The 144,179-nt window shown below is 41.7% G+C and overlaps 4 protein-coding genes and 1 long non-coding RNA gene across 15 annotated transcripts; 3 read left to right on the top strand and 2 right to left on the bottom strand.

The window, feature by feature from the left end:
* Positions 1-9,139: 9,139 nt before the first annotated feature.
* LOC149323892 (coiled-coil domain-containing protein 125-like) lies at positions 9,140-29,859 on the bottom strand. The gene is made up of 12 exons (XM_089493865.1): positions 29,831-29,859; positions 24,342-24,753; positions 21,449-21,507; positions 19,576-19,662; positions 16,794-16,871; positions 15,796-15,881; positions 15,608-15,690; positions 15,120-15,235; positions 14,054-14,161; positions 12,424-12,598; positions 10,358-10,491; positions 9,140-10,217 (listed from the first exon to the last, which is right to left on the bottom strand). Exons 2-12 carry the CDS (start codon positions 24,667-24,669, stop codon positions 9,882-9,884), a joined length of 1,590 nt encoding a protein of 529 aa, XP_089349991.1. The 5' UTR covers positions 24,670-24,753; positions 29,831-29,859; the 3' UTR covers positions 9,140-9,881.
* Positions 29,860-52,201: 22,342 nt separating this feature from the next.
* LOC149323890 (uncharacterized) lies at positions 52,202-78,468 on the bottom strand. Its single transcript, XM_089512682.1, has 5 exons — positions 77,663-78,468; positions 72,962-73,056; positions 70,206-70,284; positions 60,806-60,835; positions 52,202-52,822 (listed from the first exon to the last, which is right to left on the bottom strand). Exons 3-5 carry the CDS (start codon positions 70,251-70,253, stop codon positions 52,556-52,558), a joined length of 345 nt encoding a protein of 114 aa, XP_089368808.1. The 5' UTR covers positions 70,254-70,284; positions 72,962-73,056; positions 77,663-78,468; the 3' UTR covers positions 52,202-52,555.
* On the top strand, positions 57,774-74,512 carry LOC149323891 (uncharacterized). Its single transcript, XR_016280265.1, has 3 exons — positions 57,774-57,989; positions 73,730-73,847; positions 74,395-74,512. It is a non-coding gene; the product is annotated as an uncharacterized LOC149323891 (long non-coding RNA).
* A 687-nt stretch (positions 78,469-79,155) lies between the features above and the next one.
* Positions 79,156-121,366, top strand: ZFYVE16 (zinc finger FYVE-type containing 16). 3 transcript variants are annotated; one of them, XM_089493862.1, is made up of 18 exons: positions 79,156-79,234; positions 85,858-85,966; positions 86,254-88,484; positions 92,287-92,383; positions 93,932-94,033; positions 95,650-95,771; positions 97,291-97,672; positions 98,986-99,102; positions 103,292-103,447; positions 104,756-104,980; positions 109,069-109,151; positions 113,115-113,219; positions 113,653-113,803; positions 114,589-114,669; positions 114,950-115,112; positions 116,283-116,388; positions 117,738-117,899; positions 120,878-121,366. In XM_089493862.1, the coding sequence occupies exons 2-18, from the start codon at positions 85,897-85,899 to the stop codon at positions 121,040-121,042; spliced, it is 4,518 nt and encodes a 1,505-aa protein (XP_089349988.1). In that variant the 5' UTR covers positions 79,156-79,234; positions 85,858-85,896; the 3' UTR covers positions 121,043-121,366. The 3 variants fall into 3 exon arrangements, with proteins under 3 accessions (XP_089349988.1, XP_089349989.1, XP_089349990.1); XM_089493863.1 differs by lacking the exon at positions 93,932-94,033; XM_089493864.1 differs by lacking the exon at positions 113,115-113,219.
* Positions 121,367-125,018: 3,652 nt separating this feature from the next.
* Positions 125,019-142,601, top strand: FAM151B (family with sequence similarity 151 member B). Of its 9 annotated transcripts, none has more exons than XR_016277562.1 (7): positions 127,086-127,232; positions 130,216-130,341; positions 132,677-132,833; positions 138,229-138,440; positions 139,472-139,607; positions 140,714-142,339; positions 142,510-142,581. XR_016277562.1 is itself a non-coding variant. In XM_089493856.1 (6 exons), the coding sequence occupies exons 1-6, from the start codon at positions 125,363-125,365 to the stop codon at positions 140,859-140,861; spliced, it is 801 nt and encodes a 266-aa protein (XP_089349982.1). In that variant the 5' UTR covers positions 125,019-125,362; the 3' UTR covers positions 140,862-142,403. The 9 variants fall into 9 exon arrangements, 7 of the variants coding, with proteins under 7 accessions (XP_089349982.1, XP_089349987.1, XP_089349983.1 ...); XR_016277568.1 differs by having other exon boundaries at positions 142,524-142,559; XM_089493856.1 differs by lacking the exons at positions 127,086-127,232; positions 142,510-142,581 and adding an exon at positions 125,019-125,384 and having other exon boundaries at positions 140,714-142,403.
* The last annotated feature ends 1,578 nt before the right edge of the window (positions 142,602-144,179 follow it).

Here is a 144,179-nt window from a genome sequence, read left to right as displayed (position 1 = left end):
TCCGGATAATCTCTCCCAGCGGTTTCATGTAAATGTTAAATAGCATAGGAGACAGAATGGCTCCTTGAGGGACCCCAGTTTTAAGGGCCCTCTCATCGGAGCACACGTCTCCCAGCTGCACCATCTGGGACCTTCCAGAGAGATAGGAGCGGAACCACTGGAGCGCAGTGCCACCGACTCCTACCTCTGCTAGACGCCCCAGAAGGATACCATGGTCTATGGTATCGAAAGCCGCTGAGATGTCCAAGAGCACCAACAGGGACACGCTTCCCCTGTCGATGCCCAGACGGAGATCATCGACCAAGGCGACCATGGCCGTCTCAACCCCGTAACCCGCCCAAAAGCCAGTTTGAAATGGGTCCAGATAATCCGTTTCATCCAAGACCACCTGAAGCTGGAGTGCAACCGCCCTCTCGATCACCTTCCCCAAAAATGGCAGCAGTGAAACTGGCCGATAATTATTATATACCAGGGGGTCGAGGGAGGGCTTTTTTAATAAAGGTTTTACAATGGCCAATTTAAGATCCGATGGAAAATGCCCTTCCCTCAAAGATGTATTAATAATCCGGCGTAACAAAGAAGTCACAGCCGGTCCCCCCTGGGCTGCTAGCCATGGGGAACAGGGATCGAGAGAACAGGTTGTCTTCCGAACACTTCCGAGGATCTTGTCCACATCATCGGTACTTACCAACTCAAACCGATCCAGTCTAACTAAGTCCACGGAGGCTCTGGATGCCTCTACCCTAGGTTCTGCTTGAATGTCGGCGTTAAGACCTTCGCTTATCCGAGAAGTTTTATCCGCGAAGAAGTTATTAAATTGGTCGCAGCAGGCCTTAGAAGGTTCAAGGATCTGGTTCAGGGCAGGAGGGAGCTGAGTTAGCTCCCTGACTACCCTGAACAACTCTGCTGGACGCGACTCCGCGGACGCGATGCGAGCACCATAGAATGAATTCTTTGCTGCTCGTATCGCCTCTCCGTAGTCCTCTAACAGTTGGGCTAGGAGAGTCTTGTCGTGTAAGCGACGGTGTTTCCGCCAACGGTACTCTAGCCGTCGCAGCTCCCGCTTCCTTGCCCGGAGATCTTCCGTATACCAGGGCTTACGTTTGGAAGCAGGTCTGAGAGGGCGCTTGGGAGCGATACTGTGTATAGCCCTCGAGAGACCGGTATTCCAGATACCAATCAGGGCATCAACAGAATCGCCGTCACTTCCAACCATGTGTCCCTCTAGGGCTTCCTGGAACCTTTTGGGTTCCATTAGCCTTCAAGGGTGGACCATCCTAATAGGTCCACCACCCCCGGGGGGGGGATCTGGGTAGAGACCTTGATTTTTGCCTCAGCGTAGCCCTGCAACCCAATTCCCCGTGGAAATCCTCCTCCTCCTCCTTCCTTCAGACCCTCTCCTTCCTCATGGATGCCCATTGGCCCTTTCCCCCAGCTCCTACATCCTCCTCCTCCTCCATTTTAGGATCCCCTCCATGGCTCCCTTCCTCCCATGGCCCCTTTCTCCTCCTCCTCCTCCTTCATCACTTCCACCCCCACCTCTCTCTAACAGCTCTCTGCAGCCCAAAAGTCACCCTTGATTTCCCCCTTTCCTCCTGTTACCCTTTGCATCCAGATTCCCCTTTTTTCGGCTCTTTCCTCCTCCTCCTCCTCCCCCCTCCCTTCTGATGATGGGAGGGAATGCTCCGACCTTTGCCAGCCCCCTGACCCTAATCCCTCCCTAAATTTTCCCCGATTATGATCGAGGGCAAGTTCAAATTTCGCGTAACCCGGGTCTTTTGAGAAAAGATGGATTTTAGCCCAAATCTGGATACCCCAGGTAAGGGGCATTTCCTTGTGCAAGCCCCGACATGGATTGTGACGGAATCGGGCCCAATATGAACTTCACGTGGAAGAATTGCTTTCAAACCCGGTTTTTAATGTAGTCTGAATGGCCCCTGAGTTGAAGGACCTACCTTTGGCCATCAGTCATGGACGAGCGACAGCAGGAGTAGGCCGTTGTCCCCATCTCCTTGTTGATTCCATTGGCTACTGAGGGGGAAAGACAAGATGAGCTTCTGTTTTAATCCAGCAGAGCTCTTCTCCTATTTATTTACATCCTGCCTTTCAGTATGGAACCCAGGGCAGCTGACATTTATTGTCGTTGGATTTAAGGCTTAATATGTTCCCTATAATGCACCACATCAGTCACTAAACCCTTCCTTGTTGACTCAGCTACCTGCTTATTACAGGCTACTAACAAAATAGCCTAACTTAAGAAAACTACATTCGAGAATAATGCAACCTTTCAGATGCTGCTGAAGGGCAATTTCCAGCAGATCTAGCCAGTGCAGTTAAGGGTAATGACTGCTGGGAGTTGCAATCCAGCAGCATCTGGAGGGCTACATGAGTCCTACCTATGTTCTATGCATACAAGAGATGAATGTAGTCTCATTGAACTCTTGAAGCTTTAGTATAGAGAAATGCCTCATTTAAATGATAGTGTGAGTGAAATGTAATGCACCTATCCAGAAAACTGGATTATTGGTAAGGATATATGCAGGGTTTCTGTTTATTTTTTCATGATCTAAAAATATTTTGGGGGAAATGTCATTTTCCCAGCACTTACATAGCTGTAAATGCTCTTTTTTTTAAAATGATCTTTGGTGCAAATCATTGCTTGAGAAAACTTTGATGCTTACAGTTTTGTGCAACGGGAAAATGAACTGCAATTTTTGTCAACATGTTATAGTACTTCAAGGTTGTTTTTTTATTGCCTGCAAATATTTATTAACATTTTGATCCAGAGCTTAATACCTGCCTAGCTGGACTGGGGCTTCATTTGGGAAGGTACTCAGTCTTGGAAGTTTTCAGTGCCAAAAGCAGCAAGGAAGATAATGAACAAGTATAGAGAGTCACATCCATATAACTGCACATTTACCCCTTCCAATAGAAAAATCTGGAGTCAGGAAAAGCTGTGATGACTCACAACATCCAAGCAGACCAACCTTGTTTTCTTACACACTGACAGGTCTATAGCTTTGCAGAGATGGTTTTCAGAAGATGTTATTTCTCCAAAAGCATAAAACAAAGGCAGTAAATACAGTTTGTTATGCCTAGAGTTGTAGTCTTTGTTCCCTTACAGTTTTAATCAACAGTTAGAATGACAAAAAGGCTTAAATTGAATTCCTAATTTCAGCTAAAGTAAACCCACTGAATCAGTGTGATTTGTGTAAAATCTTACCAGTCAGTAGATTTAATGTGTCTATTCGAATTAGGACTAGTAACTAGACTGAGGTCAGGGAGGGAACTGTGTGGCCCTCCAGAAGTTGCTGAACTATTAGACTACATGCCAAACAGCTGTAGAAAGAAGAAAAAAAATCAAAACACTGAACCATTGAAAAGTCCATAATGCCAATTTACAGCTCTATAAGTGTGTTTGCTTCCAATAAAGGTCCATTGAGTTCATTGGGAAGTGGGCACTGGACTTCTGCCTTAGAGATAAAATGTTGGCATAAAGCTGCCTTTTCCTTCCAGTACCATTCTGCTAATACTTCATCTGTTCTATCAGTGACTGCACACACTAAGAAGTATAAATAAGGTTGTTGTTGTTGTTGTTGTTATGCTTTATTTATAAAGCACTGTAAATTTACACAGCGCTGTACATACAACCAATTAAAATAGATAAAATAAACCTGCCTATGGTGTACATTTTACAAAAATAATTAAACATAATACATATTAATATATCTTAACATTCAAATAGTAAAATATAGCAGACAACAAATTAAAATAACACTGGATAATGTGTACAAAATAAACGTCAAAATTACTTGTCCAAAATAAGGGACACTGCTGATATCTGTTCTATAAAGCTGTAATGTTCTGCGACCAGGAATGTTGCTTCTTTGAACTATGGAATAAACTTCATTAACTGGAATAAAATAAATTAACTTAAAATTAAAAGTTCAGCTTACACATTTTCTTGTCTCAAGCAGTTTCTGATTGAAAATGTATAGAGAATTAAAAAAAAACATTAGCAAAATTGTTTAAGTGAAGAAAATCTTGGCAAGAAAATCCTATGATAGGTTCACCTTAGCGTCACCATAGTCAGAAACGACTTGAAGACACACAATACAAAGCTCATGAGAAAACTAGTGCTTGTTAGGGTCAGTATCAGTCATTACAAAGTTGTCAGCTTTGTAATGACTGATCATCATTACACTTTGGAATGACTGATCAAGTCCATCAGCTTCCAACCGAAATACTAGCCTGGCAGTAACTGCTCCTTTATGCCAAATCACAGACAAATTGGTCTAATTCATATAGACTAAACAAAAATCCTACTGTTTCAGATTTCATGCTTCTCCACAGAAAAATGCTCCATATGCAGAAAATGTAAGAAGGGGGTGCTATGAGCTCACACAACTGAGAAGACATATTGCTACTGTTCGTAAGAACTTTGCCTTCCCTTGTTGTTAGATCACAATATTCAACAGATGGGCAATGAATGGGAAATCATTGCAGTTCTTTTTTTCATTATGCTGCATAGAATTTCTGGGACCACCTGCTTCATCTGTGACGTTCTCTGCAAGTGTTCACACTCATCGGCCTTAGGAAAAGTGTTGTTCTGGTCTTTCTTTTGTATGCTGTCCCTTTTCCTGCATGCAGATGTGGAAGAATGGCATGTTTGTTTAAATTTAAAGCATTTGATGGCTGCTGAAAAGCATTTCTGTCTGTCTCCCCTCCCCCATCATTGATCATTGGTTGTAAAAATGGTCATAATAATGTTTCTAAAAAGTCAGTATACTTCCTTACATTGGTAACAATGCAACTGGTCCTTTGTATCATATTTTGTTCACACACAGACTTACTGTATATCCATACCTGTAAGCTGTATATACACCATTGAATCAAATATTTATTATATTAACCTAGGTTAAAATGCCCATAAGACACTAGTTTTTTCACACTTCAAGGCCGCAATTGAATTGAGATTTCTATATGTATTTAAAAAAACATATACAGCAACTCTCTGAATTTTATAATACATAAAAATAAACCTGATTGGTATAGCTGTAGATTTATTTTTCTGTTAAATATGATTTATAAAACATATTAGTATCAGAGTATCAGTGTTTCTAATATCTGCCACTTCTAAATCTAATATTTAACCAGTACCAGTATTGATTTCTAAAGATGGTCATAATAAAATATCTAAAAAGTCAGTAGTCTTCCTTCCATTGGTAACAATGCAACGGGTCCTATGTATCACGTTTTTTCACAGTACACTTGTCCCTCCACATTTGCGGCTTCGACTTTTGCGAGCCATGGATTTTATTAATATGTTCTCTCTAGGAATATCTAGATCCTCCAGCGTAACTCTATGGTCAACTTTAACCAAAAGCCGCACTGAAAGACCTAGAGATTCCTGGAGAGGACACTCCGCTAGGCATTTGTAGCTCCTCTAACACAGTTCTATGGTCAATGTCTGGCAGATGTTGACCATAGGATTGCACTGGAGGACCTAGAGATTCTTAGAGGTGTTTTTGTTATTTGTGGTTTTTCCACATTCACGGGGGTCCTGTGTCCCTAACTCCAGTGAATGTGGAGGGACAAGCATAGTCTCTTGTTCACACAAAACGTATATCCATACCTCGAATCATTGTTTTCCTCCCTCTTCACCTTTCAGAGTCATTGGAAGATGTTGTTGGTATTTAACCCATCCCACACAAGTTCGGACTTCTTGTCATGCTGTGTGTGTGTTGTGTGTCCAAGTAATCTCTGACTTATGGCAACCTGAAGGTAAACCTATCATGGGGTTTTCTTGGCAGTACTTGTTCAAAGGTGGTTTGCCATTGCTTTCCCCTGAGGCTGAGAGCATGGGACTTGCCCAAGGTCACCCAGTGGGTTTCATGGCTGAGTTGGGAACTGAACCCTGGCCTCAACTCATACTCAGCAGTATATTATGCTGGCTCCTTATTCCCACATAGCAACCCACTGATTTGACTGATTGAATTCCTTTCACTTGTTGCTATTCCTGAGCATCACATGTGTATGTTGTCTCCACCATCTTAGCATGTGAGCGGTCATTTGCATCAGGAGTGGACAGCTGTTGTTATTCAAATATTTCTGGATTACAATGTTTTTGGATTAGAAATATTTTTGTAGGCCACAAAATCCTTTACTGCTGTCTATGATGGCTTGGGCTAGTTTCTTCTCCCTGATTTATAAGAACATAGTTAGGGAAATGACTCCAAGGAAGAAAATGTTACTTGGAACCTAATTAAAATAGTATTTTTGGGGGGGTACATATACATAAGTAGTCTTGGCCTATCATCAAATTACAAGCATACCTCAGTTAACAAAGCCTATGACCTTTTTACAAAGTCATATCTCCAGCCAATTTTTTCTCCTTGTTCTCCATGTAACTGGAAATCTTTCAGCAACAGCAGCATTGAGGTTGGCAGAGGATTCAAAAATCAAAGATGTTAGGTTGTAGCAGTGTAACAACACACTAAACAATGCAATAAAATTTGAACTGGGAAAGAATGGGGCTCTGCTGTAGCTGGCCCTGCTGTAACTGTCTATGGCTGCTCACAAGAGGCAAGGTGAACAGCAGCACTCTCCAGACTACCTCTAGATTACAGATTTTGTTGTGTGAACAGCAAAACAGAGAAAAGGGGAAAGCAAATAAGTCTGCCTCACTAGCCCCCAAGCATGTTAAAAAAGCATAGATCTACACATTTAACCACCAAAATATAAATCATAAGCAAAGTGGAGGCTGCTAAAAGAAAGAAACATCCTCTCAACTCAAACTGGAAGTGGTAACAAGAAGGGTAACAATATTTTTATTTATTGGGTATGGCTTGCCTGACCTGCTTGTTTCATTTCAGACATGCATCTTATTAGTTCTGGATGAAAAAGTTTGAGGAAACGTGTTGGAATTGCTTTCTTTTGGTGGTTGAGGAACGTATTGCTATTCTTTCCATGTTATTTCTGCCTTTGGTATCAAACTTTCTGTTAAAGTAGCAATGTCCAGGAACTGAAGTACAGCAGTATAAAAAAAAATTCAAACTTGATACAGTGGAATAGTCTTTCTGTACTTGAAAATGGATTATATCAGAAGATTTATTGAGAATAACACAATTTAAATGCGTTAAAAATAAATGAGAGAATAAGATCAACCAATAGTTACATGACTGGCATCCAAACAATCATAACTACTCCAAAAGCAGTTTTAGGCATATATAGCAGCACCATAGATGTATAAAGCAGCACCACAGCCCCCATGGTGAACTTCACTTGAAATTTAGGGTGTTTCAAATGACCATTATATGGCATGCAGTAAAACAGGGAAAAGATATTTAAAATCATAATAGACATCACCAAGATGGCTCTCTAATGAACAATGATAACAAGGTAAATCCTTAACCATGAATAAGTCTAGTGGGAAGATTTTAGGAAATATCTAATTTCAGTCCTACTGCCAAAGTAAGTGCATGCATATAGCCTATTTCTAATCAAAAACGGGCTGGAGATGCAAAACATGTAAAACAAAAGATGCAAAAAATGGAGGATGTCAAGACAACAATCACAGATCATAACCTTCAGACTCATTAACTTGACCTGAAATATCCACCAGTTGAAACAAACAATCTATCAAAAATAATTACAGGTCTCATTTAGATGCAATGACTTTGATAATGACTGCAAATATCAGAATTTCATTTTGTTGGGTGGTTGGGGGAAAGTAATGCACTTGAAAAACTGTAAGAGCTGGGAACTGTGTGGGTCGATTTTTAAAAATCTCTTTAGTAGGAGGATGAATGTTAATAACCATCTGTCAAAAAAAAAATCAAACCCAACCCTGACCGTACTAGAGGACATGTTGATTGTAACATGGTTTTGATACACACAGAGTTAAGTTATAAATGCTGTTACCAGCTCTTATAACTTATAAGATAAGTCTAATAATTTATGGTCAACACTGAAAAGACAAATATAATCTGGATCCTACCTAGAGAATGATAAAGTTAACCAAGTCAATGTCCAACTATCTTTACTTTTCAAGTACCAGTCTAACAAAGTGAAAGGGAATTATAGTTAATCAAAATTTTATGTTGGTTTGAGCCTTCAAACATTTGTGCAGTCTTCTTCTACAAGTAGCAACTATACATAGACATCAAGTTATATATGAAAACCATTAATGCAACCACTGATGAACAGGTCAGATCAGAAAGTATAAGAGTGGGTTACATATATTTTGGTATTTGTGCTCATAAAGACTGAAACAGCCATGTTTAAAATTGACCAGGTATGGGAATTGTGCAGCCTTCCACATGTTTTTGGACTGTAGCTCTCAGCATCTCTATCCAGCATAATCAAAAGTGTAGAAAGCTGGGAGCTATTACACAACATATGGAGGGCCGTACAATCTACTGTTCTAGATACATTTTAAATTTCTGCCAACAAAAAGTGAAAAGAGCCAAAATATCTCTCATACGCTTCTCACAGCATAAAAAAATACAGGGATTACAGGTAAAAGTATGTACTGTATATTAAATTGTGCTCTTCTATTCAACTGTGATCCAAAGTCTACCTTTGTTTATAAAAGAGGATGAGAAGTAATTTCCCCCTCCTACTTGAATCCCCTCCACAAAAAAATCTGCTCTGCAAAAAGCATACATCTCTTTGCAAGATTCTGTCCTGGTGCAAATTGTCAGCTGCTTGAAAAGCTTGCAAGCTTTTTTTTTTTTACTGTTGTGAAGAAATAAGTGGATGAAGAAATCTGAAATTGTGTCACTTATAGGTTCTCCACATCACTGTCTTGCGTAAGTTCTCATTCTTTTGAGACTCATGAATGATTCAGGATGTACCTTCATTCTCACAAGGACAAAGTGACTAATAGATATCAAATGTATGGGCTCACAAAAAGCAGACCCCACCACACTTTCTGGGTTGCAAATCCCATCATCCCTGAGCATGAAATATATGCACTGGGGCTAAAGCCCAATGTCACTTTAATGGACACAGGTTTCGACTCCTGCTATAGAAGAACAGTAAGGCAGAAACAGCAAGAAAAAAGCAATTGTACTAACACTGTTGCCACAAAAAAAGAAAGACATAAGCAACAATTCATATAGAATGAAAAAAGATGGAAAGCACACAGATTTCTTGAGCAAAACAAAGGTTCCAGGCACAAAGATGCAGAAGAGTAGAAAAGAAAAGGTAAGGATGATAGCAATTGGTGCCAGGCAAATCTGGCAAGAAAAAATGTAGGCAATTGCATCTTTGCTTGTAGAGACCTTTTTGCAGCAGCTAAAGAGAAGCAACTCAAGACAATAAAGAAGGAGGAGGGGGGGAGGAAACATCTTCCTTGTTTCCACTGATCAGTAGATATAAGAGGAACAGCAGCAGAAAACCATTTTTAAAGACTTTTTTAGGTGGCATGGGAGTTGATCTGCTGTTTTTTGAACTGATAAGAGTCCTCGCACTATTGAAAGGGAACCATTGGACACAACCCGTATGCAATGAGTGTACAGGACAGACAATTCAATTATTTTCTGTACATTTAATCTGAGTGGTGAAATATGCTAAATAATAATTTAATTTAAAAAGAACTCCTGTATTATGATGACGGAATTATAGTCCAAGCTAGAGGTTCTACATGTTTTCATACTGACTTCTGGGTAATGGGCAGTTTTTCGCTTCTAGCATTGTGCTTGTGGTTCTGTTCCTGACTTGGAACTTAACACAGAAAGCTACTCACAAGAGCTCCATATGCACATTGAAGGACACATGCTTAAAAACAGTCTTAAAACTTTAAGGAGCTAAGATACTGTATTCTTTACAAATTTATTCTCTAAGAGCTACACTTTCATACAGAGTAGTCCATAGCTTTAATTTGCATTGACTGTTTCTTCTAAATTAACATTTTCTTCAGATGTTGTGGGTTCTGAATTCTGAGATGCACAATCTAGAGTTCTGCTGGGACATGTGTTAGAAACAGAGCAACAGCCATCTTGAACAGTATGTGTTTGGCAACAGGAACATACAGGAATAACCAACTCTTGGGGTTCTGAATCTTTTCCACATTGGCTGCTATGAAGAGCAAGCTCTTCTTCTGAAAATTTCTTTTCTCTATTCTGTGAACCATCTTCTTTCTCTTCCAAGGAACGAGCCAGCATATAGCTAACCTTCCTTTGATGGGCCAAAGCTTCTTCTTTATCATTCAACTGTATAATCAAACAAGAACATAAAATTGTAGAATGAACTATTCCAAAGCATTACAAAAAATCCAGCAGTGTATACTTATTGTTTCAGAGATGAAATACTGTTAGTACATTCTATCTGAACCTACATAAGCGGTACCCACCAAGTCTATTAACATTCTGATGATTTCTTGGGGATTATCCAGTTCTTCCAATTTCTTACTGTCAGTGCCAGAAGCAAGCATGCCCTTCAGTTTTTGTCCTAAGCTCTTCCTAGTCCCTTGATATCTGAAAGCACCTAAAGGGGGAAAATATTAATATATAAGCCCTGGTCTTTGGGGCTTTATTAGCAGTCACCAGCACAGCACCACATTTATTTAACATTTTATTCTGAGACTGCATTAAAATATAACCATATGTATAACATTAATATGAAAGTATATATCATTACGTGCAAACAAAACAATAACAGTTTTTTGTGGGTTTTTTCAGGCTATGTGGCCATGTTCTAGAAGAGTTTATTCTTGATGTTTTACCGGCATCTGTGGCTGGCAATCAGAGATGCCAGCCACAGATTCCGGTGAAACGTCATGAATAAACTTTCCTAGAACATGGCCACATAGCCCAAAAAGCCCACAAAAAACTATGGATGCCAGCTGTGAAAGCCTTCAGCCTCAGAAAACAATAACAATTTAAAAGGAGTTTTGACAATACATTTACATTAGGCTCCATCTAAACTACCAAATTAATACAGTTTGTTATTGCTTTAACTACAATGGCTCAATGTTATAGAATTTTGGAATGCATAGTATCGTGAGATATTCAGCCTTCTGTCAGAACAAACTACAAACTACAAATCCCAGGATATTATAGAATTAAGCCATTACCGTTAAAGCATGCCAAACTGCATTAGTATTGCATTGTGTCAACAACCTGAAACCCATTACAGACTAGGAGGAAGGATTTACAGGAAAAATCGAAACACAGTACTTTAACACTGATTGAATTTCATGTATTCAACGAACATTTAATACTCACAGTATCAGAATTCCAAATGTTCCCATTTTGGGGTGAAAGGTGGAATATATTCAATTTAAAATAAATAAATAAATAAATAAATAAATAAATAAATAAATAAATAAATAAATACTGAATTTTTAAAGCTGATTGAAATCATAGCCTTAAACCATTTTCACAAGGTATATCACTGATTTGTCATACATGTGTGAGAAAAGTGGTCCCTACTGTTTTTGACAAGATGCTACTGTACATTTATTTCAGAGCCATAAAGTACAGTTGGCCCTCTGTATCCATGGATTCTGCGTCAGCCAATTCAACCTTCCATGACTTAAAAATATTTTTTAAAAATTCCAAAAAGCAAACCTTGATTTTGCCATTTTATATAGGGGACACCATTTTATTATGCCATTGTATATAATGGGACCTGCGCATCTATGGATTTTGTTATCCACAGGGGGTTCTGAGAACCAAATCCCAGTAGATACCAAGGGCCCACCTTTGCCACTTTGGAAATATTATTCCATAACTTTTCACAGTAGTCATCATTTCCTGAGACCATAAGTAACTTATGTTAAAAAGGAACTGGGTTCATTTAAAATATCTTCAATTATGACAATACCTTCACATTGTATTTTCCATTTGTAATGTAATTTTAGAAAACTGCCATCTAATTTGTCAATGCCAACATCTGGCATTCTTGGAGAGGTGACAGGGCTCCACTGCTTTGATGCTTTCAACTGGGCCCAGAAATAAATGGGAAAGCAGCATTTGTGAGGCATCAGAACATGTTCATATACTGTATATACTGTGTTAGAAAATGACTGTATCATGAAGTGTTGGGACGTACATCATTCAAGCTTAATCCTGATTTGGTTGTGATGTCTGAATCTGATCATTATATTTGGAAGTGACGTATTTAAGATTTTTTGTGTTGTTCTGTCGTTCAGTTATATCACTATAGATGCTGCAATAATGGAACAGTTAACATGCAAGTATCAACCAGCTCTAGGTCCTTATAGTAGGGACTGCATCATTATTTTGTCTGAATCCTGCACAGTTCACAGAGAATCACTTTTAAACGTTAATACTTCTGTTAATTCTTCAAGTCATTCAATGGATCTACCAACAACTATATTTTATTAAAAACAATTCTGCAAATTCTAGTTTATTTCCATTATCACTGAGAATCATGTAGAACAGAGAATATTACCATCCTCTTTGATGTGTTTCCAGTTTAATGATTTCGTTTCTTTTCTGCAGATCTTACTCATCTGTGCAAGCCTCAAAGCCTGATCCTTCCTCCGCATCAGCTGCTGCTCAAACGCAATTCTGAAAGCATCTGCCATTATAAAAGCTTCTTCTTTACTCTTCTTCAGAAGTTCAAACTGTTATTATTAATTAAAATAAGGTTTAGGTATCTGCGTTTTTAAGGATGAAATTCACATGTCATTTCTCTAAATTATAATAAATTGGCATGATGACTGTGTGTCTCTCATCTCAAGAAAATTCATGAACAGAGTCACTGAGTCACAAGAAAATTCTGATAGCAAGAAAGAAAGGACTCTAAAGGTGGAAATTACATGACCCTCAGCTGGTATGCAGCTACTTGAGGCCATATTTATGAGCCCTGGGAGCCTCATTACCCCAATCCATTTTTATTTATTTTTTTGCACAAAAAGTAGAACTGTGCTTCTTATCCTCTGAAACAAATTAGCTTGCCCTCAATATTCTAGCAAAAGAAACATTTTTAAAAAGCAGAAATGAGCTTCTGGTCACCTCTAGTTTTCTCAGACAGGGGTGGCACACCCCGCAATAGTTCTACAGTATGAAAAATGTCCCCTGGATCCTCAGAAGGTGCCCACTCCTGATCCCGTATCCACTGCAAGATTGAAAACTTATTTTTATATAAAACTGCTTGCAACATAAGGAGGGCTCAGGCCCAAACCTGTGTAGCCTTCTGACAGTGACACCCAACCACTATGAAGTAAATCAAATCTCTATGTCCAGTTCCCTGTGTAATAATAATAATAATAATAATAATAATAATAATAATAATAATAATTTATTTATATACCACCCAATCACTGGGAATGCTCACGGTTTACAACAGAGGGGATAATAGACGTTTCCCTGCCAGCAGGCTTACAACTAAAAGACACAACACAAAAGGAGAAGGGAATGGTGAGGGGGGGGGAATCAGGTCCAGCAGTTATTCTCTCCCTTTGAGGCCTGGACCAAGGCAGATGGACTGGAGGGAGGGCTTGTCTCCCTGTGTAGGTCATTCACCAAGGTAGCAAAAGCAGTACCCATCCCCTAGCCAGGCCTGAAGCCAGATTGGAATGGATTTAGATAATCTGTTTCGTCTCTGGATCTGGGAAACCATCACATGTTCTAGAATCTTGCTCAAGAAAGAGATCAGTGGGATTTATCTAAATGTTGACTCACCATTCAACAACTATGCAGTGCTATAAGTGCATGGTATGAAATGGCCCCTGGTGTGTTCACAAAATAAATTAACACAAATTACATTGAGTTTAGTTCAGAGGAATGTCCTCCATCAAAACCAGAGCCTCTGCATTCAACATGTTTTCATACCGATAGCCTTTTCCAAGCTATTCTACCTCCACACATAGACAGGCTCATCAGTACTTATGTACTTACCCTAATAATAGAAATTTTAGATCTCTCAATATAAGAAGGAAAAATATGTTGACATGTCAGCTGCCTAGCCATTACATTTTAAAACTTGTGACATTTAAAATAATTTCCCACATGGCACCTGGTTTCCATGTCTTCATAACACAACAGAACAATATTGCTTTAAATCCAAGCCTAAATACCTCTTTGTTAAGTTGAAGAAGTTTTTTTCTCGTTGCTGCTGACATTTTAGCGCAGGAGCATGGCTCACCCTCTGGACCACAACAAGTGCAGGCTCCAAGTACCGCCATCTTCAAATTCAAATGCATTTCATTTTAAAAATCAAACTTTGGGACGGGGGGGGGGGTTACACTGAATCTTATCTATGAGGACTCAGATCTTAACTATATAATTTGCCTCTATCTGGAACTGCACCTCAATGAATTAGATTAAGCTACAAACAATTTACAGGTTTGTTTTTCGATCTAAATAATCCTTGAGGAGAATTACAGTTGGTAGTCATCAGTATATTGGCAGCATCAGTCCCAGAATGTTTCAAGTATATACAGTATTAAATATTGTGCAGCAGAAAACAGAACTTAAAGAGGCTCTATTGATGAATAGTCAAGGTGGCATACTACATGCTCTTGCATCATCTGAATTTTTTCTCCAACAAGATGTGGAATCACTGTAAAACATACGCACCTCCACATTCTAATCCAAAGAACCAGCCCAGAAGGATATCATAGTTAAAGATATCAAATGCTGCTCAGTAATACAACAGAACTAACGGGGACATCATACTTATGTCATGTTACCAAAGGTGGCTGTCCCTCAAAGCAACTCAAAGGGCCTCTGTTCTAGGACTGAAGCCAAACTGAAATACATCAGAGTAAACTGTCTCACCTAGCAGCCTTTGAAGCTGGCATGCCACAAATTAATTGTTACTGTGTCACAGCCATCCACTGGGTAAACGTAAATTATTCCTGTGAAATGGACATTGATTCCCAAAGAGGCAATGGTTGCTATAACTCCATCTTACTGAATCCTGGGATTTGTAGTTTTATAAGGTCTTCAGCCTCCTCTGCCTCACAAAACTACAACTCCCAGGATTTTGTAGGATGGAGCCATGGCAGTTAAAGTGATGACAAACTGCATTATTTCTATTGAGCAGATGCATCCAATGAAGTCCACCTTTTAACTTTTATTATGGCTGTTCTTCCAAAATTAAGTACCCACAAAAAATCAACTGAAGTAATAAATACATACTTCAAGTTCTGTAATCTCTGTAACACCACTCTTGCTAAGAGACATATTCTCCTGAACAATCTTCTGCTGTTTGACATCAAGCATTGCAAGAATCTCCAAATGCTGTTGATCCATAACTGTAAAAAGCAACATTGGGGGGAAATGAGGCATTGCATGGTATTCAGTAATACTTAACTCCCAGGTAAGCATATATACAGGATTGTGACCGTAACAACTTCTTCTGGTGTTACAAGTCCTCTTAATGCCTCAGCATCATACCAAGAAGTATGCCTTTCAGTCCACTCAAAAACAGCAGGACATATTATCTTCTGAGTATGGGTACATACCAGAACCTTTCTTTCAATATATACAATCAATATTTAGCACCCTAGACAATTTAAGTAGGCATAATGATTCCCAACCACTTTCTAGTTCTGTATCTAAGATCAGGCCCAGTAAAACATCTTTTTTGAGAAAGAGAAAGAACTGATAAAACAGAGCTTACTTACTTTCCCTTTCAGATGTCAGTGTTTTAATTTCTTCAGTTTTCAATTTAAGCGTTTCTTTAAGTGCTGCATTTTCACAATATATGCTGTTGACAATGGCAAATAACATGTTTCAATCACACCTGAAATATATGCCTCAAGCCTCATGTTAAATCAAGGGATTATTTCAGTAAATTTATAGAGAAATGTACCTGTCATATTTTTCTGCCCAAGCCTCCTCTATATTTTTAAATTTCTCCTGGTTAATTTTGATTTCCCACTGCAGAATGTTTATTTCCTATAAATAATGAGATATTAATTAGAATAAAATAGGATATATCATGTTCTAAATAATACACTGTTAGTGTAGAAATACTGGATCTAATTCCCTCGCACACTCCCTCAACACACTTGGTTGAACAGGCAAGCTGCAAACCAGCTTACGTATTTAACGAGTGGTTAAGCTTTCCAACCACTTCTAAATGTGTGTTCATTTCTCTGATGTCTTAGGCCTTCTATAGCTGCAGCTTAAGATTCCTGTATTAATGACCTATCTTATTAAAAATATTATCCACTTTGTAGTACTCAGTTTCTTTAAAAGCCTCATCCAGTAATGAATGGGCAATATGGAGCTCACAGGCCATTGTATCTACTTTTGAAACCTTTCCTACCCCAGCATCTAATTTACTGCTCAACTGCTGAAGTTTGGCAAAAAAGAATCTGATGGAAAGAAACTGGGAATATTCTCATATACATATATATATGCGTGTGTACACACGTGTGCATGTGCATGCATATGTGCATGTATGCAAGCAGGCCGGCAGGCAGGCAGGTAGGGAGCATGCACCTTTCATTAAAGCAGAATTGTGTTGCTGGAAGTGCAATTCTTCTTTCAAATAGAGTGTACTGTCCCCACAAACCTTGCTTTGATGGCAGCATGTCAACAAATCCGGTTCTGCTGTAGCCAGGTGCAGCTTCTAGTGGGAGAACACGCCCAAAACAGCCTGCCACATCCAGAATTTGCTACAGTGCTCAATTGAGTTTACAGTCTAGAAAGTGTATTAAGGTCTGCAAATGTGATCAAGTTTTAGCAAGTGAAATCCATAGGTCTAAGCATAGTTGTTGGCATTTTGTTTAGGCCTGCAACCTGATGGTACCCTTCACACTTCAATTGTTTCTGTCCCTCTTGAGAAAGAATAAGATATCTTACCTTTTCTAAAGCTCTCTTTTGCTCCTCTGTTTTTTTAAACATTGCTTTAGTATGACTAGTGGCTTTATCCAACATAGCCTGAAAAATATATAGAAAAGAGAACTGTAATATTTTGTCCCACAAATCATATTAAAAATTAGACCAGTGCAGTATCAATTATGAAAAATGGCAAAAACTGCTGTTTTATGCTTTGATAGTATAGGTATTATATCATAAATATACAATAAGGAATCAACACATGTTGTTGCAGGTGTACTACATTTAACCATAACAATACTCTTAATGTTTGTATTTCAAAACTTACCAAGGCAGGAATTCGGTATGTATTGAAATTAACTATTTATAAACTATTTATGAGTGTAACAGGAGAGAGAGTCAATGTGTAAAAAATAGAAAGTTGTCAATTTCTAAGGATGAAGGGGAGATGTTTCTTGAATTATGACTGCTAGATACAGAAGGAAGACATTACCTCTTCCTTGCAGACATCATGCATACAAAGATAGTTATTATTTTGCTTCAAATAAATGGAAACATGTCTAAAAGAATAAAGATAGCATGCAATTGAAATATACAGTCTTAGTTGTCCTATCCTACTACAATAGAGGCAGACAAAGATTAGCCCTGGCTGGACTGCCCTTTTACTGGCAAAAAGGATGAACTAATTCTTACAGAAGCATCCAGGCATGGTGATCTACCTTTAAAATAGAATATAGGCATTCACTGTATGTTTTAAACACTGAAAAGTACCCTTTTTGGTAAAAGGCAGCTCCTTTCTCCACCGCTGCTGAGGTGCCATAAGTGCCCTGGAGTGGCGCACAAGGCACATCATTTTCGTCTGCACCGTGTAAACAGCCAACATAGTGTCCATGGCGCATGGTAGGGCTCGGGAGCATGTGGACGCTCCCAAGCCCTACTTTTGGCCCTAAGGACAGCGCATAGCACCAGTCTGTACCGGGCCTATGTTTCAACTCCCCCGAAAGAAGCAACTGTTAGATTTTTATTGAAGAAACCTTCATAGGGCCCCAGCTTCCTAGATAATTTAGCAGCCACTCTCTAATCTCCCCTTCTTAAGTAAGGTCTTAGAGCAAGTGTTGGCAACACAATTCCAGCCTTTCTTGGATGAAATGGATCACCTGGATCCATTCCAATATGGGTTTAAGACCTGATTATTAGACAAAAACATCCTTGGTCCTCCTGGATCTCCCAGCGGCATTTGTGTTCTAGACCCTCACCCCTCTTAGCTCATTAAAAAAGCCAGAGTGGCATTGGTCAAGTGAGTAATAGGAGTGGTCAGTGCCTCTTTACAGCTAGGCACGGTTCCAATATGCCTGAAGGAGACTGTTCCACTGAAAAAATCTTGCCTGGATCCTATGATATTGAATCACTATTAGTCAGTTTCCAATAGCCCATTTTCAAGAAGAGTACTGGAGCACATGGTGGCCCTTCAGGTCCAGGCGTCCCTGGATGAGATGGATTATCTAGAATCATTTCAGCCTGGCCTGAAGCCTGGTTATGGAAGAAAGATGGCTTAGACTGCCTTTGTTTAAGAGACCTATGCCAGGAACTGGACAAGGGAAGTGTGTCTTTGTTGGTTCAACTGGATTTCTTGGTTCACCATGCTATTCAACATCAACATGAAACTGCTGAGAGAGGTCCAGAGTTTGGGGCTCTGGTGTCATCGTTATGCTGCTGTCACTCAACTCTGTTTCTTCTTTCCCTTTAATTCCAAGCAAGCTCTTTACATGCCAGACTAGCATCTGGCATCTGTAATGGTCTTGACGAGTGTGAACAAATTCAAGTTTGATCCAGAAAAGACAGAGATGATCAAAAGAAACAGGGGTTCAGTCCATGCTGAATTAAGTTACACTCCCCACCTCCAAAGAGGCAGATTCAAAGACTGGATATAATCCTGGATTCAGCCCTAAGTTTGCAGGCCCAAGTTTCTGTAGTGGTCAAGAGTTCATTTAAAGAGTTGCACCTAATGTGCAAGACTCACCCATCCTGGAAATGTCTGACCTGGCTTCTGTAACACATGCCTTGGTTCGGTTTCATTTGGGTTACTATAATGTGCTGCCCTTGCAAAATGTCAGTTTGCCCAAACAGCTGCACCCAGATTGTTAACTGGGACTGGATGCAATGAATGTACACCTCCCCTGCTGCAACAACTCCACTGGCTGCTGCGCCACTTCTGAACAAAATTCAAAGTGCTGGTTATGATCTATAAAGTCCTATATAGTTCATGTTCAGTCTATCTGGAGAGCCACATAGAGAAGGCTCTTCTCTCTTCTCTCAGTCAAACCACCTTCCCAGGTATGTTTGGTGGAAAGAGGGGTTTATCTTTAAATCATTCTAATGGTAATCATCATGATCAATATTCAATACACATTTTACTGGAAATAAGTCACACTGAATTCAGTTGGGCTTATTTTTTAATAGATACCTACTGTTAAGTGGCCTCATGGAAAGTTTATGGAAACTTATGCAATAATAAATGTGTGCCACAAGAGTCTGTTTTTGATTTTATTACTACAGACCAACACAATTACATGTTTGGAAATAATAAGAAAATGTTTTCTAATATATCAGCTATGCACCATATACTGCTTTATGATCAAGCTTGAAAATGTAGCATTTAGTAATAAAAATGTCCAGCATTGTTGATACTGCAGAAGTCAAGAACATTTGTTGAACTTATCTAATAACATACGTACAATTTGAAAAGTGTATCATTATATATGTTCAGTTATCATATTAAAAACAAGCTGATCTTTTTTAAAGTTACCATGCTTTGCAGAATTTTTAATGCTTGCTCTTTGCCTTCAAGTTGTCTTTGAGATGCCTCCAACTCAACTCTTAAAATTTCTACTTCCTAGAAACAAAGAATTCAACTTAGGTGAGTGAAAACATTGTTCTAGGTCAAAGAAACCCCTTAAATTTATGAAACAGTTTACAGCTTGTAATAGAGGGGGATCCCTACCGCAGTGGCTGGTGGCCTCCAGGTCAGGGCAGAGAATCCAGTGTGGATTTTAGTCTGAAGTTTAAGATATCCAAGGTTCAGTACCCTATCACCCAAACAGGTTCAGCAACTTGAATAAGCTATTTAACATTCAGAGTAAGACCAAGAGTGGATTCACCACCTCACCCATATGGAAGTTGCCACTGGCCTTCCAGCTGCCTCAGCTCCCCCCGAAGCTGCAACTCCCTCCCACATCATTCGAGAGGGTTCACTAAACCATAGTACAAGTTTGGTGCGGTGTGTAGTGCAACATACAGGAAGACCCCCCCCCCCAAAAAAAAAAAACCTGCACTGCCTGAACAGAACTACACAGAGAATCCTGCTGCTCTTGCACAGCAAAGGTTCAAATCATTGTACAAGAAAGATCCAGAAGTGTGCAGTATCCAGGAGCAATTCCACTTTCTGTCATGAAAGAAAAGAAAGAAACAAATGTGTTTGATGGGTTCAGCCTAGAGTGATACTAGAACATTATTAATTAAGGACTGGGTTTGTTGTGGAGGAGGTAAATAATGGCAATTTGGGCATGAGATAATGAGCCAGCCAAAGCAATTAAGACATCATATGGCAAGGCTGTTGAAGTTATGGACAATAAGATGCAGAGTACTATGACCATAGAGCAAGGGCTGTCAATTTGGGGCCTCTCAGCTGTTACTGGACTGCAACTCTCCTCAGCCCTAACCAGTGTAGCCTATAGTGACACTTGATGGCAGCTTCACTCCAGTAATATGTTGAAGACCAAAGAGTAACCATGAGGCTGGAGTAAAAAAGGGGTTCAAATATGCAGAGAGATGATGGAGGAGATAGTAGTAACTCCAAGGAAGCTCTGTCTAAGCAACAGAACAGTTTGGGAGAAAATCTTTATCCCCTGGCGCAATCCAGCTTGTGAAATGATGCTCCTGTCTCTTTGATGCACCTGTCTGTTTGCAAAACTCCATCCTTTGGTCATTTACAGAAAGAGGAATCCCTCCTGTTATGTCCTTTCAGAGCTAACAGTGGGATTTTCCTGTTAATTGCATCCCACTGAGCTGGAAGAGTGGGTTTATTTATTTAATTTATATCCTGCCCTTCTTCCAAACAGGGCTGGTATTAAGAGACTTCCCCCGCTATTATTAATCACTAATCAGATATAACACAGGAATTCCCCTTGCACACCTCTTCACCATCCCAGTTAGGACAATGAACAAGGGAAAGGTCTCAAACGGCATCTGAAGCAGCAACTGCTCCAAGCAGCTGCCAAAAGCATTTGGCCACCATGTATGAGTGTTGCATTAATGGACTCAGACTCACTTAAAATGGGTTTCAGAGAGAGCACTGAAAATGTCAGGGAAAGATATAGGCCATTAGCTGACAACATAGCAAGGTTACATCAAAAAAACAATATGCTGGTTCCCCCCCCCCCCTTTTTTTTTTTACAGGATTTTTCTTGTTGTGGTTGTGTGCTTTCAAGTTGTTTCTGACTTCTGGTGACCCTAAGGCAAACCTATCATGAGGTTTTCATGGCAATACTTGTTCAGAGGAAGTTTGCCATTGCCTTTCCCTGAAGCTGAGAGCATGTGACTTGCCCAAGGGTTTCATGGCTTAGATTCATTCACACACACAGAGAGAATCTACAAGAAAATTTGAAAAGACTGGCACTTACCTCTAGAACTTCTTGAAGTTGTTGCCTTAATTCTTCATTTGATGCTTCAGAGTTAGACTCTGTGTAAATTTATAGTTGGGAAAAAGATCTTAGTACATCTGTCATCATGTTTTGATACAACATGGATAGAATAACTCTTCTTTACACAGTTTGAGTGTCCCTTTTCCAAAATGCTTAGGACTAGAAGTGTTTTAGATTTTAATTTTATTTTGGAATGTTTGCATATACATAATAAGATATTTTGGATATGTGACTCAAGTCTAAGTGCAAAGTTCATTTATATTTCATAGACACCTTATACACAGTCTGAAGGTAATTTTATACACACTATTTTTAATAGTTTTGTGCATGAAACAAGTTCGTGTATAACATAACTTCAACAGTCTTGCCATTTGAAGTCTTAATGGCTTTGGCTGGCTCATTATCTCATGCCCAAATTGCTATCAGAAAACAAAGGTGTCACTATCTCAGCCACCCATGTGGACAATTTTGGAGGATTTCGACTGTCCAGATAAGGAATTTTTAACCAGCACTAAGTTAAAAATTAAGGCAACACTTATTTAAATCGTATTTAATTTTTTAAACAAACAAACAAACAAAAAACAATGGCAATGGTTGTTTCCCAACAATATATTTGCACAATTTCCCCTCAGGACTTCTATGAATGTGAAAAAAGGTTTCTATATAATCAGCATTTAATATTATTTCTAATTTCATTTTAAAGATGCAGCAACTATTGCGACTAGGCTCCACTAGCTGGTTGATGAAAAGAAAAGATACAAAGGCTACATCTCTATTGTTTCTGTGTCAGCAATGATTGCTAGTAACTGCACTGCAAGAAATCCCTTTTCTCACATTAAACAAACAAAGTAAAAAACAAGATGTGAGTACTCTTAGGAGATGGAGATTACAATATTTTTTGGAAAAACTAAAGTAAAATGAGGACTCATCAGTTAACGAAGAAAAAATGCAGCATAGCAAGAAGTATCAGCCTTTTATGAAAAAAAGGAACTACCTCAAATGAAGAAATTTCCAAATAACTTCCTGTGAAACTTGCATTACTAAAGTCCATGCAGAACTTCAGTTGGGAGCGGAAGTAGTAGTCTGTAGAGAAAATAAAGCTGCATTTTCCTAGAAATATCAAATTATCATTTAAGTGCTGGGGAAATGACATTCCCCCAAAAAATTTTTAGATCATGAAAAATTAAACAGAAACCCTGCATATATCCTTACCAATAATCCAGTTTTCTGGATAGGTGCATTACATTTCACTCACACTATCATTTAAATGAGGCATTTCTCTATACTAAAGCTTCAAGAGTTCAATGAGACTACATTCATCTCTTGTATGCATAGAACATAGGTAGGAATCATGTAGCCCTCCAGATGCTGCTGGATTGCAACTCCCAGCAGTCATTACCCTTAACTGCACTGGCTAGATCTGCTGGAAATTGCCCTTCAGCAGCATCTGAAAGGTTGCATTATTCTCGAATATAGTTTTTTTAAGTTAGGCTATGTTGTTAGTAGCCTGTAATAAGCAGGTAGCTGAGTCAACAAGGAAGGGTTTAGTGACTGATGTGGTGCATTATAGGGAACATATTAAGCCTTAAATACTGCCTCTTCTCTTATAATTGGTTGGAATATTTCATTTTTTACAAAAATATGAAAAAATACTTACACTAAGATTATTTTGTTAAATGAATTTGTACTTTTGGCAGAAATGATTTCGTAAATCTAAAAAAATCCTATTCTGATTATGTAGGGTGTGTGTGTATGTATGTATAAACTTATGCAAGAACAAATACTCACAAACCAATAATCATAGCCTTAGTTTTAAGCCAACATGCTAATTTATTTTACACCTAAACTACAATCATTTGAGACTACACCATCCCTAATACATACTTTATATTCTTTCTTTCGTTTTTTGCTTTGAACACCTGAATTTGAACTACACCTTTGCTTTGAATATCTGCATTTGGACTTCATCTGGTCTTCCATATCCTGTTTTGGACTGCAACTCCCAACTGTTGTTGTGTGCCTTCAAGTCATTTCTGACTTATGGTGACTCTAAGGCAAAAAACCTTTCATGGGGTTTTCTGGAGCTGAGACAGTGTGACTCAACCAAGCTCACCTAGGGTTTCCATGGCCAAGTGGGGAATTGAACACTGATCTCCAAAGTTTTATGCACACAAACCACTACACCACACTAGCTTGCAGATCCCATTAACCCTAGCTAATTGTCAAGGCTGATGAAAGTTACAGGTCCTTCTCTGCCACCGCTCCAAAAACTTGGAATGACCTGCCAGAAGAGATTCGCCAATTGTCCTCACTTGAGGCTTTCAAAAAGGCAACAAAAACCTTTCTCTTCTGGCAGGCCTTCCCCAATTTATAATGTCCAGAAACAATTGAATCCCCCTCCTCTTATTTTTTTCTCATTCGTGGATTGTTTATAAATTTCGATGTATTGTTATGTATATTTTAACCATGTTTTATTGTTTAATTTTATACTTGGGAGGGAGGGTTGGGCCGGGGTCTTGTGGGGTTTGTTGTTTATTGTACAAACTTTGTTGTTACCCGCCTCGATCCCCAAATCGGAAGAGGAGGGATATAAATAAATATATTATTATTATTATTATTATTATTATTATTATTAAACATCGGGAAAGCCACAGATTCTCATCCCTGGTATATCTGACAAACTTGCAGTCAGCATTTTTAACAATACTTAGCCCAATAAAAATGACTCCTGATCTTCCTTGGTATCTATTGCTCTATAAAACAAAATTTCTACTAACTCTGATTCTGGGGATGGATGATCGTAAACAGCAACATAGACAGTATTAGGAAGAACACTAAAGTGTCCAAGTCTTAGGTTGGACTAAAGCCTTACCAGAGCTGTTTTGTCGACTGCAGGTACTAAATTCATTCATTCCAATTTTTTTGACTGGCATGTCACTCAAACTGTTACACCTTGAACAACGAAGAACTGCAGCATCATAGTCTTCTCCTTTCATTGGCACCATTAATGGGCTGAAACTTTTCCTCACTGAACATCTTCTAGGCCTACCTGCATGCGCACTGATGCCTTCAAGTTCACATATACCACTATGCCTTTTAACAAGTCCATTTCCTAAGTCTCCGCATGCCATGTCATCTTCATCTTCCAAGGCTTCTCCAACTTTGTTCTGCAATAAGACTACTTCACTCACTGGCAACATATCTGCTTCTTATTGCAACCTTGATGTGTCTCCTTCCACGCAACCTCCCCTAAATCTTCAGGCAAAACTGTGCTAGAAAGTAAACTGATGAAAAATAAAAGAATATTAGTAAAACTTCAAAATTCCTCCCATTTCTTTAACTTTAATTTCCAGAATTTTTAAACAGCAACGAACAGCTTTTTACACAACACACATTAGAGATGTGCAAAATTTTCTGCTACATTAAATGCACATTCTGATACTACTGAATTCCAAGCAAAAGCTAATTCAAAATAAGCTTCTAAGAACGTAAGAGTGTCTCATAGTAATCTTGTGCTGCGCTGGCAGAAACATTAACACACCCAGGCACTTTGTTTACTTTAGAATGCAGTAAAAAGAACACATTGTTTAATATACAATTCGCTAGTTACAGAAGTCACAGCGAAATCGATGTAGAATCTCGTTCCATTATAAACCATCCAAATTTCATCTATTACTGCTTTCCCAGTTTTGTTTCAGAGAATTCAATCTATAATAAGGTCCCCACAATGGAAGTCTGAATATTTATGAACGCTGAGTTGGCAAAACAAACATTGCAGAAGCTTTTATTTATGTCTCATTCTTTTTTTACAAATGTTCTTTCTCTGCTACTTCTGCATACAAAACTTTTAAGAGCAGAACGTTTGTCAGTAATATTATGTGAAAAAAACGTCATGCTGTGCAGAAGTTTATATAAACATTCCTAATATGAATTCTAAATTACTTAGACTGTATTATTACTGAGTGTTAAGAGAAATCAAAAGTGGAATCCTTCCATTTACAGATAAAACCACAATATGTTTACCTACTTTGGCCTAAATTCAGTTGCTATTGCCAACAGACTTGCATCAATGGAAGTTACATGACTGTTGATTTACCATGTTTCCTTTTATTCAATGGATCTACTCTGACTGAGACTAACAATTCTATTCAGGCCTTTGATTTATTTCTCTCATCTGCTCTAGAAAGTTACAGGAACAATTAAGCCAAAATGAAACACTTTAACATTACATTGATTTCAATGGGAAAGAGCAATGCATTGATTCTTCCACTGAAGTAAATCAGACTAGAAGGGCAATTCTATACACACTTAACCTGCACCCTATCCTTGACAACACATGCATTTTGTTAAAAACACTTTTAACTGTGAAATATGTTTTATGCCAGGGGGATGTGGCAACCATGGCCCTCCAGATCTGGTTGGACTCTAATTCCCATCATCCCTGACAAATGGCTACAGTGGGAGCTGAAGTACAATCTTGAAATTATCTTTCCTGCCTCATGTACAAATAAGTATATGGAGCAATGGCATGGATAACATTGTGTATGCATTCACATTATACAGTACAATAGTTATCCTCCCTTAGCTCTATTCCAAAGTTTATACTGAAAGTCTATTCCCACACAGATTTATGTGCAACTCCACGGTTTGAGCATGGGCCTAGGACACTGGAGACCAAGGTTCAAATCCCAGGTTGGTCATGGAAAACTACTGGGTAACTTGAGCAAGTCACACTCTCTCAGCCTCAGAGGATGGCAATGGCAACCCCGCTCTGAAGAAACTTGCCAAGAAAACTCCATCATAGGTTCACCTTAGGGTCGCCATAAATCAGAAATGACTTGAAGGCACACAACAACAACAACAACAACAACAATTCTGTATAGGATTAGCAAGCATTACATATTCATCATTCACTGTTCATTAGAATACCATACAAAATAATCATACAAATACCCTTCAAAACAACCAAATCTCTCCTATACCCAGGTAGCAGAAACTTCTCAAAACATTCAATGTACTGAGGATCTAAGATTACCAAGTATCTTTCATCATTCACTTAAAAGGCAATAGCTGCATCCACATTGGCACCCCTTTAACTGCCAAGGCTCAATGCTAGGGCATTCTGGGAACTGTAGTTGGTTGTGGCACCAGAGCTCTTTGACAGAGAAGACTAAACTACAGTTTCCAGAATTCCATAGCATTGAGGCAGGGGCAGTTAAAGTGATGCCAACTTGGATTACTTCTGCAGTGCAGATGCAGCCAGAGTCTAATACAGTACAGGAACTTTCCAGAAGCTCCTATATTTAGACATTGAAAGCAAACAACTACCAGCCACTGATTTCCCAGAACACTGGGCCTCCCTCATTTCCTCCAACTGTTTCTCCTGTATGTTTTTGTTAACCCTTTTCTCTGAAGAAGAAGCCAGTGACACTTCGAAAGCTTGCACCATGCATTTGGTGCATCATTAGCCAGCCTGGCAAAGTGCTTGGAGAGTTGGTCTTCGACTCTGGAGAGACCTTGGGCAAGTCACACTCTCTCAGCCTCATGGGGAAGGCAAGGGCAAAAAAAACCTCTGAACAAACTTTGCCAAGGATAGGGTCGCCATAAGATGGAAATGACTTGAAGGGACACACAACACACATACAAAAGGTATCCCTGTTGCAGGGATGTTGGATGTTATGGAGGGCATACTAAAACAAATGACAATACTTGCCCATAAGGAAACCATACTTGCCCATGGAGAATCCTTGCCCACAGGGAATCATAGGGGAAACCTTGCCTATCAGGAAACTTTGGAGAATCCTTGCCCATAGGGAATCCTTGGAGAATGCATGTCCACAAGGAGTTCTAGGGGAATCCTTGGAGAAAGCATGTCCACAAGGAGTTCTAGGGGAATCCTTGGAGAAAGCATGTCCACAAGGAGTTCTAGGGGAATCCTTGGAGAATGCACGTCCACAAGGAGTTCTAGGGGAATCCTTGGAGAAAGCATGTCCACAAGGAGTTCTAGGGGAATCCTTGGAGAAAGCATGTCCACAAGGAGTTCTAGGGGAATCCTTGGAGAAAGCATGTCCACAAGGAGTTCTAGGGGAATCCTTGGAGAATGCACGTCCACAAGGAGTTCTAGGGGAATCCTTGGAGAATGCACGTCCACAAGGAGTTCTAGGGGAATCCTTGGAGAATGCATGTCCACAAGGAGTTCTAGGGGAATCCTTGGAGAAAGCATGTCCACAAGGAGTTCTAGGGGAATCCTTGGAGAAAGCATGTCCACAAGGAGTTCTAGGGGAATCCTTGGAGAATGCACGTCCACAAGGAGTTCTAGGGGAATCCTTGGAGAATGCACGTCCACAAGGAGTTCTAGGGGAATCCTTGGAGAATGCATGTCCACAAGGAGTTCTAGGGGAATCCTTGGAGAAAGCATGTCCACAAGGAGTTCTAGGGGAATCCTTGGAGAAAGCATGTCCACAAGGAGTTCTAGGGGAATCCTTAGAGAAAGCATGTCCACAAGGAGTTCTAGGGGAATCCTTGGAGAATGCATGTCCACAAGGAGTTCTAGGGGAATCCTTGGAGAAAGCATGTCCACAAGGAGTTCTAGGGGAATCCTTGGAGAATGCATGTCCACAAGGAGTTCTAGGGGAATCCTTGGAGAATGCACGTCCACAAGGAGTTCTAGGGGAATCCTTGGAGAATGCACGTCCACAAGGAGTTCTAGGGGAATCCTTGGAGAATGCACGTCCACAAGGAGTTCTAGGGGAATCCTTGGAGAATGCACGTCCACAAGGAGTTCTAGGGGAATCCTTGGAGAAAGCATGTCCACAAGGAGTTCTAGGGGAATCCTTGGAGAATGCATGTCCACAAGGAGTTCTAGGGGAATCCTTGGAGAATGCACGTCCACAAGGAGTTCTAGGGGAATCCTTGGAGAATGCATGTCCACAAGGAGTTCTAGGGGAATCCTTGGAGAAAGCATGTCCACAAGGAGTTCTAGGGGAATCCTTGGAGAAAGCATGTCCACAAGGAGTTCTAGGGGAATCCTTGGAGAATGCATGTCCACAAGGAGTTCTAGGGGAATCCTTGGAGAATGCATGTCCACAAGGAGTTCTAGGGGAATCCTTGGAGAATGCACGTCCACAAGGAGTTCTAGGGGAATCCTTGGAGAATGCACGTCCACAAGGAGTTCTAGGGGAATCCTTGGAGAATGCACGTCCACAAGGAGTTCTAGGGGAATCCTTGGAGAAAGCATGTCCACAAGGAGTTCTAGGGGAATCCTTGGAGAATGCATGTCCACAAGGAGTTCTAGGGGAATCCTTGGAGAATGCATGTCCACAAGGAGTTCTAGGGGAATCCTTGGAGAATGCATGTCCACAAGGAGTTCTAGGGGAATCCTTGGAGAATGCACGTCCACAAGGAGTTCTAGGGGAATCCTTGGAGAATGCACGTCCACAAGGAGTTCTAGGGGAATCCTTGGAGAATGCACGTCCACAAGGAGTTCTAGGGGAATCCTTGGAGAATGCATGTCCACAAGGAGTTCTAGGGGAATCCTTGGAGAAAGCATGTCCACAAGGAGTTCTAGGGGAATCCTTGGAGAAAGCATGTCCACAAGGAGTTCTAGGGGAATCCTTGGAGAATGCATGTCCACAAGGAGTTCTAGGGGAATCCTTGGAGAATGCACGTCCACAAGGAGTTCTAGGGGAATCCTTGGAGAATGCATGTCCACAAGGAGTTCTAGGGGAATCCTTGGAGAAAGCATGTCCACAAGGAGTTCTAGGGGAATCCTTGGAGAATGCATGTCCACAAGGAGTTCTAGGGGAATCCTTGGAGAATGCATGTCCACAAGGAGTTCTAGGGGAATCCTTGGAGAATGCACGTCCACAAGGAGTTCTAGGGGAATCCTTGGAGAATGCACGTCCACAAGGAGTTCTAGGGGAATCCTTGGAGAAAGCATGTCCACAAGGAGTTCTAGGGGAATCCTTGGAGAAAGCATGTCCACAAGGAGTTCTAGGGGAATCCTTGGAGACTCCTTGCCCATGGGGAACAAGAATGGAACCCTTGGCTCTAGGCAAACCTTGCCTAGAGAGCAATGCATGGCAGAATGGGCTTGGGCTGGATGGCCCGCCTTGGGGTCTCTTCCAGCTCTATGATTCTATGACTGGGCAAGGATGCCATGTTTCCCGATGGGCAAGCAGTCTCCAACGCTTCCCTGGGGCAAGAATGGCTCTTCTTCCATGGGCCAGTGCTGCCATTTGTCTGAGCCCCTGCCAAAGTGTCCTGGGCCTTGGCAAGGGCCCAGTGGGGCTGCCCCCTGCCCCCCCTTCCTCCTCCAAGCTCCCTATGGGCCAGAACGAGCTGGGCCCCTCTCTGGCTTACCTGGCCCTCTGGCTGGCCCTCGCCCTGCCCCTCCTCCTCTTCCTGCTTCCCCAGCCTTGTTCCCTCCCTTCCTCCCTCCCTGCCTGCCTTCCTTGGGGCAGGGCTTCCCTTGTGGCCCCCGCCCAGCCCTACCTTTTCCGCCTCTGGAGGAGAAAGCCAACAAGCCCCCCCCCTCACCTGAAGGGACACCAGACTAGGGCCTCCTCCTCCTCCTCCTCTGGCAGCCCCTGCCTTCTGCCCAGGAGCAAGCCCCAGGCCTCCTCCATTGGGAGCATGCTTAAGAAGCATGAGTTGATAGTGAGGCGTGTCTTTCCAAACTTTATCAAATGTTCAGCAAGCCCTTCTTTGGAAAGATACTTTTGATCCCAACTTCATCAACCAGCGAATCGGAGTGATGTCTTTAGGCCTTTCAATAACATCCAAACCATGATGCATTTATGGGGCCAAGCCAAAGGCACAATGGCATGCTGCAAGCTTTGGGAGTCCCACTGGCTTCTTCATCAGCCAAGAGGGGAAAGGAATGGAAGATGTTGGTCCTAGGCCTGCATTTGGTTGTGCCTGGTCTTAGCAGTGTTGCCAACCAGCCTCAAAGATATTCCCTGGCATGTTTTACCCAAATCCCTGGAATTCTCCAATATTACCGGAATATTCAGTCAAAATCCCCGGAAAGTCCCCGTAATGTTAATGTGGCGGATCTTTTGCAAAGAAACGTAGCCCTCATTGAATAAAAATAATTGTAACTTATTTCAACTCCCAAAATCACCATTGAACCAAACAAAGACTCTTTCAGTCCTTCTAATACTTTTAAGATATTTCATTTGGCATGAAGGGGGTCCAGGAAGCTTTGTGCCAAATAGAAACGCGTTCGGCTGCAACTGCACTGCAGAAATAATCCAGTTTGACACCCCTTTAACTGCCCTGGCTCAGTGCTATGAAATCCTGGGAATTCTAGCTTTGTGAGACATTTAACCTTCTCTGTCAGCAAACTCTGGTGCAAGAAGAAACTATAATTCCCAGGATTTCATAGCTCTGGGCCATGGCAGTTAAAGCAGTGTCAAACTGGTTCATTTTGGCATTGTAGATACTGCCAAAGTGACACCTAACTGCATGATTTCTACAATGCAGATGCACTCTTAGGCTGCATCCACACTGCAGAAATAATCCAGTGTGACACCGCTTTAGCAGCCATGGCTCCATGCTATCGAATCCTGGGATTTCTAGTTTCTTGGGTACCAGAGCTCCCTGACAGAGAAGGCTAAATGCCTCACAAAACTACAATTCCCAGGACACCTTAATCTGTGGCAGCAAAACTAGCAAAATAATATTTGGCCCCTTCAAACATTTACAACTATTTCTTTTGGCACAAAACTTTGCGGGCGCTGCTTCGAAGTGGCTTCAAGCTACATATCCCAGGATCCCACTGCATGGAGCCATGACAGTTAAAACGGTATGAAACTGGGTTGTCTCTGGAGTGAAGATGCAGCCTGAGTTGGGTCCAAGACACATTGCAGAAATAATCTAGTTCAAGACCGCTTTAGCTGCCCTGGCTCAGTGCTAGGGAACCCTGGAAATTGTAGTTTTGTGAGACGTTGAGCCTTCTCAGTCAGAAAGAGCTCTGGTGCCACAGCAAACTACAATTCCCAGGATTCCCTAGCACTGAGCCAGGGCAGTTAAAGTGGTCTCAAACTGGATTATTTCTGCAGTTTGGACCTTAGTTATTAAAAATGCTCAAGGTCCAGTCCATACTGCAGAAATAATCCAGTTTGAGATTCCTTTAACTGCCCTGGCTCAGTGCTAGGGAATCCTGGGAATTGTAGTTTTGTGAGAAAGAGCTCTGGTACCACAATAAACTACAATTCCCATGCATCTGAGGAAGTACGCTTAAGTCTAGGGAAGCTCATGCTGCCAACTCCTTTCTTGCAGGGAGTCTCAAAGGGGCTACAAGATTACTCTACAAAAATATTATTATTGTTGTTGTTGTTGTTGTTATTAATACATCCAAATGCATCTGAGGGAGCAGACTGAAGTAGGGCAGGATTAGATGGAAGAGCAATTTTGGCTAATCAGGAGGAGGTGAGCAGCAATTGGCTAAGGCTGCTGAATGTGAGATTGCATTGGGGATGGTCTGGGCCTGGCCTCACGCATGGCCTGGCTGGCTGGAGAAGGTAGTTTAAGTTCTTCTACTTCAGATGGACAAACGGATGGATGGGACTACAATTCCCATCAGCTGAACGGGAAGGTATAATTTCCCATCAACGAAAAGGATTACCCAACAGGAAAGTTTAATTCTCTGGAAATTCCTCACAAATTTTTAATACACAGAAATTACCCAGAATGGTTTTTTATTACCTGGAAACCGGGGGATTCCCCGGAAATTGGCAACATTGGCTCTGTTTTTTCCTATCTTGCACAAATAATATCTTCACAAACCTGTCTTGCGAAGAAAGTGTAAAGATTACATATTCCATTAGCTAAGTAGTGTGTGTAAAATGGGGGCAACGCTCACTAAAAAAAATGTTTCCTATTGTAGGTTATTACCAACATCAAGCCTGAAATCTCCTTGGAAGCCAAGAAGATCAAACTGAGGCTATTGTACTTTGGACACATCATGAGAAGGCATGACTCATTAGAAAAGACAATAATGCTATGAAAGGTGGAGGGAAGTAGGAACAGCGGATGACCACCACATGCTACATGGATAGACTCAATCAGGGAAGTCATGGGTCTGAAATGATAGAATCTAAGCAGAGCAGTGGAAGACAGGGAGTCCTTCATCTTCAAGGGATCTCAGGGTATTATACATAGCAGTTTAAAGGAACAAGTATAATGCAAAAACCATGCAATTATAGGTAAAGAGGCATAAAAATTCATCAGTAAGATAAATATAGTATATGTATATGTTGCTGACACTGGTGTATCAATAGCAGGGGCATTTTTGCAGTCTTTATTACCTCCTAGCATTTATATTTCTATACGGCTTCGTAGTGAACTCAGCACTCTCTAAGAGGTTTACAATCTGTAAGCCAATTGCCCCCAACAAGCTGGGTACTCCTTTTACTGGCCTATGAAAGGATGGAAGGCTGAGTCAACCTGGAGCCCTCTGGAATTGAACTCACCACACTGTGGCTGTAGTGCTGGCATTTAACCACTGCGCCACCAGGGCTCCTAAATGGTTCTAGGGGCAGAAAATTTGTCCCAGACCCATTGAAATTGCCCAACCCCACCCCACTGGAATCATTTTCCTATTTATATATCAGTAGTAATTTATTTGTCCAAATAAAAAAGCACATCCCAAAACACAATCATACTACCTGAGTCAGCAGCACAGTCCGTAGCTGATGCCTTACATTAACATGAAGTTTGTACTTGCATACATATTTACAGTTTTGGGATAGAAAGAATCTTTACAATGGCAGGATACAGACCGGCCCTTTGGGGCGGCCTGCACCCGCCCCTTTCCCCGATGGATCAGGGCCTGAACTGCCACAGCGGCAGCCCAGAGGCCCCGATCCACTGCTTTTCCTGGCCTTGGGGAAGTGGCAAAAAGCTGCTTCCTTGCAGCCTGGAAAGGGGTGTCCTTGGGGCTTCATGCCCCAAGGACACCCTGACAGTGGCGGGGAAAGGGGGAAAGGGGCCCTCTATATCTCTATATATGGCTGGCGTGGCCGTTTAAAGGCCGAGCCAGCAATACGCGTGGCAGAAGGAGCTCCAAAATGGAGCTTCTTCTGGCGCCGCTGAAAGGGCACTACAAGCATCCTGCAGCAGCGCCAGGACATCACATCTGTGCTGTGCTGTATGGCTGGGGCGTGGCTGTGACGTCGTAATGGCGGCGCCCATGTAGAAAGGGCACCGCTATTACAACGCCATGGCTACGTATTAGGGTTGCGGGACGTCTGGAAAGGATGCCCTGAGGCAACCCTAGTACATATCTTGCGCCGGTCTGGATACCGCCAATAATTCATTTACAGGTCAAAAATAGGATTCCCAACAGTCGGGAAGTCCCATTGAAAAGAACAATGGAGCAGTGAGATTTTTGTGCAGTCATCTCCCACCTCTCAGTATTCAAAGATGAGAGACAATGTGGTGTGTAGTGGTTTGAATGTTGGACTACAACTCTGGAAACTAGCATTTGATTCCCCGCTCAGCCATGCAAATCCATTGGGTGACCCTGGGAGAGGCACAGACTCACAGCTCCAGAGAATCCCGTGATAGGTTTGCCTTAGGGTCGCCATAAGCTGAAAATAAGTTGAAGGCACACAACAACAACAACAGTAACATTCAAACATCCCAAAATGTTGCCGAGGACATATTGTAGAGAAAACAAAACCACAATGTTGTTGGGGTTTTTTGTACCAAAAAATGTTTATACTTATATGCAAGTCACTTATTTAATGTCCCATGTTGGGAAAAAAGCAAGATATATTCTGTCTTCTCCTGCTATATGGAAAATTCTATAGGAATTACAACTTTATACACAAAAATGGGATAATCAAGGATTTACATTCCTGATGGAGAGAAATGGAGGGACAAAGACATTTTTGATTGACTGGAAACCAGAATGAATACATGAATCTACTGTGCCGTGCTTAGAAAAGCTCTTTACAGTTGTCTTATAAAACAATAAACAAAACAAATGCACATTACAATGAAAATCTAGTTCCAAGACTTAAAGCTGACACACATCTCACACCCAACATTTTTAACCTGGTCTCTCACATGGTACTATTTACCTGCCATGCTCTGCATGAGAAGAGAGCAAAAAGGTACATTTGCAGTACGAAAAGGCTGGCAACTTCATATTGCCAGTCTGGAAACAGGATACCTCATCAGGTCTAAGTCGGCAGAGTTTACTTCAGGGCTAAAGTAGCCTGTTCTCCTTTTAAACATTTGACAGTATTCAGAACTTCCTGAAGTGCCAATAGGCTCTTATTCTCAAGCTCACATTACTTCAAAGCAGTTTCCAGGCTATGCAATAATCTAATAAAAATCACTCTACCTACAGAAAAAAAAATTCTGCTAGATAATCTGATTGTGGGACATCCAAGATACCATTGGCGGGGGGGGGGGGTTTAGAATAATAATAATAATAATAATAATAATAATAATAATAATAAGAAGAAGAACAGCTTCAGTCTTGAGAGAAAGAAGGAGCTACACTTATGTAACTTCCTAGTAAAGGAACTTTGCACAATGTTGACAAGTAGGCAGGTCTTTTTTTCAGAACGAGAAATTGTGCTTTGCTCCTGCTCAGTTTCTGGGCCCCTCCCATTGAGGAAACAGGTATGTACACTTTGTGGAGACACCGAGCCTCAGGTTCCTTTCGAATATATTACTATACACAATCCCTACCACAAAGAACACCTGATCCACACAGGTAAGCAGAAGTGCTTGAACTGCTTTTTGTGAGAAATTTCTCTTCTGCTTCTTACACACGATTCATTTCAGAATGCCTAATGTCTCCCAGGCTGTTTCAGGGGAGTGATTTCAAATCTGCTTAAGCCATTGGTTGCACTTAAAGCCGGTCAAACCACAGCATTTGCAGTGGAAGAGCATAAATGCATTCCGGGGCAGAGATTCCACATTAGATTTCCCTTCAACTCTCTCACTGACATGCACACACATACTTTGCTATTGCATGCGATAAGAGAGGAAGAAAGAAGAAATTCAACACACGACTGCCGTCAGCACGCACAAGGCATCTTTTCTCATATCTGTCTCTCACCTTTTCTTATCTAGATTGATAAACGAATTGTTTCAGCTTGTGATTTGTAGTGTGTTGCTACAGTAGAGGAGATAGTAGAAGAACACCTTGTTAATCTAAATGAATTTAAGTCTCCGGGACCAGATGAACTCCATCCAAGGGTATTAAAAGAACTGGCAAATGTAATATCGGAGCCATTGGCAATAATCTTTGAAAACTCCTGGAGAACAGGAGAAGTCCCAGCAGACTGGCGGAGGGCAAACGTTGTCCCCATCTTCAAAAAGGGGAAAAAAGAGGATCCCAACAATTATCGTCCAGTTAGTCTGACATCAATACCAGGAAAAATTCTGGAGCAGATAATTAAACAAAGGGTCTGTGAACATCTAAAAAGCAATTCCATAATCACAAAAACTCAACATGGGTTTCAGAGAAACAAGTCATGCCAGACAAATCTAATCTCTTTCTTTGATAAAATTACCAGCTTGGTAGATGAAGGGAATGCTGTGGATATAGTATATCTTGATTTCAGTAAGGCCTTTGACAAGGTTTCCCATGATATTCTTGCAAAGAAGCTTGTAAAATGTGGGATAGACAAGGTAACAGTTACATGGATTGTAACTGGTTGACCGGCCGAACCCAAAGGGTGCTCAACAATGGCTCCTTTTCATCCTGGAGAGAAGTGACCAGTGGGGTCCCACAGGGCTCTGTCCTGGGCCCAGTGCTATTCAACATCTTTATCAATGACCTGGATGACAGAATTGGGAGCATACTTATCAAATTTGCAGATGACACCAAATTAGGAGGAATAGCTAATACCCCAGAGGACAGGATAAAGATCCAAAATGACCTGAATAGACTAGAAAGATGGACCAAAGCTAACAAAATGAAATTCAACACGGAGAAATGTAAGGTACTGCACTTAGGGCGGAAAAATAAAATGCACAAATATAGGATGGGGGACACCTGGCTGAATGAAACTACGTGTGAAAGGGATCTAGGAGTCCAAGTAGACCACAAGTTGAACATGAGTGAACAGTGTGATGCGGCAGCTAAAAAGGCCAATGCAATTTTGGGCTGCATCAATAAAAGTATAGTGTCTAGATCAAGAGATGTAATAGTGCCACTGTATTCTGCTTTGGTCAGGCCCCACCTGGAATATTGTGTCCAGTTCTGGGCGCCACAATTCAGAAAGGACATTGAGAAACTGGAGCGTGTCCAAAGGAGGGCGACAAAAATGGTGAAGGGTCTGGAAACCATGCCCTATGGGGAGCGACTTAGGGAGCTGGGGATGTTTAGCCTGGAGAAAAGAAGGTTAAGAGGTGATATGATAGCCCCGTTTAAATATTTGAAAGGATGTCATATTGAGGAGGGAGCAAGCTTGTTTTCTGCTGCTCCAGAGAACATGACCCGGAACAATGGATGCAAGCTACAGGAAAAGAGATTCCACCTGAACATTAGGAGGAACTTCCTGACAGTAAGGGTTGTTCGACAGTGGAATGCACTCCCTCGGAGGGTGATAGTGTCTCCTTCCTTGGAGGTCTTTAAACAGAGGCTGGATGGCCATCTGTCAGGGATGCTTTGATTTGGATTTCCTGCATGGCAGGGGGTTGGACTGGATGGCCTTACTAGTCTCTTCCAACTCTACGATTCTATGATTCTATGACTATACAGTTTTATTACATTACAGTATTTGCTATTAAAGTGTTTTTCGCCTGGAATATTGCTGACACTGAAATGGGAAGCTTCTCATACTCCATTGCATGAAGAAAATCCTTATGCTTTCCAGTCTCCGTGTACGTGGGAGCGTATGACATGAATGTATGAAAAACATAAAGAATATGTATGGGGGGGAGGCATGTAGTCTTGCATCCACTGAAAGAAATTGTCCTTCTTCACAATGTCTTGCATCATTTTTGCAGAATGCAATCCCTTATGATTTTAGAGACACCTGCAAAAATGATGATTGACTATTTACAATACTTATGCAATTGCGTACGCATTGCGTACGCATTCCAACTGAATAGTTCTTTTGTAAGTATTATCTTTTCCTAGCTGTATGTTGTGGTAGAACCCACATGGGACAGTGGTATGAACTAAACCACGGAAACCCATTGAGTGCCCTTGGGCAAGTCGCACACTCTCAGCCTCAGAGGAAATGCCTTAAAGGCACACAATGACAATAAATGTCAGCTGCCCTGGGTTCCATATTGAAAGAAAGGCAGGATGTAAATAAATAGGAGAAGAGCTCTGTTGGATTAAAACAGAAGCTCGTCTAGTCTTTTCCCCTCAGTAGCCAATGGAATCAACAAGGAGACGAGGACAACGTCTCTGGACCCATTTCAAACTGGCTTTAGGGCAGGATACGGAGTTGAGACTGCTATGGTCGCCTTAGTCGATGATCGCCATCTGAGTATCGACAGGGGTAGTGTGACCCTGTTGGTGCTCTTGGATATCTCAGCGGCCTTCGATACCATCGACCATGGTATCCTTCTGGTACGCCTGAGAGAGTTGGGTATTGGGGGCACTGTGCTTCAGTGGCTCCATTCCTACCTCTCGGGAAGATTCCAGATGGTGGGGCTGGGGAACAGCTGCCCTTGGAAAAGAGAGCTGACATCTGGTGTCCCCCATGCCGTTTAATATTTACATGAAGCCACTGGGACAGATCATCCAGAAAGATGGAGCACGGTGTTATCAGTATGCTGATGACACCCAGATCTATCTCTCCATGTCTCCGACTGATACAGTGACTAAGGATGGCGTCTCTCCTTTGGATGCCTGTCTGGAGTCAGTAATGGGCTGGATGAGGGAAAACAAACTCAAATTGAATCCAGAGAAAACAGAGGTACTCATGATAGGTACCCCAAGTAAAGACAGGGAAATTTGCCATCCAGTCCTGGATGGGGTCACACTTCCCCTAAAGGACAAAGTTTGCAGTTTGGGAGTACTCCTGGACTCATCTCTACAGTTGTCATCTCAAGTGGATGCGATGGCCAGGAGTGCTTGGTACCAGCTTCGGCTGATACACCAACTGCGTCCCTGTCTGGACTGAAAGGACCTTGAACCTGTAGTACACGCATTGGTAACCTCTCGTTTAGATTTCTGTAATGCGCTCTACATGGGGGTACCTTTGTACCAGGTTCGGAAGCTTCAGCTAGTTAAAAACGCTGCAGCCAGATTGGTCGCTGGAATTTCAAGGTTGGACCATATAACACCAGTATTAAGATCTCTTCACTGGCTGCCTATTAGCTTCCGAGCACAATACAAAGTGTTGGTTATTACCTATAAAGCCCTACATGGCTTGTGCCCGATTTACTTGAGGGAGCGCCTCTCCCCACACAATCCACCCCTCACTCTCAGAACAACAAGGAAATACTTACTTGAGTACCCTAAGGTGAGACTGGTAGCAACTCACCAAAGAGCATTTACATCAACAGCTCTGTCGTTTTGGAATAAACTTCTGGAGGAGATTCGGCTTACTTCCACCTTTTACGCCTTTAAGAAGGCCTTGAAGACTCATCTTTTCCAGTTAGCATACCCTCCTGACTCTTTGTAGAAAGTTATTCCCTGATGGAAGCTCATTTCAGGATGTTTAACTATGACTGATAGATTCTATGACCGTTTTTATTTGTTGATTTTAAGAAATTTTATTGAATTGTATATGTAATTGTAATTACATTGTGGTACATTGTGGTATGTTGTAATATGTATTTTTCTGACTGACTCTGTAAACTGCTTTGATCTTGCTGGAAAAGCAGTATATAAATAAAGCTTTATTATTATTATTATTTATTATTATCACTCCTGCTGTCGCTCATCCACGACTGGTGGCCAAAAGAAGGTCCTTCAACCCAGTTGTACCAGTGCACTTTGGTTTCTCTTGCCAGAATGCTAAAATCTGCCCAGGAACCAGGGAGGGGAAAGATGTTCAACCACCAGCTACATCACAAGCAAATGTGTACAGAAAGCAACACAAGGGATACAAACCTGTGCAAGAAAAATATCTGGAAAAGCTAAACAGTAAGATTTTTGTAGCCAAAAATAATCTAATTTAAACTCCCTCCTCTCCAAGGAGGAATAATGGAACGTTGGTACTTACCTGAGAGACGTCCCTTTCCAGCAGAGAAGGTCCGAGCATCCTTTAAATTGGGTGGCTCCGCCCACATGACTCCTGTTAGGCAGGGAGAAAGAAAAACAAAGGCCAGGGGCCTGACCCCGCCTATCAGGGCGGAGCAACCCCTTGTGGCCTCAGTCAATTACTAGCTGAAATTACCAAACTATGGTCTCCCTGTAAGCTAGAGAAAGATAAAGTTAGGCCCCCGTAGTCTAGACAGGTCCAGCTTAGCTGATCAGACCGCCACCCAGTGGACCCCGTGCCAGCAGAGGAAAGGGATGCAATCCCCAAGTGGTGGGAAGGATGCTCGGACCTTCTCTGCTGGAAAGGGACATCTCACAGGTAAGTACCAACCGAGCCTCCTTTAAATTGGGATTTACAAAAGCCACTTAACCTCTTAAGGGTGGGCCTGCTGGCACGTATATCTAATCTTTGACTATCTGTTGTAACACCCTGCGACCGAAAGCTGCCTCAGCTGACTGGAAGCGGTCCAGCTTGTAGTGTTTAACAAAGGTTGAGGGAGATTTCCATGTGGCAGCTCTACAGATCTCGGATAGGGAAGCACTAGTGACCAGCACCACTGAGGTCGCCGCACTTCTAGTCGAGTGGGCCAGGATGTCCTCAGGTGGCTCGAGCTCTAGCGATCTATAGCATAGTGTGATGCAGTTCTTAATCCATCGGGAGAGTGTGGAAGTGGAAACCTTCTTGCCTGCAGACTTTGGGTGGAAAGAGACGAAGAGAGAGTCTGACTTTCTTATGGCTGACGTGGCCCTGATGTATGACTTGATAGCCCTACGTACGTCTAAAGCAGGGGTAGGCAACCTTTTTGAGCCGGGGGCCGGGTTGGTGTCCCTCAGGCGACTGGGGGGCCGAAGCCAGGGGTGGAGCTTCAACCCTACGGGGCGGGGCCACGTGCGGGGGGTGGAGCTTCCACCCTCCGGGGCGGGGCCGTGTGCCGGGGGTGGAGCTTCCACCCTCCGGGGCAGAGATGCGTGCCGGGGGCGGAGCCTCCACCCTCCGGGGGCCAGGCCTCCCCAACTTTGCTGGCCCCTGACGGGGCCCCAGGCCCCGTCAGAGACCGGCAAAAAAGCTGGTGGGGGCCACCAGCGCTGGAGGGCCCCCTGGAGGGCCCCAGCGACAGCACCGGGCCTCCCAGAGGCCCCCTGCCGTCCCTCGGAGCCCTCCTGGAGGGCCCCAGGGATGGCAAAGGGCCCCCCAGAGGCCCCCTGCCGCCCTCGGAGCCCTACTGGAGGGCCCAAGGGATGGCAAAGGGCCCCCCAGAGGCCCCCTGCCACCCTCGGAGCCCTCCTGGAGGGCCCCAGGGACAGCAGCAGGCCCCCCAGAGGCCCCCTGCCGCCCTCGGAGCCCTCCTGGAGGGCCCCAGGGATGGCAAAGGGTCCCCCAGAGGCCCCCTGCTGCCCTCGGAGCCCTCCTGGAGGGCCCCAGGGACGGCAGCAGCCCCCCTGCCGCCCTCGGAGCCCTCCTGGAGGGCCCCAGGGACGGCAGCGGGCCCCCCAGAGGCCCCCTGCCGCCCTCGGAGCCCTCCTGGAGGGCCCCAAGGACAGCAAAGGGTCCCCCAGAGGCCGCTGCCGCCCTCGGAGCCCTCCTGGAGGGCCCCAGGGACGGCAAAGGGTCCCCCAGAGGCCCCCTGCCCCCTCGGAGCCCTCCTGGAGGGCCCCAGGGACTGCAAAGGGTCCTCCAGAGACCCCCTGCCGCCCTCGGAGCCCTCCTGGAGGGCCCCAAGCACGGCAGCGGGCCTCTCAAAGGCCTGCCGCCGCTGCCGCCGCGGCAGCCCATCGCGGCTTTTCGCCGCTCTGGGCGCCGCCATTTTGGGTGAAAAAATGGCGGCGCCCATAGCCCCAGAGGCCGCTCTGGGCGCCGCCATTTTTTCACCTAAAATGGACGCGACTTCGCCGCCATTTTGCCGCCCAAAATGGCAGCGCCCAGAGCGGCGAAATGCCACGATGGGCGGCTGCTGCGGCGGCGGCAGCGGCGGCAACGGGAGGCAGGGGCCGGCCGCCAGGCCTCCGTGGGCCGCATCCGGCCCGCGGGCCGGAGGTTGCCGACCCCTGGTCTAAAGTGTGATAGATCTTTTCTAGCTCTCTGGTGGGGTGCGGACAGAAGGAGGGGAGGACGATGTCCTGTGCCGCATGGAAGGCAGAGTTGACCTTTGGGATAAAGGATGGGTCGGTCCTTAACACAACCGAGTCCGGCCCAATGATGCAGAGTTCTTTTCTCACCAACAAGGCACCCAGCTCCGACACTCTGCGAGCCGAGGTCAAGGCAGTGAGCATCAGAGTCTTAAAGGTGATTATTTTGAGCGGGGCTCTCTTAATGGGTTCAAAGGGGTGAGTCGACAGAGCCTTAAGGATGACATGGAGGTCCCAGGAGGGGAACCAGTGTCTCGTAGGCGACGCCCTGTTAGAGACCCCTTTTAGTAGCCTGCGGATGTGGGGATGATTGGATATCCGGGCTGATTCTTCATGTGGTAGGATGGATGTAATAGCTGCCACTTGTCTCTTGACCGTATTGGGTCTGAGACCACGGTCGAAGCCATCCTGGAGGAATTGGAGAAGGGTAGGAACCGTCACGTGGATGAAGTCCTTCTTCTTTAACTTACACCATCTCCTGAATGCTCTGAAGGTGTAATCATAGATCTTCATTATCAACGCTCGCCGGGAAGCCAAGATTGATTCGATTAGTTCAGGCGAATAACCGTAGGTAGTCAGCATGAGCCGCTCAACCTCCACGCATGAAGCTGAAGCCAGGCTGGGTCCGGGTGGTTGACTTGGCCTTGGGACAACAAATCCGATCTCAGGGGCAGTGGCAAACTCTGTGTCGACAGGCTGAGGATCTTCAAGTACCACGAGCGCCTGGGCCAGGCTGGAGCTATCAGGATGACCTCTGCTCTGAGCCTTCGAATCTTCGATAGGAGTTTTGAGATCAGAGGAACCGGCGAGAAGGTCTTTAGACCACTGGAGGGAAGCCCTGCTGACCATAGAGACCGTCGTGGTGGCCCTGATGGCTATGGAGGAGGCCTCATGGACTTTTTTGAGAGCTCCTTCGGCCCTCCTGTCCTCCGGACTTCTAAGGGTGTCCTCGCCGTCCCAGCTAAAAACTGATGAAGAAACTAAGGTGGACACAGGGGCATCAACCAAAGGAACCTTAAGCTTGTCCATGACTGACCGCTGCAGGATGTAATGCTTGCGAGTGAAGCTACTGTTGGGCCTAGCTGCAGCTGGTTTTCCCCATTCCTCCCTTATAATCTGCATGATGTTATAAGGGCAAGGCACCTCTAAAATAGAAGAGGCCGAAACTGGGAATAGATCCTCGCCCACTCTGGGCAGATCCAAGTCGGGCGTGAGGGCCTTGTCGGAGGGCACAATGATCCCCAGGGTCTTAGTAGTTTTCCTGATGAGGGGGGCATAGTCTTTGGCACTAAAGAGCCAGGAAGAAGAGGGCCCATATCTTTCGTCAATACCCTCATCCTGGGAAAGCTCTCCCTCCTCGGTTCCAGATTGATTGGAACCTGAGGAAGCTTCTAAGGCGTCCTCGTCAGAGGACAGCTGGATGGGCGCCCTCTTACGTTTGCCCGACCCCCTCCCGAACCTCGGGCGCTTGGAGGGCGGTTGGTAGGAATGCTCCGACTCTGAATCCTCCTTGGAGTGCTCGGAGACAGCGGAGTGGGAGGCTGTTGGGGAATGGGCTTGGGCAGCGCGGCGGGTGAGAGGGTTGCTTGAGCCCTCACTGGTGGACCTGGCCCCGGAGCCGGAGGAAGCAGCCTCTGCCCCCTCCCGGGGGCGTGCTGTGCCTCTAGAGCCCTGAACTGTGGTGGCTGGCCCTATCGCAGGGGGATTGGGGGAGGAGGAAGCGCCGCGTAATGGCCTCTGGGGGCGTTCCGACCAGCCCGCCGGGTAGTTAGGCCCCACTTCCGGTCCAAGATGGCGGCCCCCATAGGGCTCCGCATGGCCAAGATGGCCACCCCCATAGGAGCCCATGTGGCCGAGAGGGCCGCTCCCGAGGAAAGGGGCGACCAAACCCCCCCATGACAGAAAAGCGGTGCGGCTGGGGTCCGCTTGCCAAGGGACCGGCCAAGCACTGGGCCAAGCGCTCTCCTGTACAGAGGAGGCTGGGAGGGAGGCGCCGCTAATGCTGGTCTGGCTGGGGAAGGGCCCAGGCCACATGACGAGGGGAGGGAAACCCACAGAGTTAAAGGGGCCCGGTCCCCAGGACGGCGCTGCTGCACGATCGGTGCCCTTTTCCCCCTGGGATGTCTGTGCTGGGGCAAGGGTCTCCTGGGCCCCGGGGGTCCCGGGCGTGCAGACTGGCTCTGGCGGGGGAGGGGTACTCACGTCCTCCCCTATGTCGGCGGCGTCTGTAGCGGGCTCTCCCTCAGCCGACCCAGCCTGGGTCGCTTGGCAGCCCCCGGTGGCGGCAGCAAGCTGGAGGCGGCTGGCCTCGGCTGGCTGCGACCGCGTCTCCTCACCCTGTCCCGGTTGGGACGCAGAAGCCGCGAGGCAGGCTTCCGGCAGAGCCGGGGCTGGCCTGGGCAGGGAGGAGACCGCCTCGGTGGTCACTCTGGCTTTCTTGCCTCCCGGCATGGTCGGGAAGGAGGCCGGGAGGGGGAGAGACAAGCAGAAGAAACAGAGCAGGGGGTAAAAGAAGAAGTGATTTTTCTTTTTCTTTTTTTGAAAGCAGGAAATAAGGGAAGGAAGAAAGGAAAAAAGGTCAAGCCAGGTGAGTCCCAGAGGCAAATAAGGTTGAAGGAAGTCTTGCAGAACGCGTCCTAGCAGGAGCAAGGCAGGAAGAAGACTGAGGCCACAAGGGGTTGCTCCTCCCTGATAGGTGGGGTCAGGCCCTGGCCTTTGTTTTTCTTTCTCCCTGCCTAACAGGAGTCATGTGGGCGGAGCCACCCAATTTAAAGGATGCTCGGACCTTCTCTGCTGGGAAACAATTTTTTTTTAAATGGCAAGGGAATTGAATAGGTCTTCACCCTCCAATATCATTTAGATGCCTTTCTTTCTTCCATGGTGCAATCCAAGGATATTCCCAGCCCAGGTTAAAACAAAACAGAGCTGAAAACCAAAATTAATAAGAGCAATTCTCTTAAAATAACAAGCCCAGACCCCAGCCTGTCCTGGGGGGACTTGCACTCCCTCGGACAGACCAGGTTCGTAGCAGGGGGCTGCTCTGAGGCCCAGCCCTGCTCCCAGAAAGCCAGGTGGGCCAGGAGTGGCCAGGAGCACCTTTGCCCACCTTCGGCTGTTGTGCCAACTGTGCCCTTTCCTGGGGAAGAAAGATCTGGCAACCGTGGTTTATTCCTTAGTTACCTCCTGGTTAGACTACTATAATGCATCCTATCCTACATGAGGCTGCCCTTAAAAATTGATCAGAAGCTGCATCTAGGGCAAAATACAACAGCCAGACTAGAGTTTGGCATGCAGATTGGAGGTCTCAATGGATGCAAGCTCCAGGAAAAGGAGATTCCAGCTCAACATTTGGAAGACTTTCCTTTGGAGGTCTTTCAACAGAATCTGGGTGGCCATCTGTCCCAGGGAGGAGGGCTTGGATGGTGTCTTCCTGCATGAAATCATGGGGCTGGGCTGGATGTCCCTTTGGGGTCCCTGTTCCAAATCTGGGCTTCTAAAAGGAGGAGGAGGGGAGGCAGAGATGGAGCCTGGAAGAAGCACCACCTGGGCTACTCCTTCTGGCTCAGAGCTGCTTGCGCTGCAGAGGAGAAAGAAGACGAGTGTTTTGTCCCAAGAGCGATGCTATGGACTTTGGGTGTAGTAAGGCCTCTGGCTCTCGGGAACACAGCCAGAACAAAAGACTTGTCCACAAATTTCTTAAGTTTCAAAAGCTTTACTGGTTATAAACACAAACATGAAACTGATCTCCTTTTTCTCAATAGTCCTTCCTAAATACCTTGCTCTCTCTTCTTGGTGGATTCTATCTTTCTTCTTCTGAGGACTATCTTTCTTCTTTGTGGACTTATCTCTTTGTCAAAGGGAAATACTCTCTCCAGGTCTGACTTGGCTGAAATCTTACTACACACTGAAACTTAGCTAGAGGGAGACAGCATAAGACCCTGGGATTTCCCACAATCCTTGCCTTTCTTAAAGCTGTAGATCTCTATTTCCCCTTCTAAACTAATACATAGAAAAGCTAATATAATCTCAACTAAATATATGTCTCCAGAGCATCAAAGATGCTCTGGAGGCATGACAACGAGGAAGAGTACATCTCTGCTGCTGGCTCCCTGCTGGGCATCCTGCTTTCTCCCCTCTGGTCCTCAGGGGGCATGGAAGAAGGTGGAGGTGAGCTGGCCCTCAGGGGGGTCCCTGGCCCAGTGGAGATCCAGGGGGCTCAAGCGCCTGAGGCTGAGAAAAGAGAGGAAGAGGAGGAAGATGAAGAAGAAGATGCGGAGCGCCTCAGCCTGACTCCGTTGGGGTGCGGCAGCTGCAGCGAAGACGATGCCTCCCAAGGAGACCAAAGAAGAGGAAGAGGAGGAGGGAAATCCAGGTAGCTTTTCCATTTGGGGAGGAAGAAAGGAAAGGTTTAATGGGAGACATACCTCCCCCCCCCAGATGTGCCTAAATGGGGGGGGGGGTAAGATTTAATGATGTCCAAAGATGGGAGATAGACCCCCCCACCTGTCCCAGATATGCCTACATTGGGGAGAGCAATGGAGGCATCTCTCCCCATTGTCTTTGTGGACAATGAAATCCCTATGGATTGCATTGGGTTTTTTTATTAGACAAGGCTTTGGCCATAGAGCCCATCATGGCAACAGGTATTCTTAGGTGGTGTCCCATACAAGGATTAGCCAGGGCTGTCCCTGCTTAGCTTCCAAGACCAGACAGAGTATGGTGCCTTCAAGGTGTGTGTGTGTGTGTGCCTTCAAGTCATGGCTCAACATGTGGCTTGACTTATGGTGGCCCTATGGATTTCACTGGGTTTTTGTAGGCAAGGGTTTGACCAGTTCCTTCCTCTCAAATAGATCCTACAGCTGCCGGGATTCCTTGATGGTCTCCCATCTGAGGACTAACCCAGGCTGATCCTGCTTAGCTTTCAAGATCCGTCATGATCTGGTGCCTTCAAGGTGTGTGCATGTGCCTTCAAGTCATGGTTTGACTTATGGCGACTCTATGTGAGGGAGAGAATATGCTGGCCCAGCTCCACCAGGGCTAGCCTGAAGATAGGGGCTCCTCCCTCCATAACTGTCATCCATCAGCCTGTGAGGGAGAGAATAGGCTGGCCCAGCTCCACCAGGGCTAGCCTGAAGATAGAGGCTCCTCCCTCCATAACTGTCATCCTTCGGCCTGGGAGGGAGTGAATAGGCTGGTCCAGCTCCACCAGGGCTAGCCTGAAGATAGAGGCTCCTCCCTCCATAACTGTCATCCATCAGCCTGTGAGGGAGAGAATAGGCTGGCCCAGCTCCACCAGGGCTAACCTGAAGAAGAAGAGCCCTCCCTCTAGTCCATCTGCCTTAGTCCAGGCATCAGAGGGAGAGAAGTACCACTGGACTTCATCCCCTTCCCCACCACCATTCCCTTCCCCTTTTGTGTCATGTCTTTTAGATTGTAAGTCTGAGGGCAGGGAACCGTCTTATTAAAAATAATAATTGTAAGCCGCTTTGAGAGCCATTAGGGCTGAAGGGCGGGATATAAATAATGTAAATAAATAAATAAATAAATTCAAGTCATAGCTCAACATATGGCTTGACCTATGGCAGCCCTAATGATTTCACTGGGTTTTATTAGGCAAGGGTTTGGCCAGTTCCTTCCTCTCAAATAGAGCCTCCAACTGCTGGAATTGCATTGGGTTTTCTTAGACAACAGTTTGGCCAGTTACTTCCTCTCAAATACAGCTGGTGGCCTCCCATGCAAGGACTAACCAGGGCTGGCCCTGCTTAGCATCAAAGACACACACTGTGAAGGCACCAGACCAGAGGCCTTCAAGTCGTGGCTTGACTTATGGCAACTCTATGGATTTCACTTAGGCAAGGGTTTGGCCAGTTCCTTCCTCTGAAATAGAGCCTCCAGCACCTGGGATTCCTTGATGGTCTCCCATCTGAGGACTAACCCAGGCTGATCCTGCTTAGCTTCCAAGATCAGATGCAATCTCTGGTGCCTATAGGTTGTGGGAGTGTGCCTTCCAGTCATAGCATATGGTGGTGCCATGGATTTTAATAGGGTTTTCTCAGGCAAGGAAGACTCAGAGGTGGGTTTTGCCAGCTCCTTCCTCTGGAATATCGTCTACAGTTACCTGGGATTCCTTGAGAGTCTCCCATCTGAGACTAAGCAGGGCTGATCCTGCTTAGTTTCTAAGATCTGGTGCCTTCAGGTCATGGTCAGCTTATGGCAGCCCCATGAATTTCATAGGATTTTCTTAGGCAAGGAAGACTGAAGAGGTGGTTTTTGTCAGGTCCTTCCTCTGAAATAGAGCTACCAGCACCTGGGATTCATTGGCCATCTTCCATCCACTTATGAACAAGAGCTGACCCTGCTTAGCATCCAAGATCGGACAGGATTTGATGCCTTCAGGGTGCCTTCAAGTCATGGGTTGTGGCAAGTCCCATGAATTAGATAGGGTTTTCTTTAGGCAAGTGTTTTTCCCAAGTCCTTCCTCCGTAATATAGCATTCCTTGATGGTCTCTTATTTAAGGACTAACCAGGGCTGACTTCGCTTTAGATTCTAAAGTGGACCTTTCATGGGGTTTTCTTGGCAAAATTTGTTCAGAGGGGATTTGCCATTGCATTCCCCCTAAGACTGAGAGAGTGTGACTTGCCCAATGGCACCCAGTGGGTTTCCATTGCCAAGCAGGGATTCAAGCCCCAGTCACCCAATGGGTTTCATGGCCAAACTGGGAGTCAAACCCTGGTAAACGTACAGAGAGAGAACAAGAAACTGAAAATTGTTCACACCCTTACATTCCCCCCTTTTCAGGGTTTTGTGTAAGAGTAGCCATAAATTGCAGTCAATTTGAAGGCACTTCACAACAACAAATGAAAGCTGGATTTATTCCACAGTAGCCTAAGGACCCTAAAGGCACCAGATCCAATGTGATCTTGGAAGCTATGCAGTCTAAGTACTGAAAATTTATTCCTTCCCTACATATTGTTTCACTTGTGCACATATATTTCTGTTAATAATTTCACTGCGTTAAAAAAAATAGTTACCTATTTAGATAGCCAGCCTGTGCTTTCATGGAGGCATGCATTACAATCACCAATTCCTCTCCCAACACACACACACACACACACACACACACACACACACACACACTCTGCATATTAGAAAATCTGAACTCCAGGATACAGTAAACCATTAAATCTCAAACTAAAATATGTAAAAAGAGCAATTTGGAATTCCCATAGTCTTCAAGCTTGTCTATTTCTGCCTAGATGTCTATCTTGCAAAAGAGGCAGCTACTACAGTTAAGTAGTTATCTGCACTATACCTGATCCCCATGTCCCCATCAAAAAACATACTGCAAATGGGATGAATAAACTTTTTCACATGCTCACTTTGAATGTGCAGGGTGATTTTTTAAACAAGGTGCAACTTTTTAACATATTCAGAAAACCACTACCTACCTCTCTTTGCACTAATACAGTGTTGTACTATGTTCTATTCCTGGGTGTTTAAACTGGATTTGATTTAGTCTTAGATGCTTCCATCAGAGCAGACGTTTGACTTGCATGATGAACCCCGGTCATCTTGCCAAAGTTCCATCAAAATCATCTAGTTCAGCCTTCTTCACGCTGCTGCTGCTTCCTGAATGTTTTGGCTTTCGATCTACTTGACTATTTGGTGTTGGCTGGGTTAACTAGGGCTGATAAGGGGTTGTTCTTCAAAACATCTGGGGGAAATCAGGACAGGGAAGGCTGACCTAACCCAGCTTTGTGGTCTTAAGAGCTCGTTCTGATAGTGAAATGCATTCTTATTTATTTATTATAGGATTAACAAACCATTCCAGTCTGGGCCTAGACCAGTTGTTCTCCAAACTTTGGTCCTCCAGCTGTTCAGCTCCTAGAATTCCTGACTGTTGGCCAAGCTGGCTAGGGCTTCTGCGAGCCAAAATCCAAAACACCTGGAGGACCAAAGTTTGGGAATCACTGGTCTAATACTATCTGGAGGACCTTATTTTCACGTACAGGCCTGCCTGGGTTTTCCAATCTTCTGGGAGGTCCTTCTCTCAATTTCACCATGCTCACAGGCATGTCTGGCAGGAACATGGGAGGAGGGCTTCTCGGTGGCTGCTCTCAGGCTCTGGAACTCCTTTAGTAGGAAGGCTAGATTCTTCCTTCCTGTTGTCTTTCCATAAACAAGTTAAGTTTGGTTTTCTTAAATTCTGAGAAGCTTTTGAACACAGATTGTTTTATAAGAAAAGGATTCCTAACAGTGTGCCATACTATTTCTATAGGTCTTATCACACGAGGGGTTTTGCAGCTCAGATCCGGAGTCACTGCAGGTATTCACATAATGTGATGTATTATCAGACATGATTGCTTTCTATGGGGGGTGTTCCGAGGCAGAAACACAGTCAATTCGGAGTGACTTCTCATTTTTGTGAATTTAGTAACAAGCGAATTCACAAAAATTGTTTCCATGCTCACTTCGATTTCACTTGGAATTTGTCTGGTGTGGAAGATCACCCAGATCTCACCTCCAGTGACCCCCTGCCACCTGTCCCATCATCCCCTGTCTGCTCCTTCACCCCGATCTCACCCCCAGTGACCCCCTGCCACCTGTTCCATCATCCCCTGCTTCCTCCTTCACCCTAATCCCATCCTCTCTGCCACCCTACCATCTGTCCCATCATCGCCTGCCTCCTCTTTCATCCCAATCTCACCCCCAGTGACCCCCTGCCACCTATCTCATCATCCCCTGCCTCCTTCTTCACCCCGATCCCACCCCGTGCCACCCTACCACCTGTCCCATCATCCCCTGCCTCCTCTTTCATCCCGATCTCACCCCCAGTGACCCCCTGCCACATGACCCATCATCCCCTGCCTGCTCCTTCACCCGATCTTGCCCCCAGTGACCCCCCTGTGACCTGTCCCATTATTCCCTGCCTCTTCCTTCACCCCAATCTCGCCTCCTCTGGCACTCTTTGGCAGAGGAGGCTCGAGACTATGAAGTTTATCACACTAGTGAGATTCTGTGGGCAAATAGGAGTTAAATTAGATTCGAATTTAAAGAAGACTTACAAATTCGGTTAGTTTATCACACTGAATTGGTGCTTAAAGTGAAATAACACAAAGTTAACCAGCAGTTTATAGTGGAGGAAACCACTCAATATCAGTTTCAACATGCTTTATTTCTATATGCTGTACAGTCATCCCTTTGAATTTATGGTTTTGGAATTCACAGTTTTGATTATTCACGAGTTTGCCACCCCCACCCCCCACATTCCCCCATGCTCCTTTCCATGCTCCCCCCCTCACCTTCCTTACCTCCTTCTTTTGCACTCCCTCCTCGAGCTTTGCCCTCGGAACTAGGAGGAGGCTTCCCTTAGTCCCGGAGCACTGAGCCGGGGGCAGGGGCTGCCAGGCTCTGCAATCCGCCCCCTGCTGGCAAGCCGCCATGGCGATCTCCTTTCCCCGCACCCCTCTGCCACAGCCAATGGATGCCTGCTTGCTTCCTCTCTCCCCACTTTGCAATGGGGCTGGATCAGCTGAGCCATCATCCCCTGCCTGACCCTTCACCCCAATCTCCCCCCTCTGGCACCCTGCCACCTGGCCCATCATCCCCTGCCTGCTCCTTCTTGCCCCCAGTGACCCGCTGCGACCTGTCTCCTGCCTCCTCCTTCACCCTGGTCTCGCCCCCAGTGACCCCCTGTGACCTGTTCCATCATCCCCTGCCTCCTCCTTCACCTGATCCCGCCCCCAGTGACCCCCTGCCATCTGTCCTATCATCCCCTGCCTCCTCCTTCACCCTGATCTCACCCACTCTGGCACCCTGCCACCTGTCCCATGATCCCCATGTGATGGGGCTGAGAGAGAGTGCAAGGGGGGCTGCTTATTCTCTCGGCCCCATTGCCTTGAGGAGGCTCAGCTGATCCATCCCCATTGCGATGGGGCTGAGAGAGAGAGCAAAGGGGGGGCTGCTCCCTCTCTCGGCCCCATTACCTTTGAGGAGGCTCAGCTGACCCATCCCCATTGCGATGGGGCTGAGAGAGAAAGCAAAGGGGCACCTGCTCCCTCTCTCGGCCCCATTGTCTTTGAAGAGGCTCAGCTGACTCATCCCCATTGCAATGGGGCTGAGAGAGAGAACGGGGGGGGGGTGATCCCCCTCTCAGCCCCATGGCCTTTGAGGAGGCTCAGGTGGTTCAGCCCCATTGCAAAGTGGGGAGAGAGGAAGCAAGCAGGCACCCACTGGCTGTGGCAGAGGGGTGCGGGGAAAGGAGATCGCCATGGCGGCTTGCCAGCAGGGAGCGGATTGTGGAGCCTGGCAGCCCCTGCCGCCTGGCTCAGTGCTCCCGGACTGAGGGAAGCCCCCTGCTAGTTCCGAGGGCAAAGCTCGAGGGGGGAGTGCAAAAGAAGGAGGTGAGGAAAGTGAAGAGCGGGCATGGAAAGGAGCACAGGGCAATGGAGGGAGAAGGGGACTTGAATCAGAACCAATCCCACATAAATTCAAAGGGATGACTGTATTTATATATACTATATGACAATTCCGTAACTAAACTACCTCAAAAAACACACAAACTATCTTAACTCTCATAAGACTACCACAAAAACTTCAGAGGAATGAACCTTGATTCCCCTAACTATATACAACAGTCAATTATGAGCCAGTCTATTGTTCCACTCATCAACTGGGGCAGCTGTCTCGACTGCACAGATGCATGCACATGCAAAACCATGCAGATGCAAAGCCTTGGCCATCTGGATTCTCTCGCCATAAGTCAGTTTCTGTTCTGGCGATACATTTCATTCACTTCCTTCCATGCCCCTTGCCATGGTTCCTCAACTTTGGCCATCCTTTCTTCAAGGGTCAGCTGAGAAGCCCTCTCATACTCTAGAAACGCTGTGATTCTCTTACGATCCTGCTCAGCAGCCATCAACAGCTCTTCACGGCTCTTGTATCCAGGGCCGCACAGGCCACAATGGGGCAGACCACAGGGGAAATACAGGTAGTCGTCCCCGTCTTCTCCGCTAGACCCCTCGCTTGTCTACACAAGAGAAAAGAGAAGAAGAAAATGACAGTCATCGACCAGATATCTGAAACTGAGAGACAGAGCAAAACGGGGTGTGTGTGTGTGTGTGTGTGTGTGTGTGTGTGTGTGTGCATTCTCTCTCAGCCCCACTGCCTTTTCCCGGAACATGGAAATGGACTCTGACTTAGAGAAAAAAGTGGCAGACCTCGCAGGGAAGATTCACCCTTGCCAAGCCCCTTTCCCATGTGGATGGTAGCCTGTCTTCCCCAGCCAGCCATCCACCTGGGAAAGAGGCTGGGGGCATTGATCCTCCCTTGCCAAGCCCCTTTCTGGCCAAGGGCCACTGGAAAGACTTTGAGGGGGCTACTAGTGGCCCTGGGTCCATATCTTTGCCTACCCTTCTGATATATGTTGCTTTGGAATAAGGTTCCACTAGGAAGGGTGGTCAGTGAAACATTGGTAGGATTGCATGTGTAGGACCACAGACAAAAAATTGGGTGTAGCAAATCCAGAGAAACTCACATTTTCAACAAAAGAAATGCCTTTCTAATTGCACCATTATTTTAATGTTCTTTTATCTACGGTAACCAGGAAGAGGTACCTAACTAAGCCAGGTACTTTTGGATCTGAGAAGCTACGCCTGAGGTTCTTTCATACTATGCAGTTACAGCAGTGTATTCTACTGCCAGGGACTATCAGGTTCTGTGGGCCAGTGGTACTCAAAGTGGACTGAACTGGTTTTGACCCCCAAGCCATTATCTGTTGGTTCCTGGTAAGTTTGCACACAAGAAGGAATTGCAGCTAATGGGCACAAATATGATGTCAACCGCTGACACATTTGGGGAGGGGGAGCCACTTGCACAGAGTGGGTAGCCCAAGAAATGTTCTAGGTCTTCAAATCAGTTCTGAGGAATGGCAACCCTAAGATGAACCTATTATGGGGTTTTCTTGGCAAGATTTGCTCCTTTGCCATCCTCTGCGGCTGAGAGAGTGTAACTTGCTTAAAGTCACTCAGTGCATTTCCATGGCTCAGTGGGTATTCAAATGTTGGTTTCCAGAGTTCTAGTCCAACACCCAAAACTACTGCTCAAGAAGCCCTGCTGTAGGAAATATTTTGGGGAAAGCCATGACAAACCTTATCTGAAGAAATCATACCAAAAAGATTCTGGGAGAGGGCCAATGTCAACTTGGAGGAACATAACCCACAAGAAAATCAGGCGTAGAAAATAGTAGCTTTTTAAGCAGTGGATAGGCTAAGGGGGGAAATTCAATTGGGACATCTTTCCAAACTTTGGAGATTAGATTTGCAGTCATGGCATATGAGGCCAGTGATGCTTGGTACTTTGAAAATGTGAAGGCTGGTGATGGAAATGGACTCCACCTCCCTACCTCTCTTGGAAAGTTAGACTCTTCTGTAGCTTTTGCTAAATATTGCCTTGGCAAAGTGGATTGCCTTCCCTTTCTAAAATGCTCCCTTTCTGTAGTCATAATCTAAAGATGGCAGGAAGGAAGGCAGATCTTCCTTCCATTCTTTTTTTTTTTCATAATGGCTTCCATTATTTGCTGCCTTGGAGGTGTCCATGGACATGGGGTTTAGGATGAACTGCATAAAGCCTGGAAGTGGAAATCAAACCACCTCCCTGATGTGGTCATCTCAGCAGCCCCAGCCAGCATAGGCAATGGTCAAAAATACTGGGAGTTGCATTCCAGTCCCAGCCAGAGGGCTGCAGGATTTTCATCTCTACAGTTGGTGTGTTTGTGTCTGTATGTGCCTTCAAGTTGTCTGTCTACTTATGGGGACCTCTTGAATTACATAGGGTTTTCTAAGAAGGAGGGCTCAGCAATGGTTTTCCAGTTTCGTCTTCTGAAATATAGCCTCATGACCTGGTATTTGTTAGCGGCCGTCCATCCAAGTACTAACCAGGGCTAACCCTGCTTATCTGTGCATGGCAGCTAGCTTCCTCCAGCTCTCCACTCCAGCACTTTAAAGCTGCAGGTATATCTTGAGATAAGAGGATTTTACACACACACACACACACACACACACACACACAGAGAGATTGAGAGAGAGAGAGAGAGAGAGAGAGAGAGAGAGAGAGAGAGAGAGAGACTCCCCAAATTCCATTCTCATGATGCACCTTTCAAAGCGAAGTGAAGACAAGGCATTGTGACTAGTATCCTTGAGGCTGATGGCACTGGTGGAGATGAGGATCTTCTCATGTTTTATTACATTCTTAGCCGTATCACTATCTGTTACAATTGCTGTATTTTGGCAATCTTACAGAAGACAAAGAACTGAATGCGAATTCCACAGAGGACAAACCAAAGGAAGGACAGTCCACCGAAGACAAGCAAGCTGGCAGCGATGCGGTAAGATGAACTCCTTTCAAATGAGTATATACTCATTCATTTATTATTTCTTTAACTGAGTATATATTCATTCTTCATGATTATGAATAATAAATCCATCCATTTATTTATTATTTCTTTTATTTCATTTTTATGCCACCTTTCTCCCAGAAAGAGACCCAAGGCAGCTCACGAATAAAAACATTTTTTAAAAAACACCTTGCAATAAAAACCATTCAAACATCATATAAAAAACAATATAAAATTACATGCGTCAATAAAATGTTTTTATTCGTGAGTTGCTATGGGTCCCTTTCTGGGAGAAAGGCGACATAAAAAATGAAATAAAAGAAATAATAAATAAATGAATTTATTATTCATAATTATTAGGAATGAAATATATATTCAGTCAAAGAAAAGCAATATAAAACTGCATGCATTAAAGATGACAATACATAACAAACGCCCAATATAAAAGCCATCCCATGATTATGTATTAAAAGCCTGCCTGAATATATCCATGTTTAATTCGAAGGATTGCTGTCGTTGGGTTCCTTGAACTCATTTCAGACCTAGGGGTTTATCACACGAAGGAGATCAGGGGTTTATTCTGTGAATATCCGGGAAAACCCCCATAATAACGCGAAACGGTTTCACACGATGTTGCACAGAACCCACCATTAAAGTGGTCACAAAGAAGCATTAGCGCGCATCTTTTTATTTCAGGATTTCAGCGACAATGCGTTTCCGATATCGTTTTATTTGCAAAATTGCGCGTGATAATCATTTGTGCAATTACTCGCCATTTTCACTTTATTTGAGGGATGCTTTAAATGCACTTTAATCTCTCTTTAATGGCAAAATCAGCCCAAGTGTGATAAACTCCACAGGGTTACCATATGACAAGGTTTTCTTGGAAAGACCTGCCGTTGCCTTCCTTCCTGTGAGGCTGAGAAAGTGTGACTTGCCCATGGTCACCCAGTGTCTCCCCCATTCTCCTGGGGGGACGTTCTCCATTTCCCCTCCCGGGGGAAAGTGGGGGATCCTGGGGGGGCTCGCCTTTGGGCTGAGGGACGCTGGGCTCTCCCAGGGAGCAGCAGACCTGATGCACAACTGGAAGGAGCAGCATGGGCCCCGGAGAGAAGCCCATGCCTGGCACAGGAGCCCCAGCTGCCCTCCGGACCCCCAAGCAGAGTAGTTGCAAAATTGATTAATCTATCTTTTAAAAAAAGGACAACGGCAGCACTGACCGGGGAATGGGGGTGGTGGAGCTGTCAAAAACAGATAAGGGGTGGTAAACACTCCTCTGCTATTTTCCGCTCCCCTCAGAAAGAATTGATTCTGAACTGGCATTCCCACTTACTTGCCTCACTTCAGAATCGGTTCTTCCAAAAAGTACTGCAAAAAATATATTATCAAGTAACCCCAGGTTATTTGTGCTTGCCCCGCTTCTTTTCTCCTGGAATCGATCCACTGAGGATCAGAAGCGGTTTCAAATGGGAACGAAAGTTGTTTGATTCGGATCCTGCTTCGCAGCAAACTGAAGTGGGAATGGGCCCTAAGAGTAAAATACATAACCCGTTATGCTTTAAGAGAAAACTATTTTAAGATACAATTTCGTTGGTATTTAACCCCAACGAAATTAGCAAGGATTTATAAAGGTTTAGATGCAAGCTGCTGGAAATGCAATAAAGCTCCTGGTTCTTTTTTTCACTTTATGTTGGTGGAAATGTATATTTAGCGATATGTCAGTTAATTGTACTTGGTTTGTGTATCGTTGAGTGTTAGATATATTGTAATTGTGGATGGTGTGCAGTGAGTAGGGATTAGGGGGGTTTGTGCAGTGTTTTATATTAGAATTGTCATTTGAATTCTGTTAAATTTGTAGTTTGTATATGTAATATTTGTCATGTATTGTGAATTTTAAATTGTGATTGTTGTTTTAATGAAATAAAAGGAAATAAATAAAATAAAATAAAATATGTTTTAAATCAATAAACTATGATTTCCAAATTCCATAGCATTGAGCCATGGCACTTCAAGTGGTGTCAGACTGGATTATTTCTGCAATGGGGATGCAGCCCAAGGAGTGTTTTGAAAGCTTTGGATCAGTCAGATCAGCAGTTCTTTTCCTTTGCTTCCTCCAGTTGGTCTGCTTTGTTCCAGAGCAGGAAGCATCATGCTTAAGGCAGTGCCTGTACCTGTACCTTTTGACATTGTGGCCCAGTAATGCAGTCTTACGAAGGCCTGAGCTCAGGGTAAGGCCAAGCAAGGCAGTGATAATTGTTTCCTTCAATGCCAAAATTAAAAAGTCCAGAGTGGGTGAACTGGGAGGTACAGTATAGCATCCTGCCATGGTTGCAGTTCTGCCTTTTTGCAACTTTACAAGAGGAAACTGCTGTAACGTGCCTTCTTTTCTAAAAGTGCGTAGTTGGTTACATGTGATAAGGGCAAGTCAGGATTGTTTTGCCCCAGTGTGGCATTATTGGTGATTTAAAATATATAAAGAGATAAGCTGGCCTTGTATCTGACTTGGGGAATCCTGAGAAAATCCAATATTTTAAGAACAACAATATTGCCATATTCTGGAAGCATTTCTCTTTTTGAAACTGGTTAACAACATTGTGCTGCTCCAGGTTGGAGAGTGGCTGGTGAAGTTTGCAAGTAGATGGGCTGAAAAACCTTCCAGAAACCATGATTAATGCATCTAAATTTTCCTTTTCTTAAGGCAAGAATGTTGTCCATCAACTAAGTGTAACCCTTGAAGACTTGTACAAGGGAGCTACAAGAAAACTGGCGCTTCAGAAGAATGTAATTTGTGACAAATGCAAAGGTAAATGAGTCAGTGAGTTGAACATTTCATACAGTCCTATTTAAAAGCAAGAGGTGTCTTAATACATAAAAGTCAAGCAGAGTAATTTTGTGTGTGACTTCATTAAGAAGTACTTAACACTGTTCAGTGACCCATTTTTAAATCTAACATCAAGCATATGTCACAGCTTTAGTATTTGTGAAATTCCAGCTAATCTACATTATTATCCTAAACTGGCTCATGAACCTAAGGTTTGAAGAAACAAAACACCTGTTCTGCTGGAATGTGGTGTCTAGTTAAAGATTGTTTTCTCTATCACAGGGCTCTGTCTGAAAAGCTAAATCTAATAACCAGATTCTATCATTAAAAGAAATTGGTAATCATTTTTATTTTAAAAAACAACCCAAAATTTGATTGAGAGCAAGTCACAATCCTTTAAATAGTGTGCATCCCTCAAATACTTAACATAGATACAGGGTGTGTGTGTACACATGCCATAGTCATCAGATGGGAATAGTCACAGTTCCCTCTGACATGCAATTTAATTTCTTGGCCTAGCTGCCCAATATTTGCCAGTCTTAGGACAAGCCAAATTGAAGCAGAACAGGTGGCTCTGATTAAATCATGAGTGAGCCTGGAGCCTTGATAAAGTCATATTATGAGATTATGGGGGTGAGGAATCAGATGCAGTTTGCCTTTCCCAAACTCTCCATAAATGTTCTTGGATAATTCTAAATAGGCTGGCGTAGCACAACTGCAAAATCATGGCATCCCAAAGTGTAAGGTGCAATAATGTTTGACACTGAATTGGCAAGTAAGATTTAATCAGGCATTATGGAAAGCTCACCCCACTGTGAGCTGCATGGCTTGTTCTGTATCTCAGTTACGTTACTGTGCAGCTTTGCTCCCAAGTACCTGCGCGTGCGGTAAAAATGCTGGGGGAAGGTCTTGCTTTCACAGGGGCTTTGACTTTTGCGGATTTGATCATTCTTGGATTTGATTAATGTGTCCTCTTTAGTAATATCTAGATCCTCCTATGCAACTCTATGGTCAACTTGAACCAAAAGTCGCACTGGAGGACCTAGAGATTCCTAGAGAGAATGCTCCACTTGGCATTTGTAGCTCCTCCAGTGCAACTATTGGGATTTCAGCGACAATGCGTTTCCGATATCGTTTTATTTGCAAAATTGCGTGTGATAATAATTTGTGCAATTACTTGCCATTTTCACTTTATTTGGGGGATGCTTTAAATGCACTTTAATCTGTTTCCAATATTTACTCGCATATTGGCACTTCCACTGTAAGTGAAAAAAAGAACCAGGAGCTTTATTGCATTTCCAGCAGTTTGCATCTAAATCTTTATAAATCCTTACTAATTTCGTTGGGGTTAAATACCAACGAAATTGCATCTTAAAATAGTTTTCTCTTAAAGCATAACTGGTTGTGTATTTTACTCTTAAATTCCAATTCTTTTCCCATTGAACTATTGAATATCCTGAGCCCACTTGATCAAATAATTCTTTATACATTCACCTTCCATTTCCTGGGATAACAAAAATCTATATAATATAGCTATCTTGTGGGAGTTTTTTAAAAAAATTATGTCTTCCATTTCTGATTTATCTAAATCAAAACCATAAGTGCTCTTATCTTTTATAAATCTTTCTTTTAATTGTCTGTAAGTGAACCAATTTACAGAATACCCCTCTGTAAGTAAATCTTCATGTGTTTTTAAACTTAATTTTTTTGTTATTTTGTCAAATGTCAGTAATTGTTGATAGTTAACCCATTTCTCTGGAATAAATTCTTGCTTTTTATGAAATGCTTCATTAATGGAGACCCATAAAGGAATTTTAGTATAACACCTAGGTTGGTACTTTTGCCACGTTTTGATCAAAGCTCCTGCTCATCCTCAAAATATAGTATTTGTTTAAAAGCATGCATACAAACTTATGTATTGAATTATACTATTTTTTCCAGAAAAATCCAAGATGCTTCCAATTTGTTGTAAGCAAATACAATGGTTTTCAAAATCCCTGTTGGCTTTTAATTTCTCATAAAACAAATAAGCGTGCCAACCGAAAATGTTATCATATCCCTCAAGTTGTAGAAGGCGTCTATTCTCTAATTTACACCAGTCAGTAATCCATTCGAAACAGCAGGCATGGAAGTATATTTTGAATTTTGGAATTGCTAATCCCCCTCACTTAAAACCGTCCTGCATTTCTTTCAATCTTACTCTGGCTCCACCCACCCCCCAAATGAATTTAGTAATGTCACTATGCCATGTCTTACAGGGATTCTCATTAGCTAAAATGGGGATGTTTTGGAAAAGATACATCATTCTTGGTAATATATTCATTTTTCTCCATTTACTATTATTTTTGTTTATTGTGCTTGATGTATTAATTTTATCCAGTTCTGAAACTTATTTCCCATATTCATTTTCTTAATGACTACCTTCATAAATGCCCAATTAACATTGAATGCTTTTTGAAAATCAATAAAAATTAGGGCCAACTTTTTATCAATTCTTTTTCCGTGTAGCTCTATTAGGTTTAATATATGTCTCACATTTTCTTTTATTCTCCTATTGGGCAAAAAACAAATCCATTCATGGGTACAAAAGATCTTAAATTATAATTTTCAAATGGAGCCAGTATTTTATTTACTAGGTATGGTATTAATTGAAGATTTAGAAAAAAGATTCGGAAAATTGATATTCTAACTACAGCCTAGCGGTTAATTTATGCCGCAAATTGGAAGAATAAAGATGACATAGACTATAATAAGTGGATACTAAAATTGCTAGATATTTCTAAAATGGATAAACTTACCTGATTGGAGCGAGGTCTTTCTTGGGAAACCTGTAAAGAAACATGGAAACCATTAATTACATATTTGGAATGAACATTAAATGCGTATTAGATTAACTATAATTTAGCACAGAAAATAACTGGTTTTACCAAAGAGTATGATTCATCAACGGTAAATAATTCTTGATTATTAATCTTCTTTTGTTTCTTTATTTTATGCCCGAAGGAAATTTATTCAAGAAAGGGAAAGAAAAGACGTGAAAAAGTACATGATGGAATGAATGCTCTCTTAGTCATACAATTAAACCTCTATTATTGTTGCAGGAAGATCCAGGAAATTACAATATGAAATAACTTTGTAATTAAAAATCCATAAGTAAGTTTCTTAGAAAGAAAAGCTAATAAAATCGTATTTAATTAGCACCAAAATTCTCTGATGCGGATAAAGGAAGATTGTAGTAGTTTTCAGGAAGACAACATTTTATGTTGGTGGAAGTGTATATTTAAAGATATGTCAGTTAATTGTAGTTGGTTTGTGTATCATTGAGTGTTAGATATATAGTAACTGTGGATGGTGTGTAGTGAGTGGGCATTAGTGGGGTTTGTGCAGTGTTTTATATTAGAACAGTCATTTGACTTCTGTTAAATTTGTAGTTTGTATATGTAATATTTGTCATGTATTGTGAATTTTAAATTGTGATTGTTGTTTTAACAAAATAAAAGGAATAATAATAATAATAATAATAATAATAATAATAATAATAAATGCACTTTAATCTCTCTTTAATGGCAAAATCAGCTCCAGTGTGATAAACTCCACAGGGTTACCATATGACAAGGTTTTCTTGGGAAGACCTGCCATTGCCTTCCTGTCAGGTTGAGAAAGTGTGACTTGTCCATGGTCACCCAGTGAGTTTATATGACCGATTGGAGAATAAAAACCCTGGTTTCCAGAGTCATAGTCCAACGCTCAAACCACTATGCCAGACTGGCTCCCCATATACGTTTTGTATTATTTCAGAGAAGTTTTAACTTTGTACGTTGATGTTTTAGATTGGCAGGTTTTTCCATTATCTATTGTTATTTTATTGTACGCTCGTCCTTCCATATTTGCGGCTTTGACTTTTGCGGATTTGATTATTCACGGATTTGATTAATATGTCCTCTTTAGGAATATCTAGGTCCTCCTATGCAACTCTATGGTCAACTTGATCCAAAAGTCGCACTGGAGGACCTAGAAGGTTCCAAGAGAGTACGCTCCATTTGGCATTTGTAGCTCCTCCAGTGCAACTCTGTGCTCAATGTCTGGCAGATGTTGACCACAGAGTTGCCCTGGAGGACCAAGAGGTTCCTAGAGAGGTGTTCTCCCAGGTAAGAACATAGTGCTTTTGTTATTTGTTGTTTTTCCACATTCGCAGGGGTCTTGTGTCCCTAACCCCAGCAAATGTAGAGGGATGAGTGTATTTTGATTCTTACAATGCAAAACGCTGGGCAAATTTTACAGCGCCCTATAGATACATGTTAATGATAATAAATAATAATATGGCATGACGGACAATCCAAATTGAAACAAGTGATCAACACCAAATTGACACAGGACTGATAGGAAATGTGTAATAAAACTTGGAAATAACATTGCAAACTGTGGAAATGACACTAATGTTTGAAAATTTACATTACACACTTGGAAATTACATTGTAAACTTGGAAATAAAATGAAGACTTGGAAATTACACTGCAAACTTAAAAATATCATTGCAAATATAGAAATTACAGTGCAAACTGAAATTACATTCCCAAAACTTGGAAATAATATTGCAACTTTGAAATTACATTGAAAACTTAGAAATAAAATGCAGACTTGGAAATTACACTGCAAATTTAAAAATTAACACTGCAGATTAGGATCCTTGGTGGCGCAGTGGTTAAATGCCTGTGCTGCAGCCACTTAGTCACAAACCATAAGGTTGTGAGTTCAATACCAGCAAAAGGGCTCAAGCTCGACTCAGGCTTGCATCCTTCCGAGGAGGTCGCTAAACTGAGTACCCAGATTATTGGGAGCAATTAGCTTACGCTTTGTGTAAGCGGTATAGAAATACCACTGACAAGCGGTATAGAAATGTACTTGCTATTGCTGTTGCTAATTTAGAAATTACAGTGCAAATTAAATTTACATTCCCAAAACGTGGACTGCAAAACTGCAAACTTAGAAATTACATTGCAGACTTGGAAATAAATTTGCAAACTTGGAAATAATATTGCAGACTTAGAAATTACACTGCAAACATGGAAATAACATGTGTATATTTTACTTGATTTTACATTATGTTTTATATTGTGTAGATTTTATTTTATTTTATGTAAAGCTGTTTTAATTGTTTGAATTTTATAACAATTTTATAGGTTTTATCTGTGAGCCATCTTGGGTCCCTCCAGGGAAAAGGGGGGGGGATATAAATGAAATAAATAAATAAAATGCAGTATTACTTCCCTTGATTTAGACACTATACTTCTATTGATGCAGCCTAAAATAGCATTGGCCTTTTTAGCTGCTGCATCGCACTGCTGACTCACATTCAACTTGTGGTCTACTAGGACTCTTAGCCTCTTTCACATGTAGTTTCAAGAAGCTGTCCAAGGTGCTGAACTCTATCTCCGTAGATGGAGATGGAAGACACCGGACAATGCTCACCTCTCTCTTTGGGTGACGGTCCGTTTCTTTCTTCGTTTTCCACAGGAAAAGCAAAATCCCGACTATCAAGAAGATATAGCTGACGCTGGACATCAATTCCATGCACCACAGTGGATTGTTAGGTGTTTGATTTGTTGTGATCAACAACAACCAGAAGAAACCCAGGGCCAACAACTCACTGAGGTAAGCCATGTTGAGTTGTCAACGGCCAACGGATGCATTCTAGAAGCTTATGGGCAGTTCAGCCAACATCCCATTGTGAGTTCATAAGATCTCAGTGTTATGCTGCACTGCTGTTGGCTGAGCCAACGGCAGTGCATTTACTGTATTTACTGTATTTATTTCAAATGCCTCCCACCTAAATTGCAAACCTCAGGATTCCATGAAATGCAACCATGCGTGCTAAAGTGTGCAAGGACCACTGGTTAGTCCGTGAGAAGGACACTGCCAGGGGCTATCAGGTTTTGTGGGCCAGTGGTACTCAAAGTGGACTGGACTGGTTTTGACCCCCAAGCCATTAGCTGTTTGTTCCTGGTGAGTTTGCACACAAGAAGGAATTGCAGCTAATGGGCACAAATATGATGTCAACCCCTGACACATTTGGGGAGGAGGAGTCACTTGCACACATTGGGTAGCCCAAGAAGTGTTGTAGGTCTTCAAATCAGTTCTGAGGTATGGCAACCCTAAGATGAACCTATTATGAGGTTTTCTCGGCAAGATTTGCTTTTTTAATGGCATTTGTGAGTTTTATTAGATGCAGTGCACAACCATGTCTCAGCATCATGTACACAAGCAGAAAAAAGCCTCAACACAGCCTTGGGCTCATGTGCCTCTCCCCAATTCCCATGCAGCCAGGGTTGAGGGTCACTTGGGATGAGTTCTAGCAACAGCAACAATGGTTTAAAATAAAGTAAATCCAGTCAATATCAACCAATGACAAACATGGTGGGATTATTGTTTCTTTGGCTTGGATTGTTTAGTGAACATATTTATTGCAAATCCAAAGTTTCCCCATAATGACAAGCCAGGAGTTGGGCAAAGTGATGCTCATTGTTGGTTTATAGTATTAAACTATGCTGTAATGTTTGAGGCAAACAGAACCTTTAAGAAAAAATAATTATTCTAAGTAACCAAAGCATCTATACTTTATACAACAGTTTGCCATCATAAATACAGAGAAAATGGAATGGCTATAATAAGCTGAAAGGCATGCGTTAGTGTTCAGCTTATCTGGCTGTGTGTGTTAACAGATGCTTTTGTTAGTCAGTCTGTAACTCCAAAATGTTAAATCAGTCCCAAGCAAAGGCTCTGTAGGGTCTTTTATGAAATAGTTGAGACTCATCTCAGCATAACTTGCTTAAGATGGTATTCAGTTATCATCTTTTTTCACTTAGTTATGAATACCAAACTCCACAAGCATTTTTGTATCCATAATTGCTTAAAGAGTGAATGTTTCTATTAATATATGTCTCTGGCTTTGCTTCGCGAACGAAGATTCAGGAAGGACTCATCTCGAGTTTTGTACAAGCGCGTTGTTGACTAAAAAGGCCAATCCGGGACAAACAGGTCCGGTTGCAGAAAGCACAGCGGAAAGTCTCCTTGGGTGATGTTTCCGGGTTGTGGTTCTTTCTGCGTTGTCGTTTCTCTTCGAGACTTGTTCAGCGTGCATTTTCGAAAAATGCTGCAGCATCGTGGATAGTGCGTCTCCATGCCTCCCAATGCGAGGCCAGGACAGACCATTGTTGGTGATCAATTTGGCCAAGCCTGAGATGTTGTTTCAGGGAATCCTTGTATCTCTTCTTTGGGGCGCCCCTTTTACACTGACCCATGGCGAGTTCACCATAGAATACTATTTTTGGGAGGCGATGGTCCTTTATCCTAGAAACGTGTCCTGCCCAGCGCAGCTGCGTCCTCAATAGCATGGCCTCAATGCTGGTGATCCCTGCTTGCTCAAGGACAGCAACATTCGTCACATAGTCAGTCCAGTGTATATTTAGAATTGTGCGTAAACAGCGCTGATGAAAGCGTTCAAGGAGTCGTAGGTGTTGGCGATAGGTGACCCATGTTTCAGATCCATAAAGGAGAATAGAAGTACAATGGCTCTATACACACTGATTTTTGTGCTTCGCCTCAAGTGTTTGTTACTCCAGACTCTTTTGTGAACCCTTCTGAATGCACTATATGCCTTTGCCAGTCTGTGATCGATCTCTTTATCAATCTTGGTGTCTGAGGAGATGATGCTTCCCAGGTAGGTGAACTGCTGGATGGACTTAAGCACAGATGTTCCCATAGTGATGTGGGGATGGTAGTGTTCTTCCTGAGGTGCCGGTTGGTAGAAAACTTCCGTTTTCTTCAGACTGACTTCCAGCCCAAAGAGCTCTGCAGCTGTTGCAAAACAAAATGTTCCGTATGGGCAACTAGGGCAGCATCGTCAGCAAAAAGCAGCTCACGGACTAGATAGTTTAGAGTCTTAGTGCGGGCCCTCAGGCGGCTTAAGTTAAACAGGCTACCATCAGTACGGTAGCATATATAAATGCCGTCTTCTTCTTTGAGATCTGCCGTAGCCCTTTGGAGCATCATGCTGAAGAAGATTGTAAATAGAGTTGGAGCGAGAACACAACCTTGTTTCACACCGTTTGTTATTAGAAAGGGCTCCGAGAGAGCATCGCCATATCTGACTTGACCTTGCTGGCCTTTGGGGGAGCATCCTAGTCGTTCCAGGATCTGCCACAGACCTTTTCTACTCACCAGTGTCGAAGGCTTTGGTGAGGTCGACAAATGTTACATAGAGTCCTTTGTTCTGCTCTCTACATTTCTCTTGCAGTTGTCTAAGGGCAAATACCATGTCTGTAGTGCTCCTATTAGCTCTAAAGCCACACTGGCTTTCAGGGAGAAGTTCTTCTGCGATAGCAGGGACTAATCTGTCCAGCAGTATCCTTGCAAGGATTTTTCCAGCAATGGAAAGCAGTGTTATACCTCAATAGTTTGAGCAATCCGATTTTGCTCCTTTTTTCTTGTACATGGTGATAATGACTGCATCTCGGAGATCTGATGGCAGTTCGCCTTTTTCCCAGCAACTCACAAGGAGCTCGTGGAGTTTAGCATGGAGTACATGACCTCCATGTTTCCAAGCTTCAGGTGGAATTCCATCAATCCCGGCAGCTTTGCCATTTTTCATCTGCTGTATGGCCTTAACAGTTTCTTCCAAAGTGGGAGCTACGTCCAATTCCTTCTTCATTGGTTGTTGTGTCATATGTTGAATAGCTGAGTCTTGAACTACTCGGCTGGCACTAAAGAGGCTTTGGAAATATTCAGCCCATTGGTTCAGAATGGAAGCTTTATCTGTGATTAGTGTTTGACCATCTGTACTGTATAGGGAACTTTGGATCTGATAAGTACGTCCAAACACTGCGTTAAGAGCTTCATAAAATCCTCTGGAGTCACCCAGATCTGCACAACGTTGTGTCTTTTCTGCTAAATTGATCCACCACTTGTTCTGAATGTCCCTGAGTTTTTGTTGGAGTTGACTACATGCGAGGCGAAAGGCTGCTTTTTTGGAATGGCAGGATGGCTGGGCAAGGTGTGCCTGGTGAGCAGTTCTCTCCTTTGCCAACATCTCCTGGATCTCTTGGTTGTTTTCATCAAACCAGTCTTGGTTTTTCTTGAGGGAGAACCCTAAGGATTCTTCCACAGATTGCAGGATGCTGTTTTTGATATGTTGCCAAAACACTGTAGGAGAAGAGTCTACAGGATGGTCTTCAAGTTTTGTTTGCAAATTTGCCTGGAAGTTGTCTCTTATGGCAGCTTGTTGAAGATTGTTGACTTGGAGTCGCCTCTTTAGGATGCCACCCCTCTTAGGTTTCAACTGAAAATGAAGATTTAATTTGAATCTTACGAGGCTATGATCTGTTTGACATTCTGCCCTGGGCATCACTCGGGTATGATGGACATCGCGAATATTTCTCTGGTGCACTAGGATATAGTCAATGAGGTGCCAGTGTTTGGATCGGGGATGCATCCAGGTTGTCTTCAGGCTATCTTTCTGCTAAAAGATGGTGTTTGTAATAGTCAGCTGCTGTTCTGCACAAAACTCTAGCAGGAGGCATCCGTTATCATTACAGTTTCTAACACCATGCTTGCCTAAAACACCTTTCCAGGCTTCGAAGTTCTTTCCTACTCTGGCATTGAAGTCACCAAGGATAATGATTTTGTCTTCTGCAGGGACTTTTTTTATAAGGTGGCGTAGGTCTGAGTAGAATTTGTCTTTCTCCAAAGGGTCGGCTTGCATAGTTGGGGCATATATACTGAAGAGAACAACATGTGGGATGCGTAAGGCGATAATGTGATCAGAGTGTCCTGTTGGCAAGGTTTCAAGTTTGGAAGCAATAGAATTTTTGATCATGAAGCCTACACCTGAAAGATGTTTTTCAGTTTTGGGTTTGCCCGACCAGTAGAGTGTGTAGCCGACACCATGTTCTTTAAGGCTGCCTTCCTTGTAGAGACGAACTTCACTAAGAGCAGCGATGTCAATGTTAAGTCGTGACAGTTCATGGGCTATTAGAGCGGAACGGCGCTCAGGATGTCCACTGTCTGCAGAATCTTGCATGGTTCTGATGTTCCAGCATCCAAGCGTTAGTCTATTTGCACCTTTGGAGGCTGGTGTGTGCCTTTGTCGCTTTGTCTTTGTTTGACCGCATCAGAAGATGCCCGTTGGCCACGGCTAGCCAGCCGGGTTGTTGGCGATGAGCTTTCTTTAGGCCACCTTTTCTAGGCCCCTCTCCATATGGAGCAAGCAGTGCTCTCCTTAAAAAAGGCTGCTTGGTCATTCAGGATGCTGCCGAACAAGACTGTCATCACCAGTCAGTCTCAAGCGACCAAAGTCCTGAACTGCCTGCATGCCAGGTTGGGTCTGCAGCTTCCAGTGCATCTTTAGACCTGCCATTTCGTCCCTCGCCTATCACTACACGGCTTTTTCGGAGATTGGATGTATCCTTCGAGCCTGTGCAATGGATTTTTCTGGTGGAGCGCAGCGTGCACAGAACTGGCCTCACCCTTTAAACCAGAGGTTTGTCTGCTGAGGCCTTGAAAAGCATGGACGGTAGCAGCAATGTCCTCGGGTCGTAGGTTTGATTAGAGTTTCCTTCTCTTAGATGGTTGACCTTACAGGGTTAGACGAGCACCATCTGCCTGGGTTTGGGATTAGTGTTTTCCTTCTCCTAGGATGATTGCCATAAGGCTAGAGAGCCCATCCTGCCCTTTGGCGCTCTTGGTCAGACCCTTCGGTTGTGACCTGTCTGGCATGGGAGGCCCTGGCGGTGGCTATTATACCACCGCCAGCATAGCTCACAACATCATTAGGGTGCGCAAGCCTCTCCCCCATGACAAGGGGGTGTCAATGGAGAGGTAATATATGTAATTGCCTTTCAAACAGGTGAGGTGATAAAACATGCATACATCAAGTGCATCTTAAATGAAGGCATGCCAATTTACAAATCTCAATTGGACAAAGGTCTCCTAATCAACCAGTTCTTCGTAACTAAAGCCCATCCCTTCCCTTTGGTGCTTCTGAAATTGGAGGCCTGAAACTAAAAGTCTCACAGGCATTACTAGAGTGACTTCCAGGTCCTCCAGCTGTTTTGGACTACAGCTCCCAGAATTCCTCAGTATTGGCTAAGCTGCCTGGAGCTTCTGAGTGCTGAAGTCCAAAACACATGCAGGACCAAAAATTGGGAATAGCTGACTCAGAACGTGCTCTCCCCACTTTCTCTCTGTTCTGTTGCAGGTTACATTTCCAGAACATCACTGATTCTGTTAGAAGCTGTCCTTCTTTCTAGGGAAGAAGTAATGATTTCAGATGACATGGATCAAGTTGACCTGCTTGAATTTGATCCCAAAGAGCGGCCTCACCATAATCATGGGGAGGCTTATGAAGAGGACGAAGGAAGCCCCCAAACTGGGGTGCAGTGCCAGACATCTTGAACGAAAACTGTCACAGACTTCTACAGTTACAGCTTGGATCTGCAAAGGTTTTTAAAGCCTCTTGTCACATTCTGCACAATGAGATGCTGTATATTTATTTTTGTAATGACTTCCATATTTAAGGGTTTATGCAAACCGTAAGCATGTGTAACTTAAGAATTGTGTGTCCTGCTGCTTTACTGAGTAAAACACTTTCTGTTATTCTAAAGAAATACTTGAGACAGGGAATGCTTCCTCTACTACTGTATGATTGAGATATTTCTTCAGATTAAAATTTGAAAGGACCATTCTTATTAAAATACAATTTGTATTTTCTTTTTCCTCAGCCAAGCACTTAACAATACTTTATGTAGTTTTCAGATCCCGTCTGAACTGAAACAGTTTTTTAACACAGACAGCATATTTCAATGGAAATGTTTTTATTGCAGCCTGACAGTATTTGTATTTTTAACATACATAAACAGCACAGTTCCCATTGTATTTGATTAAAATGTTTCTTTTCAAAATCTAAATGTTTTGCGCATACAAAAAAACCCTCTGAATTACCATACGTACAGTCTTTAAGCAATTCACAATAATCATATTAAATTGGACAGTCATAAATATAGATTTCTTGGTCATCTCCAACAGAGATTGTACTGCACACCCCAGACCTGTGAATGAAAAAAGACTAATTCCACCATGGGATGAGTGACCTCAGTGGGTTCCATTGCTGGGAAAAAGTACTTAAGTAAAAGATTCTTCATATACCTGATCCTGATGATCAAAGAAAGTATGAAGACAAGTTCTTGAAGGCATGCCCCACACTTTCACGGTTTTGTCTGATGAACTGGAAAACACATCCAAGCAACATGAATTACATTCATCCTATTAATAACCAAGGCTATTAACTATACATCTATTTCTTCATGCATAGTATCACTATGAAGAGAGATCTTGCAGGACCTTTGAGACTAACTGCAAGAAAGAAGTTGGTAGCATGAGCTTTCATAGATGTCGGTCTACTTCAGCAGATGCTTTTTAAAATAGGAATAGACTGAAGTCTATGAAAGCTCATGCTGCCAACTTCTTTTCCTTCGTTGAGTCTCAAAGCTGCTGCATGATCTTTCTACAGAATAAATGCTATATCTCTGAATTCTTACCACTTGAGCAATGTAAAGCATCAGTTAGAAACCTGTGAACTGAAAAATGATGTTTTTTTACTAGAATTCTGTTAAATGTAGTATAGTAGTGGTTGCACACTGGTGATGAGGGAAGGAAAACAAAGTCTGCCACGTCTGAGCAGATAAGTCTTAACGCAGGGGCCAGGCTGTTAGATGTAAGGGAGCCTGTTGGTCTGGATTAACAGGACTATTCCTATGGTGGCCCAGAAAGATAACATTTGGATAAACCTTTGTCCCAGCAAAACAATGCTTTCCTAATTGTATATTTAACAGTGATGCAATGTATCAATATATTGTTAGGAGATCTAGAAATAACAAATGCACAGCGTCCCAAATCAAGCTCCCCCCCCCAACACACCAGTAATACCTGGAAGGGCTGCATGATTCCTGCCCCTGTGCTAAAGCCACATTTAAAGGTTTGCTAAGTTACTTCTGGGTCTTTAAAAAAATCACTAGATTTTCCAAGGACCACTTTTGCAACCACTTGCACTTAGCTCATGAATGTCCCGTAGTGGCTGCATCTTCTACTCCCCAAACCAACAAACACTTAATCACGCAAAGCTGGCATGGAGAGTCATCCAAAAGACCCAGTGCCCTTTCAAATTATGCCGTTATAGTTCGATATTCACTGTAATTGTTATAGCAATATTCTATGGAATTCTGGGGTTTGTCGTCTGGTCAGGCATTGCCATCACCTTGGTTGAAATGTCTAAATAATCCATCCTAAAATGCAAACTCCAGAATACCATATAATGTAGTGGAATCATAAAATCAGATTTGGAAGACACCCCAAGGGCCATCCAATCCTGCTTAACCACCATCACTTCCAAATCCATTCTGCCATGCAGGAATACACAATCAATGCACCCCCAACAGATGGCCATCCACCTCTGCTTAAAGACCTCCAAAGAAGGAGACTCCACAACTCTCCAAGCGAGCATCTTCCACTGTCCAACAGTGTTTACTGTCAGTTAGTTACTCCTAATGTTGTGGTGGAATCTCATAAGAGAATCATAGAATCATAGAGTTGGAAGAGACCGCAAGGGCCATCCAGTCCAACCCCCTGCCATGCAGGAAATCCAGATCAAAGCATTGCCGACAGATGGCCATCCAGCCTCTGTTTGAAGACCTCCAAGGAGGGAGCCTCCACTACACTTCGAGGGAGTTTGTTCCACTGTCGAACAGCCCTTACTGTCAGGAAATTCCTCCTAATGTTGAGGTGGAATCTCTCTTCCTGCAGCTTGCATCCATTGCTACGGGTCCTAGTCTCTGGAGCAACAGAAAACAAGCTTGCTCCCTCCTCAATATGACATCCCTTCAAGTATTTAAATAGGGCTATCATATCACCTCTTAGCCTTCTCTTCTCCAGGCTAAGCATCCCCAGCTCCCTGAGTCGTTCCTCATAGGGCAAGGTTTCCAGACCTTTCACCATTTTAGTCGCCCTCCTTTGGACATGCTCCAGTTTCTCAATGTCCTTTTTGAATTGTGGCGCCCAGAACTGGACACAATATTCCAGGTGGGGCCTGACCAGAGCAGAATATAGTGGCACTATTACTTCCCTGGATCTAGATACGATACTTCTATTGATGCAGCATAAAATCGCATTGGCCTTGTTAGCTGCCGCATCGCACTGTTGACTCATGTTCAGCTTGTGGTCTACTTGGACTCCTGGATCCCTTTCACATGTTGTCTCCTTAAGCCAGGTGTCCCCCATCCTATATCTGTGCATTTCATTTTTTCGCCCTAAGTGCAGTACCTTACATTTCTCCCTGTTGAAGTTCATTCTGTTAGCTGTGGCCCAGCTTTCTAGTCTATTCAGGTCATTTTGAATTTTGATCCTGTCCTCTGGAGTATTAGCTATTCCTCCTAATTTGGTGTCATCTGCAAATTTGATAAGTATTCCCCCAATTTTTTTCCTGTAGCTTGCATCCATTGTGTCCTATTCTCTGGAGCAGCAGAAAAAAAGCTTGCTCCATCCTCAATATGACATCCCTTCATATTCTTAACCAGGGCTGTCCTATCACCCCTTAACTGTCTCTTCTCCAGGCTAAACATCCCCAGCTCCCTAAGTCTCTCCTCATAGGGCATGTCTTCCATACAATATGATTGCACATTGTAAAAAGTCCCCTGATTAACGTCCCCATTGCACCAAGGAGGTCTCTGGATGCCTCTGAACCAGCCTCCACTGCTTAGCCTACTTGACCTTAACAGGTTTGTTAGGATGCAAAACAAGGCGTGTGGGCATGTGGAGAAACAGTGTGCATCCTGAGTTCTTTAGAAGAAAAGTGGAATAAAAATAGAAACATAACAAGTAGATCCAGGGAATATTCATATTTTACCTACCTGGAAACAAAGTGGGTGTTGTCAGGACAGAAAGCAACATTTAATATCCAGGATGCATGGCCGCTCAGCGTGCCTGCCAAATTTATATGTTGTCTCTGGGAGAAAAAAAAAAAACAAATTCTGGTTTAGAGAGAAAAAAAATATATGAAATCAACAACCTTAGAGACATGTTTTAGGAGAATCTCCATAGTTTTATCATGAGAACTTAGTGAACAAGGGCACCCAGAAAAAGTACGGGAAAGGAGAATTAAAACAATTATAGGAGGAAATGTTACTTTGGTTTTTGACGAGGATTTGGATTAATTTAGGCCTCTTTCCAGCTTCACAATTACGGCACTTTTGCGCCACTGTCTTGCCTGCATCCTGCGGAATCCTGGAATCTGTAGTTTAGCAAGGGACTAGAATTCCCAATCTGAGAATTCTGAATACCACTTCCTAACTTTCACATCCCCAGATTACACAGGATGGATCCATGGCAGTTAAGTTGCAGTCAAACTGCTATAATTCAAAGAGACTAAAGAAGAAATAAGCAATTGAGGGGAGGATATCATAGAGAACTTTACACATGGTGTGGAAACAGCGGAAAGGGATTTCTCATAATATTAGAATTATGGTCAGCCATTAAGTCTGAATAATGGGAGGTTTAGCACAAATAAAAATACTTGCATACAGAAAATATAGTTACATTTTGCCATTTTCTACCACAAAATGCATCAATGGCTGCCAACTAAATCCGTTTCCCTTTTATGTCAACTTTCCTTGGCACAGAAATCTTACCACTTACACATCATAAATCTTGATGTAGCCATCATCTGAAGCTGTTGCTGCCCAAACAAAAAGAGTGGGAAGACAACATATCAGATGTTAATCGGATGTTTTAAAAAAGGTATTTGTATAGCCTTTCGAACTATGGTAAACAGATGTGAAATCAGAGAGTTTACAAATTCTTGCTGACATAAAAGGTATATCAAGGAAAACTGAGGCTTAAAGTACAAGAAATATTAGCTTTCATAGTTGAGGGGGGACCCTCCTAGAGGAAATTTTTATTAAGTTTACTATTATACTAAAGAATATTATTTGGTGTAGCTAAATTTACATTTAACATTTACTAGAAGCATATAAATAACATTACGATTGTTAGACTCAAGATTGAGGCATGAAAGATAAGGAAAAACAACAATTCTTTTGGTTTTTCAGTGTCACAAGAAAAGATTACAGTAATAAGACTGCTTGATAATTCTAGTGGTTAGGGGCAAAGGAAGTAGAAAAAGCAAATATAAGAATGAAAATAATTAAATAGTTTGTAAAAGAAGGGGGTATGGGGATATAAGAATGTGATTGCGTATGTTGTTGTAACTTGATCTTGTGTAAAGTGATTTAATAAAATTTATATATATATATAAAGATATCTCTCTTTTCCTCCTTCCACTTAGGTCACCCAGTCCTGGACCAGATAACCATTCTTTTCTCTACGGGCTTCCAGATGACTCCACGCACCAGCTGCTTCAGCAAAGTAACAACTACCATCATCATCATGAACAATTTGTTGGCCTGTGTAACTTGGTCCCACAAAGGAAGGGCAACTCCACTGTGAAAGACATAAAATATCCTGTCTTCCATACAGGTCAGCATGACAGAGATTTTATTTTATTTTATTTTTATTTATTTAGGTATTTATATCCCGCCCTTCAGCCCTAATGGCTCTCAGGGCAGCTTACAATTATTATTTTTAATCAGACAGTTCCCTGCCCTCAGGCTTACAATCTAAAAGACACGAAACAAAAGGAGAAGGGAATGGTGAAGGGAAAGGGGATGAGGTCCAGTGGTTCTTCTCTCCCTCTGAGGCCTGGACCAAGGCAGATGAATTGGAGGGAGGGCTCTTCCTTCTTCCAGGCTAGTCCTGATCAGTGTTGCCAACAAGCCTCAAAGATAATTCCCGAAAATGTTTGTCCAAAACACACTGAATCCCCCCAGATCACACGGAATATTCAGTCACAATTCCCGGAAAATTCCCATAATGTTAAAATGGCGGATGTTTTGCAAATAAACGTAAACATAATTGAATAAAAATAATTGTAACTTATTTCAACCCTCAAAATCACAATTTAACCAAACAAAGAATGTTTCAGTCCTTTTAAGATATTTATTTTGACATGAAGGAGGTTCAGGAAGCTTTGTGCCAAATAGAAACGCGTTCGGCTGCAACAGCACTGCAGAAATAAATCCAGTTTGACACCCTTTTAATTGCCATGGCTCAGTGCTAGGGAATCCTGGGAATTCTAGTTTTCGGAGACATTTAACCTTCTCTCTCAGCAAACTCTGGTGTGACAACAAACTACAATTCTCAGGATTTCATAGCACTGGGCCATGGCAGTAAAAACGGTATGAAACTGGATTGTCTCTGGAGTCTGGAGTGAAGATGCAGCCTGAGTTGGGTCCAAGACACAATGCAGAAATAATCCAGTCTGAGACTGCTTTATCTGCCCTGGCTCAGTGCTAGGGAACCCTGGGAATTGTAGTTTTATGAGAAAGAGCTCTGGTGCCACAATGAACTACAGTTCCCATGCATCTGAGGAAATATGCTTAAGCCTAGGAAAGCTCATGCTGCCAACTTTTTTTTCAGTGAGACTCAAAGGTGCTACAAGATCTCTCTATCATCATCACCATTATTATTATTACTATTATTATTACTATTATTATTATTATCATTATTAAATCCAAATGCAGCTGAAGAAGTGGACTTAAACTGGCAACACTGATTTCCTGTAGACTCATTCTCTGGGGCTGTGATCTGGAAGCGTGGAGGTAATTCCCTTGTCAAACCAGGGAATCCTGGGAATTGTAGTTTGTTGTGACATGTTGAGACACTGCTTTTACCGGCAGCCAGGGCTCCATGCATGAAATTCTGGGCTTGGTGGTTTGTTGTGCCCAGAATCCCATCATCGCAGGGAGCCTTGCAGTTAGAAGCAGTGCCAAACTGGATTATTTCTGCAGTATGGATGGCAATGGAAAAGAGAATGAAAAAGAGATCCACAAAACAAAATTCTTGGAAGACAGGGCAGGGATGCCAACTGACCAGGTGCTCTGCCCATGCTCAGAGGCATATTTAATCACTAACACACACACACACACTCAGGGACATAACATTCACATCACACAACCCAAATGGTCCTCACAGTACAACAACAACCCTGAGAGGTAGGCTTAGGGCACTCTGCCCAAGCTCAGGAATTCAGAAATTCAAATGTCACTCTCAGGCACACACAGAAGTCCACAACATCAAGCCATGATACCATGATCAAGTATTGCCTTTGTGTGCCTTAAAACTTATTTCTTACTTGGAAATCCAAGGCAATTGGGAAGCCAGCCAAGATCCCTCACTCCCTACCTCTCTGCAGCACTTTTGCTCCTGGAGCCTGAGAATGCCTGAGGGGGGGGGGGGGCAATCACTGTCCTCTCTCTGATTGGCTGAACTATTCCTCCAAACATTTGGGGTTGGTTGGGCTTGCTCCGTCCTGGCTCTCAGAGGGAGTCATTAGAGAGAGAGAGAGAGAGAGTTTTTTCTCCAGCCCTCTTGGCTGAAAACTGTTACACTCCAAAGGGTTGGTTGCTCTGCAGCAGTCTGGAGCTGAAATGGCCAAAGTCACGGAAAAGGCACTGAAACAGAGCTAGGCACGAAAATCACACGAAAAGCTCTGAAAAGTCGCCATTTTCGCGTGAAAGTCGCGAAATTGGCAACACTGGTCCTGATGGAGCTGGACCTGCCTGGCGAACTTCCTCTCAGGCCGGTGGATGGCAGTTATGGAGGGCGGAGTCTCCTTCCTCACAGGCCGGTGGAAAGAGTTGTGTTCTACCGTTAGAAGCATTACACTTGAGAGCAAATGTGTTGCTTTCTAAGTCTAGAGTAGGCAGAGAAAGGAAGGCCATGATATAAAAATAATAGCATCATATGAAGCATCAGTCACATTTTCATTTTCCAGCAGCAAGAAGGTGTATCTCTAATGATGATATTGTGGACAAAGGTAATTTTGTAGGAGGAATCTTCACTGCAGGATGCTGAATGAAACAGATATAAAGTAAAGTACAATATTTACCTGCATTAAAAAGCAATATATGCATACACAGATTCTGAGATCGTGCCTGTAATTTAAAAAACGCCATGCTTCATCAAATAAATAAAGAGTGCTTCTTTCCTTTGACAGAATCTGACTACTGGCAGAGGCAGAGGCAACTTCTCCAAGCACTCTCCTTGCCCTTTGTCTTCCTTTCCAGGACAAAAAAAGTTTGAGAGGACGAGGAGGAGGGATCAGGACCTACAAGTCTTGCACACACCCCCCCAGCAACTGTAGCACATACCCCAGGGGTCTTGCCCCACCATTTGAGAACCACTGAATTAATTAGGTTGAACAGATTATTTTAAAGTACTTTGTCCTTTGAAAATGCAGAATTTGAGGCTCTTTCCATAGAGACCCCCCTCTCATACAAATAGGTATTTGCATGCAGAATTTCAGAGACGCTATAAATTATAAACACTAGCGAGGGGTACTGATGCACAGTGTGCCATTAAGCATCTTTGCAGTCCAGTCACTGGGTTCCTTAATGACTCTGCTACATAGTACACAATCCGCCCCGCACTCTCAGAAAAACTGGGAAATATCTACTTGAGCATCCTAAAGTGAGACTAACAACTACAGTACTCACCAAAGAGCATTTACAGCTATGGCCCCCACGCACTGGAACAATCTTCCGGAAGAGATTCAACTCATTTCTTCTTTGGATGCCTTTAAGAAGGCGTTGAAAACCTACTTCTTCTGAGTAGCATACCCTCCTGACTCCCTATAAAGAATATCTCCCCTAACAGAAGTTACCTCAAGATGTTAATTAGGACTGGCACACCGCATGTTTTAGATAGAAGATTGTTTTTATACTCTGTTTTTAAGAATTGTCGCTAGAACTAATTGTAATTGTATTTCTATCCTTAGCTACCTTGCATTGTACTGTTGTTTTACATATTTTAACTGTAATCTTGCTTCGATCCACCGGGAGAAGCGGGAAATATAAGTAAAACATATTATTATTATTATTATTATTATTATTAAAAGCAAACAAATGTGCTTTCTTTCTTCAGTGTAATTCTGTCTCAATCATTTGAGTAAATTTGAATGCCTGGAGGTGTGCCATGCGAGACCCTGTGTCCCCTACATGAGAGCTAATGTTTACTAATGTAGTATGTAGCCTTTCAACTAGAAACAGGCTGGATGGCCATCTGTTGGGATTGCTTTGAGTGTGTATTCCTGCATGGCAGGGGTTGCACTCAATGGCCCTTTTGGTCTCATCCGCCTGTATTTCTATGAACTTTGCTTTTAAAGCTTCAGAGTGACAGAACTGTGAGCAACCAATGCTGGTAAGTAATTACAATCTCTTAAGCACATTTAGCCCACACTTAAGGAGAAACATGTTGACCAAGGTGTCCCTCTGCTGTGCTTGGTGCCTAACACAACTTCAGTTAGAAGAGATCTGTTTACTGCAATAGGAGGACATTGCTCCAAACATAGGAGTTTATCACACTGGGGGGGGGGGGGATCCCATGCAGAAATGGGGGTTTCAATTGGGGGGGACCACAAATGCAGGTTGGTTTTCACACGGCATTGTCATTGAAGTGGTGTTAACTGGATGGAAAGCAGGTGGAAAGTAGACAAAAGCCATTCCTTTTGACTGTCAGAAAATCCCAAAAGTAAAAGGGAATGGCTTTTGTCTACTCTCAGTTGGGTTAAGGTCCGTTTAACAGTGATGTGTGTGAAAACCAATCCGCTTTTGTGGCGTTTCCCCCCAGCTTTTAAATCAGTTTTTGTAGAGGATTCCCGTCTGATAAACTTCATGGCATGAGATTCTGAGATTCCTCCTGGAGAGAGGGTTCCAATGGAGGACGTGTCCTGGGAAAGGAGGACATGTCTGGTCACCAGGGACATTTTCAGATTCTTCTTGAACAGAAGGTTGGAAAAGGAGGACACATCCTGGAAAAGGAGGACGCGCCTGGCCCTCCTTCTTCCCTCAGGAGGCTTTGACCCAGACTGAGAAAAGGAGCTGCTGGCCTAGCAACTGCGCAGGCGCAGAGGGATCCATCCCAGGCATTGGCCGCAGCAGGCAGGGCTGCGCATGCGCGGTAAGGAGGCCCTGCTCCTCCTCCGAAGAGAGGAAAAGAGACAAAAGTGAGGCGGGGAAGGGCAGCCGCTGCCGATTAAAGGTCTTTTATCTGGATCCAGCGCCCATGAGGTAAAGTTTCCTGGTGCTTCTGAGGCGTTGGCTTCCTCTCGGGGGAGGGGGGTGTGTGGCTGCCTCAGGCCTTAAAAAGAGGCAGGGCTGCCTTGCTTTGCGTCCACACTGGAGAAATAATCCAGTTTGAGACCTTTTCAGTTGCCCTGGCTCAGTGCTAGGGAATCCTGGGAACTGTAGTTTATTGTGGCCCAGAGAGCTCTCTCCCTCTCTCTCTGACAGAGAAGGCTCAATGTCTCACAAAACTACATTTCCCAGGATTCCCTGTCATTGAGAGCCAGGGCAGTCAAAGTGGTGTCGAACTGGATTATTTATGCAGTGCTTTTTAGTCTGGTGTTTCTTTGCGTCCTCCCTTCCTCCGATTCAGAAACACATTGCAGAAATAATCCAGTCTGAGACCGCTTTAGCTGCCCTGGCTCAATGCTGGGGAATCCTGGGAAATGTAGTTTTGTGAAACATGCAGCTTTCTCTGTCAGAGAGCTCTGGTGCCACATTAAACTACATTTCCCAGGATTCCCTAGCACTGAGCCAGCGCAGTTAAAGCGGTCTCAAAGCGGATTATTCCTGCAGTGTGTTTTGGACCCAAGTTGGATCACTTCAATAAATGGTTGGTTAAAAACTGGTTAAAGCTTCTCCTGCAGCTATTGAAACCTTTGCCTGTGAGCAGACTGGCACCAACAAACCCTCCTCTTTGCTGTCGATTTCATGGACTTTATCTAAGGTCCAGCTACATTGGAACAAGGCACTTTAACTACCATGGAAACCCAGTGGGTGCCCTTGGGCAAGTCACACTCTCTCAGCCTCAGGGAAAATCATTGGCAAACCTCCTCTGAACAAATCTTGCCAAGAAAACCCCCATGATAGGTTCATATTAGCATCTCCATGTTGACACCCAGCATGGCATAGTGGCTTGAGCTTTCGACTCTCAGGAGACCAGGGTTCAAAACCCACTGGGTGCCTTTGGGCAAGTCACAGTCTCTCAGCTTCAGGGGAAGGCAATGGCAAACCTTCTCTGAACAAATCTTGCCAACCCCCCCCCCCCCCCCCATGATAGGTTTGCCTTGGGGTCACCGTAAGTCGGAAACAATCTGAAGGCATATGACAACAACAACAAGTGCTGTAGTGCCATCTTACGGATTCCTGGTATTTGTAGTTTTACACTGTCTTTCGCCTTCTCTGCCAAAGACGCACTGGTGTCCACCAAACTACAAATCTTTGTAATTCTGTAGGATGGAGCCATGGCAGTTAAAGTGGTGCCAAACTGCATTTTTTCCACAGTATACCAAGCCTGGTGTAGTGGTTTGAGTGTTGGACTAAGACTCCAGAGACCAGGGTTCAAATCCCCACTCAAGCACATAAACCAACAACACTCGATAACCATGGGTAAGTCACACACTCTAAGCCTCAGAGGATGGCAATGGCAAACCCCCTCTGAAGAAACCTGCCAAGACCCTTGGGTTCGCTGTAAGTCAAAAATGACAGCAACAACAGATGGACCCTAGAGGGGCGTGAATTCCTTTTGATAGCCTTCTTTTTGTGAAGTCCTGCCGTCCCAGCCTCCAATTCTCCCTTGCCCTGGGAGCCCACCTGTGCCATGGCTGATGCTGCTACTGTGAGAGAGGTGTATAGTGAACACTTATTTACTAGCATGATTTAAACGTGTTAGTAGGGGAAGGTTGTGTAGGAGAGGGCATTTCAGCAATTCACTGGTCAGAAGTGTTGCTTGTTACCTAGCTGCTGAAATTTCCTCTTGTACATAGTCATTAAAGGTGCAGGAGACACCTCCCGTTCACACTCTGGCAACGCTATGGGCTTTTAGGATTGGGGAAAGGCTTTAAGATCTCATTGCCTCCTTTCAAGGTAACAAAACACCCTCTTCTTTTCCTCTCTTTTCTATCCTTCCCTGGTCTTGCTGCTTCTTTTGTTCTTGTTCAGAATTTTGTTTTCTTGCTCCTCCTAATTTCCCAGGTTCCATTTCCTGCTGACAAACCGCCTTGGTCAAGTACCTCTAAGAAGTGGGAATGTGAAGATATTTTGTTTTCTTTTTTCTTCAGCTTTACCTGGAATAACATAGCCCATGGCCAGTCTTCAGAATTCATATTCAAAGATAGTCTTCAGAAGTTTGTTTTCACCTGCCTTTTATAGTTGTGGAACTCGGCCATTAATCTTTCCAGGAAGGTGTTAGGCACAGATAGTGCACTGTGATCTTGGGCAAGTCAGTCAGCGCATGCCAGTCAGCGCAGTGTTGTGGACTTGTGACGGCATACATGTTTTTCCTTTCTCCTATGTATGTTAAAGAAAACAAAAATGTGAAGAGCAAAACTGACAGTGTCTTTAAGGAGAAAGTTTACTGCACCAAAAGTCTCCTATTTCCAGTATACAAAGTTTGTTGTTGCATGACTTCAAGTCATTTCCGACTTAGGTATGGCAACCGTAAGGCAAAACCTATCACAGTGTTTTCTAGGGCTGAGAGTGTGTGACTCACCCAAGGTTACCCAGTGCTAGTAAATAAGTGTTTACAGTACTGTACTTGGTACTCTTTACAACACTTTTTTGTATGCTTTTCTGTACTTGATACACAGGAAGCAGCTTTATAATAAAAGTGGCAATACCTGAAACTCTTGCTTTGCCTAATTAGTTGTCCTGACTTCCAGGACTTGGATTTTTCTGCAACAAAAATATGACATTGTACTCCATACAGCTTCATGTACACAAAAACACTATTATGTATTTGTTAATTGCATTTCTAAACTAGCTTACATGAAAACGTTTCTCTTCTTTACTGTTGATTTTATCAGAATTGACATTCTCATAAACAGTTATTTGAAGTTATCTGGCTGCTTCTCTTATCCTTTTCAGTAACTCAGTATGAATGTATTTTCAGAGGCTGGCTGCACTCCACCTTTTTTTCTTTTTCTTTTGGTGATATGCTTCCTATCAATTCATTGTAACATAACTGGTATAAAGTTGTTGGATAATTGAGGTAATGTTTTTCAAATTGGCCGGGGGTTTGGACAAACCTGAAATTCATCAGATATTCTTGAAAACAGCAGTTTCAGGCACATTTAAAAGGAAAGTAAAATAGCAAAATAGTTAAATGTTGTAGTTCAGGATCCCCAGCTTATATCTACAAAGAATTTACATAGTTCACTTCAGTCATGCTTGGAAGACACGAGTCAGCAGGGTGTGTCTGCCAAGTTGGTCAGTAGTTGATGATTCCAAGTCACAGGATTACCCTTCCTCCTTCCAATCAAAGACAATTTCATTTCCAGTTCAGTGACAGTGAGAGTTCAGTGATGTAGGAGTCCTAATAGACCACAAGTTGAACGTGAGTCAACAGTGTGATGCGGCAGCTAAAAAGGCCAATGCGATTCTAGACTCCACCAATAGAAGTATAGTGTTTAGATCAAGAGAAGTAATAGTGCCCCTCTATTCTGTTTTAGTCAGGCCTCACCTGGAATACTGTGTCCAGTTATGGGCACCACAATTCAAAAAGGATGTTGACAAGGTGGAGTGTGTCCAGAGGAGAGCAACTAAAATGGTGAAGGATCTGGAAACCATGCCTTATGAGGAGAGACTTAGGTGGTGTACAGACTGCCCCTTTGGGGCGGCCTGCACTCGCCCCTTTCCCTGATGGATTGGGGCCTCAGCTGCCACAGCAGCAGCCCCGGAGGCCCCGATCTGCCGCTTTTCCTGGCCTCAGGGAAGCGGCAAAAGGCTGCTTCCCCACAGCCTAGAAAGGGGTGTCCTTGGGACTTCATGCCCCAAGGACACCCCAACAGTGGCGGGGAGAGAGAGAAAGGGGCCGCTTGGCCCCTTTCTCTCTGTATTGCTGGCGCAGCCATTTATAGGCCGCATCAACGATACGCCACAAGCGCCCTTCAGCGGCGACAAGACGTAATGGCCGTGCCGTGGCCGTTACGTCAAAATGGCAGCACCCATGTGAACAGGATGCCGCCATTTTGTATGTACTCCGTACGTACTAGGGTTGCGGGTGTCTAAAAGAGACACCCCCAGGCAACCCTAGTACATACAAAATGGCCCATCTGGACAGGGCCGCTGGGAGCTGGGTATGTTTAGCCTGGAGAAGAGAAAATTAAGCGGTGATATAATAACCCTGTTTAAGTATTTGAAGGTGTGTCATACTGAGGGAAGGAGCAAGCTTGTTTTCTGCTGCTTCAGAAAATTGGACCCAGACCAGTGGATTCAAACTACAGGAAAAGAGATTCCTCCTCAACATTAGGAGGAACTTCCTGGCAGTAAAAGCTGTTCGACAGTGGAACACACTCCCTCGGAGTGTAGTGGAGTCTCCTTCCTTGGAGGTCTTTAAACAGGGGCTGGATGGCCATCTGTTGGGAGTACTTTGAGTGAGAGTTCCTGCATGGCAGGGGATTGGACTGGATGGCCCTCGCACTCTCTTCCAACTCTGATTCTATAATTTCTTTAAATGTTAGTGTCTTCTTTAAAATTAAGTATAACTTTGATTTTAGATTTGATTTCTCTTTTATCTGTTCCATTTTCCAAAGTTGGTTTGTATTGTGTTACTAATTATTTTTTTTAAATTATGCATTCCTCAAAAGTACATTTCCCCTAAAAAGTTTCTATCCTGTATTGCTTCTTTCATAAGCAGAGTACAACGTAAGTCTCAAATACATAATAATGTTACCTGATGCAGATTTTATAGTTTCTCTTACAACTTTAATGCAGTATTAAATACATCATTAGATTTTACTTTATTGTACATCTTGAAATAATCTTTGCCACATCACGTCAAAACATTGTTCACAACTACTTTTCTGATGAATAAGGGTGAATGGAATTGTGAGACCTGATCACTCTGAAATAATGTTGTTGTTTTTTAAAGTAGTTATAACTTTAAGATTCTAGAAATTTGAATGACTGACTTGACAGTTCTTCTCCTTGGCTTTTATTTTTAATCAAACCAAAGCCATTATACACTTTTTAAAAATTAGGTCATCTGACATGAAAACAGACATAAGCAAAGCTAGTCAATTTTAAAGTTATTTGGTACCAAGTAGGCAACAGGCCAATTCCTCAAGCATCAGCAGCATCTTATGATAATGTATTAATACATATGGTAGTTGGGAAACAATACATCAGTTGTGCAAATCTGGTTGTTTCTGCTCAAATTTAAGTTCTGTTTGTTCACTACATTATTTTTGGAAACAATCAGCTCAAGAACCTGCTGCAGTTTTTTAGGAGATTGTCTTGGGGTGGGCATAGGGTGCTGGTTGAAAATGATATTCCAGATATCATCTTGGACAATCTTCCGAAGGTACTGTGTCATTAGAGAACACTTGGAAATACAGTTGCCCCTCCATTTTCACGGGAGTTTCAACTGTCATCCACAGTGGCTTCTCCTTTTTTATTGCAGATAGCGTCTTTTTTGGATTTCTCCCTGGCAATGTCCTTTGCCATAGTCCAGAGCTCTTCTTGCTCCTGGTCAATTAGACACAATAGTGCAAATTTATTTTTTATATTATTTAAAAATTCCACAGAGATGTTCTTCAAGTTGTATTTCGACCTGAGAGTTGGTTTACTGTTCTTCTTTAGCTTTACTCTCGTTTTTTATATTAGTACTTAATGGTCTGTGTCACAATCTGCTCTTGGTCTGGTTTTTACAGAGCAAATGGAACATCTCCATCTTCTGCTTCGAATTACGTAGTCTATTTGATTTCTACATTGGCTCTCATGTGATGTCCTTGTATACAGTCACCTCTTCAGTTGCTTGAAGAATGTGTTTGTGATGAACAAATTATTAATGCCACCCCATTTTTTTTGAAGTTTTCATCTCCTGACTGTGTAATTGTCTCACTTAGAATGTCCCATTCCTGTCCATTTTAGCTTGCTCACTCCCTAGCAGCAGGACTACTATTGTCAGTACAGCCTCTTGCCTCAGGGAAGCACACAAACCAACCACCCTGGAAAAGTAGTGACATGGTACATTAATGGGTACTAACGCTATAAGCCAAACCACTGAAATAAAGCAAGCAGTTGATACAAAGCATCAAAAATCTGTTGACTGTTTTCAGTTTTCAAACTAGTTTTTCAAGAAATGAATTAACACTGCATTTTAGGAGGTTTGGGTTAACAACAATCAGGGAACGATGCATGGCAAAACTATGTAGGACCTAACCACTGAGCTTGCCTTATTCTCTCAATACTGGGCCATGATGACCAACTGTTGAAAATGCCTGCTTTATGGTAAATAGTGAAGATGTTGTGAAATAATTTTCTGACTCCACTCTTTTCTCCAGTGAATCAAGTGACAACAAAGGAATATGTTTTATCAAACTACTACTGCTCTTTAGTATTTCTTAAGCAATGTAGTCCCAAATAGTATATTTTCAGGACTGTTTTTTCCTTTACTTCCATCTTCACAAGAATATATGTTTAACAATAGTCTAACTATTTGGAAAATAGTTAGTACTAGTACTTCTTCACTCTGTCCCACAAGAAGAGAATACAGATCCAGAGTCTCCAGAGTCCTAATCCAACATTCACACACTGCACCACAGCGGCTCTGTAATTATTCTATTCTGCTTGAATCATTTTAGATCTATATGCTTGCCTCACCTAATATAATGCATTGTTTTGCATAGGCACAAGAGAAGAACACTCATAGCAGTTAAAACTTTAGAATGGACAGTTACTTCAGAGCAGCAGTCTCCGACTTAGACAAGCTACTTGATGAATTTGAACAAAGTACAGGTTCGTTTATTCCTTATGCTCTAATTTTGTGTTTGTAAGCTGCAAAAGTAAATAAAATCTATTGCTGTACAGCATAGCATTGGTATTCCATGGTACTTTACAGATTTACATATGCCACATCAATGTGCCCCTGCTCTCAAAAGAGTTACAATCCAAAACTGAAAGAAGAGAAGAATGTGGGCAAAAATTAGCATTTTATTAACTAATGTTCTTTGTGTATTGAAGACATAGATGACTTTTTGTATGATGTGTGGAGCTAACTAATTTAAGTTTGATCTTTTATTTAGATGAACCTGAAAACAGCAAAAACGCAAATCCACATGATTCTAAGCACCATTCACTTTCTTCAGAGTTAGATTACCAAAAGCCAAAAGTTTTGAAACCAAAAGTGCAAGAAAAGGTTAGTTGTACTACATCAGATGAACTGTCATTGTCTACCCAGACTGCAAATGTGGCAAACCTTGAGCAACTGAACTCTGAACAGAATGAGAAAAATGTCACAGGGTTAGATCTTCTTTCTATGGTGGATGGTGGTTCTTCAGATAAAAATCAGTCTTCTTGCCTGGGACGATACAGTATACCTGTCTGTGACCTTGTCAGTGACACAGGTAATTTGAGCCATGCAAAAAATAATTTGGAGTGCATTCATAATTTGCAGCCAGATGACTCCCAAGGTAACCTTTCTCTCACTGGCTTTGATTTAGCATCAGTACCTGCCACTGCTACTAATCTGTCTGCTAATTCTATTACTGATTCTGGTATGCCACAACATATTGATGGAAATACAGCACCGTGCAGCGCAGAATGTAATACATCTGAAAAACAAGATGAACTGGTACTAACTACAAACAGACCTTCTCAAGCAAATATGATAGAATCTGGAGAGGTTCAAGAAAAGACAGAAATGTGGAATGACAGTGAAGTATCTGGCCAGACAGAACAGGTTATAATCCCAGCTTTAATAACTCAAATATCTTCAACTATACATAGTTCCAAAGATGAACTAACATTTGAAAAACTGCCTTGTGAGCCATTAGAGGATGAAAATAGTGCAAAGAATCAAATGACACAAGAGCATAATGGCAAACTGGCTACTTCAGAAGAGAATATGATTGAATCTTTAATTTCTAACTTACCAAAGATGTATCAGTCAAGTGAAAACAGTTTGTTATTATCTAAAGAAGAGAATTTATGTGACTCATCACTTCAAACTGAGAATGTGCCAGGGTTAGATCAAACCCATAGCACTGCAGAAAAATGTTGCAGTCCAGAACAGAATACCAATACAACTTTAAACATGGTTTCAACACCAGAGAACTCTGAAGACATACAGACATCACTGTCCTGTCTTCCACTTGCTGTTTCTATATGTGGGTCATTAGTTACAAATGATGACACTGATGGAAGGACTGCTCAGGATGAAGCAACAGCAGTCTTTAGTGATATAACTATGCAAACAGAAAGTCATAAAAATGTCCTTTCTGAAGGAGAATTGCCTTATAGAACAGAACCACCTGAACAGGATAAGAATCAAAAGGAAACGAGACAGTGCTGGCCAGGAATACATTCTTATACAGATAGAGAGAAGGAAGGTTTTGATAAAATTATTAGTGAATGTCAGCCTTTCCAGCACCCAAACTCTGTTGCCACTTGCAGTTCTCCACCTGCAAATACTGAAAAATGCAGCAGTGTTCTGTCCACTGACATTGAAGGCAGAAGTTTAGTTGATCTAGCGATAGAAGAAGACATTATTGGAGGTGATATACTAGTAAGTGATGCTGAACTTGATGCCTTTTTGTCTGAGCATTGCCGTGAAACAGAGCATTCAAAGCCCCTTAAAGAGGATACTGATGATGGATTATTGCAATCTGATGTCATTAATGATAATTTAATAGATATGGACAAAATGAACATTGGCAGCAATAATTTGCAAGCAGAAATTTGCAAGATAGAAGCTTGTACTGATAACAACTATATATTATCCAGTTCTGAATCTACTTTAGGTATTCTGGCAGAAAAAAGTCCACAGTGGAAAAATTTAAAGTGTGGACAAAAGAACACAATGGAAAAATCCAAAGAGACTGCAGAGCATGTAAGTGAAACTGGAAGTGAAGTTTCAGACCAACTGATGGCACACAGTAGAGGTGCAAGGCCAAAGCAGTTGTTAAACCATCCACCAAAAGCTAACTTCAGTTCTGAGTTTAGTAGTCCAAATACACTTGGGAATGAATCCCAGGTGTTAAATTCCACAGTTCCAAATACCTCTTTCTCAGATGCTAAAATTTGTCTTGATTCAAGCAATAGATGTAACAATACTGATACACAAAGCTGCTTAGAAGACGAAGGAAGTAGTGTCTTATCTGTGATCTCAGAACCGGTTACAGCAGTAGAACAAGCTGTAGTCCTTGGGCAGAAGCAGCCATCCTGGATTCCTGACTCAGAAGCACCGAATTGCATGCATTGTCAAGCCAAATTCACATTTACAAGAAGAAGACACCACTGTCGTGCTTGTGGAAAAGTAAGTAATAGAAATTATTTTTAAAAATATCTATACTAGTGTTATATTATGTGGGGATTGTGTATATAATCTTCACTGGAAAGATGCATTAAAAAAAACTTTTAAAATGTAAACTTCCTTTTTTCCAGAATTCCTTTCTCCACTTGAAATTGGTTTTATTTGATTTTGGTTTATTTGGTTTTACTTCACATATAAACAAGCAACAATAAATATAATTAAGTATCTGCTTATTCAAAACACTATCCATGTGATGAAATTCTTCAGCTCTTTAATTACTGATGAAATGTTATGTTGATTCTAGAAGGAAAGGGACTTAATCTGTGTAGTAGATAATAATTAAGATTTCCATACAATCTTGTGAAGAGGATAGTGGAATGATTATCAAATATAAAAGTTACTGACTAGTGTCTTTTTGAAACTAGGCCTCCAGGTTGTTATGGGAGTGGAGGGAGGGCCATGTTTCTCCAAGTGCAGGATAGTCTACCCTGCATAAAAAAGTGTAAATTGGTTTTCATTTTTTAGTTTCTCTTTGGAAAATCCAGGAAGACCATGGATGCTAAAGAGAGGAAACTTTTTTCCAACTGTATCAAAATGGACCGGAGATCTAAAAATGAAGAGTACTGTGGTTTAATCCTGCATTTTAACCTTTTTCTTATTTTTTTTCTTTAGTGGAGTTTCTATAGAATCATAAAGTTGGAAGAGACCACAAGGGCCATCCAATCCAATCCCCTGCCATGCAGGAAATCTCAGTCATTAAAAAACATATAGAACAATACATCTTAGCAGTTCATCACATACATCCATAAATCTCACTCTTGTTCATCTATATCAAACTTTCTCCCTTTATCAGCTAAAACTTTTTTTTTCTATGTTTATAGTTTCCCTGATATCCTTTGTTGCATTTTGTATACCTCTGTACCTCCACTTAGTTCATAATTAAACAATTCTTACATATGACCTTTATTGTATATCTCTTTAGTATGTTTATATTCCTACATATAACAACTTTCTTCATAATCTGTAGGCTAGAGACATCTTCTATCCATTTTAACCTTTTTCTTAGACCTAGAAATCATTTCCTATGCTGAAATTGTAGGTATATGAAAGGTGGTGTGGAATTTGATAATGAGTGGGCACTCTGTACTTGCTCCAGGCAGTAATATTTGTAGAAACTGAGCCTAGTTAAGCTCTGATTCAAAATAATCCCTAAAACAGAATAAGGAATTTGTGTGTGTGTGTGTGAGAGAGAGAGAGAGAGAGAGAGATCCAGGATCACATTTTGTGAAGATAGAGTTTCAGGGCTGAATCCTAGCAGTATATGGTGCAAATGTTATCTGTTGCACAATAGAGATGTGGGGGTAAATGGGGGGAAGAGATATTAAAAATTCTATTGCTTATCATCCTATGTCCTTATCCATCACCCAGCTGTTTTTATAAGCACCTGGTCTGGCTTCTGTACTGAGTGAAAAGGGGACCCCCCCACCTTTCGGGCACAGACATCAAATGACTTAGCTGAAGAAGGACCAAGTCCATAGTTTCTTTTTCCCTGATCTGACAGCTTGCTTTGGCTCCAGCTAAAAAGTGATTTGTGGGAGGAGGACATAGCACTGAGGGGAAGATTGCTTGGAGGAAAGATGGTTAGCTGGATAGGAACCTGCTGTGCATCGTTCCCCATATCCTGCCCTAGAAAGTTGAGGATTGTCTAGGTATCCCTAGTCTGTACCTGCTCCAGGCAGTAATATTTGTAGAAACATAGCCTTGCTGTCTGCCTTTGGCCAACTTCCAGGAAAGAAGATGGAAAGGAAGAATTTTTAAAAAGTTGTTTAAAAATGTATTCTTCTTTCTACCTTGATGATCCCATTGTGGTGACCCTACTTCTAACTGCCACTTGCAACAAACTCACATCAACAACTCCACAGTCTTTCTATGGTTGTGTTGCCATCTGGATCTGATTCATCTCAGATCTGTATAAGGATGTTCTTTTTATAAATGCTGGTCTTTTTGACTTTTAGGCTTTAACCTTGTTAGAACACTGGTGTTGTAGGCAGCCATTTGGTAGGTGTGAGTATATCGAACTATTAATATAAATTTACTTAGTATCATTTAATATTTTTATGATGTTTAATTTTATTTAAGTGATTATTAAACCAATTAATCTTTTTGCAATACACAATCCACCCTTACAGAGGCACAATCTTTAGCTCTCAGACTCTTCCCCTCTATCTTCATCTACATCAGGGATGGGTAAATTTGGGAGGCTAGGGGGCTGCATTACCCCACCCCCCAGGAAATCGAGGACACACCCCACTGCAAAAACAAAACAAATGTTCCCAAATGTCCTTCATTGCCCTGTAGGGTTTATAGAAGGCATTTTTGGTCATGTTTTTGAGTCCCAGTCCTGAGAAAAGATCAGGATACAAATAAATATAACAATAACACTAATAATAACAACAACAACAATATTTTTGCACCCCTGGGCCATTTTAGGTCCCAGAGAAACCTTCTTTCAAATAGGAAGTAGCCTCCCCCAAATGGGGGGAGCCCTGAAAACTATAAGAATGGCTCTGAGGGCCACGCACTTTGCCCCCCCCCCCCCCATCATCTAAACCTTAATTGTGCCTGATTCTTATCCTCCTCACTTTCCTCATGTCATTATTACAGTGCTTCCCACTCTTACTCTTATCTACTAGTCATCATCTACTGTATATGCAAATTTGCTGTGTCTCTGTGTGTGTTATGGGTCTTCAAGTCATTTCTGACTTATGGCAACCCTAAGGTGAACTTATCATGGGGTTTTCTTGCCAAGATTTGTTCAGAGGGGGTTTGACATTGCCTTCCCCAAAGGCAGAGAGCATGTAACTTGCCCAAGGTCACCCAGTAGGCTTCATGACTGAGTGGGAATGGAAGCCTGGTCTCCAGAGCCATAGTGCAACACTCAAACTGCTATACCATACAGGCTCACAAATTTTCTATGACTTTCGCTCAATTTTTATGCATTCTTCCATTCAGACTTACTATCTGACATAGTACAATACAATATCAAATACAATGTAACTTACTGTAGGTATCATCATATCCACCAGGTGGCTCAGGTTGGCTACTACAGTATCTCCACAGCTTTCTGTGTTTAGTCTGGAAATTATGGCTGATCAAAGGTCACCTTGTGAGCTTTCATGGCTAAATGGAAATTTGAACCCAGGTGATTTAGTCATTGTCCACCACTGAATATGATATATCACAATGATTGAGACTAGTTCGGAGACTGAAACAAGGCAACAACACTTGAGTTTCTGTTTTTTCCTGCTGGGTTTTTTTCCTTCCTTCCTTAAAAAAGGTCAGGTTTATTAGTAACAAAGAGTGTAATGTGTTTAACAAGAGGCGGTGGTATAGTAGCTTGAATACTGGACTACAGCTCTGGAGATCAGAATTCAATTCCCCATTTTGCCATGGAAGCCCACTGAGTGATCTTGGGTGAGTTATACATTCGGCCCCAGAAAACCCCATGATAGATTCACCTTAGTGTCACCATAAATCAGAAAGGAGGTACACAAAAGCAAGCAGTGCATTCAATATAAATTTAAGATTTTTTTATATTCATACTTCAATTAGTGTTATGCTGTAGAGTTAAGTTATCATGAACTATGCATATTGCATAAAGGTACTTTGCAAAATCTGATATTCAAACTATAAAGATGTCTGTGTAAATATTAATTTATCCACTTGTTTTTGCCTTTCAATTTTAATAAGATATGATTTTGACCTCTCATTCTAAAAACTTAATTTAGCTTCTCCATTAATCTAGGTCTTTTGTGCTTCATGTTGCAATCGAAAATGCAAACTCCAGTATTTGGATAAAGAAGCAAGAGTCTGTATAAGCTGTCATGAGTCCATTAACAAAGGTAAAAAAAAATTAGTTGGCAAGAAGTAGAAGAAACAAAAGGTAACTAGAATGTTTTTTGGATGTTGGAACAAGTATTTCCAATATAACCAATATTTCCTTTGTAAATTATAGTATGAAGCATGAATTTACATATGAAAATCTTTTTAGGCAATAGGAAACAATAGTTTGCGTATGTTTTGTTTAAAAAAATAACATTTAAAAATATTAAACATGATTACTCATCTTGCCTGTAATGACCAGTAGAATGTAACATTATGCTTTATCAGAGATAAATAAAGGTACAGACATCCATCTAGTTAAGTATTCTTATCCTGGTACTAGCTAACAATTTTTTTAAGGCAGTGGCACTTTTTACCCTTGGGACCCCTCTTTACTTCTACATATGGACGGTGCACTCCCACCACCCAATATAGCATATGAATGAAAATATTTTGTTTATTTAGCATGTGTGTTTTCATTTTCATGTATATCCATATTTTAACATTTTATAAGAAAACAACATTGTTCAAATTAGAACAGTTTTACTTAAGTAAATATTTAACTCAACACATGTGTACATTTTACACATTAAAATGTTTGGGAGGAGGAGGAGGGATCAGAGCCTCCAAGTCTTAATGCCCCCTTGAGCAACTTTTGCACCCCCCAGGGGTTCCGCCCCATTATTTGAGAATCACTGTTCTAACTAATTTCTCACCAGCAGCCCTGTGGCCCCAATCACGCGTTTTTCTGGGTCACGGAGAAGCGGCAAAATGCCCAGAAAAGGGGTGTCCTTGGGGTTCATGCCCCCGGCCCCTCAGCGCTAAACCAGAAATGTTTTCTATTTTGGATTTTGGAATGTTTGCATATACATAATGACATCTTGGAGATGAGACCCAAGTCTGAATGTGACATTCTTTTATGTTTTGTGTATATCTAATACACATAGCCTGAAGGTAATTTTACACATAATATTTTAAATAATTTTGTGCATGAAACAAAGTGTATGTACTCTGAACAGTTAGAAAGCAAAGGTATCACTATCCCAGCCACCCATGGGGGGGAAAAGGATTTTGTAATATTTCAAACTGTGAAATTACAGATAAAGGAGACTCAAGCTGTAGCATATATGCTGCCTTGAGTTTGGTTATAGCAGGAAAGCCGGATAGGAATGTACTTTTTTGTTGTAAATTATTACTTAAATGTTAAAAATAAGAAGTATACTGGCTTTATTTTTAAATGCTGAAGATCAGTATTGCAGTTAGGTGTTCATTACATAGGATTTTTATAATCTTTATAAGGTTTTACTAGTAGTAGTTATGAATAACTAAATTGGAATAAAATGTATTGAGATGTTCAGAGCATCTTTTTAGTTGATCAGAAATATTTTTCTTAAATGGCAATGGTATTTAAAATAAAGCCAGCCGTGATCTGTCCTAAACTCACCATCAATCTTCTAGGGATATAAATAACTTTGGAAACACCATGCAAGTAAGAAAGTGAGGTTGGTGGGAGACAGGATATATGTCCCAGAGATATGACACTTAAACTCTTTTACTTTGTTTGTTAGCACAGGCATTGGAAAGAATGATGAGCCCAACTGGTCCTGTGCCTCATTCTGCTGTCTCTGAATATCCAACTGTTCCACCTTTGCAGGCAGTCCAGACATCTGGTACACCTAATTCTCCTTCTATTTTTTGGCCACTTCTGTATTTAAATGCCCAAATGGTGATGGGAAGCCAAAAATGCATTAAGAGAATTAAGTGAAACTAAATTTATTTTAAGGGCCCTTTTTTATACAATGCCATTGTAATACAACAAGCACAACAAACTTGCATGAGGTATTCATTTGTTATGTTGGATAGGAACCTAGTCCTTCCATGGAGTATTTCTGTTTTGTTTAACATTTCCTTCCTTCATCGTGTATTTGGAATAGGTGGACAAAAATTGACTTTTTTCCCTAGCAGTGCTGTTGTGACAATGATACCTGTAATATGATTATAGGTAGGTATAGGTATAGGTAGCTGTAGGTATAGGACTGAAATAGATGCGATTTTTCTATCCCATGAAGGTTTTGTCATGAACTTGTTCACTATTTAGAGGTCTCTTTGGTATGCCTTTGTGGTCACCAGAGCTTTTATTGTTGTACATTACAGTGTAACCTGAATAGGCAGGTCGATAGACAAACATGCACTTATGTTTATCTTCTGTATTAGAAAATTTGGGATTTTTGTAGTTATTTTATATTTAGAGTTGTGCCTTGGCTGATGTCGTAGATTAACTTTACCTTGCCAATGCCATGATATAACCTGAACAGCAGCATTTGGCCTATACATGGGGAAAATGTAGGGCAAAGAAACTTGCTTTCACTAAAATTTCATGAAACCTTTGGAGGAATACAGTGGGTCCTTGATATCCACTGAGATTTGATTCTAGGACCCCCCGTGGATAACAAAATCTATGGATGCTCAAGTCCCATTAAATATAATGACATAGCAAAATGGGGTCTTCTATATAAAATGGACAATCAAGGTTTGCTATTTGAAATTTATATTTTTTTGAGTATTTTCAGTCTGTGGATCCTTGAATCAGTCGATAAAAAATCTGTGGATAAGGAAGGCCAACTGTAATTCAATACTTCTAGGACATAGGTCCATAACACACTGCAGAAATAATCCAGTTTGAGACCACTTTAATTACCCTGGCTCAATGCTAGGGAATCCTGGAAACTGTAGTTTTGCGAGACATTTAACCCTTCCCTGTCAGAGAGCTCTGGTGCCACAATCAACTACAATTCCCAAGATTCACTAGCACTGAGCCAGGGCAGTTAAAGCAGCCTCAGACTGGATTATTTCTGCAGTGTGTTTTGGACCAAAGTTTTCAGAGTTCAGGTGGAAAGGAAGCTTCTCTAGACTCAATTTGAGGCTAGTAGCCCCTGTGCAAAATGCCTTTATTTAAAGACCCACTTAAATCTTGGTATATGTTTTGTATAACAATAGTTAGTTTTACTATATGAATAAATTCTGTATTTCGGTGAGGTGTAGTACAGAAATAGTAGAACGTTCATGGGATTATGTCCACCAAAGTCTCTGAGCAATGACATGGATTTTAGAACGTACTGCTACTGGTGGTGTGGCTAGTGGTGGGAAAACTGTATGTTATTGTGTGATACAAGAAAGAATATGATAGGAATGACGTGGAAGTCAGGAGCAATTTTGTATTGGAGAAATTAAGTAATTGATACCTTGGGGTATTTTTGCTTGTCTTGTTTTCATTCTCTTCTTGTAGGGGTCTGTCCCAAAGAACAGAGAAGAGTTTGGTTTGCTGATGGTATTTTGCCAAATGGAGAAGTTGCAGACACAACAAAATTGTCATCTGGAGTCAGAAGATCCTCACAGGAACCATATCCTGTAAGCCCTACTTTTCCAATAGTTGATTATCTATGTTGAAATTGCACCATAATATGTTATCCCTTTATAATTGGGTAAATAGAGATGTCTCCAATTTTATCTAAATCCATGGTTTGAACCTGCATGATCCCTTACAGATTGTTAGTTCATAGATGACTAGAATCTGTTCCAGGTATTCTTTTTGCATCTGTTCATAGTACCAGCTGAGGGTGCTGGCCCTAAGACAAGCATGCTTCTGTTATTTCGGCTGAATCATTGCAGAGACAACTACTTTTATTCACTCACACATTTTCACTTGTTGCTTGACATACCCTTTTAACCCTCATTTTGTAGTAAAACTTAGTATAATGTTAATTTCTTCTGACCTGTTTGAGTGTCCTGTGCAACACCAATGCAGTTAAGAGGGTAGCAGATTGTGTGCCAGTGCAAGGGGATGATTTGTCACTTGTGGCCTTTCTTAGGGACTGGACTGTTAGTATGGACATGAGAATAGACAGTGTAATCGATAATTCCTGTTTGACATCTTAGTCTGTGGTTTCAAAAATATCAATAAGTTGCTTCTGTTTCATTCATTTGGTTGACATGCCATACATTCTTGTTTAGTTTTCAAATTCATGTTGTTTTTGTTTTCTTTTATGATTAATTTCCCCCCAATTACATTCAGAGTTGAAACATAGCTGTATAAATGCACTTCCTTTCTGTCTGTCTGTCTGTCTTATCTATCTATTGATCGATCGATCGATCTATTCTGGAGGTGGTTCCCCTCCAACCTTTCAAATTGGGTTTATAGCTGAGTGGGATCTGAACCTAAGGCCCAGTACAGACGGTAGGGAAGGGATGGTGAAACACCGCCTCTTTCTGCCCCAGATCATTGCCATGGCAACCACATGGGCACGGCAACAATCCGCCCCAAAAAGCTCCTTTCCGCACAGCTGCCAGAGCACCATTCGCGCCCTGGAGCGGTGCAGCTGACATCTCTTGTGCACTGTGCCATTTAGAAGCAGTGCACAAGACACATCATCGGTGTGCGTGGTGTCTCAATGTGTGCGCACCCAAAATGGCACCGGGAGAACACCGAGCGTGTGGACACTCTGAGCTCCCCAGCCCTAATTTTGTCCCCAGGCCACCACAAAGTGGCAGTCTGTACTGGGCCTAAGTCTCTCCAGCCCATTTTCAAAACTCTACCTCACTATGTTGCACTGTAGGTAGGGTGAAGAATGGTTTAAAAAACTGAGTGAACTGAAGAGCCCCAGCTAATCAGGATAGATAACAGACACCCTTTTGTTTCATTTGGAAAAAGAAAACCCATTCATTACTGTGTTGCTATGTAACAGTGCACAAAGTTGCCTGTTCTTGGAGTCCCGTCCCCCCCCCCCCCCGCTTTATTTATATAAAATATTGTTATACTCCCCCTCAGGGCAAAATTCTTCTCAAAGCAAACATATATTAGAAATGATTATACATATTTCATACTATTGTGCCCATATGAATGTCAAATCTAATTGAACTTCTATCGTAGGTTGAAAGTCCAACAAATGACAAACTCCGTGCATCTGACAAAATGCCAAAAGATGAAACATGTATTGCTGGACGAACTGAGATCTTGTGTTGTCCCACTTCAGTTCTTCCAGAAGAAGACATATTGCCCACTAAGGAAGAACCTGAACTGCCACATGATTTTGACAGTGTGATTACAGCTGTTGCTGAACTTCCCACTGTTGTAGAACCACCAAAGCATCTAGTTCCTGCCACAGTTAACGAATCTAATGATGCACTTGTCAGTTCATTAGAATATCAGATGCTTTGTGGTATTGAAAACTGTGTTAGCAAGGAAGTCAGCCTCATTCCTGAGGGTAATGGATTGCCACCTCTTCTGCTTTCCAGAGGAGAAAAAGGCAAAGGTACGTTTCTTATACCCAGGCAGGAAATCCAGGTATGCTCACTGTAACTAGAATTTCCTTATGACAAATTTCCATTTTATATATTGAATGTGGTATAATAGATAGCCAAAGATGTATTACATGGAATAATTAACTTAACTGTCATCTTCTGGCCTGAGGGGGTGATCACGCAGACCCGGCTCCACCAGGGCTAGTCTGAAGGAAGAGGCTCCTCCCTCCCTCTTCTGGCCTGAGGGGGTGATCAGGCAGACCTAGCTCCATCAGGGCTAGCCTGAAGAAAGAAGCTCCTCCCTCCTTAACTGTCATCTTCTGGCCTCCTATTCCCCTCCAGCTATGCTCTGACTGTGTGGGGGAGAGGCTTGCATACCCTAATGAAGTTGTGAGCTATGCTGGAGGTGGTATAATAGCCACCGGTAGGGCCTCCCATGCCAGCGACGTTACAACCGAAGGGTCTGACCAAGAGCGCCAAAGGGCAGGATGGGCTCTCTAGCCTTATGGCAACCATCCTAGGAGAAGGAAAACTCTAATCCCAAACCCGGGCAGATGGTGCTCGTCTAACCCTGTAAGGTCAACCATCTAAGAGAAGGAAACTCTAATCAAACCTATGACCTGAGGATCTTGCTGCCACTGTACATGCTTGTCAAGGCCTCAGCAGTCGAACCTTTGGTTTAAAGGGTGAGGCCAGTTCTGTGCACGCTGCACTCCACCAGAAAAATCCATTGCACAGGCTCGAAGGGTACATCCAACATCATCAACATGCTTGTAGAAAGCACAGATGAGTCCTTCCTGAAGTAAAGCCAAGAGAAGATCTGTCCATTTCACAATATTTGGACTCAAGATGGCTTATAAACTATTTTTACAAATACAGATTAAAATATACTGATAAAATATCAGTTATTATATATATGGATATGTGTGTTTGTGTATATGTGTATACACACACACACACACACACATTCTTCTGAGTAAAACCACTTACTATAATAGTTTTGATCATTCTTCAATGGTGGTAAACATCAGGTGTCTTATCAGGTAGGGTGTTTCCAGTGGCAAAACCTCTTTTGGAATAAGTTGATATGACAGTTCCTTTCCTATAGACCCTCATGCACCTTCAAAGGTTGCTCAACTGGCTATTAAAATACTCCTGAATACTTTTTTAGCTAATGGAGAGGGCTGCAGTTGGGACTATAATTCTGATCACCAGAAAAAATACCTCACAATTGTTTTTTTTACTGCTAATAAGAAAATGTTACTTGCTATTGAATTTAACCATTTAAATATATATAATATATAAATATATAATGTATATTTAGACTCATTAGTGGAAGAACATCCTTCTCAAGAGCAAGTCACCTCACTGCTTGAAGAATCTAATTCACTAACATTCATCCTAAATGCAAACCTTCTTGTGAATGTCAAGATACTATCTTGTAAGTACTCAATTTTTGTCCTATCTGTGATTCCTAATTTAAAATGTGAATTACCATCATCATGTTGTGGGATCTTTAGTTCCACTTTTTTGCATTGATAGGTTTTACTGTTTAAAACACATAAGATGTACCTTTTCAATACATTTCATTATTCTTCCTTTTAGTTTATGCACTTCAGGTTATTTTCCTGAAGTGAATAAAACTTGCATAGGGGTCATATTTTGTATAATTCTGAAGTGTCTTGTTGTGTTATTAGTAGGAAGACAAAACTAGATAAGGTGACAACAAGTATTTCTTTAATTCATGGTTAATGTAAAATTACAGTACCTTCCAGAAGTATCTCCTCCTCAACTTTTAAATGAACAAAAACAAATTGGTACTTTTGCTTGTCGAAGTATTCATCCCTCTAAGTTAAGAATTAGTAGAAGGAACTTTGTTAGCAATTACAGCAACAAGTCTTATTGGGTAACTTTCTGTCACCCTTCTGCATCTAAATCCAGAAGTTTCCCCCCATTATTAACAAAATAGCTCCAGCTTTCTCAGACTGAAAGGGGATAATTGTTGAACAGCAACTTTCAAGTATTGCCACAGATGCTTAGTTAGAATGAACCTTGGACATTGACAGGATAATTGGCTCTGTACTATATACAGTGGGCCCCCCTTATCTGTAGACTTGCCATCCTTGGATTTGAGCATCCGCGGATGGCAAGCCCATATTGTCCCCAATGGCGGCACGGACGCAGCTGCGCTGCCATTGGGGACAGAAGTCCCTCAGGGCCTCCCTCCCTCCCTCCCCTCTCCTTGCGTCATCCTTCTTTACCTGCTACCTTCCTTCCTCCCTCTCTGCCCCTGTGTGGATTTGGGGGCTGAATCTGGCTCCCAGTCAGGCGGGGCTGAGGCTTGAGTCGTGGAGCCCCAGCCTGAGGCCTAGCACCCACCCCGAGACCCAACCCCTGGTCCTGGTCCCAGCTCCCTCGAAGCCCCATTGGCTGGAGGGAGCTGGGGCCAGGGCTTGGGTCTTAGGGCCCAGAGGCTCCATTGCAGGTGCTAGGCCTGCGGCCAGGGTTCTGAGGCTCAAGCCCCTGGCCCTGGCTGCCTGGAAGCCACTCTCCACTCCCAAAACCAAGTTGGGGTGGAGAGGAAGGAAGGAAGCAGGTAAGGAAGGAGGGCAGGGGGATAGCTTTGGATAGCTCCTTGTCTTTATTTTGCAGTTTGTTTAACAAAGAATAAATACTCTGGAGGCACAAGGTGCAGTCTGATTTCATTTGCTAAGCAGGATCAGGCTTGCTTAGTATTTGGAAGGGAGTCTGTTAGGGAATACCAAATGACGTGATTCATATTCAAAGGAAGGCAATGGAAAACGTCTAAATAAATCTTGCTGAGAAAACTCTTTAATAGGGTAACAATGGTCCAAAAGACAATGCAGAAAAAATCCAGTTTCAGACCGCATTAACTGCCCTGGCTCAGTGCTGGGGAATTCTGGGAACTGTAGTTTTGTGAGACATTTAGCCGCCTCTGTCTGAGAGCTCTGGTGCCACAATAAACTACAATTCTCAGGATTCCCTAGCACTGAGCCAGGGCAGTTAAAATGGTCTCAAGCAGTGTGTTTTGGACCCTTAAGTTGGGATCAACATGATTATATATACAAAACAAAAACAAAATAGATATCTTCTCCATCAATTTGGTTTTTATTCTGAGATCATGTGGCATATACTGAGATCACGTGACACCAACTACACATAAGTAGACTTCGTTCAAGTAATGATATGAATTCTAGAGGCAGTGGATAGCATCAGCACATACTGATGCATGTCAGAATAAAAGGGGAGAAAAAAACGGAACAGCAGGTGGCAATTTTTTTTTACTTTGGAGTCACAGTAAAAGTACTTTGCATCAGCACAGTTGAGTATCTTTGGTACCTCAAGTGGTAACAATGTCAATTAAATTGGTTTCAATTCCAGATTATAACACAACAAAATGTGAAAAAGTCCAAGGGGATAATACTTTTGCAAGGCACTATATGCTTCCTTTCATACCCTTCATTGGACAGAAAAGAAAAGTGAGATGCTCAGCTGGACAGAAAACTAAATGATGTCAAATATTTATAATTGTGGTAATTACAAAATATGTTTTGAGTTCACTATAATTCCTCCATCCTTGATGAGGTCTGTACAACTTGAAAATACATATGTTTCTGTATCAATAAATTATATTTACATTAGGGTTTGATTAGTTTTCCTAGGTATTTTAAAAGCTTTGTTATAAACAGTGTAATTAAGAATTCTTAATGGTAACATAGAACAAGAGCTGATGTGTTACAGTGCAATCCTGACACATAGATCCACTAGCTGGAGGGAACTCTGATGTAACAGAAGTTTTTTCCACTCATGAACAGCAGTTCTCAGCCAACAAAGAAGGAGCTGTCCATGCATGGGGTTAACTGCTCTCATGGGGAAGGATCCTCTTCAATCCCTTGCTCCTCCTCAGTTCTTTCACCTTGCCTCTTGGCTGTTTTTGTTCTCTTTGTTCCCTTTCTTCTTTTGCTTCCTTAAAAACAAAGCCCTTACTTCATTAGCTCACTCCTAGCAATTTCAATATTGCCTAAATTCTATTATTTTGGGGGGTATAATTATCCCTAGGGATTTATCTCAAATGATTAATTTTGATATAAGTAAGCTGATAAAAGATATTGCACAAGATTTAGAGAGACAAAAGGCTTAAAGATGATTCTGTGGGATAAGGTAACCATGATTAAAATTACTGTTATACCTAGAATTGTTTATATTATCTGTGGAATTCCTCTACTTATACCTTGCAAGTAATTCCTAAAACTAAATTCTTTGTTTAGATTTGGGGAGGGGAGTCATCTCCTGGAGTTTCAATTAAAAGGATGCAAATTTCTATCAAAGAGGGAGGTTTCAGCCTTCCAGACCTTCTTACATGTTGTGTACCTTCAAGTCGTTTCCAACTTAGGGGGAACGTAAAGTGAACCTATCACAGGTTTTTCTCTTGACAAGGTTTGTTCCTCTGGGGCTGAGAGTGTGACTTGCCCAGAATCATCCAAGTGAATCATCCCATGGCTGAGCTGGGATTTGAACCCTGGTTTCCAGTCATAGTCCAGTGTTCAAACCACTAGATCAAGCTGGCTCTCATCTTTTTACATACCATCGGGTATATCTGTTATCTTGCATTAATTTTTCACAGCATTTTGACTGCTAAAAGATTGATACTTCATTACTGGAAAGACAACTTTTGTCCACCTGTGATCCAGTAGATTTAACAATGCTTGCAACATTTGAAAGAAAGATGTATAGAAGAAATTTACAAATATTTGGACATTTGGTCTGCTCTTATAGAATGTTATGACTAATGTGATTATTTTTCCTCCTTTTGTGTTTTTATTTTCCTGTTTTTGTTACGTTGTTGTGTGGCTTCAAGTCATTTCTTACTCATGGTAACCCTAACATGGGGTTTTCTTGGCAAGATTTATTCAGAGGATGTTTGCCATTGCCTTACCCTGAGGCTGAGAGCGTGTCACTTGCCCAAGGTTACCCAGTGGGTTTCATGGCCAAGCTGGGAATCAAACCCTGGTCTTCAGAATTTGGGAATAAAACACATAATCCCCTTGCCTTGCCCTGGCAGCAACAGGCATTAACCTGTGCATGGATGGCCCCTTCTTGGCTAGAATAGACCTTCATGGTAAGCTTTCCAATGTGCCATTCTGTTGGCAGGGGGGTTGATTGTCCACCCAAGGCCCCTTTTTCAATTAATAAAAGAAGATTCACTGAAATAACACAGTGACAGTGATGCCACACGTAATAGTGAGCAGAGGTCCCCCAGATGACATATTTGGCATGTGAAGAGATTTAGAGCCAATGCTACTCTGTTTCCTGACGAGAGCTTGAAGACACAACTTTCTTCAGAGAACTGAGGACATAAACTATGCCAGCACCAGGCTATTGTTGATATTTCCCTTCATACTGAAATTAGGTTGGGGAGAGGAAAATCATAACTGAGGTGGAGGGAGAAATGGGGAAAAACCCACAGCCTGCTTATGTGTGCAGGATTTAGGATGCATTGTTGACTCCAGTGAATCTCTGTCAGGCCAGTTAGGATCTGCATTTTGAAGATTCTGCATTTTAACGAGGAAAATACAGGATTAATTCTATTTTTAAAATTTGTCATTAAGATTGTTCAGAAAGATGCTGGTACTTCTCAACCAATGGACTACATGGCTTAGGACAGGCAGAAATTATTATACTACTGCTTTGTTTGCCAAATGAAGATGATGTTCCTAAAGAAATCTTCAAATTATTTATCAAAATATATAAGGATGCCGTGAAAGGTATGAAGCATCACTAAAATTTTAAAAGAGAGTTTATTGGACTTAATGTAATGATGTTTAAAAGCAAACATTAACCTTGTTAGTGGAATAAGATAATGTATGTAAAATGATTTAAGCACTTTTCATGCATGCATGGAAGCCCAAGGTGATAGAACCCAGAAGGTTAATTGGGGTATGGATGTTCAGATTCCCTATTCTCTATGCAGTTCTTTCTCTACTTTTTAAAGTGCACTTTTCAGTTAGAATTTTTATTAAAAGGTTTGTGGCAGATATAAAAACAAGAACTACCTTCAGTTGATTGTAGGTACAGGAGGAGCTGAATGTAACCCCAGACAAATTCTTTTCACTGAATTTGGTAACTGGGTGAAATTCTGTCAGTACCAAGGTTGGAAGCAAGTCTTAGCGCAGTATCATCAGAGACAGAATTAGAATAGCAGTTTTCAGCTTTTTGTTTTGGCAGAATCCTTTCCCCAGATTTAACTATCCAAAACAAGCGTACCTGTTTATTGGAGAGACTTCTGGGACATAGGGACGGGATATGGACCGGATTAACAGAGCACTGAAAAGCCTGATTGGTCTTATCTCTGTTTGAACTGTTATACTGCAGAATTGATATAGCACATGTCTGCAGTTACTTTTTATGGGAGATGCCTGGTAAGGGTGGGCAAGCTGCATTTTAGAAAAACATGTCCACGCTTACTATGGATCTTATTATAGGAATCCTGGATTCTTTTAAATAAAACAAAAACAAACAGCTTCATTTATATACCGCTTCATACTGAACTAGCAGTGTCTAAGTGGTTTACAACTGTAAGCTAATTGCCCCCAACAATCTGGGTACTCATTTTAGCGACCTCAGAAAGATGCAAGCCTGAGTCGAAGTTGAGCCCTTTTGCTGGTATTGAACTTGCAACCTTGTGGTTTTGAGTGAGTGGCTGCAGTACAGGCATTTAACCACTGCGCTACCAGTAGTCACAGGACTACTAACATTGTACTAACAAAGCGTATGGCTTGATCCAAAAATGTTCTTGGGTAAATTTAAATTGCACATAACAGTATCTCTCACCCACGTTCTCTGATAATCCTACACTGTTCGGGGTGCACGTTCAAGAATGGCTTGTTAGGGGTGCACCATATTGTATTGTGGAGAAGGGGGAAACAAAGCCCTATCCATGCCTCTCTAAATTGAACACACAGTCTGTGTAATAGTAAACTGGTTCTTTATTTTGCTTCGGAATCTCTAATATCTATCTATCTATATCAAGGGGTCTGTGTGACAACTTTAACTAGATATGTTCTTCTGACTAGGAAAATTCATAGGAAATTTGGAAAACATTACATTCACCGAAGACTTTCTTGGAAGCAAGGAACATGGCGGAGTTCTGTTTGTTACACCAACTTTTCAGAAAATGGATGATCTCATATTACCAAAAAATCCTTTTTTATGTGGCATTCTTATTCAGAAACAGGAGGTACCTTGGGCAAAGGTTTTCCCAATTCGTTTGATGTTGAGATTGGGAGCAGAATATGGGGGTGAGTTTTAATCCCAGTTATTTCATTTACTCAGAATCTCTGCTTACTATATTATAGATTGATTGAAGCCTGTGATCCATCTCATACCACTGCCAGCCCTCCATATCCACAGATTTTTTAATCCATGGATTCAATCACCCACAATTTGAAAATATTCCAAAAATATATAAATTCCATAAAGCGAACAATGATTTTGCTGTTGTATATAAGGGACACAGTTTCACAACACCATTGTATTTAATGGGAATTGAGCATCCATGAATTTTGGTATTCATGGAAAGTCCTGGATACAAATCTCAGCAGATACCAAGGGCCAACTGTAGTTACAAATGCCAATTTCATTAATTTGGTTTGCAGTGGAACGTTTCCTAGCATTACATTTCACGGCTCCTTGAGTGTGTCTTCCACAAATTTGCACTTTGTGTATGTCCATCGAGGAACATTTCCTTACAGTATCCTAGGAACGTTACAGACCGCCGCTGCTGTTTGCTCCGCGAGGGAGCTGCAGCAGTCAAACCGCGCGACTCCCTCGCGGAGCAAAAAAGAAGCTCCAAAATGGAGCTTCTTCCTGCGGCGCGGTTATGACGCCGCGAGGCGCCAATGGCGCACTCACGATGTCATAAGCGCCATGTGACATGTGGACGCACAGCGTCCGCTACGTCAATATGGCGGTGGCCATGTAGAACGGCCGCCGCCATATTATACGTATTGACTACATGCTAGGGTTAGGGGGGTGCAGAAGCACCGCCCCTTCCTAACCCTAATACATAGTCAATACGTATTTTACGGCAGTTTGTAACCCGCTCTAGTTTACACATGATGGAAAGAATTGAACAAGAAATGAATGGTGATATATCCAGTGTATATCTTGTTAATTTCTTTGTTTCACTTTGTCTGTTCTGCATCCTTTTCTTCCTTGACAAATGTAGCAGACTTGTTGAGGCAAGATGGTCTGTAATGGGAAGTCTTTCTCACTAAAACTTTCTTCAAAAGTTCTTTGAGAATATCAGCAAATATTTAGGTAGAGATAAACAGAAAATATACTTGTATTTAAATCAGTTCTTGTTAAAGCCTCTCACCTAGGAAATGTCATTAAGATTCATAATTGTTTAAAAAGACAGGAAGAGAAAGTTAAGAAGCAAATACTGCTGTGCTCCAGTGATCTGTGCTGGCATGCCTCTTATTTATAAATTTATTAGTAGTCTGGAATTGAGGGTGAAGTAGTTAGATCACTGAAGTTTGCTGCTGCAAATTATTTGGGAAGGTGATACTATACATAGAGATTGATAGTCAATCAATCATTTATTATTATGGCATATAGCCAGTACAAGATAAAATACAATAATGATGACCAAACATCCATATAAACAATACATTCAAAATGTCCTTTTACAAATAGGTACAAATATCAGCAAGAAATTTAGACTAAAATAAAGCTCATTGCCATGTGTCAGTTAACAGGGGAATTTAGAAGACTTGTAAAAATATTATAAAAGTGTTTCTTTAGCATAACATTTAGCAGTCAACTTCAAAGTATCTATCCGTTATGGAGTGCTTATAAAAGCAGAATGTAATATTAAGGAAATAGTAAAAAAAAAGATGTTCTGTCCGTTCACATAAAGACTGGCAAGGTCAAACAAGAGATTTCTCCAAGTTAGGCATTTGGGTAGCAAATGGTGACGAATGTTCAAAATAAATGCAAAGTGATATGTACTTATACACATATGCATCAACCCATAAACTTATTATTATATACTGAACATAAAAATAGATCTTTGTGAAAGAATCATTGGAAGCATCATCTCATTGTACTGTGGCACTGAAAGGCATATTCAGGGTTAGGAATTGTTAGAAAGGACTTGAGAAGTATGGGTAACCATGGTTATTCAGGTGTTGCTATAGCTACAGCTCCTATAATTTCTCTCCATGGTCACGCTGGCTCGGGATGGAAGATGGAGTTCAACCATATGTGTGAGTTTTCCATTCATGTGAAGTCGAAGGCTTTCATGGCCGGCATCCATGTTTTTTTGTGGGTTTTTCGGGCTATGTGGCCATGTTCTAGAAGATTTTCTTCCTGACGTTTCGCCAGCATCTGTGACTGGCATCTTCAGAGAATGCTTTGCCTGGAAAAAGTTGGGTGTATATATACTATGTGAGCCTGGGAATGCAGGAGTGATTTGCATGTATATGTTCTGTGCTGATGGCCGGCCTCAGGCTGGGAAGCTAATGCAAAAAAAGATTGATCACCAATTAGCAGACATTAATCCTTTTTTGCATTAGCCTCCCAGCCTGAGGCCATCCATCAGCACAGAACATACACATACACACTCCTGCATTCCCAGGCTCATAGAGTATATATACACCCAACTTTTTCCAGGCAAAGCATTCTCTGAAGATGCCAGCCACAGATGCTGGTGAAACGTCAGGAAGAAAATTTTCTAGAACATGGCCGGAAAAACCCACAAAAAACCATTTCCATTCATGATTTAGTTCTGCAACAGTTGCGTTGGAATACTGTATGGAATTTATTGTACAGGTTATTTTACAGTTGGATAAGATCAGGAGATGGTGCCTAAAACAATTAAAATATTAATCTGTCTTGCAAGGAAAGGCTAAATTAATTGGAGGTTTTTACTTAGAAAAAAATGAGGGAGACCATGGTGAACAAAACAGAACCAGTGTGTTCCTGATTATCAGGTGCTAAAGGGAAACCAGGAAAGGTTATGTCCCAGAGCACCAAACATCCTATTGTTAGAGGTAGTGTCAAACTAAACAAAACTTTTTTTATCTAACAATTGGCGGGGTACAGACCGCCAAAAAGAGGCTCCTCCTTGGCGCCTCTCTCTGCTGCGCAGGTGCACCGTAGCACACAAATTACGCGGCAGAGCCACACAGCAAACAATGAGCTCCCCAAAGTGGCTCCTGCTTGCGGTGCCACAAAGCGCCAAGGACAGCGTGGTTCCTTCGCAGTTGCACAGCGCCGTTTAGAGGTGGCACAGCTGCGACGTAATAGTTGTGCGTGCCGTATGTATGGTGCTGCACAACTGCGGCGCGTGCATGATGTGCTAGGGTTGTGGGGCGTGTGCACGCACCGCCCTGCGGCAACCCTATCACGTCGTGGACACGCCACAAAGGGCCCATCTGGACAGGGCCAATTGTTATTCTATTTATTTTTCAGTGTTAGAGTTCTTGTTGTATCCACAGTTTATATCTGTTACACTTTGCCATAAAAAGATGAATAAGAACACTTTAGAAAGTTGTGGAATTATTTGGAATGAAAATTCCAGTTATGTTCCATTCAGTAGGAAGCTGTCTTGGAGACAAGGCTTTCCCTTCTGTCTGGATATTTCTTTGGCTAATTCAGCAAAAGATATTATGTAGGGGCTATTGGGTCATTTTGCAGTATAAATCAAAGGCAATCTCTTTGTGGGATCACTTCAGAAAAATCATTGTTAAGACATAATTTGGCATTAACCTTACTTTTATATCCATATAAATTCTGGTTAATTGCTTCTTGAAATCCTCTCCTGTCCCCATCTCAAGTACATGGATTATTTTTGTAGAAAGGTCAAGTTGTAGCTGATGCATTCATATTTGAATTATTTAGATAATTTTAAAGAATAACGAAATATTTATTATGTTCATACATTTAACATGGGGCTTCTCTTGGTGCACCAACCAAGAAGCTAGTCACATTAAAACAATTTTTCTGCAGTGTTGCAGACACTTCCAGATTACTTCATTGGGGCTCAAATACAGTGGCTCTAAAGACCAGCTTCATAGGCTCCCACAAACCTGGATGTGCCTGATGCAAATTCTTACTAATTCCTCTGGATCACAAGAATCCTTGTTACAAAATAGTTTTGAAAGTTCCTTAAGTAGCTTGAGCCTTAAGTGGCATTGTGGACTGCACTTCATAATTCAATAGCTCAAATTTTCTTTGAATGTGTGAATATAGTTCTGCAGTGCTTCGTCCAAATATTTTGCTTGTATGAAAACTTGAAAAAGTATACTGTTATCTTTTAAAGAGGTTATGTTAACTTCCATATTAATGTGTTTTTCCTTTTTTTTTTTTTTTTTTGGGCTAGTGTACCCAACTCCTTTAACAAGTATAAGACATAGAAAGGCTCTGTTTGGAGAGATAGGACACACACTCATGAATTTACTTGTTGTAAGTACCTGCTTTTATTGTATTTCATTCTTGCACTCTTAATGACACTAATATTGCAGGAAAAAGAAAGAAAAATGCAGATCTTTGTACTAAATATATTGCTGTTTCACAAATATACATTACAGCTGACATTGTCTTTATCTGAAATTATGAAATGCTCCAAAATTCAAAACTTTTGGAGCTACAACAGAAGTAGTGTAATATGTACATTTGTGAGGCTAGAGAGGGATGCAAGGCTGGAGATAGATGTGAATGAATGACCAGGAGTACCATTGCCACCACCTTGATAGAAGCAGATGGCTGTAGGGCTCCCCGGAGGGCTGTACAGCAGTCAAGTCCCTTACATAAAATAAAATGGTGTAGTATTTGCTGGCTGCAAAGACACAAGAGACGCAGTGCTACAGAGAGATGCATCTGTAGAAAGACATGAGGAAATTTTAAAATCTTGCTTTTTAAGAAATGCATGAAGAATAGTCTGGGGGATTTAGGTATTGGGGGCACTGCACTCCAGTGGTTCAGATCCTATCTCTCGGGTAGATTCCAGATGGTGATGCTGGGAGACAGTTGCTCCCGTAAGCGGGAGTTGACATCGGGTGTCCCTCAAGGTGCCATCCTGTCTCCCATGCTGTTTAATATTTACATGAAGTCGCTGGATGAGATCATCCGGAGACATGGGACGCGGTGTTATCAGTACGCTGATGACACCCAACTCCACCTCTCCATGTCCCCGACTGCTGCAATGACCAAGGATGGCATCTCTCCTCTAAATGCCTGTCTTGAGTCGGTAATGGGCTGGATGAGGGAAAACAAGCTCAGGGTGAATCCAGAGAAAATGGAGGTACTTGCGATAGGAACCCCTGGGCCGGGTGGGGAGATTTGTCAACCTGTCCTGGACGGGGTCACACTTCCCCTAAAGGACGAAGTCCACAGTTTGGGAGTGCTCCTGGAGTCGTCTCTACAGTTAACATCGCATGTGGAGGCGGTGGCCAGGAGTGCTTGGTACCAACTTCGGTTCATACGCCAGCTGCACCCCTGCCTGGCTCGGAGAGACCTTGAAGCAGTGGTGCATGAACTGGTAACCTCTCGTTTAGATTTCTGTAATGCACTCTACATGGGCTACCTTTGTAACAAGTTCGGAAGCTTCAGTTAATCCAAAATGCTGCAGCGAGATTGGTCACGGGAACATCAAGATCGGACCATATTACACCAATACTAAAATCTTTACACTGGCTACCGATTAGCTTCCAGGCGCAATACAAAGTGTTGGTCGTTACCTTTAAAGCCCTACATGGCTCGGGCCCAAGTTACTTAAGGGAACGCCTCTCCCTACACAATCTGCCCCGCACACTCAGAACTTCAGGGAAGAAATTGCTGGAATACAAAAAAACCCAGACCGGTCACTACTTCCCAAAAAGCATTCACAGCCGCGGTCCCAAAATTATGGAACAACTTGCCGGAAGAGATCCGTCTTATCACATCATTATAAGCCTTTAAGAAGGCATTAAAGATGGATCTCTTCCGGCGGGCATATCCACCTGACCTGCTATAGTGGAGATTCTCACCCCGTTCAGATTATATGGAAAAACAGATGAAATCTGATGTGTTGTTTCCTCAACTGTAATATTGCTGGCCGACTAGCATTGACTAGTATTGTATTGTACTGTATTTTATTGTGTATTGTGGTTATATGATGATGTTTATAATCTGTTATGTATTTTGTAGACTGTATTGCTGATATTGATGGGATCCCGCCTCAATCCGCAGGGAGAGGCGGGAAATAGAAAAATAAAAATTATTATTATTATTATTATTATTATTATGAACGCTCTGATAAAATACCACAGCAAATGCAACGGGGACCTTGTACACTCAAAAAGTTAAGCCTCCATTTGCCAGGGCTACTGGAAATAGATGTGAGAAAAGCCTCAAAGTATTTGATGAAATTTATAGTGATGATATAAGAACAAAAGGGCCAAAGTTACTATTCTTGCAGTGTCTTTCATAGATATCCTGGCACTTGCAATACATTCTGCTGTTAAAATAAATCAGCCAGCCTGTGTTTTCACCAAAGGGTAACTGTCATGTCTTAAGCAATAGCTTCCCCCAGTTTGAATTAAAAAAAATAAATTAAAAGAGGCCACTCTATTTTGCATACTATTTGCTGCTGAAATTTAATTGGGGATGTTAGGTATTCCAAGGTTGCTTCAGTTTGTCAGTCAATACACAGATGGTGAAAACAACTCCTGGATGTGATGTCACAGCTAAAAAAAATGGTTGTCCAAACAGGTGAAAATGAAGAGATGTTAAATTCTTCATGCCATTTGCAAAACAAGACAAACAAGGGCCTTGTGATACATATCAATTCTTAATTAATAGTATCTTCTCTAAAAGGGAGAAATTGATAAGGCATACTGGGTGAAAGTGGGAAGACCAGTATAAGACCCCAGTATGGAAATATGCCAATAGACTAGAAGAGAAAAGTGCATGTGTGTCTCCAATCCCTTTGCTATAGTTCTTCATGATACAGCTAGTTACCCTAGTAGAATCAACCTGACAGAAGAGCAAAGAATGGAATGCAGTAAATGAGTAACAGGAGCAAAACCACTAGGCCAAATGGAAAGAGAAAAGATAACTAGATTCTGTGTATAATGGGTGCCTGGCATCACACAAGGTTGCACATAGTTCCTCAACTCTGGGTACCCTATTGATGTTGCAAACCCTAAAATACAATCATTTATTTACTTCATTTTTATGCTGCCTTTCTCCCAGAAAGGGACCCAGTTGGCTCTCAAATAAACATGTCTATACCTAAAGGTACCTTCCTCTCTTTTGGGATTACCAGACAACAAGGGGTCATTATGGGATAGCAGTATGTGACCTGCCTTGTACGCATGCTCCAAAAATGTGACCTATGGCTATGTAGAGATAGGATACTTAGTGATTATCATATTTTGTTATTGTTAACTGCCCTTGAGTTGATCATGACTCATGGCTACCCGGTGTATGAGGCATCTCCAAGACCCCCTGTCCTCCACTACTCTGCTCTGCAAATTCAGGCCTGTGACCTCCCTGGTTGAGTCTACCAGCTCCCTTTTGTGATTTCCCTCTGTGGCTCCTTTCTATCTTTGTCCATCTCTCTGTCTGTGTTCTAGTCTTGCCTTTTGTTTTGCTCGAGTTGTCTCTTAACAGGGTTTTCTTAGTGAGATGGTCTTGTGCAAACATATGTATGTCTGGATGTCTGTTTCTTTCCTTTGTGTCATTCTTTGGGTCATTAGACCACTGACACCTATTTGCTGCAGCAAATAAAACTATACATTCTCCTCCCTCCTGACTTTAGCTTTATTTGCACTATTTTTATGGATAACAGATACACAACAACAAGACCAACTCAGAGTCTGGGAACACAGAGAACTAGTTGTGGCAGTACCAGCTGATTTGTGACAATTGGTGGATAGGATGCTATAAGTATGACTTAGAGGAGCTAATGTAGTTTATTCAAATTTGGTGGGTGTGTGTATACTCTTTATTCTACAACTTTTCACAAATAGTATTAAAAGATATTCATCTGCTCACTTTGTTAATATTTCATGGTGCAGTGTTTCACTTTATATTAATTAGGAAAAAGTTTTCAAAAAGTTGACATGGGTTGTGCATTAATAAAATCTTGATGTTCAGGGGATTGAACATTTTGCATCACCTCCCTTAAATAAATACAAGGCTTTATTTCTTTGTCAATAATTACTGATAGTTCCTTTCCAAACCTGATTATTTTTTAACATTTTACTTTATGAATTCTGTAATACCTGCTTATACAGGTAATTCAGGTTAACTTTTTATAGTTTATGGGAGCCTTCACAGAACTTGAAATCATGCCTGAAGGAGTCTATATTAACTAATGATTTAATGGTGCAGTTTAAAATTAAATAATTAAAGTAACCTGGTTGTTGTTGTGTTGCATTGCAGGATCTTAGAAATTATCAGTATACATTGCTTACAGTTGATCATTTATTTATCCATATGGAAATGGGTAGGAGCTGTATTAAAATACCTCTTCAGCGATATAATGAGGTGAGTGTAATTTCTAGTAAGGGCCTGGTTCATGATTAAGGGATCAGATAAATCAGGAATGGGAAGTAAGTTTAGAATGGTGGGCTGCTCCCCATCCCCTTATAGCTAACCTTATATAACGTGGGGAAAGGGATTTGTAGTACAGAGGAGGGGTCTTCATTGTGTACAGTGGAAGTGATAACTTTGCCTTTTTGAAGCACTTGAGAGTTGGAAAAAGAAACAGAGATTAGATTTGAGAAAGATGCAAGGAAAATGGGGGGATAAATGCATGTAGGTAACATTTTATCAGAGTCTCATTTGCAGTTTGATCCTATGCTTGATTACTCAGAAGTACGTTCCATTGTCAGTTCAAGGTAAATGTGGATTACAATTTGAAACAGTTAATAAATAATGCATTAAATACATAATTTATAAAAAAATGTTTTAATTGCAGGTGATCAAAGTGATGAATACTTCTAATGAGCATGTTATTAGCATTGGAGCAAGTTTTAGTTCTGAGGCAGATTCACACTTAGTTTGTGTACAGAATGATGAAGGAGTCTATCAGACACAAGCAAACAGTGCTACTGGACAGCCTAGGAAAAGTAAGTTATCTTATGTGGTACTGAGTTTACTGGAGCATGTACTCACAATATTACGTCTCACAATATTATGTAGGATAAATCTCTTGGCTGTGGAAAAGAAATTTTATTATCTATCACAAGACATATTGTTTATTGTTCCACACTGAACAGTGTACAGATTATCATGAAAGAAATTGCCAATAATCAGCATCTTCCTACATCTGAATTTTAATCTTTTATTATTATGAAGGTTCAATATTATGATAAAAATATAAGCATGAAAATGTAAAACTGAAGTCAATCTGTACTTAAATGATGCTCATATGAAGCTTTTGTATGCTGAATAAGACTGTGAAGTTGAAGGCTTTCATGGCCGGCATCCATGGTTTTGGGGGGGGGGGGGGGTTGTGGGGTTTCGGCCACATAGCCTGAAAAACCCACAAAAAACCCTGAATGAGACTGTTGAGTAGTCTAAGCTGGTAATATTTCTTCTCAATAGAAGTAATCCTGCAGGCTTTCAGTAAACGATAGCTGTTCCACAGTGCTCCTATGTGTCATTGTTTTAAAAAGTGGAAATTGAGCCTGGAAAATTCTGCATGCAGAACATGGGTTCTATTCTGAACTATGTTCTCTTTCAGATATATTAGTGTTGATGTAATTTTCTAATTATTGCAAATTGAACAAGCATTAAAATCCCTTGAGGAACACTGTTGAGTCAAGCATGCATCTGGGAGAACCTAGTACAGTATAGAATGTACAATATTTTAAGTTCATATGAGCAATTGAAGTATATTGTGTTTCTTCAGTTACAGGTGCAAGCTTTGTTGTGTTCAATGGATCCCTAAAAACATCTTCAGGATTCCTTGCTAAATCTAGTATTGTTGAAGGTATGGCTCATCGTGCTTTCTAAAGACTAAAAATAATTTCCCATGATAATGATATTGATACAAATAAGAAACTTGCTTGCCCCAGGATGGGGGTGGGCAACTGTGACTTTCCAGGTGTTGCTGTACTGTGGCTCTCCCCATCCTTCATCACTGACTGTGCAGAGTTTATGCCTTATCCTACAACCACTTAGTTATAGGAATATGACTTTACTACTGTAATATATTATCCATCATTTATGCATTTTTTAAAATGCAAAATAAATTGTGTTTTTCTTCATAGATGGAATAATGGTACAGATTACACCAGAGACAATGAATAGCTTGCGTCAAGCTTTAAGGGAAAAAAAGGACTTCAGGATTATATGTGGCAAAGTGGATTCGGGAGATTTGAGAGAATATGTAGACATTTGTTGGGTAGAAGATAAAGAAAAAATAAATGTGAGGTATGCCTTCTACTAAGATTTTAGTTCATATGTTCTGCAATGCTATTGGCCTTTTTGGTAAAAGGTGTAATATATAGCAAGTAGAAGAATAAGAGAGAAAATTGTAACGTCTTCTCTTCATAGCATTTTTGGAAACATTTTTCTTGAGTGTGTTTTTGTAATTACATCTGAACATCTATGTTAGACCACTCCTCAAAGGGAAATACTATAGATTTTTTTTAAAAAATATTCTGAATATAGATGATTTTTACTATAAGATTTTTTTTTTGTTTTAACTCTAATCTTTTTGTATAAGTGAATATTTGTAAGTTGGCGAGGAGAAATCCATAGAACGGCTTTAAACCAATGCAGCTAAAAACAATTATATATGAAATTTTGATGTTAATATAGTGCTACTATAGCTGCCCCATCCTTCCTCATTCACTCAGAGCTCTGGACATAGTCCAACAACTAGTTTTGAACAAGCTGCATTATATATTTAAATTTTTCATTTGCACAATTTTTGGCTCAAATGCAAATTATTTTCACACAGTGGGCATCTCCCACTCCCTGCTCTCCTTAAAAAGTTACTCCTGTAACTTAGCTCTTTTCAGGAGTGTGAGGTATGGCACACAGAGTTGCAGAAGGATGAGGGAATTGGTAGAAACCAGTGGCAATTGACTGAAAGATCCTTTTCTTATGAAGGGCTTCTTTGTGCTCACTACAGTATTTAAAAAAAAAAAGTCGGTACAGGGTAAAATCCAGTCAAGTCTCTCTCTGGGCAAGGTGAGTTCTTCAGTCACAAATTATGAGTTTTGCCAAAATCTAAAGAATTGGTAAACTAATTGCATGAATCTCAAAAGGCTTTGTGTCCCCTTCAGAGTAGTGCTCCCTACTTCCTATTGCATAGCAAACAATTGGTAAGCCAATTTCAGTCCCTGTTTGGAAACAAACAAGTATAATTTCCAGTTTACATGTAGCAGGAAGTTAAATTTTGATTTAACTTGTTTTGCCATGTGGAAAGACAAGAGCAAAGTGACTGTGTGTTGATGCAAATGTATGCTATTCATGCATGGCCCAGCTAGTAAGCTTGTAGACTTTGTATGAAATGTGAACAGGGTCATTATGTAGAAAATAAGATCCCAAGAAACTGACTACTGTAATTAATGTAGTATTAACCATATTTCATAGTGTTGTAAGCCCAATAGATGGAAAACCCATGGAAGGAGTTCAGAGTGAAAAAATAATTCAAGAAGAATATTTTGAAATGGATGGAAAACTTATAAAGTGCACAGAAGTAAGTGAATTTACTGTGGTTTTTTTAAAAGGTCAAATATTCCCCTTGTTAACTTACACTATTTAGAACACATACATTCAATACAAATACAAGTAAAGTGAATGATTAAATCCAGCATGCATTGCAGTTGGATTCACACACCTGAATTCTGGCAGTATCTTAAATAGTTTTATACTTCATCTTCTGTTTATGTGGATTTTTTCTTCTTTCAAGTTATTTCCAACTTTGACCAACCCTAAGGTGAAGCTACCATGATTTTGGGGGGTCATGTTTTATTTAGAGGGGTTATTGCCTCTTGAGACTAAGAGAATGTTGACTTGTCACCCAGTAGCATTCAATATATCAAGGATGGGGAGCATGTGGCCCTTCAGATGTTGCAGGATTACAACTTCCATTATGCCACATGATTGATTATGCTGGCTAGCATTGATCTGAGTTGTAATTCTATAACATCTGAGGGGCCACACATTCCCAACCCTGCATTACAGGACAAGTTACTTTATCTATTTATCTTCAGAAAAATAATATTTTTGCATATTCTAAATTGCAAGCACTCTAATAGTGAGCACAGGTTTTGACATGGTTTTTTAACAGTTCTACTACACATTTCTACACCATACTTTATATTACAATGAAGAGTTATTTCATACCATATCTTTCACATTGTTCTGCCAGGAGAAAAATCTTTGCAACAGATTTCAAATTACTTTTATTTAAAATGTTAAGTCCAATATGGAATACTTTTAGATATGTATTCTACCTACCCTGGTCCTAGAAACATCTATTGTAGTTTGCATTGGCTTCTCAGACTGTACTTTTATTAGGCAAGTTGTATTAGTAGGAGTATGACTGTGCATGTTAGGGAATAAGAAGGAAGAACTGGAGGTGAGGAGGTGATGGGAATTGTATGAAAGAGAGCGGCAATATGAACATGCCAGTTAGGGAAAGGAATTACCTCAGAGTTTGTATCTGAAGAGAGCCAGTGTTGTGTAGTGATTTGACTGTAGGACTAGGGTTCTGGAGATCAAGGTTCCATTCCCTGCATAGCCATGGAAGCCCACTAAATGGGCTTTGGTGAGTCACACTTTCTCAGCCCCAGAAAACCCCATGATAGTGGTCACCGTAGATTGATATGTATTGACTCTGTGATAGGGATCGCCTTAGAGTTGCCGTAAATCGGAAACAACTTGAAGGCACACAACAAATGTATCTAAAACAACTTTATTTTATAATATTAAGCTTCATTTGAAATAGGTTTTTGTTCTGAAGTACATATTACACTTGCACGGTTATGCTTGTTGATTTTAATGTGGAACACCACCATGGCTAACTTTTTGATTACATTTCAGGTATTCTATCTCTTGAAGGCCAATGACCTGTACAGTCATGCTCATCAGTTTGCTAAAGAAATTGCATTGGCTTCTTGTACTGCCCTACGTCAGCATCTCAAAACACTGAAAAGTAGTGGAATGAACAAGATAGGACTTAGAGTCTCCATGGATACTGACATGGTAACTTTTAAAATGATACCATTAACAGTCCATATTGTTCTAGTTAATTGCATCAAGTCTGTTTTAACATATGGCTACCAAACAAATGAGAGATCTTTAAGTCATCGTTATCAACAGCCTTGCTGAGGTCTTGCAGATTCAGGGTTATGGTTTCCTTGACTGAGTCAAAACACTTGTAATGGAATTTTTCTCTTTTTCTTCTACATTCCACCTTACCAAGCATTATCAATCCATACAAGTCCTTGATGGTGAACCTATGGCACACATGCCCTCTCTGGCATTCAAAGCCATTTTGGAGGGCACGAGGAGAGATAGGAGGGTGGGGGAAGAGGCGGAACAGGCGAGTGCCTGTTCCTTCTTTCTCCCCCCCCCCCTCCTGTGCTATTAGCTGTCTCCGGGGAAGTCCCGCCCCCATAAGGTGGCAGTCCCACCCCATCCCCCTGGAAGCCCCCCCCCCAAAGTTCTGCCCCCAGCACCGGGTAACAACTGGTGCCAGAACACCTTTGAGTTTGGGCACTCAGTTGGTCCCTAAAAGGTTTGCCATCACTGATATAAGTGATGACAGTATTATAGCTATTTGGGGACTTTTACCATGTTTGACCTTTCATTACTTGGGAACTAAATCCGGCCTAGATAGGGTTGCCATAAGTCAGGACCTCCAAACCGGGACAAATGTAGGACAAATGTAGGATAACATTTTCAAATGTAGGACACATTTTTTTTTTAATTGGAGGACACGTGAAAAAAATTGATGATTTTTAAAAATGTTAATATAAATGCATGTTTCTTAGGCATGATCAAAATGAATGACATTTTGGCATTATTTCTAGACAGATAAACATAATATAAAATAAAAAGGTTGTTTCTTTTTAATAATAAAAATAAAATAAAAAGGCAAGGTTGTTTATTTTTAAGAATAAAAATAAAATAAAAAGGAAGGGTTGTTCATTTTTAATAATAAAAATAAAATAAAAAGGCAAGGTTGTTTATTTTTAAGAATAAAAATAAAATAAAAAGGAAGGGTTGTTTATTTTTAAGAATAAAAATAAAATAAAATGGCAGGGTTGTTCATTTTTAAGAATAAAAATAAAAATAAAATAAAAAAGCAAGGTTGTTTATTTTTAAGAATAAAAAATAATTAAAAAATAAAAGAAATAAGGCACAACCGAAGTGGCCACTCACCTCTCCACTTCCTCCTCCTCAGCACCATTTGGAAATGGCGCTCTCCCCTCCCTCTGGCCCAGAGGCCTACCCTCATCGGTCCTCCTCTGCCTCCTCCTCCTCCTCCTCCTAGTCCTCCTCCTCCAAAGCTCCACCAGCTCTTTGGCACTGGCCAATGGCACACTGGGGCTGGAAACAGCCCCGCCCCTGCTCTTCAGCCATTGGCCAGACAACCAAAGGGGACAAGCTCCTCTTTTGTAGCCTTGCGCGTGGGCGCGCTAGCAGGGAAGTGTGCGCTGCTGCAGCTGCGCGCGTGGGGCTAAAAAAGAGGAGCTCGTCCTCTTTGGCCAGCCAGCCAAAGGCGACAAGCTCCCCTTTCCAGCCCCGTGCGCAGGCATGCTAGTGGGGAAGCGCGCGCTGTTGCAGCCGCGCGGGGCTAGAAAAGAGGAGCTTGGCTGGCTGGCCAATGAGGACGAGCTCCTCTTTTTTAGCCCCACGCGTGGGCGCTCTAGCGGGGTGAGCGCACGTTGTTGCCTGCCCAGGCAAGTGCCGCGCGACACAGTCGAGCAGAGGAGGGCAGCGCTGCTGAGGAGGAGGGCAGCGCTGCCGAGGAGGAGGGCGGCACTGCCGAAGAGGAGGAGGTGGGTGGCCGCCGGCCGCGCGCGTTAGCAGTTGCGGCAATGGCCGCATGAGCGGGCCCAGCAGCCGGGCACAAAGCCGGGATTTTGGACGAACCGGGCCGGGGCGGGGCGGGGTCCTCCAAAAGCGGGATTGTCCTGGGGGCCGCCGGGATATGGCATCCCTAGCCTAGACCCAACAGCACACTTGCAAATAGAGGAAGCTTTTATTCACTATTTTCCTAGTAGTATTCCACCATCTCTGTGAGTCTGCAGAAATAGGTCATCAGAAGAACAGATGCTGATTTGGGAGTTACTCTTAACTAAAGCAGAAAGCCTGCTTAGATAGGTCTTAGCTCACACCATCCCTCCTCCCACCCTCCAAACACAAACTGAAGGCCCATACAGATAGGCCAAAATAAAGCTGCTCTGGGTCACTTTCGAGGTTTGCTGTTTTAATTACACACACACCTTAAGAGGCCATAAGCTGTGCCAAAGCTGCACTCCAGTCCTTAGGTCTGGAGCATGGTTTTAGTGGAGTTTCTGGCCTCTTAGGATGCATGCATCCTTTAAACAGCACCTCTCCAAAGTGACTCAAAGCAGCTTTATTTTGGCCTGTTTGTACGGGCTGTGAGTTATAGCTGTGTCTGTTCTGTTAACTAGAACAAGACTTTTGGAACTATTTATTATTTTTTAGGGGGGGGGGCAACTTCATAAAATGCTGAGCTATAATTGTGACTTCCCTAAAGCTCTAAAAATAGGATAGGATGGGATGTAAATCTATATATACTGGCCTGCTTCATGTTGGTGGGCGAATGTGGCCTGTGGACTAACATGTAACCCCTAAAGCCATTTTTGTGGCCCATTGATTCCTGATGCTTCCTGCCTGAAAGAATATTCATACCAAATAAATGGCTTTTGTTACTCTAGTACATTTAGTATTTTTCATAGCCAGAGAGCCCCCCCCCCCCCCCCCCGGCAAACTATCAAATGTTGTGGTTTTGTTTTTTTTAACTAAATTAGAAGTGGTCTAACAAAGCTGCTTACAATATAGATTTTCTCAGGGTTTTTTTTTTCCTAGTACCTTTTGACCGAGTGTAGCCTCACAGTAGTCACAGTGGTTGAAATCTCCCCATCCCCAGTATTCTGTAATTCTCAATTCCTGATGTAGTATATCTAACAGTGTTTTCCCCCTTCTAGGTGGAATACCAAGCTGGATCAGGAGGAAAGCTTCTTCCTCAGCATTACCTAAATGATCTGGATAGTGCTTTGATTCCTGTGATTCATGGCGGAACATCAAATACTACAAATCTCCCACTGGAAATTGAATTAACATTTTTCATTACTGAATCTCTGTCATTATAATTGGCATTTTATGTTGTGTGGAACTGACCAGTACCAAAGGAATTATAGTATACCATGGATGGAATGTTCAGGAATGCTTTTTGGGGAAAAACAGTGTTTTAGTAATGTATCTTTAAGAGGATTTTGCCTGTTTAAAAATGAGTGTGTTCCTCTTTAACCTCAACTTGAAAGCCCAATATTTAAACGTAGGTTTAATAATGTTCTGAAACTTTACACTTAATACAGCCACTGGGAAGGCAAGAATGAACTTTAAAACTAGCATATGTGTCTTTGAAATACTGAAGTCAGCCTTCATTCTTTTGCAAATAAACATTTTAGATGTTATTTGTAGTTGGATGCAAGGTGAATGAATTATTCTTAACTGACATTTTGATTTTTAAAACATAAGCATATTTAAGCAGAACAGCACAGCTTCTGGTTGAAAGTTCAGATTCAAGCATACAAGCTGTTGATTTACTAGAGTACCAACATCCTTAAAATGTCTGAAAGATGTTGCCACAAACTAATATTACCTGTGTGAGAAAACAGACATGTCTACCAAGCGTGATCATTTTGTAAGACACTGACTTTTTTAAATCTGGCATGTTTGAAGTGTATAATGATGCTTCCAAAATTTGACAGCTCCACTGAACTACTTTTAAAATTGCTGACTTTGTTATACATTTATAATGGATTTATTAAACATAAAAATGGTCTTTATATTAAATACTTAAATCTTTTTTTTTCCTTTTGGGCTCAGCTGTACAGTTGTTTTTTGAATTTCTGAAGTATGAGTAAGAAGCCAGATGACCCTTAAAGTAGTCCTCTTGTAGCAGTAAATCAGGCCATGAAGCCTGCCTGTGCTTCCTTCTCTGAGATTTCCTAGTATCCCTGTTTACTGTCAGGGAGGAGAGTGTATTAAGTGTCAGTCTTCATGAACAGTTTGCTGTAACATACTTGAGCTCTTTATACAGTTCTTATTTTTATAATGGAATATTTTCAGTAAATAAGCATTTACCTATCAGGATGAGGATGATTGAGATTAGTGATCTAAATCACGTTTGATAATACCTGCATAATATTCTTGTTCATTATGCACAGAAGCAAATTGTGTCTGTCTCTTTGTCTGTATGCCTTTGATTTATGTTTAATTAAAATCTCATAATATTGAACGACAAACTTCCTGATTCTAATTGTGTCTAGATGTCTTTTTTGATACTTACTGGACATATATATATTATATTTTAAAAGATTTATAACTTTTTTATAACATTTACTACACAATGCTGTCATTGGATTTTAAACCAGTGAACCAGTGCAATCCTTCATATTAAGAATGATAATTCTCTGATCTATTCAAAGATGATAGCAATGTTGATCTTATGTGCACTTTATTTAGATTTTCATGCTAGTGAATGCAAGAAGACAGCTGTACCACCAAATGCTAATTTTTTTGCATGGTGAGCCCATGATGTGTAACTACCGGTATGTGTGTACAATATGGAAACTTTGTTGTAACAGCTTCTTATTCATGATACCTGGTTTCATTTCATAAGTATATCAGAATCATTTTAAAACAATTTTTAGATGATACCATATTTATAAACTCACAAAGATTGTTAAAATCTATATAAATTAGGAGAAAGATGCTTAATAAATGGCAGTAACGTTTTAAAAGCCTAGCTAGACCATGTACAGTTGTGAGATATATATATATATATATATGCATATGCATATGCATATGCATATGCATGCTTCAGTGGCTTATTTTGATTGAATTTCAGATACTAACCCCCTTTTTTAAAGTTCTAAAAAAAGTAACCATTAAAACTCTTTTAAAAGTGAACACATTAAGCTCATTCATGTCAGTGGTACAGTCTGTTCATTAACATTACAGTTTGGTCTTACATTACAGTCTTGCACGACAAGTATTTACTTCACAGTTTGATAAATGACCTGTTAAAAACTTGGTTTTCTGTGTTCTACAAAACATTGTACCAATTCAGTTTAAACCATATAATAAACAAGTATATTTTATGCTATATTTAACACCATTGTAACTTGTATAGAGTTAAATGTATGAAAGGTAAATTAGAATGTGATGACCAAATTTAACTTTTAAAAACTCAGTATGGGCTGTGTGCAACCTTTTAAAATATAATATTTCTGTCAACAATTTGGTAGCATGTAACCCATTTTGGAATATTAAAAAAGCTATTTCTGTTATTTTTTTCTTACTATGTACCACAGATAATCTCAGTTTCCAAAATAGTAGCAGTATTGCAGCAAACAATGTCGTAAAACACACCTTTGTTTGCCCCTTAAATGCAAACAAATTAATTATGGTCCACATATCATCTTTATGAAGTGTTACCTGGAGTTTCAGTTGTCTATGGAGATTTTCATGGGGGGGGGGAATCGGGAGTAAAAGGCATACTCCCAACAAAGTTGTGTGATTGCGCTGAAGATTTTCAGACACATGGTGCTGATCCAGGACTAGGAATGCTCCAGCAACAAACCATTTATGGGGAAGTCCTGGGAATGGTTTGTTGCTGGGGCATTCCTGGTTCCTCCCAGGATGAATCCTGGATCAGTGTGACATCATCTGGAAATCTTCAGAGCGATCACACAACTTGGCCCGGAGTATGCCTTTTACTCCTGGCTGTGTGTTACATATGGCTGGAGAAGGATCAAAGTAATACTGGTGATAACACAGTGGTCATCACAAAACAGTTCTTGCTGACAGAAGAAACACTAGGAAAGCTTAAAACCACATATAGAAACTATTTCAGAAAAGGCTTCCATCATACGCTTACTGTGCATCACTCACTGAAACTCCAGGTAACACTTCATAAAGATGACCATGTGGGCCATAATTAATTTGTTTGCGTTTAAGGTGCAAACAAAGGTGTGCTTTTTACGACATTGTTTTTCCACCACTACTTCTGTCTTTTTCCGTACCAGCCAGGGGAAATCTCTTAAGGATAAAAGGATGGCATTAGATGTACAGTGCCTTGCCAGTACAGAGAAGTTTCTGTCTGAAAACACATGTAGAGTTGCAGCCATTAAACTGTGGATTTCCTCACATATGTCACCTCAGGTTTTCTGTGCCCTTTTCCACACTTGGGAGGTACACAACAACAACAATATTAATTTAAAACTTCTGATATTTTAAAAATACAGTAAGCCCTTGGTGTCTGCTGGGGTTTGGTTCCAGGATGCCCTTGAATACCCAAATCCATGGATGCTCAAGTCCTATTAAATACAATGGTATAGTAAAATTACATAAAATGGCAAAATCAAAGCTTAGACTTGGGAATTTATATATTTTAAAAAATACTTTCAAGCTGTGGATTAAAAAAAATATCTGTGCATATGGAGGGCTGGCTGTAGTGCTTCAGACAATGCAGAGTATTGATAGCTGGAGTCTCTTCCCTGGTATCTGAAGAGAAAGTAGACTGAAATCTAGGAAAGTTCATGCTGCCAACTTCTTTCTTCCAGTTGATGACTTCCTCAGATGCATTTGGTGGAGTGGAAGCCAGGGACAAACACACACGCCCCAATGGCATCTATATGTCTGTCCCTGGCTTTCACGCCACCAAATGCATCTGAGGAAGTAGGTGCATACTATCAACTTTTTTCTTCCAGTGAGTCTCAAAGGGGCTACAGGATCTCTGCAACAACATCCTTATTTTCTTCATATCAGCTTTCTCCACCGTCCAGCTCCTACATCCCAAAGCCCATTGCATGGCAGTAGCAGCCTATGCTCTGCCTTCAAGTCCTTTCCGACTTATGGCGACCCTAAGGCGATTAGTTCAGAGGAGGTTTACTGCCATTCCCTTCCCCTGAGGCTGAGAGAGTGTGACTCGCCCAAGGTCACCCAGTGGGTTACATGGCTGAATGGAGATGCAAACCCTGGTCTCCAGCACTCAATCCACTCCTGGCTCTAAAGAGGACCCTAGATTTGTTTTGTTTCAGATGCGACCCGACCTTTAAAATTGTTTTAATAACTTTATATTCATTCGCCTCGTTCCACTGAAAATCTTGCATTCGTTTTGGGTTTTTTGGAAGCTGTGTGGAGAGAGAGATGAGCAGGAATCTGTGATGCCCCTGAGGCGCCCCAAAGTACCCCTTTTTACCTCAAATAACGCTGCAGGAATAACCCAGTTTGAAACCGCTTTAACTGCCCTGGCTCAATGCTAGGGAATCCTGGGAACTGTAGTGTTCGTGAGACGTTTAGCCTTCTCTGTCAGAGAGAGCCCTGGTGCCACAATAAACTACAGTTCCCAGGATTCCCCAGCACTGATCCAGGGCGGTTAATAAAGAGGTCTGTGTTTTGACATGGAAGAACGAGGAGAGCGAGGTAAGGAAATGGCGCCCAGCCGCTCAGTGGAAGAAGAGGGCTTGAAGGGGCAAAGCCCGCCTTCCTGCCTCGTTCGCTGCTGCGTTTTGGGATTCCTTAGAGAAGAACCCTCCCTCAAATTCCCTCACACTGACAAGGCAGGCAGCCATGATGATGATGATGATAGAGTCCTTATATTGGGAGAAAGGCAGGATATAAGGAAATATAATAATAACAACAACAATAATAATAATGCCACCTCATATTGGCAAGAGAGGCAAGGAAGGGCTTCAAATAATAATAAGAAGAGTCCCTATATTGGGAGAAAGGCAGAATATAAGAAAATAGAATAATAATAATAATAATAATAATAATAATGGCTCAATGCTGGGGGATCTTGGGAACTGTCATTTTGTGAGACATTTAGCCTTCTCTGTCTGAGGGCTCTGATGCACAACAAACTACAATTCCCAGGATTCCCTAGCACTGAGCCAGGGCAGTTGCACATCAGTCTCAAGATGGATTACGTATTTCTGCAGTGTGTTTTGGACCAATGTCTCCAGCCCCTTTCCTTTGGCTGCTCAAACTGTATATTCTACATGCTCAACTGTTTTAGGTTACTGCAACACTAGAAATGTGTGGACTGAAAATTTTGTTGGTTGGGTGGAATTCTTATGGGTTGTGGGCACAGTGTCCTCATTGTGTGTCCCTCCTGAGAGATACACACATCTCACTGGGTACTTCCCTCTTTCTGGGCCATTAGAATTAACTAAGCAATGATACAACAAACATGAAACATAGCCACTTTCATCTATTAAAACACAAGGTAGTGGAATTAAAAATTAGGCAAGCAGGCATGGTGTCTTAACTGGATCTGTCTTGTTTTTAATCCTCATTTAGACAGGTTGCAGTACTGAAAATCTTCCTTAGGAGTTTATCACACTGGGGCTGATTTCGGCATTAAAGAGTGATTAAAGTGTATTCAAAGCATTCCAGAAATGAAGCGGAAATGGTGAATAGCACGAATTATTTATCACACGCAGTTGCGCAAGTAAAGTGATAACGGCAATGCATTGTTGCTGAAATCCCGAAAATAAAAAGATGTGCATTAATGCTTCTTTGTGACCGCTTTAATGGCGGGTTTTGTGTCACGTCATGTAAAACCATGATGCGTAATTACGTGATTTTTCTGGGATATTCATGGGATAAACTCCCAATGCCCTTTGTGTGATAAACTCCTTTGATTGTTTTGTGAGTGAAAAGAAAAATAACTTGGGGGGGGGAGTGGCTGATTAGGCCTACAAGGCCCTAAACCAAAGATTAGCAACTGTGGGTGTCCCATTTTGAGAAGGACTGCAGAACAGGTATTCGGAGGGAGGTATTCAGAGGGGGGGTATAGCTTTCTGGGGTGGTTGTGAAGACAATCAAGTGGGTATTTTTTTAATATCTTCACACTTTCAATGATCTGGGGGGGGGAATGTCCTCAAATTGTGCTGAAAACTATCTTTAAAAAATGTGAGGGGGGGAATCTTTTGGCAGGGATGTAGCCAGGATTTTAGGAAGGGGGGGTCCAGACTAAGTGCCACCATTATAATGGGTCTTGGGTGCGGCGGCACAGCAGCACACACCATTCATTTTTCTAATGGAGGGGGGGTCCGGACCCCAAGATCCCCCCCCCCTTGGCTATGTCCCTGCTTTTGGTGATGGAAGGGTTCAGGGGCCTGTGGGGCATGCTATGGGCAGCACCCCTGCTCTTAACAGTTTGGGGCCATGATATCTGAAAGATGTCCTCCCACACAAGCCTGCCTGGGACTCAAGATCTTCCACTGAGTCCCTGTGGAGTGTCCCATAACCCTGAGAGGCACATTGGTAAATATGCCAGGTACATAGTGGGGCTCATAAGTGATACATAATAAATAAATATGTATTTAATACTAAGAACCTATGGTTGTAGTTGTTTGAGTGGTGGTCTTGGAGACCAGAGACCCCTTCACATTCAAATATAGCACTGTGAATCCACTTTAACCTCACTGACTCCATCCTATAAAATCCTAGGATTTGCAGTTTAAGGGAGGAAATTTAGATTCTCAGTCAGAGAGCACTACTGCCTCAACAAACTACAAATCCTAGAATTCCCTAGGATTTGGTCATAACTGTTACAGTAGAAAGGTTTTGAATCCCCATTCAGCCATGGAGACTCACTGGGCGAGTTTGGGCAAGTCACACATACTCAGCTTTAGAGGAAAGCAGTAGCAGATCTCACAGAATAAACTGCCAAGGAAACCTTAGAATAATGTTGCCATAAATGAGAGTTGACTTGAAGACACATAGCAAATAAACAATTTAATGCAGTGAATGGAATGGAGCACTTTTTAATTCTACAGCTCCCTTTTCTAATCAAAGATTTAGAATACCAGATTCATGAGCACTAAGATCTGAAAGGTTACTTTGACTGAAAACTCTTTCATGCTCAGTCAGAGCTAGCTGAATAGTCAGGGTGACCAGATGTCATAACTACAAGGGAAGACGAGACACTGCAAAATGTAGGACATTAAAGAAAAATGTAGAGCAAATAAAAGCTAAAAACAGTAAGTGCTTCCTAGAGTCATGCTCAAAATGGAGGACATTTTGAAATTCCTCCTGGACAGAAGGTTGAAATGTAGGGTGTGTCCTGGAAAAGGAGGATATCTGGTCACTCTGAATTGTGTATAATGGGAATGGTATAGGGGACACTCCCTCTTGGATTGTGTATATCCAAAGTGCAAATATTTTTAACAGATATTAATTTATATATAGTGATTGATTTTTCCCTCATAATAGAAGAAAACTCAAACCATCCATTTGAGAATTGAAAAAGAAATTCCAAAATGTTAAGACATTTTTATGAAGAACTCACACAACATAAATGCTGTACACTTATGTTTATATATCTGAGATATGTTTATCCTATTTATTATCTTACAGGTCCAGTGTCTTTACATACCAAGCTCTACACTTCTGTGCCTTTAAAAAAATAAACAAAAGGTTGTTTATCTATTTTAAAACCTTAGAACTTGCTCCCCCCCAATAAACTCTTAAGTGGCTTACAACAATAAAATATACATATAATGAAACCTGTTCCACAAACCTTAATAAACAACCACCAGAAAACACCAGCTTCACAAGACCACTTTGGTGCTGAGTTATACAGCCAAGGAAAACAGTGACTCTAAATCATTTAAAACAACTGTGAAGAGCTTTCATAAAAATATAATGACAGGAATTGAGAAGATAATTCATTTGTCATCAGTGCTGTCACATGTACCATTCAGTAGATGCCTCTGGCATTTGTAAAACCACATTTAACACAATATTCATAATCACCCTAGATGTCATATCTGGGAGGCAAATCAAATTTTCCTATAACAAGAAATTGCAGTGTATGTCCTGGAAAAGAAGTAATATCCTTGCAACAGAAGTGCATCTCTCAGCAGACACATCCTAATCCCTTGTAAAAAAACAAAAGTAACAGCAGCACAGCTGCAGTTATGTCACTAAAATCTGTTGAAAAGGCCCAGAGAGATATGGTGCTTGTTGTATCTCCTCCAAATATTTGGTTTTGGTTTTGAAAAACGAGTAATGTCTGTCTGCTCCACAGGAGGCAAGAAGTGTACACATCACTCATTTTAATATGTAGGAACTAACTGTAAATTCAGTCATTATGTGACAAGATTTTCCACATTATTCTATTTTACTTAGACCTGTGCATAAATTGCAAAGTGTGCTTTTCAGTGGGAATTGATAACTTGAGTAACAATCTTCCTGGATGCTTTTACCCCGGAACAAATATTTACTGTTACTTTTCTGTTGGAACTACACTGGCATGGGTTGTGTCACAGGAGGAAAACAGCCACAGATGCAGCAGCTGTGAAGGAAATAAAATGTTAGAAAAATAAAGTTGCTCGAGGCTGGCGGATTTTGTCTTTCTTTCGTTCCCATGGCTGTGCTATCCATGAAAAAGTGCAGAGCATAATGCAGTGCATTAGCTAGATTCTAGCCACTGGATATAAACATCATCATGGAAGATAATTCTGTCAGTGGCTACTACTCATGATACATAATTATATATTACTTCAAGTATTGGATGTAGTTTGTTTCTGATTATCAGATGCTAGTAAGCATGACTGAGGGTGCTAGTATCCTTGTGTTCTACTTGTGGGCTTTTCAGTGAGATCTGGATTGCCACTGTGGAAACAGATTGCTGGGCTAGATAAGCCTTTGGTCTGATCCAGCAAGGTCTTCTCATGTTTTTATTAAATCAAAAATATTCTAGGTAAATAGAATACTTTAGATTAAGAATAAAGAAGTTAAGGTGTAGTGCTCGCAATATCTGCATTCTGTCACTTCCTGCTGAGTGTGAGGGATCACATGCTTGAATGCTCCTGCATGGGGAAGATGTCCCTACGCATAGAAAAAACAACAACAGCATGTCAGGGGAAAGGATAGGCTAGAACCATTCTCCCCAATATCTAGTTTTCTGTTTGTAGAGATAATTATTTTCCTATGAAGGAGCATTATGCTACAGTCAGAAGTGGTACAGTCCAGGTACAGGTTAACAACATCATAGCTTTACTGACTGTTAGAATTTTTCAGTTACAGACTATTAATTATATCTGGTTCTACAGGAACCATTACTTTGGTCAGAAGTTATACTTTTAATTTATCTCCATGATATTACCCTGTTCTTAATACTACTCCTTTTTATTACAATCTCTTTCTATCATATTTTACAACATTAGTATAAAGGTAGTTTAATAAACTATTGGAAGTTCTCTTATATGAAAATTTATTTACTCTACTGTTCCAAACACAGGGTCTTGGGGTGAAAATATATTGGATTATTTTCTAACCACCAAGCAAATTAAAACAAGAGATGGGGCTGAAATCATCTGGTATCACAGAGCAAACAGTAAGTTACAAATGACAGAAGCAATACAAAGTAAGTATCTACTGGAAAATGTATTTGAAGGTAAAATTAACTACAGTTCATTTGGCTTTTGTATGCCAAATTATTAGGAAGGAACCATCTTTCCCTTAGGATGCAAAAGTCTTGGCCAAACCTTTTCATTCAGGCATAAATATTCTGACTGGATCTCTTCTATCATTTGGTAAAGACTCTGGAATTAGAATGAAAGCCATATGGATTCCTGAAGATATGCGCTGTGGTTATTAATCTATTAGTAAAATATTAATAGTAACCATCTTCCTTGTTTTGAGTTCCAGTAACTTTAACTTTCTCTACTCAGTCTTCTTTTTAAAAAAGACAAAAAATTGTTATGCTATTAGAATGAGGAATAGCTCAGTCACTATACTCATAATCATAAACAAGGACTATGAAAGAATGACTTGAGGTCACTGTATGGAATGAAGTTTGTAGAAAGAAAGTTTCCCATCTTCTAAGGTCCCTTTGCACTAACCTAGACCATCTCAAGTCTCTTCAGAAGGTCCCCCCACCCCTAAACAGGGTGGGATGGAGTGCAGGAAGTTATTGGAGAAATAGGAGAATCACCCAATTTCAGGATATACTTTTTTTAAAGGACTATTATTTCTGTGCAGGGGAGGAATGCTTATCACAGATGAAAACAACAACATATGTGACAAAGTGGAGCAAATTGTTTGAAGACATAGCCCCGTTTTTCTGGATCAGTATGCAAAGGGAGACTAACTGCGAGAAATAAGTTGGTAGCATTAGCTTTCTTAGACTTAAGTGTACTTTATCTGATTGATGGTGAACTGCCTAAGAATAGACTTTTATAGCTATGAATGAGCAGGCTGTATGTGTCAATGAGGCATAAATACTTTAACCTAAAAGTACCATGTCCTGTCTGATCTTGGAAGCTAAGCAGGGTTAGCCCTGGTTAGTACTTGGATGGGAGACTGCCAATGAATCTCTAGTGCCATAAGCTATATCAAAGGAAGGAACTGAGAAAAACCTCTCTGTGTATTCCTTGGGCTAAAAAAAAACCAATTAAATTGACGAGTCTCCATATGTCAACAGGCAATTGGAAGGCTGAATAGCAATAGAAATGCAAAACTTGTGGGTATGGTGACAAGGTGACAAGTTCAGTGTTCTTGGTTCCCCAACAGCCATAATTAAAATTGAACTTATCACCTCATAACCATAGCCACAAATTTTGCATTTCTATTGTTATTCACACATACAACCTGCTCATTCATAGCTATAAAGGGTTGTTCCTAGACACTTCACTGCATCAGTCTGATGAAGTAGACTTTCCATTAAGTCTATGAAAGCTTATGCTACCAAATTCTTTCTCTTAGTCTCAAAGATATTACAAGATCTTTTTTCATACTACTGCAAATTATATGTGCTTTTAAAAGCACTACCAAGTGAAAAAATCATTAAGTAACTGATTTAAAGAGTAAACAAAAAGAATAAAATGAGATTTCCTTTCGGTTTGCTGCTTACTTGTGAATTTAATTCTCACCTGGTGCTTTTTAAATAAAGCTTTCAATATACATGTTTTAAAAGTGGAATTCATCATTTTCCTTCCAGCATTTAACATTGTTGAGGTAGTGGGTAGTGGGATGACAAAGTTTGTCAAAATGATCGGTGCAAATCATGTGGTCTTCCAGATATTAATGGACTTCAGTTCACAGAAACCCTGACCAAAATAGCCAGTGATGAAGAATGCTGGGAGTTGCAGAACAACTACATTTGGGGTCATTCACACTCACTTTTTTGTACCGAGGAGATGTGGATCTGTGTAGTGATGTAATACTGAATCGATGTCCACACTATGTTTAGAGCGATCAAATCTCTGCAACCTGGTTCAGCATTCACACTGGCGCCACTTTTGGATTAACATGGCAGTGTGTCATGGTCAGGAATGGATCCCAGCGATCCGAATTGATTTGGTACCACATTTGCACTACAAAAATGTGAATCGCTCCCGGTGCTGAATGCACCAGGTAAAGTTGCTTTCTTATGCCCCCCCCCCCCCCCCCACTATGCCGAGTGCGTTCGGTGCACAGTGTGAACGGTGCTGAAATAACCCGGTTTCCACAGTATGAATTTCATAGTGTGAAGGACCACTTGATTCTCACCCTAGTCTAAGTGAAGAGTAATAATCCTGTTTTGTAAAGTGGAAACTTTGAAAGACTGTAGTTCCTTCTGTCGGATACTTTGTGCTCTCCCTTCCCTGGATTAAACTAATTCTATTGTTGTATTAACAGTAGAAAGCAGTAACTTTGATCCTGATTGGTTTTTTATATCATAGCACTTACATTTTTCCTGCTCTTGTGTTTATGCACAGGTACTGCCCACATGATAGAAGCAGATGTCCTTCTTTGTGAAGGGGACGGAGAACCAATTATGGCTCATCCACCAGAAACAAGTAGTGATAACACACTAAAGGAATGGCTAAATGAAATTAAAACCACTGACAAAGGCATCAAGCTTGATTTTAAAAGGTATCAAAGAAAATCTTATATGTTATTAATATGTAAAATAAAGGGTAGAAATTTGTTTGTGCAATAGATCAGCACAACTGTGCTGCTGTATGCGGTGGTTGAAGGAGGGAAGAGGATGCAGCCACTGTGGCCAGCCCATAAAGGAACTAAGGCACTGGAGAAAGTGGATGATTTGAGCCAACAGATTTTGTCTGCCTTCCCTTGCCACTGCTGTGTAGACCTGAAAAAGTGCAACCAGTAGCATTATGCATCAACTAAATTCTGTCCTAAAACTGCAATCCTGAACACAAGGAAATAAATCTGAACAGAATTTGGTAGGATTTAACATATGAGTAAATGTGTTTAGGATTGCACTTTGAGTACTGTCCTACAAGACTATCTTTGACAGTGTTATAACATTGGCCAGGTCCGAACGGGCGCAATAGGGCGCCTTCATCATGTGCAAAGGGCGGTGCTTCTAGACACCCCTCACCCCTCGCATGTGACAAGGGCGTCAAAATGGCGGCGCCCTGTACAGATGGGCACCGCCATCATTACACAATGGACGCCTAGCGTTGGCACATCACGGCATCATTGCTTTTTGCCAGTTCTTTTTGGTCCGCGGGGAAGTCCCGCAGTCTGGAGGCGTTCCCACAGACCAAAGCTGGGCGCCAGGAGACCGTCCTTTTTGGATATTACAAATATATGACACTTTCTCCTATTGGGAAATGAAATACATTGCCCTATTAGAGGATAGTCCATTAGGTCAAATGTGGCAGTTCATCCCAGTGTGCTCAGCCAGCTCACTCTTTCTTCCTTACCATCTCATAGATGTAGTTCATGAAGTGGCATTAACTGTTAATGTCATCCTGATGAAATAGACTTAAGTCTATGAAAGCTTATGCTACCAACTTCTTTCTCTCAGGCCCGAGACACACTGGCCAAAAGTGGTGTGCCCTGGCAAAACTAGGGTACCAGAGCGCGTGGCAACCACACGCTCCAGAAACCTAATCTGTATGGGCGGTGGCATCATGGAGGCATCCTGTCCACATGGGCGTAAATAACATACTCGTGATATACGCAACGCGCCACAAAAAGAACCGAGCTTTTTTTTACTGCAGAGGAATGCCACTTGGTTTGGCAGCTGCAGCGTCCTTCCACTGTTAAAATGGGAAACTCCAGTCCGGTCTTTCGGGGAGGTCTGTACTGCCCCTTAGTTAGCCTCAAAGATCTACAAGAATCCTTTACATTTTGTACTCCTTAGTTAATTGTTGTGGAACTTAGTAGGCAAGTCCCTTCCTAAAGATTAACAGGAACACAGAATGAAAGTGGTGGTGGTGGTGGTGGTGATGATGATGCTGATGCTGATGCTTATATCTTACCCACCTCTCCCCATGGGGAACAACAACAGATATACATCAGCTAAGAACACAACATTATTATTATTAACCTTTATTTATAAAGCGCTGTAAAGTTACACAGTGCTGTACATACGATCTTTTTAATTGGACGGTTCCCTGCCCTCGGGCTTACAATCTAGAAAGACACAACACAGAAGGAGAAGGGAGTGGTGGTGGGGAAGGGGATGAGGGCCAGCAGTTCTTCTATACCTCCGAGGCCTGGATCATGGGAGATGGACTGGAGGAAGGGCTTGGGATCTTAATGGATGGTTAATCATCTTCCAGGGAGGCCTGTTGGAGCTAGCCTGCCTCTCTAGTAGGATAATACATATAAAATACATAACAGTACAGGAAATGATTCACTAAAACAGGCAACAAAAGAACATCAAATAGCAAGTGACAATTATGCAATGCCTGGGAACGCTTCTCGGAACAGGATGGTCTTCAACTCTGTTTTGAAGCTGGTTAAAGAAGTGATGGCTCATGCTCGCGGGGGAAGAAGGTTCCAGGAGTGAGGGGCAGCGAGTGAAAAGGGGGGAATCCGGGATGGGGCAGGGGAAATCCTGGGCTGGGACAGCAGACCTTGAGTACAAGAATGGAGGGCCCTGGTGGGAGGGTGAGGAGAAAGAAGGTCTGATTAGTAAGGAGGGGCCAGCCCATGAAGGGCTTTAAACGTTGACAGCAGGAGCTTGTACTGAATGCGGAAAGGGAGGGGGAGCCAGTGAAGGGATGCCAACACAGGAGAGATGTGGTCAGAGCGGTGGGCGGATGTGATAATGCGTGCAGCTGAATGCTGAACAGAAATTAAAGGACGGAGGTGAGAAAGAGGAAGCCCAGCCAGGAGGACATTACAGTAATCAAGTCGTGAGACCACTAGGGCATGGACCAGGATCTTGGCAGTGGAGGCGGAGAGATATGGTCGGATTTTGGCAATATTGTACAAAAAGAATCTACAAGCCTTGACTATGGTCTGGATCTGAGGGATACACGACAGAGAAGAATCAAAGATAAAACCAAGACTGTGGGCTTGCTGGACTGGTTGAATAGAAATGTTGTCCACAGAGACAGAAAAGGAGTGTTGAAGGGTGGACTTAGGAGGAAAGACAAGAAGCTCCGTCTTGGACATGTTGGGCTTCAAACGCCGATGGCGCATCCACTGCGAGACAGCTGTGAGACAAGACGAAACTTGCTGTTCAAGCCTTGGAGAAAGGTCAGGGGCAGAAAGATACAACTGGGTGTCATCAGCATACAGATGGTAGGAAAAACCAAAAGAGCTAACGAGTTTACTTAAGGACAGTGTGTAGAAAGAAAACAGAAGGGGACCCAGAACAGAGCCCTGGGGAACTTCAACAGATAAGAGAACAGGAGAAGAAGTCTGACCGCCTGTGACTACTGCAAAAGATCTGTCTGACAAATAAGATCTAAACCAGTCGAGAACAGAGTCTGAGAACTCAAGGTCAGAAAGTATATCAACTAGAAAACAGTGATCAGTGGTGTCAAAGGCTGCAGACAAATCAAGAAGGATGAGAACAGAGTAAAGGCCATTAGCCTTGGCCTGTAAAAGATCATTGGAGATCTTAGTGAGAGCTGTCTCTGTAGAATGCCTTGGGCGGAAACCAGACTGAAAAGGATCAAGAATAGAGTTGGCTTCAAGGAACTCAAGACAGTGAGAATAAACAACCCGTTCCAAAACCTTAGAAAGAAAGGGAAGAAGAGAAATCGGACGATAGCTAGACAAAGAGGAGGGGTCAAGAGAAGGTTTTTTCAGAATAGGGGAAATGAGAGCATGTTTGAAGTCCAAGGGGAAGGAGCCTGTAGAGAGAGAGAGATTGAAGATATGGAGAAGCGAGGGCAGAAAAGAAGGAGCTATAGAGATTAGAAGACGAGTAGGAATTGGGTCGAGAGAACAAGTTGCAGGTTTGGAAGAGTTCAGAAGTGTAGAGAGTTCATCCAAAGAAGCAGGAGGAAACACAGAATTTTTTTTAGGTGAGGGTGATAGAAGATTATGAGCAGAAGAAGAATCGGGAGGGACTATCTCAGAGCGAATAGTGGTAATCTTTGAGATGAAATAATTAGCAAAGTCATTAGGAGAGAATGATGAAGAGACAGGAGGAGAGGGAGGTTTAAGCAAAGAGTTGAAGGTGGAGAACAAACGTTGAGGGCACCTCTCATTGGCGGAGATCAGTGATTTGTAATACATAATTCTGTTTTGCCATAGACAGGGTGCGTGAGAAGGAAGAAAGAACAAATTTGTAATGGATAAAATCAGCCCACTGTTTGGACTTTCTCCAAAGACATTCGGCCACTCTAGAGCAAGACTGGAGAAACTTAACAATTGGAGTAAGCCAGGGCTGAGGCCTAGTCTTAGAGGAAGAAGTGCGTACAGAGACAGGGGCAAAATGGTCATCAGTTAAAATATACATCAGTTAAAATATACATCAGTTTAAAAGAACAAACAAGACACGTGTATTAAAACAATCTACATTTAAAATTAATTTATGTTTCATATGCACCTTATACACATAGCCTGAAGGTAATTTAAAACAATATTTTTAATCATTTTGTGCATGAAACAAATTTTGTGTATGTCGAACCATCGGAAAGCGAAGGTGTAACTACTTCAGCCACCCTTGAGAAAAGGATCCTCCTCCCCAGTGTTTAATATTTCCCAATTCTAGATAAGGGAGACTAAACCTATATGTCTCTCCAGACAGTCAACTCATATCTAGCCAAGTAAATGAAATCTGAATTTTATTGTATAACTGAATAATAGTAACTAAAAAGGGAACTGAAATAATGGTGAGATAAGTGGTGGAATGAGTGGAAGGAGGAGTAGAAGAATGAGTAGCAAAACAGTAAACAGGTGATGATCTGATGGGCCTATGTTCCTCTGGCCTACATCCAGGTGTCACAGTGGTTAAATGCTGTTACTGCAGCCAAAATGTTGTGAGTTTGATTCTGCAGGGCTCTAGGTTGACTCAGCCTTCCATCCATTCATAGGTTGGTAAAATGAGTACCCCGCTTGTTGGGGGTAATTGGCTAACACATTGTAAAATGCTTAGAGAGTGCTTAGCACTATAAAGTGATACAGAAATGTAAGCGCTATTGCTATTGCTGTTTGCTGTTGTTATTGCTATCCAGTGTTACTTCAGTAACACGTCTAATCCTGTGTTACTTTGGAAACACAGACCTGGTGTCTCTAGTTTACACCCTGTATTATGTTTCTACAGATAGCATCATTATTTAGCTAAGCCTTAGACATACAGCCAGGGTCAGAACCAGACAGCATAGTTTTTATTAAGATAATGTATACCATATAGTCCTATTGCAGTTGCAGTACACAGAGTCACTGACAATATTAAAACTGTAGGTGTGATTAACTATGGTAATTAAGGAGTACAACAGTAAAGTAGGGACGCCAGCTAGAATATATAATCTTACAATCAAAAGATGCAGCTGTATCAGATATTTAAAAAGAGTTTAAACACTGTACTTTTGGACAGCATTTGATTTTTAAAATTTAACATATATGTCAGCATTGTATGGCATAGAGGTTCGAGTGTTGGACTACGCCTCTGGACTACCGTATGTCTCTGGAGACCAGGGTTCAATTCCCACTCGGCCATGAAACCCACTGGGTGACCTTGGACAAGTCACATGCTCTCATCCTCAATGACAATCCTCTTCTGAATAAAACTTGCAAAGAAAACTCCCATATTAGCTTTGCTTTAGCATTTAGGGTTACCATAAGTTGGAAACAACTTGAAGGCACATAACACACTCATGCATTATCTAATCTGGTCCTAGCATGTATGGCAAGTATTGGGAACTTTCTGGCCCTCCAGATGATGTTGGATCCAACTGCCACCTGTCTTTGTCAGTGGTGAGAGATACCGCAATCCAGCAACATCTAGATGGGCACAAGTTCTCTACACCTCAAGTATTGTAGGTAATATAAAATGTAATGCATTCTCCCCACCCCCAATATATTAAAATATATTGCCCTGTGTTTATAGCCTAGAGGCTGTGAATCCATCACTGCGGCTTCTTGGAGACATGAAACTCAGACAGCCTGTTTGGATCAATGCAGACATTATCCCTGGACCAAATGGAAGTAACCAAGTGGTAGATGCAAAGAGATTTCTAGACACAGTGACGTCATTTTTTCCAGATGTAACATTATCATTAGGATGGACAACTGGATGGTTAGGTCTAAAATGTAATCAAGGTAAGAATATTCAATACATATTTGAATGCAGTCACAGGTAACGCTTAACTCAAATTTGCTTACTTGAGTTGTTCCTGTTCCATGCAATTCGTCTGCCTACTCTTATATATACAAAGCAATGTGAGGCTGCTATCATGCATGCTGGCTGAAGTCCTGGTGATGACATTCACATAGGTCAGAGTTGTGCAGTCATGTATCTTTTTTTTTTTAAACTTCTACAAGGAGCTATTCACTAGTTTTTATGCAGTGTCCAACCCTCCCTTCACCCCCAGCAGCAGTCTAGGGAACTGCCACATCCATTTACTTGTTGCAAGGGGAGGGAGGCAAAGCAATCAGGCAGTACCTAGTTGCAGACAGGAGAAAAGAATTGAGTTTGCTTTTCTAGCTTTCCAGCAACTCTCTGGAAGAAAGTAATCTCATTCCCTTTTGTCCGGCTGCATAACTGCAGCTAGCCCAGATGCTACCTGGCCAGGAAATGGAGGTGGCAGTGCCCCCAGGGTTGACTGTGGCATTGGATGGACACATTGTACTGTGTTCTCACATCCCTTTCCCTTTATGTTTCCTTTTACATAGTTAGTCTTGTTTATATGTTGAAAGAACTCCTGAAATATGTTCTTTCCAGATGTAGCAGCTTTGATGCTTCCCATAATACAAACAATGGTCACTTGGGCTGGTGCTGTTGGAAAGGGAGGAGGAGGAGTGTGTATAGAAGTTTGATAGGCTAGGAATAAATTTAAGATCAGGATGAGATGTCCTGCTGGCAAAAGGGGAAAGTGAATGACAGCTAGCGCTGGTTACAGGAATCTGTACCATGCATGTTTGGGGAGTGGGGGCTTATGATATTTGCAATTTTTCAGCTTTTGCTGGGGTCCTGTGGCCCTACCCCCAGCAAATCTGGTGAGCCTACTGTAGTACTTTATAAAATATTGGTCTTTTGTAAAGATGTATATTTTTTTATTATAAGTTACATATCAACATGTTCCACTGATGCTGAGGCTTTGTGAATGCTGTATTGTTTGTTCTCTTTCTAGGCTATAGTTCAGCAATGGTGCAGGAGATGGCAGCAATATGTACAGATCTTACTCAGCCAATAACATTTCCTGTAAGAGCGGCTTTAGTACGCCAGTCCATATCTGAATTGCAGTGGTTATTACAGCAATCAAATAGGTATGTTTAACATCAGTTACCTATTTTAGTACAGTATCACTTCAGTTCTTTAAATACATTTTCTTTTTTCTGCAACACATAATGAAACTGTCATTTGGAAAAGTCATTTTAATTTATCATGTTTGTTTACTTTCAAAGGAAATTGCTATATGAACAGAGAGCTGATTTAATATATTGGCTATTTTGCTATAAAACAGCAGTAAGCAAAGGGTGTTTTGGAACTTCCCAACTCTCATTTTTTTGCATATTTTTTTTCATCAGAGAGCAAACTACTTTTTTTGTTAAAATAGAAAGGGTAGCTTTGTTATGTTTTTGGCTCTGTGGTCTATTTTGGGGTTAGGAGAAACCTTTTTGCAACTTGTCCAGCCCTTCAGACCCCTGACATTTCCCATTTCTACTATAAACATATAGTTAAAATACATAATAATACATGCAGATGGTGCTTACAGTGCAGTCATTGTTTATGCAGAAGTAAGTTCCAGATTCTTAATCAGATACATGTAGAATCTTCCCGTCAGGCCGTCCTGCTCAACATGGGAAATTGGAGATGGAGTTCTGAACCACCTTGTATTTTAAGGTCCCATGCATTCTTTGAACATGAACATAAGGCTTCTGGCTTAATCCAAGCCAGAAATGAATTTCCATAGCTAGTTCACAAGAGCAACAGGAAGAGGTTGGGGAAGGAAACACAGGTTGTCATTCCTGGCTTCGTATGACATGTGCCACTGTTCATGGGAAAGATTGTCAAAAACAACTGAAAGAGACTTCTCAACTCTTCCATTTTTAAGGGTAAACATGTGAAAATATAACAGTAGTGGGATAAATCAGTTGGGTGAAATGGCCTAAACAAGAGAATTAAAAAAAATATGAGCATCATGTTCTGAACTATTTCATTTACAATGGTTCTTCATCAGGGAAATTGTGAACAATGAATTTTTCCAATTAGATGGTGCTTGCTCTTCAGTCTCCTATGGCATGAGCTGTTTTCATTATTTAATGATAACCATCTTAAATATTAGTATTTTGTTTCCTTATGTTGCTTTAGTTGTTTGTGTGTATACACGTGTAAAACTAAACATATACAATTTTGATAATTTTTATTCCAGATATACCCTGACCATTTGGACAGGAAAACATGATGACTATTCTGTAGAAGATTTACTCGTCATCAGAGATAGTTTTGATAAATGTAGAGTTTTTTATGATATCTCAGAACCACAAGATTCTGCATTCAGAAAGGCCATTGGAATGTAAATTATAGCATAGTCATATCTTTGCTGGTAGGAAGTACTTTGGCTTGGATTCAAAAGCTGGACTCTTGTGGCATTAAACCAGTTTGGGCATTGGTGGTAGGAAAGTAAAGATTAGAACCACAGCATGCATGAAAGATGGCAGGCATTGGAGAAATCAGTTGTCATCTCCCTTCCCTTGCCATTGCTGCATGACCCTAGCAAAGTGCAATTGCTAGCATAATGCACCAAGAAAATTCTCACATAGCTGTCCTTCTTTGAACAATTCATTTTAATAAAATCAGCCTTTTATTGCTTCCCCTTCCTTCTGCGGTCTCAAGCCTTTCCAAATTCCCTTCCCTCAGGTGTGGATGGTGTTGGGGTATATGTGGAAAAGGGTGCAGGTGCACGTTTTGGCAAAAATAATCTGAACAACAAGGCAATTTAGACACCAAGCCACTTTTTTTTAAAAAAATGATTTAATCAAAACATAATTATTGCAAATCTTGTATTGTGTCTTGTTTTCAAGATACACCTATCCTCTTTACAGAGTTTAGGTTCTCATCTCATATGAAGGGAAAAAAGCTTACAGAAATTCCATTCAGCCCTCCTAAGGCCACTAGTTTCAGCATCTGAAAAGCCTTCTGCTGGACCTTGCTCTCTTTTATGGTTATTCCACAGTCAGCTTTTTTATAAGTAGTCATCTCATTTTGTCCTCATCCAAAATATAATAGAGGATGACATATTATGAACTTACTGATCTAGAAGTACTGCACTTATCATGCCTCACCATTGTTCCCAGGTTTCTAAGGGCAGATGAGGTCTAGTGTCCATTATCTGGAAGGCCACAAGGTCCTTCCTCTAGTTTTATATCATTTGCAGTGTAAGGGTAGCTACATGGCTCATATAATTAATACCTAACTTGAAACAGGAGACAGCAGGTGCCCCTAGTGCTCCCAAGATACTGAGGGTTGTTGTTGTTTCCCAGTATCTACATCTTTCATCAGTGCCCTGAAATTCCTAGGAAAAATGAATCTGTAGTTCAAGGATGTTTGATCTTGAAAATTGAACTAATCTATAGAAAATAAATATTAACTGGCGAGCCAGTGTTGTGCAGTGCAATGAGTGTTGGACTAGGACTTCAGGCTTGAATCGGACTTAGCCATGGAAATCCACAGGATGACCTTGCACAAATTACTCTCAGGCTTAGAAGGAAATAGCAAATCTCTGAGTACATCTGGACAAGAAAACCCTATGATAAGATTGCCATAAGTTAGAGTCAACTTGAAGACACATAATAAGAATAACACAAAGAACCTTCTGGACAACACAGTACTGCTATGAAATGAGTATATATAACCTGCTGTATTCAACTGTTATGCTCAAGTTAACACCCACAGGATGTATATGGTCACCTAAAGTCAAAGTCCAGGATACAACCAAGTTCACCTTCCTCATGCATGGATGCAGATCTGAAGGACTTACAGCAGGCTTTTTGAAAAGGTGATTACTGTAAATTGTTCTTGCCTATAAAAACAGACGTGATAATAAACCATTCCTTAAAATACTCCAGGTTTATTTTTTCTTTCTACTTGCAAGGTGCATGGGAAAAACATGTTTTTAACAGCTTTTACTATTTTTTTGTAATTAGTTTTTAAAATTAATCTTTTCAGTTTTAACACAACAGGAATAACAGCACTTCTATAAAGACAAAAGTACCATGTTGGCTCAGCAGTTAAGACACGGACTCTGAAGATTGCAAGACTGGCAGGTCAGCAAGTTGAGACCCAAGTGCTGTGTGACATAGTGAGTTCCCGTCACTAGTCCCAGCTTCTGCCAACCTAGCAGTTCGAAAGTATGCAAAGTGTAATTTCATAAATAGGTACCACTTTGGTGGGAAGGTTACAGCATTCTTTGCAATTCTGCTGACCACATGACCATAGGACCATCTCTGACAATATTGGCTCCTTTGGCTTAGTAGTGGAGATGAGCACTGCCCCCTATACTCAGGCATGACTAGAAAATTTTGTCAAGGGAAAACATTGACCTTTTCACCTTTACACAGCATAAGTAGAATGATGTTTCATTGTTGTTGTTTTCCACCCTAAAGTCAATCTCAATCCATGGTGAACCTGTAGATGAGACATCTCCAAGACTCCCTATGCTCCACTACTCTGCTCAGGTCCTGCAAATTCATATCCATGACCTCCTTAATAGAGTTCATCCATCTAGCATGTGGCCTTCCTCTCTTTCTGCTTTCCTCCACCTTTCCTAGCATTATTGTGTTAGTACAAATATGAAGTTGAATGTTATATCAACACATTGTGTCATAGGTGTTTCTGGGAGGCTGAGTGGGGGTGGGGATACTATAATTATTAAGACTGATATAACTAAAAACCATGTCTTTAAAAATGTGCGTGTAGTTTTGTTTATTTCTGAAAGCCTTAACCTGAGATAGGAATTTCTTCATGAGGGCTAAGTTCTAAACTTTATTTCTTCAAAGGTTTATCCCTGTCTCCAGTTCTGGACAATTACTTGCCTTACTGTTAGGCACAAAAATATAACTAGGGGCTCTTTCAGTTCAGTTACAGCACTATACTCCAAATGAAAAATGAAAATGAAATACATTTAGCCCTCCGTTGTTGCGGGGATCCGTTCCAGACTCCACCCCCCCCCCGTGAAAATGGAGGCTCGCATATATTCAAGCCTCATAGGCATGCTGCCATTGGAAATAGCGGAAGATGCCCCTCCGCAGATATTCAATGGCGTAGATCCCAGATCTGCAAGTTAGAACGGGCGACTGTACGCCACTTGAACTATCATGGCAACACCTAAGGTCCTGAGATTCTGCAGTTTAAGGAGGGGTACTTAGAATTCTCAACCAGGGAGCTCTAGTGCCTCCCCAACGTACATGCCCCAGGATTCTGTAGGATGCTGTTAAAGTGTTATGTAGTGTGATATAGCTCCAGGTCTTTACACAACAAGGGTTCATTCTTACAAATAAATATCAGGAGATCTGAAGACATTGACTGTTGCATAATGATGCTGATTTCATCAAAGCTCTTGTCCTCCAAATTGTATATTAATGGATCAGACCACTAAAGTAGGTCACCATCCCTGAAAAAAAATCTCCAACATATTAAAAGACTTTTTATTTATATGGGATAGTCTATCAGGAGTATTAATAACAACAGCGAAGGAGCTTTAACCCATGTTATCTATTTTTTTGTTGAGTTCGATTTGACTGAGAGTCTCATTGACTATTGATCCCATGTTTCTTCATCAGTAGTAGTAGTATCTCCTTTTTTGGTCTCCATTATCAACATTTTCTGAGAGTGGTTTT

This window comes from Sceloporus occidentalis, unplaced genomic scaffold, assembly GCF_023333645.1.
Source record: "Sceloporus occidentalis isolate IW3139 unplaced genomic scaffold, rSceOcc1.0.p SCAF_1, whole genome shotgun sequence".
In the NCBI taxonomy this organism is placed as follows: domain Eukaryota; kingdom Metazoa; phylum Chordata; class Lepidosauria; order Squamata; family Phrynosomatidae; genus Sceloporus; species Sceloporus occidentalis.
The sequence above is the reverse complement of the archived record's forward strand: the minus strand, read 5'-3'. Positions and strand labels throughout refer to the sequence as shown.

What these genes read in the sequence shown, in the direction of transcription:
- LOC149323892 (XM_089493865.1), bottom strand. Translation starts at nt 24,669, where the DNA reads ATGTTGCCAGTGAGTGAAGTAGTCTTATTGCAGAACAAAGTTGGAGAA. An exon ending in TGGGCAGAAAAATATGACAG is followed by an intron (nt 15,691 to 15,795) that starts GTACATTTCTCT and finishes CATTGTCAACAG; the next exon opens with CATATATTGTGAAAATGCAG. An exon ending in TTCTTCAACTTAACAAAGAG is followed by an intron (nt 12,599 to 14,053) that starts GTATTTAGGCTT and finishes TAATAATAACAG; the next exon opens with TTTGAACTTCTGAAGAAGAG.
- LOC149323890 (XM_089512682.1), bottom strand. Translation starts at nt 70,253, where the DNA reads ATGCCTTCAAGAACTTGTCTTCATACTTTCTTTGATCATCAGGATCAG. An exon ending in TCTTTGATCATCAGGATCAG is followed by an intron (nt 60,836 to 70,205) that starts GTATATGAAGAA and finishes GTTTCTTTACAG; the next exon opens with GTTTCCCAAGAAAGACCTCG. An exon ending in AAAGACCTCGCTCCAATCAG is followed by an intron (nt 52,823 to 60,805) that starts GTAAGTTTATCC and finishes TCTCTTGTGTAG; the next exon opens with ACAAGCGAGGGGTCTAGCGG.
- ZFYVE16 (XM_089493862.1), top strand. Translation starts at nt 85,897, where the DNA reads ATGGACAGTTACTTCAGAGCAGCAGTCTCCGACTTAGACAAGCTACTT. An exon ending in CACTCATGAATTTACTTGTT is followed by an intron (nt 109,152 to 113,114) that starts GTAAGTACCTGC and finishes GTTGCATTGCAG; the next exon opens with GATCTTAGAAATTATCAGTA. An exon ending in AAAGAAAAAATAAATGTGAG is followed by an intron (nt 115,113 to 116,282) that starts GTATGCCTTCTA and finishes CATATTTCATAG; the next exon opens with TGTTGTAAGCCCAATAGATG.
- FAM151B (XM_089493850.1), top strand. Translation starts at nt 127,148, where the DNA reads ATGTCCTCCCACACAAGCCTGCCTGGGACTCAAGATCTTCCACTGAGT. An exon ending in TAACCCTGAGAGGCACATTG is followed by an intron (nt 127,233 to 130,215) that starts GTAAATATGCCA and finishes TTCCAAACACAG; the next exon opens with GGTCTTGGGGTGAAAATATA. An exon ending in TTATTACAGCAATCAAATAG is followed by an intron (nt 139,608 to 140,713) that starts GTATGTTTAACA and finishes TTTTTATTCCAG; the next exon opens with ATATACCCTGACCATTTGGA.